At 43.5% G+C, this 142,786-nt stretch overlaps 3 protein-coding genes across 5 annotated transcripts in view; 1 reads left to right on the forward strand and 2 right to left on the reverse strand.

The window, feature by feature from the left end:
* Positions 1-17,864, reverse strand: part of LOC137433718 (neurobeachin-like protein 1) — a 330,189-nt gene extending 312,325 nt beyond the window's left edge. For both annotated transcript variants that reach the window (XM_078783219.1, XM_078783217.1), the window contains exon 1: positions 17,728-17,864. In XM_078783219.1, coding sequence (XP_078639345.1) covers positions 17,728-17,778 — 51 coding nt within the window. In that variant the 5' untranslated portion in view covers positions 17,779-17,864. The remainder of the gene's footprint in view (positions 1-17,727) is intronic.
* A 10,939-nt stretch (positions 17,865-28,803) lies between these two features.
* CCDC12 (coiled-coil domain containing 12) lies at positions 28,804-53,377 on the forward strand. 2 transcript variants are annotated; one of them, XM_068126003.2, is made up of 7 exons: positions 28,804-28,971; positions 31,906-31,970; positions 35,913-35,992; positions 50,894-50,955; positions 51,858-51,892; positions 52,864-52,940; positions 53,042-53,377. In XM_068126003.2, exons 1-7 carry the CDS (start codon positions 28,888-28,890, stop codon positions 53,146-53,148), a joined length of 510 nt encoding a protein of 169 aa, XP_067982104.1. In that variant the 5' UTR covers positions 28,804-28,887; the 3' UTR covers positions 53,149-53,377. The 2 variants fall into 2 exon arrangements, with proteins under 2 accessions (XP_067982104.1, XP_067982095.1); XM_068125994.2 differs by having other exon boundaries at positions 28,846-29,106.
* A 322-nt stretch (positions 53,378-53,699) lies between these two features.
* CNTD1 (cyclin N-terminal domain containing 1) lies at positions 53,700-121,400 on the reverse strand. Its single transcript, XM_068128029.2, has 9 exons — positions 121,370-121,400; positions 121,098-121,124; positions 120,719-120,965; positions 120,327-120,493; positions 58,106-58,181; positions 57,582-57,723; positions 57,328-57,490; positions 57,077-57,212; positions 53,700-53,972 (listed from the first exon to the last, which is right to left on the reverse strand). Exons 1-9 carry the CDS (start codon positions 121,398-121,400, stop codon positions 53,822-53,824), a joined length of 1,140 nt encoding a protein of 379 aa, XP_067984130.2. The 3' UTR covers positions 53,700-53,821.
* Positions 121,401-142,786: the final 21,386 nt, after the last annotated feature.

A 142,786-nucleotide genomic window follows, 5' to 3' on the forward strand; every position in this document is an offset into this window, starting at 1 on the left:
TGTGACCCACTCTCCCCCGTGTGTGTGACCCACTCCTCAGTGCAGTGTACTTGATGTGGGAGGGATGGGGGCAGGGAGGAAGATGATTTGAGCTCTTGAAGTCACATTTTACATGAGATGTAATTACACATTAAAAACTGTATTTCCCATGTGCACGCACATGCATTCACATGTTATCAGAAGTAAATTAATTGTGTAGATTACATCATTTGTGGATCTGATGAATTGCCAGTAACCATTTTGTAAAACGGAATGTGTAGCATCTAACTCAATATGTCCAAATGTCACACACGTCCATGCCCGTGGGATTTCCATGGGTGACCCCACTAGTGTATATTATAAAACAGGAGTGTCTGTCTGTCTGTCTGTCGTCTGTCCGTACCCAAATTACTCCCTCAGTTTTGGGGCTAGCCCCGCCATACCTCCTGTGGAATGTTTTGGGGTCCCAGCGGATGTTCTAAGGTAGGTCTCTAAATTGAGCTCAGGTGCATCCACTTTCCTTTGATCATCCTTGAGATGTCGAGCTACAACTTGAATGGAGTCCACTTGTGGAGTGCAAGGAGTGCAAGGAGTGCTTGAATGGAGAAACTCCACCATGAAGCCCAATTAACTGTCCATAGAACTCCGAGATAGAATTGTGAGGAGGGATAGATCTGGGAAAGGGAATAAAACAATTTCTACATTGTTGAAAGTTCCCAAGAGCAGAGTCAGCTCCATTATTACCCTGCGCTCGCGAAGCGAAATGCAGGGTTAGGCACTCGGGTCCGTCCGTACGTCCGTAAGTCGTACATACGTATGTGCGTGTCTGCATTTTAAAAAATCATTTTCTCGGCAACCATTGGTCCGATTGACATGAAATTTTCACCATAGGAGGGCCTCCTCCTGTAGAATATTTTAGTGAATATTATGATGTCACAGGTCACGTGGTACGGGCGCCATCTTGGAAAAACCCAAAAACTTTGCACCTCAATCTCAAAAACCGCTGCACAGAAATAATTGAGACAGGTCTCATTGCAAAGAACTCTCCATGCGGAATAACATGTGAATGATGACGCCATAGGTGCCGCCGTTATGACGTCATAATTCGGCAAGTAAAAAACTTTATCCGATCAGGATGAAATTTCTTGAGCATCTTCTTGAGCATAAATTGATGCAGAAACAAAATTATAATGACGTCGTGGGTCACGTGGTTCGGACGCCATATTGTTTTGAGTGAAAAACCACTAAAATCCAATTTTCTCCTGAACGACTGAACAGATCGAGGCCAAACTTTGCAGGGAGAATCACATACCCATGACAAACAAAAAAGTCAGCGAGAATGACGTCATGCATCACATGGTTTTGGAGTTATGAAGTTTTTAAGCATAAACTTTAAAAACCAAGCTCCTCCCTCATTTGTGATCCTATCGAGGGGAAACATCACAGATGTGTTCAGCATATCAGTCTACTCAAATCACCTTTTGGAATTTGCGATACGTCACATGGTTTGGCAGATATAAATAATTAAACGAAAATATAAAATTTTTTATAACTCTTGAACCGCTTCATTGATCGATATGAAACTTTATATTTATAGTAGAGGTAATGAAATGTAACATGTGTGTAAAATTTCAAGATTATTGGATGTACGGTCTGGAAGCTAGAAGTTGTTATTGCATAAAGAAGAAGAGTCTTCTAGTTTGGGCATGGAATTAATTATCACACTGCCAATGACGAGCAGACAAAGTACAGAGCGACCTCACGGGGTCATTTTGACCTCAAATTAAATTCTGATTTCAGATTGGTCAATCGCCAAGGTATATTAACACACGACCAAAACAGATTTGGCGAAATTCCGACGATTTTTGACGAAAATATAACATTTGTGTGTGCATTTCAGTAAAGTAAAGTGTGTGCCGTGTCAGCATTTTAAAAAATTGAAACATGGCTCATTTTAAATAACTCCATATGGGGAATAGGTGTTGTTAACGATGACGTCATTGGTGCCATAATTACGACGTCATAATTCGACAGAGACAACGCTTAGTCTGATCTGTTTGAAATTTATTGAGCATGATTTATGCAACAATTATTTAGAGAATATAAATTTATGATGTAATCGCTCACGTGGTCTGGCAGCCATATTGGATCAAAAAAAAAGAAACGTTCAAAAATAGAAGAGTTGACACACCAAGTTGACTGTGCAGGGTAAGTATTCTATGAATACCATCTCGTTAGGAAATGGAAAGAATATGGAACTACCCAGACTCTCCATGGAGCTGGCCAACAGACCAAATTGAGCAACTGCAAAAGAAGGCCCTTGGTCAGGGAGGTGACCAATACACCAATGCCCACTCTGAGAGAACTACAGAATTTGTTGGCTGAGATGGGAGAACCTGCCAGAAGAACAACAGTCTCTGCAGCACTTCACAAATCCAGGTTTTATGGGAGAGTAGCCAAATGGAAGCCACTCCTGAGAAAAAGGCACATGACAGCACGCCTGGAGTTTGCAAAAAGGCACGTGAAAGACAGGAGAGCATGAGGCAAAAGATTGTGTGGTCTGATGAGAAGAAAATTGAATTCTTTGGCCTGAATGCAAAGTTGTAAAGCTGTAATCGCTGCCAAAAGCACTTCTACAAAGTATTGACTCAGGGGGTTGAATACTTGTGTGTAAATCAGATATTTCTGTATTTCATTTTTAACTATTTTGTAAAAATTTCTAAAAAAAATAAAATAAAATCCACTTTGACATTATGAGGCATTGTGTGTAGGTTAGTGACAAAATAAATCTCAATTTAATCCATTTTTAATTCAGGCTGTAACACAACAAAATGTGAAAAGAGTCAAGGGGTGGAAATACTTTCTGAAGGCACTGTGTGTATATGTAATGAATGATGATGGTGGCACGTTTGCTTGAGGTCTGAGAAACATTATTCGATTACCTCCTTACACCAACATGTAACTGGAAATAGCTGCGTGGGAATAAAGGTGGACACATGTGTCTTTCAGCATGAGGAAGTCTATTGGTAAGCGAATGAAACCGTCTGAGACTATGTCTGCTTTTGCCTGTTGCTGACAAAATTTTCAAGGTCGATCTCACAGTGGGTGAACTTTGGCCCCCAAATACCATGCAAACTTTTTCTTTTCCAAACTTCTTTCATAACAATATCCTTTAAACATCAAAATGCAGCTGCAAATCACTGCTGCAAGTTTGAAAATAAAATTACCATTATAGATAGAAGACTGCAAGTATATTAATCATGTCATTTTAAATCACACTAGTGTGGTGGATAAGTGGTGGTTAAGGTCAAACAACAACCTCAAGCATAATGTGAAGTGTCCAACTCCCTTTGTAGTCGGGGTTTTGAGATGCATTCGGTGTGGTATTGCAAGGTTACCCTATCGCTTTTCCGCCGGCTTAGTCCAAGTTCCTGTCCCACGCATGATCATTCGCGATTGCATCACAAACTCCTATTTTCCAAAATTCAGCAAATAATGCTGTAAGAGGCTTCGCTGTTTACTCCATTTGAATACATTTCCAACATCAATAGTTAGTGTTACAATTACCATGAAACCCTTGGGAAAAGGGGGTAAATAAATAAGAGGTTTTTTTAAAGTAATGAGTTATGTAGTAGATTTAATACATGTAATTCAACAGAAGTTATCAAATCTAGGTCACAAGTATGATTAATACACAAGGAAACTGAGACACGGGAGGAATTCACTCGGCCTATCAAGCCCGTGTCCTCTCCATATTTACAACAACCTAGAGACACAACACTATCCCCATACTTTTTTTATTTCTTGATCTTTCTAACTACAGAAAATTTAACTTACGTGCCATCGCAAATCTCCAAGCTTCCCAACAAAAGCAAAGTTAAAGAGATGGCATAAAGTTCCACCAGGGTTGACCAATTATTTAAATAAAAAAAAGCAAAAATTTTTTTATTCCCCCCCTCCCCTCATTTTGATCCCTGTGACGCCAACTCCCCACACCACCTGGGGTATGAACCGGGGGTCAAATACAAAAAATCATTACATATCTCATCCATCCCAATGTTGATTGCAAATACAAAGTTTCATTCAAAATGTGTCCGCAATTGCATTTTTTGGTATTTGACCGTTTGACTCCGCTCCAGGGAGTGGGGCCAAAAATGACACAGCTCTTGCACCTTCTTGTCACGTGGTGATGATAACTACCAAGTTTGGTGAATTTCTGCTCAACCATTTTGGAGGAGATAGCATGCCAGACAGACAGACAGGGCTGATTTTGCAAAGTTTTTTTTTTTTTTTTTAAGCATGGGGATAATTATCGACCATCACTCTTTGCTACCACATTCCCTGGAAGACCATTCCATGCGTTAATAACTCGATACAAAATAACCCATTGAAGCTGTTTTAGTTCCGTTCTAACACTCCTCTTTTTCACTCTCCAACTGTGCCCACTGGTTACGCAAAAAGCTGTCCTGCCTCTATTTCATTTATACCATTCAATATCTATCATAACAAAAGGGTGTGTGTGTGTGTGTGTGTGTGTGTGTGTGTGTGTGTGTGTGTGTGTGTGTGTGTGTGTGTTCCTCCTCCATAACTCCAAAACCATGAAACCTAGCAGGCCCAAACTTTGCATGTATACTTCTCAATTTCCAAGTGAGTGCATGGATGAAAACTGGGTGTTTGGGTACATTAAAACACCCTTTTTGAAGATAATTAATAGTCTTATTTAATTTAGAACAGAAACAGGCTTTGGGGTCAGTCCGCTCTTCCTCACTGGCGTCTTATGCCATTTCGTCCTGCTCAAAAATGCCTTTACTTGGAACAAGCCGCAAAGGTTTCTGCATGATTAAGTGCTCAAAATTTATGTTTTCACTTTCCTCACTCATATCATCGAATGTATGATATTCATACCTATGAATCACTGTATACATCGCTAATGTAGGTTTTCAAATTAGGAGCTTCAAGTGATTTTATGCATTACATGATGCGATTTTCCATAATGCCCTCTCATGGATGAATTAAAATATATAATCAAAGTTCTGATATTTTAAAAAGAGAGCGGGAAATCTATATAGTATTATGGATTACACAAGATAAAGGCTCCTTCGTTCAATGTTGTTATGTCTGGCCACGTGGCATATATAGAGCCTCCCGAAATAATGCCATAAAAGCAAGCCGTTCCTAATCAACCGATGTTTGTAAGCCATGGTGATAAAGTTGCAAGCAGTGTAATTGACTTTTTAATCACAGCATACATCTCCTGCCTCCCCCTCCCCTCTCACCGTCTCCCCCACCCATACCAACCCTCCCCCTCCCTCTCTCTTTCCCTTGCTCCCACTCCCCTCCTAGCACAACCTCTCCATCCGGGAGTGTACAGTATAGTGACGTGGTGTGGCTACACTCCACCCCCCCCCATCCCCCCCTCTATATCTATCCCACTTCTCCTCCCTTCTCCCCCCTACTCCCCTCCCCTTTCCTTTCCTTTCCTCTCCCTTCTTTCCACCCCTTCCCTTACCTTCAACTCCCCCTCCCCCACTCCCTCCTCTCTCTCTCTCCCCCTCTCTCTTCATATTCCCTTCAAGAAGTGACTCTGCGTTACCTGGCAACACCAGATAGCTTTGTTAGTCTTAAATATTTGTATCAGATCCCATCATCATCGCCTTCTTTCTAATGGAAAATCCATCCTGTCTCTTTCACTTGTTGCTCACAGCTTAGTCTATCTAAGCTCTATGCTAAACCCTCTATAGCATGTATGTCCTCCTTCAGATGTGGAGGCCAAAACTGCACCCAATATTCGAGGTGAGGCTTAATGCAAATCCCTTGTAGTGTTAACACTACCTCTTTTGATTTATAATTTATCCCCCTGTGAATACAACCTAAAACCCTGTTTGCTTTACCTACAGCTGTCTGGCATTGTGCCGTCTGCTTTAGCGGGGTGGCTTGGGGTCAATTTTCAAGATTACCGTTACCGGGCGGACAAAAGCGCCATTTTTGGTGTGAGGCTTCCTTAGGGTATATCAGTTGATTTTAGCCGAGGAGCCCTCTCGAAATATGTACGTAACCATGGTAACACAAACAAATCCAAGATGGCTGCCATTCATGATAAAATACCAATTTTCTTGGGTTGTAGTTGTTAGAGGAAAGCCAAATTGTATCAAAATATTACTTAAATATCAGAACCATGTCCTCAACATGTTCGGTCACCCTCCTGAAATATTAAAGTAAAACATAAAAATCCAAAATGGCCGCCATTTATGCTGAAATAGCAATTTCCTTGGTTTTTAGCGGTCATACGATGGCTAAATTGTACCAAAGTATGATTATATTATACCAGAATATTTTTATTGAAGCCCTATTTTTAAAAAAGATACACAAATAACCTACCACATATGGACAACATGGTTGTTTATTTCCCGTAGGTCTAAAGATCAAAGAAATCAAACTACATAATATTGACTGCAACATCCAAACTAATTGAATTTAAAAGTGATCTAAACTATTTTTTCTCAAGATAGTGCGTTCTTGAGACAAGGGTTTGAACATGGAAATAATGTGAATGTTTTAATTATGCTTTTATCCTAACCTTAATGTGACCCTTGTGGGTATCCGTAGTTATATACCTAATTTAGAGGGCGACATTGTGACTACAGGCTGTCTTTACTATACTGCTAAGCACATGTATTGGTGGAAAGTTTTCTGGCCTCCTTTGTTAACAATCTACATATTTTATGGTAAGTAAGCAACTTTTCAAGTTATTATCTTTAATTACAGAACTTCAGTGATCAAGTCAGGTTTTTTTAGCTAAACAGAAGTATGTGTTTATGTACATTTGGTAACAATCAGCATAATTAGACAAGCTTAAACACTCCTATAAATAATGACCTATGCAAAATAATCAACACAATGTGCACTATATCAGGAATTTAGAAAATTCTGGCTAATTAGATATTTTTATACTGCATTATATGGCACTTATTAACTTTACCCATGATAATGATTAATACGTATAAATCAAATATAATAACAAGCAACTGTTAAACAATGCTGTTGCCCAGGCCATTTTTAAAACTACGGAAGACATTATAGGACATCATTAGTGAAAACAAAAAATCAGATGTCCTATCTTGACTTGAAAATAAATGTGATTGATTATGTGTTTTTTTTCTCTTTGTTATCACAATAAATTTTCCATATGGAAAGTATTATAGGACATCCATTGTGAATGCTAAATTAAAGCTGGATTAATATTACTTGTGAGTAAAATTTATATTTTTGCCAAACAACTTAAGTTATTTATATTGATATTATTTTAATGTGAATAATATATACTTTTTGCTCAATTTCAGAGCACCGATTGAAAGCCAAGGAAACTGCTGGTACGGATTGGATTCAGACATCGTGCCAAGAGAGACGAGCCCGTATACAAGATGGATCTAGATTGGAATTGTTGTATCATTTGTCAGCAACACACATCTGAACCTTTGAAATGCCCTTTGCAGAATCCTATAGCAAGTCGTGACATGACAGATGCTTATACATCATTTTTGACAAATGTAGAACAGTTCAGAGACATTGATGCACTTCCAACTAACATCTACTTTGGCAGTGATGTTACTGCTGCAGATTTTGTAACCCACCATGCATCTTGGCATAAATCTTGCCATTTGAAATATAACAATTCCAAGTTGACAAGGACGCAAGCAAAGAAAAGGGGTGTCCCCAACACTGTCGAGTCTCAAAGGAGATCAAGTAAGCGCCAAACGATAAACACAGCAAAGTGCATCTTCTGTGACAAAGGACATGAGGACGGTGAGCTCTCTCAAGTTTTAACATATGATGCTGATACCAATATACGATGTATGATCACAGAGCTACATGACACACAGCTTCTTGCTCGAATTGTTGGAGGAGATTTGATTGCGATGGAAGCAAAGTATCATTTTAAATGCCTGACCCATCTGCGAAATCGTTACCGCAGTCTCGTCAGAAAGTTGAGTCGGGAATCACCAAATGTAAATGAAAAAGTGAATGAGTCTAGAGTGTTTGTAGAGCTGACAAGCTACATTGAGATAGCTGTAGACTCTGGGACTTTCCTCTTTAAGCTTTCAGAGATTCATTCACTCTATGTGAATCGTCTTCAGGACATGGGTATCCACAAAGAAGTCAACAAGACTAGGCTGAAGCGTCAACTGCTGGAACACTTCCCAGAGGCACAGGAACAGAACGATGGTAGAAACACGGTTATTGTTTTCAAAGAAGGAATGCGAAATATGTTGAAGGAAGCTTTGAAAAAACGGGATTTCTCAGAAGACGCTGAGATTCTAGCAAAAGCTGCAACGATAATCCGCAAAGACATTTTCAACCATCAATGCTTCAAATTCACTGGCTGTTTCCCAACACAATGTCAAGAAAATTCAATGCCCCCAAGCCTCAAATCACTTGTCTCCTTTATACTTAACTAGGGCATGCCCGTACTATATATATATCTAAAATTATATCCCCCCCCTCTATTTACATGAAATGGTTTGGTCCATTCGCAAAGCCAAAGCGAACGGCTTGCGAGTACGGTGACAATCCCCCCCCCTCTATTTACATGAAATGGTTTGGTCCATTCGCAAAGCCAAAGCGAACGGCTTGCGAGTACGGTGACAATCCCCCCCCCCCTCTATTTACATGAAATGGTTTGGTCCATTCGCAAAGCCAAAGCGAACGGCTTGCGAGTACGGTGACAATCCCCCCCCTCTATTTACATGAAATGGTTTGGTCCAAAGCGAACGGCTTGCGGAGTTTGGTAAATAAATCGCCATAGCTCGGTAACTACTTCTCCGATTAATATGAAACCTTGAAAAGGCACATCCTCGGGTCCCCAGCAATATACCTGGCAAGTTTCAAGTATATCGGACCCGTGGTTGTCGAGAAACAGCGGTCACAGACACACGACACACACACATACACACATACACACACACATACACACAGAGATTACTGGAATTATAGATAGATGGCCTTAACTTGAAAGATCAAGACAGATGTGAATCACAGGCTTGCCTCACTATAGGACAGACCATTCTCTACAACACAAAGAAGAAAACTCCATCTGAGTCATCTGAGTCTGATTAAGTCTTAATCTAAACCTCTCATTGGTTTATAGTGGATACTGATTGTAATGGTAGGCGTGACATCCAATAAGCGACACGCCCAATTCTTGGGCTCGATATTTTGCACTCCTAATGATAATGTTGTATTTCCAGGGTACAATGTTTACAGCTTATCATTCGCAATAATTGATGACCTGGAGTTATAAGCAATGTATTCAAGCCAAAAGCTTTCCCCCCCCCCCTAACATTGAGGGCGCCCTTCACATGAAATCACTGAATGTCCCTTTAAATTTACTGGTGATATTGTAATATCAAAATACACATTCAGTGTCCTAAAAATTTATATTTTGATACCAATTTTTGCTATCCATGACTTATATAACCCGGGAAATGTGTTTTTAATTACTGGATGGCGGCCATTTTGGATTTTTTGGTTTTACACGAATACGCGTAAAAATTCGCGAGGGCTCCTCGGCTAATATTGATTAATAGGTCATTAGGAGTGTTCATGCCAAATTTGGTGATTTTGTCCACCGTGTAACGGTAATTTTGCTAAGCCACCCTACTACTTACCCCAAGTCTATTACCACCCTCAGATCCTTCTCATGTGACATGCTCCAAGACTGCCCCTTGCATCATGCAATCCGTATTTTCATGATTCTTAATAGACGAGACGCTTTTTTTAGACGAGTTAAACTACATATGGTAATCCTTTGCCCAATCTAATAAAGTATCTAAACTTTCCTGAATCTGATCACCATCATCAATGATATCTACCTCACCTCCAGGCTTTGTGTCTTATGTACATTTGTAAAGCCGATTCTTCAACTCACTATCCAAATCGTTGATGCAACTTATAAATAATAACTGGTCGAATAACGATCCTTTAGGTACACCACTAATTACATCCTCCCAGTGAATACAGTCTAATGGAGATTACATAAAATACATTTGTACACGGAAAATGTACCGTCATGATGGATGCTGAAATACTACAACATTAAAATAAACAAGCCAGGAGACGACGATGGTTCATGAGCGAGCGGTATTCTTCGGTTCGATTTCGAAAATTCGGTTCGATTCCGACAACTTTGAAAATTTGACCTTTGTGACCTTGAAATGTCAAAACAAAGGTTACTGACCTTGAAATGAGATAGAAAATAATGTATAATCAGTTATGAGGTTAGTTAGCTACACAATACTGAAAATTCGGTTAGATTCTGAGAACTTTGAAAATTTGACCTTTGTGACCTTCAAAGGTCAAAGGTCTAAGATTCTGAAATTTGTTGGAAAACTTGTATTTCATGATGTATGTGATAATATAAGATCATGTACGACATTTCATCCTATCAGGAAGCAAACAATGTAATAAAACCATCAAAAATCGACTTTTCTAAATATCGTGACCTTGTGACCTTGACCTTGGGGCGAAAATGAAAAATCGAGCTCCGTGGGGCTAGACACATGACATTGGCCTAACCAAATATCGAAACCCCTGTCAGATTCCACCAAACCCCTCGGAGAAGATGTAGCTTGAACTTGATTACCCCCTAAAAAGACATCTTTTTCGGGCGTGGCTCCGCCCACAATGGGCGCAATACGCCCACTCTCGGCAGGACACAACTAGATCATGATATCAACCTCCCACACAAGTTTCATCAAGATCGGATGATATCATCGGGTAGTTATGCTGCAGACAGACAGACACACACACACAGACGCACACACAGATGCACACACAGACGCGCACACAGACGCGCACACACACACACACACATGACGAATATAGTGGTCACTTGCTCGCTCGTGAACCATCGTCGTCTCCTGACTTGTTATTATTATAACTAGCGGGGTCACCCGTGGGATTCCCACGGGTGACCCCGCAAGTTTGCATTGACGTTCGTCGATGGACTCGTTCGCCCGTCTCATTCGTTTTCTTGCTACATCCTGTTCAAGTCTGCGTTCATCGATCGTCTCATTCATTTTGGAAATAGAAGTTTCCACACAGCGCATGAATTGTCACGATCCTCAAGAGGAAGTGTCTCGTAATCATCAAATGATAAATGGCAAGTAAATTATATTGTGGAAAACTAAAGATTTCAAATAAACCTATTTAAAGTGTATGCGCACATAACTAATAAAAAAAACGAAGAAATATCTCTCGGTAATTTCCTGAAACATATTTTACTTCCGGCTAATAATGTTGAATGAAATAAAAACGAAGAAATATATGTCGGCATCATTGTTGACGTTTTTGTGACGACTGTCATCAAACAAAAAAGTAATATATCTTAACGGAAAAGCAAAAGCGAATTTTTAATATATATCGACACGTTGCCGTCGGTGTCATGTTGGGTGGTGTATGATACACCATGACGCGATTTAAAAAAATATATCTCTGCATTTTCCCGCGTGTGTGGAATGTTCTCAATTATTGCTGACACCGAGTCTGAAACCATCGATAAAAATGAAATCATATGGTGAGTTAGATTGGAGATAAAGGCGTGAGAGAGACTCAATGGCATTGAAGTTACAGGCGTTTGAGAATTCATTTCGTTCTATAAACGACAACTTTCATCGGATTTTCTTCCCGTTTTTTTTCAACCGAGTCTAAAACTATGTTAGCGACTGTGCAAAAATGGAATGATATATCGAATTTGATTTGAAATAAAACTGGGAGAGAGAGCAAGACACCACGGGCCTACAAAACAGGCCTCAAAGCTATGCGAGTTAATAAAATGGTGGATATTTGTTTATATGAAGCGAAGGCTCTCCCAGAATGGGTGGAGCTATGGGTGGAGCTACTCTGCAAACCGAGTAAGCCACACCCCGGACAGACGCCCAACAGACAGACAGACAGACAGACAGAATCATCTACGGCTATTATAATAGAGATAATAATAACAGTAATAATAATAGGGTACGTTTTTCTTTTTCTTTTTCATCTTGACCCATTAAAGCCCACTGGCAACTATTGTTGTTTATTGATTGTTTGTTGATTGATTGATTGGTTGATTTATGTTTATTCTTTTTGAAGTTTATGAATTATTAATGATCAGATTATATTTGTCTATGTTGCAGTTTGTTATGTAATATGTATGGACATAATAATGTAATTATAATATTATTATAGAATTGTATGTAATTATACAATTTTGTATTGTATGCTCACCGCAACAAGCCATGTTGCCATGAGCAAGCCCTAAATATTATACGATTTGCATAAAATTTTACGTGTGTGATTTCTACAATAAATGGAACCACTTTGAATGGTAAGACCATAATTTTCATGTGTTTGAAATTTTACCCCTATTTTGGTGCCACCCTACTGCCCATCCACCTGATCCACATGTTTTCTCTGATGCAATCAACGTTTTTTGCCGACAACAACGTGTTTTCTCCACAGCAGGTCATTGTAAATGACCTCACACTTGTATCAGGAGCAACATTATGAAATAATGGTGAAAATGTACCTCAACTGCTGGGGAGAGAGCATCAGACGATTGTTAGAATTAAATTTATTTATTTATTTATTTTACGTTGAAGGCTCCAGTCACGGACTATGATAGTCCTCATCGAGACCAGGCCTTAAATAAAATAAGCATTCTGAGTATTGCGCTGCAATACATGTCCCCTACCGGCAGTCTGTCATCTGGAAAACTGTGGGAAATTACCAAAGTTCAAAGTGCCATAACTTTGTCAAAAATGATCGAAACGTCGTGAAGTTCGAACTCGATCTGTAACTTATCATGAGGAAACCATGTACCAAGTTTGAAATCATTAGCATTAAGCGTTTAGAAAAAAAGTCCGGAAAACTATTCTTTGCGTGACGGACTGACGGACTGACGGACTAACAGACGGACAGACTGACAGACTGACAGACGGAGGGATGGAGTGCAAACCTACAGTCCCCTCCGGTGCACACCGGTAGGGGACTAATAACTGCATTGATAAATGTGAGGAAAGATAAATGTGAGGAAAGAGAAATAAAAGAGAGAGAATGTGAAGGTGAGGAGTGGAAATAAGTAAGAAAAGTGTGTGATGTTTGTTTGTAAGAAAGAGAGACTAAAGCTAGCCCGGTAGCTGTAGTTTAAGTGAGACAGAAAGCAAGACCAGCAACCCTCACACCACCACGTTAACGTGCCAAAGTCCGAAAGGTAGTCCCACCATGAGCGGTTGATGTCTACAACCTACGACCTAAAAATGTTGTGTTGTAGTCCCAAATCAAATTTTGTACGTTGTAGTCCGACCCAAATCACGTTGTAGTCCAATGAGCTCTTCTGTCTCAAAACAAATACATTACAGGTAGTTTTAATTCTGTCCTTCGCTTAAATGGCGTGAGAGGAATGTCACAGAACACAAACGTAACAATGGTGCTTGCGAAAACACAAAAAACACCAAGGGATAATACAAACAGGCGTTTTTCCAGTTTTTTCAGTTTTTCCAGTTTTCAAGTCTGCCAAAGTTTTTTTTGTTGTTGTTTTTTTTACAAGTCTTTCCTGCAGAAAAATATGTCAAGAATTTCACAACGCAAACCCTATAAATCTATTAGTGTTAAAACAAAGACAAGATATAATAATGTAAGAGGAAATTAATGCAAAAACCATGAAAAGCTTTTTCGCATGAACAGAAATCCCTCATCGACATAGCAATGTAGCTCTACTCTACTCGGGTCTACGGGGGTACTCTACCTCTACCCTCACACTTCCAATGATAGCAAAGAGATTATGCACTCGCCTTTGAAATGAGTAATTTGGGTTTTACTCCTAACTCGACCAGCACCTGTGATCCTGGTATTTCAGAGACAGGGCTGGGTGAAGTGTAAATGAGTATGGCAAGCTTGAGGAGGGCTTTGACCCGAGTTTCACTGGGAGGTGTTAACGATGGAATTTCGATGTTAACGATGGAATGCCTCCCTGCAGTACTTCAAAAGAGTAGTATATTCCATGCTGGAACAATGGAAAAATTCCAATTTCGGGCATTCAACACAACAAAAGAATGATCTTGATGGAAAGTGAACCTGTCTGTTGTCGTGACCTTTCCCCATGGCACCAATTCAGAACCCCTACCCAAAGCATCCCAACTCAAACCATACCTGCGACGACCCCTATCCACAGCGAGCAGCAGTGACTCCAACCCGCAACAATCCATACCCGCAGCGACCCGCCATGACCGCAATGCCACAATCCAGACCCAAGGCAGCTGCTCCCGGCGCCACCCCACAAGCCCCTATCCACAGCACGCCACAACAACCATCATACCTGCAGAGCACTGCCACAACCCCTCCCTACAGTACACCACCGTAACCCCCTCCATGCAGTACACCACAATAACCCCCTCCATGCAGTACACCACAATAACCCCCTCCCTGCAGTACACCACAATAACCCCCTCCATGCAGTACACCACAATAACCCCCTCCCTGCATTACACCACAATAACCCCCTCCCTGCAGTACACCACAATAACCCCCTCCCTGCAGTACACCACAATAACCCCCTCCCTGCAGTACACCACAATAACCCCCTCCATGCAGTACACCACAATAACCCCCTCCCTGCATTACACCACAATAACCCCCTCCCTGCAGTACACCACAATAACCCCCTCCCTGCAGTAAACCACAATAACCCCCTCCCTGCAGTACACCACAATAACCCCCTCCCTGCAGTACACCACAATAACCCCCTCCCTGCAGTACACCACAATAACCCCCTCCCTGCAGTACACCACCATAACCCCCTCCCTGCAGTACACCACAATAACCCCCTCCCTGCATTACACCACAATAACCCCCTCCCTGCAGTACACCACAATAACCCCCTCCCTGCAGTACACCACAATAACCCCCTCCCTGCAGTACACCACCGTAACCCCCTCCCTGCAGTACACCACAATAACCCCCTCCATGCAGTACACCACAATAACCCCCTCCCTGCAGTACACCACAATAACCCCCTCCCTGCATTACACCACAATAACCCCCTCCCTGCAGTACACCACAATAACCCCCTCCCTGCATTACACCACAATAACCCCCTCCCTGCAGTACACCACAATAACCCCCTCCCTGCAGTACACCACAATAACCCCCTCCCTGCAGTACACCACAATAACCCCCTCCATGCAGTACACCACAATAACCCCCTCCATGCAGTACACCACAATAACCCCCTCCATGCAGTACACCACAATAACCCCCTCCCTGCAGTACACCACAATAACCCCCTCCATGCAGTACACCACAATAACCCCCCTCCCTGCAGTACACCACAATAACCCCCTCCCTGCATTACACCACAATAACCCCACTCCCTGCAGTACACCACAATGACCCCCTCCCTGCAGTACACCACAATAACACCCCTCCATGCAGTACACCACCGTAACCCCCTCCCTGCAGTACACCACAATAACCCCCTCCCTGCAGTACACCACAATAACCCCCTCCCTGCAGTACACCACAATAGCCCCCTCCCTGCAGTACACCACAATAACCCCCTCCCTGCAGTACACCACAATAACCCCCTCCCTGCAGAACACGAGTGGAAGCCCCAATATAACCCTCATACCCGCAGAGCACCACCACAACCCTTCCTGCACAGCACATTCTGCACAGAGGATATTGCTGTAATCCTCTCCATGCAGAACCCTGCCACAAAACCTTCTTTCCCACAACCCACCTCACCACGCTCCCCCCCTCTCCCCCCAACACACACACACACACACACACACACACACACACACACACACACACACACACACACACACACACACACACACACACACACACACACACACACACACACACACACACACACACACACACACACACACACACAACCCTGCCACAATCCCTCTTCCACAACGTCCTCAACACCCCTCCCCCACTACAACACCTCTTACACCCCTCAAAAACACCTCTCCCCCCACCCCCACACCTCTCCCTCCTCCCCCCCCCCCCATCACAACACCTCTCCCCCCCACACCACCTCATTCCCCCCCCCCCCCGCCACATCACCTCTCCCTCCCCCCACACCACAACACCTCTTCCCCCATCGCGCCACAACACCTCTCCCCCCCCACCCCCCCACCACATCACCTCTCCCTCCCCATCCCCCCCCGCCACACCTCTCCTCCCCCCCCCCATCACATCACCTCTCTCCCCCTCCCCCCCCCCCGCCACATCACCTTTCCCTCCCCCGGCACCACCACACCTCTCCCCCCCCCCCCCACACCTCATCCCCTCCCTCCCCCCCACAACAGCTCTCCTCCCCCCTTTGCACCGACCACCACCACAACATCCTCCCCTTCCACACACCCCCCTCCTACACACATGCCCCTCTTCCACTTACCCCTCAACCTCCCCCCCCCCCCAACAACACCACCCCTGCCACAACTCTCTCTTCACCCCCAACCTCCCCCCCCCCAAACCAGCCTCTCCCGCCCCCCAAACCCACCTCTCCCCCCCCCCAAACCCGCCTTCCCCCCCCAAACCCGCCTCTCCCCCCCCAAAACCCGCCCCCCCCCCCAAACCCGCCTCTCCCCCCCCCCCAAAACCCGCCTCTCCACCCCCCCCCACAACACCCGCCTCTCCCCCCCCCCACAACACCCGCCTCTCCCCCCCCCCCCACAACACCCGCCTCTCCCCCCCCCCCACAACACCCGCCTCTCCCCCCCCCCCCCACAACACCCGCCTCTCCCCCCCCCCCCCCCACAACACCCGCCTCTCCCCCCCCCCCCCACAACACCCGCCTCTCCCCCCCCCCACAACACCCGCCTCTCCCCCCCCCCACAACACCCGCCTCTCCCCCCCCCCCCCACAACACCCGCCTCTCCCCCCCCTCCCCCCCCCACAACACCCGCCTCTCCCCCCCCTCCCCCCCCCACAACACCCGTCTCTCCCCCCCCCCCCACAACACCCGCCTCTCCCCCCACAACACCCGCCTCTTCCCCCCCCCACAACACCCGCCTCTTCCCCCCCCCCACAACACCCGCCTCTTCCCCCCCCCCACAACACCCGCCTCTTCCCCCCCCCCCCCACAACACCCGCCTCTTCCCCCCCCCCACAACACCCGCCTCTTCCCCCCCCCCCCCCACAACACCCGCCTCTTCCCCCACCCCCACAACACCCGCCTCTTCCCCCCCCCCACAACACCCGCCTCTCCCCCCCCCCCCCCACAACACCCGCCTCTCCCCCCCCCCCCCCCACAACACCCGCCTCTCCCCCCCCCCCCCACAACACCCGCCTCTCCCCCCCCCCCCCACAACACCCGCCTCTCCCCCCCCCCCCACAACACCCGCCTCTCCCCCCCCCCCCCACAACACCCGCCTCTCCCCCCCCACAACACCCTACCACAACTTTCTCCTCACCCCAAACCCACCCAAACCCCCTCTCCTCCTCACTCCTCACTATTCGTCCCAACACTTCCCCTCATTTGTCATCGCAACTCCTCCCCCAATGCTTCGTCGCAACAACTCCGCCCAAATGTTGCACAACATTTCTCAGCCTCACCACAGTTCATCTCTTTCTTTTTCCAAAGTCCCTCATTATATTGTTTTTTTTCCCTCCGATGTAAAATAAAAAGGCAACAATTCGTAACAAAAACCGCCGCCATGAAATAAAATCGCCCTTCAATCCATCATGGATACTCACCTTCGTGCAAAAGAGCATCCACAGCTCATACAGCCGCTCTTGAGAAGCCATAATCGACTTCGGTCTATTTGTCTCTCATGCCGGAATAACCACCAGCGCGAATCTGGAACCAAACTACAAACCCACGCCCCGTCGTCCTCCCACTTCCGGGTGTGATACTCGACCCCTGTCAAACGCGGCATCCCATTGGCTGACCAAGCGTGCGTGTTCGTGTACGTGTTACTCAGAGCTCTGATTGGCCTCACGTTTGTTTATCATGATTGTGGCAATTTTACACACGTATGGCGGAACATATTGTTACGTCCATGTATTATTTCATCAAATTGAAATTTCATCGTATGATATATATATGTGGAAATGGCAGATGTATGTATACTATCTTTATTCACAACACAACATCAAATAAACATATCACCACTGACAAGATGCAAAACAAAATAAATAAAGAACATATGTTACGTTTCTAAATGTCCAATGGACCTGTATGATCGCAGGCATCGTTTTCAATGCACATGGAGGTATCCGCTGCATTTATTCAGCGTAAAAAGCATCCCAAAAGGAAAATGGAGGACTGGAAAAATGGCAAATCAGACGAAAACGATACTCAAGCATTTTCCTGATCACATCGATTGTTAAAAGTCCTTTGTTAAACATAAACGAACAAATATACATTACATGGCCAAAAGTATCTGGACACCCGAAAATCACACCTGTATGTGCTCGTCGAACATCTCATTCCAAAATCATGGGCATTAATATGGAGTTGTTCCCCCCCCCTTTGCTGCTATAACAGCCTCCACACTTCTCGGAAGGCTTTCCACGAGATGTTGGAACATTGCTGTGGGGGTTTGCTTCCATTCAGCCACAGCAGCATTAGTGAGGTCGGGCACTGATTTATGGCGATTAGGCCTGGCTAGCAGTCGGTGTTCGAATTCATCCCAAAGGCGTTCGATGGGGTTGAAGTCAGGGCTCTGTGCAGGCCAGTCAAGTTCTTCCACACCAATCTCGACAAACCATTTCGGTATGGACCTCGCTTTGTGCGCGGGGGCATTGTCATGCTGAAACAGGAAAGGACCTTCCCCAAACTGTTGCCACAAAGTTGGAAGCACTCAATCGTCTAGAATGTCAGTGTATGCTCTAGCGTTAAGATTTCCCTTCACTGGAATTAAGGGGCCAAGCCTGAACCATGAAAAACAGCCCCAGACCATTATTCCTCCTCCACCAAACTTTACAGTTGGCACTATGCATTCGGGGCAGGTAGCGTTCTCCTGGCATCCGCCAACCCCAGATTCGTCCGTTGGACTGTCAGATGGTGAAGCGTGATTCCTCACTCCAGAGAACGTGTTTCCACTGCTCCAGAGTTCAATGGCGGCGAGCTTTACACTACTCCAGCCAACGCTTGGCATTGCGCATGGTGATCTTAGGCTTTTGTGCGGCTGCTCGGTCATGGAAACCCATTTCATGAAGCTCCCAATGAACAAGTGTTGTGCTGAAGTTTGGAACTCGGCAGTGAGTGTTGCAACCGAGGACAGACGATTTTTATGTGCTTCAGCACTAGGTGGTCCCATTCTATGAGCTTGTGTGGCCTACCACTTTGCGGCTGAGCTGTTGTCGCTCCTAGACGTTTCCACTTCACAATTCGAAAAAAGTCACCCAGGCAGTCATCAGACAAACTGACTTGTTGAAAAGATGGCATCCTATGACGGTGTCACGATGAAAGTCACTGAGCTCTTCAGTACGACCCATTCTACTGCCAATGTTTGTCTATGTATGGAGATTGCATGACTGTGTGCTTGATTATATATACCTGTCAGCAATAGGTGTTGGTGAAACAACTGAATCCACTAATTAGGTGTGTCCGCATACTTTTGACCATATCGTGTATTCCTATCATAACGTCATTTATTGGACGATGTTCAAATTCCAAGGTAATTTCTTCATGGAACAGCAGGAAACTCCGTTGTCATGAATAACCGTGATGCTGCTACGGGTTACACCATCAGGGATTACAACAGAGCTCAAAATTCGTGCACATGTCAGACAGTGTCTAACAATACCGTCACGTGAATATGTTTTTGTTTTCTTTGATGCAGCCATTGTCATTTTCTTTACAACAAAGGGGTTTTTTGTACACAAGTGCCTTAATCGCTGTATGCCCGTCTTCTTAATTGCCTTCCCGCGATTCCGTTTTGGTGACTTTCAGTGATGAGCATATAAGGCACGAATTATTCGTGCCTTATACCAACCAGTCAGGCAGCCTCTCAGTCAGCCAGATAGTCAGTCAGGCAGCAAGTCAATCAGCCAGATAGTCAGATAGTCAGCCAGCCAGTCAGCAGTAGTCAGATAGTCAACCAGTCAGTCAGCAGTCAGATAGTCAGTCAGGCAGTCAGTCAGTCAGGGAGATAGTCAGCAAGTCAGGCAGCCAGTCAACAGTCAGTTAGTCAGACAGGCAGTCAGGGAGATAGTCAGCAAGTCAGGCAGCCAGTCAACAGTCAGTTAGTCAGACAGGCAGTCAGTCAGTCGATAGTCAGATAGCCCATCAGGCAGTCGGTCAGATAGGCAGTCAGTCAGATAATCAGGCAGGTAACTGGGCAGTCAGATAGTCAGTCAGGCAGTCAGTCAGTCAGTCAGGGAGATAGTCAGCAAGTCAGGCAGCCAGTCAACAGTCAGTTAGTCAGACAGGCAGTCAGTCGTTCAGCAGTCAGATAGTCAGTCAACAGTCAGTCAGGCAGTCACTCAGATAGTCAGTCAGGCAGCAGTCAGTCAGATAGCCAGTTATTTTGTCAGGTAGTCAGTCAGATAGTCAGTCAGCCAGCTAGATAGTCAGTTAGTTAGCTAGTCAGTCAGATAGTCAGTCAGGCAGCCAGTCAGTCGATAGTCAGATAGCCCATCAGGCAGTCGGTCAGATAGGCAGTCAGTCAGATAATCAGGCAGGTAACTGGGCAATCAGATAGTCAATCAGGCATCAGTCAGTCAGATAGTCAGTCAACCAGTCAGATAGTCAGTCAGACAGTAGTCAGTCAGATAGTCAGTCAACCAGTCAGATAGTCATTCAGACAGTAGTCAGTCAGATAGTCAGTCAACCAGTCAGACAGTAGTCGGTCAGATAATCAACCAGTCAGTCAGGCAGCAGTCAATTAGATAGTCAGTCATGCAGCAGTCAATCAGATTGTCAGTTAGTCAGCCAGTCAGTCAGACAGTCAGATAGTCAGGCAGTCAGTTAGATAGTCCGTTAGCCAGTCAGATAGTCAGGCAGTCAGTTAGATAGTCCGTTAGCCAGTCAGATAGTCAGGCAGTCAGTTAGATAGTCCGTTAGCCAGTCAGATAGTCAGTTAGTCAGCCAGTCAGTCAGACAGTCAGATAGTCAGGCAGTCAGTTAGATAGTCCGTTAGCCAGTCAGATAGTCAGTTAGTCAGTCAGCAGTCAGACAGACAGTCAGGCAGCAGTCAGTCTGGCTGTATGTAAACACTCGGGACCTCTTTGAAACTACACACACAATTTCGATGAAACTTGACCACAACCTGCATCACCCGTGATGTACCAATGTTTGTTCACGGCATTGTAAAAATCAGGGTCTGGGGGGATCTACGGGGGTTTGGGGTTGGGGGCGGGGGGAGGGGGGAGGAAAGGAGGACGGAGCGGTGGTTGTCCCCCAAAATAGGTATTTTTTTGTTTGCTCGTTTAGTCTTATGATTCCGTTCGTATTAAATACATTGATACTGTTTAAAGTACCTTTAGTCTGTGTAGTATACTGCTTTATTCTACAGGTGAGCGCCCAGGGGTATTGTCCTATTTTAGTATTTGGTATGTCTCGGCTTTGGCATGATGTTTTTGGTTTGATATGACTTTTATTTAGTACCGGTCTTCGAATCTCCGCCCTTCCAAACTTGAGAGGGGACGCTCCAACCACATCATCGTCATCATGTCCCCCAAAGTAAAGGTAGTCCTGTAGATCTTCAGATCTACACTGTGTATGGTACTGGGTGCAGTTTAAAGACCTCATGGATGAGGTTGAGTTCAAATTGTCTCATCCCCGTGTGATAGCTTTAACAGATTGAGCATCCACAACATTCCAGGGAAAGACAGTTCCAGGCATCAGCTACCCCTCTGACTGAAGAACTAGTTCCTCACGTCTAAGTTGCACTTTTGCACACCGAGTCTAGTTATGTGAAATCTTTCTCATCATCATATGTGTAACGATCAAGTGACTGGAGAAGACCTGAAAAATATGTGCAATTATTTTCATAAGCCATCGCCAAAATGGGGTAGGTGGACAATAAGAATCATCTGAAATTGGAACACGTGTTCCACCGGGCACTAGATGAAATTGTAACATGTGTTCCACCGGGCACTAGATGAAATTGGAACATGTGTTCCACCGGGCACTAGATGAAATTGGAACATGTGTTCCACCGGGCACTAGATGAAATTGGAACACGTGTTCCACCGGGCACTAGATGAAATTGGAACATGTGTTCCACCGGGCACTAGATGAAATTGGAACACGTGCTCCACCGGGCACTAGATGAAATTGTAACACGTGTTCCACCGGGCACTAGATGAAATTGGAACACGTGTTCCACCGGGCACTAGATGAAATTGGAACACGTGCTCCACTGGGCACTAGATGAAATTGTAACACGTGTTCCACCGGGCACTAGATGAAATTGGAACACGTGCTCCACTGGGCACTAGATGAAATTGTAACACGTGTTCCACCGGGTACAAGATTAAATTGTAACACATGTTCCACTGGGCACAAGATGAAATTGGAACACATGCTCCACTGGGCACAAGATGAAATTGGAACACATGTTCCACTGGGCACAAGATGAAATTGGAACACATGCTCCACTGGGCACTAGATGAAATTGGAACACATGCTCCACTGGGCACAAGATGAAATTGGAACACGTGCTCCACTGGGCACTAGATGAAATTGGAACACATGCTCCACTGGGCACGAGACTAAATTGGAACACATGTTCCACCGGGTACAAGATTAAATTGTAACACATGTTCCACTGGGCACAAGATGAAATTGGAACACATGCTCCACTGGGCACTAGATGAAATTGGAACACATGTTCCACTGGGCACAAGATGAAATTGGAACACATGTTCCACTGGGCACAAGATGAAATTGGAACACATGCTCCACTGGGCACTAGATGAAATTGGAACACATGCTCCACTGGGCACTAGATCAAATTGGAACACATGCTCCACTGGGCACTAGATGAAATTGGAACACATGCTCCACTGGGCACTAGATCAAATTGGAACACGTACTCCACTGGGCACGAGACTAAATTGGAACACGTGCTCCACTGGGCACAAGATGAAATTGGAACACGTGCTCCACTGGGCACTAGATGAAATTGGAACACGTGCTCCACTGGGCACTAGATGAAATTAGAACACATGCTCCACTGGGCACGAGACTAAATTGGAACACGTGCTCCACTGGGCACAAGATGAAATTGGAACACGTGCTCCACTGGGCACTAGATGAAATTGGAACGCGTGCTCCACTGGGCACAAGATGAAATTGGAACGCGTGCTCCACAGGGCACAAGATGAAATTGGAACACGTGCTCCACTGGGCACAAGATGAAATTGGAACACATGTTCCACTGGGCACTAGTTGAAATTGGAACGCGTGCTCCACTGGGCACGAGACTTAATTGGAACATGTGCTCCATTAGAACAAGTTCAATTAATTATCCCTTGTATGCTAATTATGCCGATCAGAAACATTGGTGAAATTGTCACCTGAGTATAGTTGTCAGCTCAGTATATGTCTTGTGCCTTATTTTATAAACTTTTTAATTTCAGTTTAATTACTCATTCCCTACCATTTAATATGTTCCACCGGGCCCTTGTCGGATCAATGCGAAACTTTAAACATCGGACAGACTCCCCATGGAAATTGGACCTTGTCAATATATTTGTGGGTCGGAGGGTCTTCTCCAATTAGCATTTTGTTTTGCATTATTATTTTCGCCCCGAAGGGGATGCGAGACTATTGCAATGCCCCTGTCTGTCTGTGTGCGTGCGTTTGTCTGTCTGTCTGTGTTTGTGTGTGTCCACATCTATATATTTTCGCTTTAAAAATGGTTTTCACTGCAACCACTTGTCCGATCGATGTGAAACTTTAAACATCGGAGAGACTCCCCATTGAGAATATTTTATTTCTAACTCTGATATCATAAGACATTGGTCACATGGTATGGCAGACATCTTGGACTAAAGGAAAAAAAATTGATGTCATTTTCTTCAAAAGCGCTCTACAAAACAAATTGAAACTTGGCATATGTCATCAGCTCCCCATGGGGGTATTTAGGGTGGTAACGATGATGTCATCGATAAAGTGGTATTCCAGCCATAATTAGTTGAATTTAAATCCTTTTCCAAAAATCTGACACTTCATATATTTTATCTATGACTCAATGTTGAGTGAACCCGATAGACAAACAGACAGGGGTGAAAACATAACCCCTGTCCACCTTCGGTGGCACAGGTAACAACCACTAGGATCCCAAGAATAAGAAAATCCAAGATTACAGGCCAGAAAATGATTACACACCAAGTTATAACATCATAACAGATGTACTGTAAAATGATATCAGTGGGGTCAAAATAGATGGAAGACAATGTCATACTGATACGTTTGTTGTTTAAACTGTTGTACTTTATTTGGATTGTAATATTAAGTAACAAAGACAGTTATAGCATGCATTGTTCATTCTAACACCAACCACAGCAAAACAAAAAAAAACGACTGCCTAGACAACTGCACTGAAATCAGAGCAACAGTATTGTGTATCACAATAATCGGTCTGTTTCCAATTGAATTTGATACCATACATTATTGTATCGAGATTTTAGTGCCACAAGCCTTAACTGTAATTTGTCAGCTATTAAAATTTGTCAAACATTTCTTAAATAGGAGTTTACAGGCGTATTTCTAATTTATCTTTCCTATTTTGAATGGAAATAAAAAATTAACTAAAACACATGCAAGCGTGTAGTTTGCACCATCTTGTGGCCCAAGTCAAAGAATTCCTGCTTACACTGTTTTCTTTCAGGGGTCTCTCCAGCATAAAGAGTAACTCCAAAAAATATTGCACCTTGCGAAAAAAAGAGTGTGACTGTGGACATGTTGTGGTGAACGTGGACTGAGATTGAATATCGGACGTTCTGAGAGCCACTAATGGTGCACATCTGAAAGTCTACTGACATATCAAGAAAAACTCTGAACTGTGCTACACCATGGTACAAACTGATGCTTGTAGGTTTATTAGTTATTTTTTAAATTTACATTCAAAATAGGAATGACCATTTGTATTTTGCTTAGAAATATTTTATGTACAAGGTGGCCTGAAAGCCCCTTTGCCCCTGATAATTTTCTTGCACTTCCCTTTCCTCCGCCTTCCCATGTCGTGCTATTCATCAACAATGATTCAGTGGCCTTCAGTCGGACGTCAGATGGCATGGCGGGCACAAGTTGTTACTGTTTTGAAGAGTGGTTGGTTGCTTGTGTTTGCATGCATGAAAGGGCACACACACAGGCCTAATAATTGCTCAAGTGCAGCCAGCTTTCGCGGAACGCCTTGGAAAACCTTCTCCACCAAAGTCGATTTCGTTAGAGTGGGAAAAACAGGCTTTTTTTTGAAACAGGAGTGTGAAGAACAAGAAATACAGTGGAAGACTGGTAACAAGAAAAAACATGGGCGCTGTTGTGTTGGCGTCAGTTGACAGGTCATCGACAAGGTCATCAAGAAAGAGAGACACAGACCAGTATACACACTCACATGAAACTAGAAGGGCACTAAGTAGAGAGCATACCTCCACCTGGTTGGCCATATCACTGAATGGTGAAGAATCACTTAAAACATTCTACTAGCTGGATCCGGATCCAGATCTTCATCAAAATTGAAGATTCTTCCTTGTCACACACACAACCTGTCCAACAAGTTTCGTCCAAAACCATCCATAACTTTTTGAGATATCCTGCTCTGTACCGTTTTGGCCCTATCTCCCAATGGTGAAGAATCACTTAAAAAATTAAATAATTCTCATATCCGAATCCATATTCAGATCTTTACCAAAATCGAATATATTTGTCCTTGTCAGACACACAACCAGTCCACCAAGTGTCGTCCTAATCCGTCCACAACTTTTTGAGATATCCCGCTATGTATCGTTTTTGTCCCTATCTCCAAATGGTGAAGAATCACATAAAAATTCTAATAGCCGGATCCGAATCCGGATCTTCACCAAAATCTCATCATTTCGTCCTTGTCACATACGCTACATCTTTGCCAAATTTCGTCCGAATCCGTCCACAACTTTTTGAGTGGACGGATTCGGACGTTCGTTCAGGCGAGATTTAATAATGTAGAAATTGAGAATTGCTCAACAATGGCTCTGGACTGTGGTGAGGGACCGTTGGAATCCGAGATGTATCCTCCCTATGAACAACTTTGCCAGGATGTTCTTGACAGGTCATAAATTATCTATAGAAAATATAGATGTTTCCATGATGATTTATGTCTTTTTACGAGCTATATCCAACTGCCAACTACAATATAGGATTACTTGTGCAGGACCACACATAAACAGAGCTGGGACGACAACTTACGTGGTCCAGAAACGAGCCCGAAGTCGGTCTCCATCTCAGACAACTCACAATATTTTCTCTAATTTTTTTTTTATGCTTCCGCCGACAAATTCGCCGGAGGCATTATGTTCTCGGGTTGTCCTTCTGTCTGTCCGTATGTCCGTCCTTACGGGCTAACCTCGTTTTTCTCAGCAACCACATGTCAGATTGAGACGAAACTTTCAGGGTAGAAGTGACACCCATGCAGAATGTTTTTGTGATAAGTGCGACATCATAGATCACGTGGTATGGCAGCCATCTTGGATTAAAAGCAAATATTGAAAAAATTATTTCTCAAAAATCGCTGAATGGAAAAATTTGAAACTTGGATCATTGTCAAGTACTCCCAATGGGGAACAAAAGCATGATAATGATGACATCATAGGTGAAGTGGTATACCAGCCAAAAATGTTTTAATCGAATTCCTTATCCTAAAATTCTGAAATTGCATGCACATGATCTTTGACCCATTTGTTTTGCAATATTAAATTTATGACATCATAGGTCACATGGTTTGGCAGCCATATTGGATTGAAGGAAAATATTAAATAATTATATGTCTGAAACCGCTCACCCTATCGATGCCAAATTTTACGAATATCATCTAACAGCACTGTTGCATATAGTTTGAAAATGATGATGACATAGGTCACGTGGATGGCAGCCATATTGGATAGAAAAACGAACCTTATCCGATCAACACGAAACTTCACAGACGTGATCCCCTACCCATACATACACAGAGTGTACATTTAAGATCATATGTCACGTGGTGTGGCAGACATATTAGCTTGAAAGCCGATATATTTTTTTAAATCCCTTCTCTGAAACCACTTCACCGATCGATGTGAAATCTGTCATGTCGGGTAAAAATGTGATACTTGAGAACAGCTGAAGGGATTTAAATCAAACTTGTTTATTTTTAGGGCAGTGAACAATGGCATCTACCCATTGTGAGACTATGCAGAGGCATAGTGGTGACACAGTCGCATTGCTCTTGTTTCCTTCTGGCATCTGCTGGGAATCTATACATTTTAAAACCCTTATCTGATCGATTGGTGCATCCAATGGCAAAGCATCTTAAAATAATGAAAAATGGAAACAAAATGGCGCGGAACAGCCACGTGACCACAAATTTCCGGGACGCGCCATGTTGATACTGCTAGAACTGTATATAGGAACTTCAGTTTTCGCTGTTGCGCTTTTTTCTTCAAACAGTAACAGTACGTCCCATGCAGACAAATCAACTTCCGCCATTTTATGAACCGTGTGGCCCTTTTGAAAAAAAATTGGCGGGAGACTTATTTGTACCGGCATATTTTGTAATTAACACCATTTTATATCTCGTAAAACAAAATGTTCCCCTCATCATGCAAAAATGCCAACTTAGCACTACCATTAAAATGTCCAATTTTGAAGTTCACGTCGATTTGAAAATTCGCCCCTCAATCCTCGTGCGTTGAGCGCACAATTAAAGTCCTTATGAGAGAGAGAGCGACAAAATCGAGGCGATTAGTATAAGATTCTTTCCTGATGTATTAAAAGCATTAAGTGAAACCACCATTTCACTTGGACTCGTTGACCAGAATCGATGACGCAACCAGACTTGAGCAGAGTCAGTGGTGAAACGGTTTGGGTTCGAGCTGCTTCCTTGCTTGACACTCAACATTAAAAAGGGATTGAGCACGGACAACAGGATCTGGCAGGATAGCCTGCACCAGCTTGCTATCGCTTGCCAAGCCTGCCGTTCCTTATCAACGGTTTCGAATGGAGTGCTTGCTTGAATGCTTAAGCCATTTGGCGAGCGCTCTCCATGTAACTTGATAACTCAACACACCTCTGAGCTAACGACGAACCCAAGGATCAACTTTGGTGTTTTTGGTGAAAAAGGCAAAATTCTCTCATTGCTTTTGCATATTGTTCCAACGTTTGAAATTGCAAAGCAAGAATGCATTCCATTTATTTACTCAAAAAACTGTAGCTTTTTAAACTCTTTGCTTTGTCTTTAGAATCAGTCCTTTCAAACTATTGAGGCAGTGTATTTTTTACGCAGCGTTGTTCGGTTGAACAGTGCGATTTAAAGGGTTATTTTTGTCGGCTTTCGTGTTATTTTTACGATACTACATGATGTGTGATTCCAAATAATTATATGAATTTTCCCTCGGATATGGGGTGTGTTCAGTTACACCGAGGTGTCAATACGAATGAGGGTGCATTAGTTTTTACCGCGCTCCAAGCGACTTCCGCTGAAGTTAGGTCCATCCCATTCCCATACATGTGACGTCACGAAAGGTTAATCCCGACCTGTTTATTGTTCTCCATATCATTTAATACAATCTTTAATTTTCCTCTTGTTGTGGCTCGATATCGTCTCTCAAGAGCGACACATTAATTAATTCAATAACAACAACAACAACAACAACAACAACAATAACATTGCCGTCCGTACAGTGCACGACGGAGCGGATGTGTGGAGGTAGTCTTCAGAGCCATCAATGGCGAGTAAAGTTGGTGACTTACAAGAAGCCGCTCTTCAGCGAAAAGAGCGGCTGAAAGTGCTCCGAGCGAAACATTTAAAGGTGATTACTCTGGTGTGTTAGTGTGGTGCAGGAAGACGAGGATGTGAAGTCCTGGACTCTCAATCTCATCAAGTATGCTGTGCTGCACAGCAAGCGATGGAGAGGCGTCCACAGGACGAACATACGCAATCTCCAGTGAGAAGTTAAAGCTAATTACGAGCATAGCCTAAAGTTAAACTCGAGTCAACAACGGAGATGTAAAGTCTTATCTCGTGGAGTCGTAGACACAAAGTATGGAAATGTTACTGATATTCCCGACAATCGAAGTAAAGAATTTTGGTACTTTATGTTTCACTAGCAGAGTACCGACCCTACCGGCGATCTTGTTACCTCCGCCACCAAAGGTGGATGGTGGTTATGTTTTCACCCCTGTCTGTCCGTTTGTTTGTGAACAAGATATCTCAAAAGGTTGTAGATGGATTGGGACGAAATCTGACAGATGTAGTGTATGTGACAAGGACGAAATGATTCGATTGTGATGAAGGTCCGGATTCGGATCCGGCTACTAGAATTTTAAAAGTGATTCTTCATCATTGCCATTGGGATATAGGGCCAAAAACGTTACATAGCAGGATATCTCAAAACGTTGTAGATGGATTTGGACAAAACTTGGTGGACCGATTGGGTGTCTGACAAGCACGATTTGATTCGACTTTGGTGAACATCTGAATACGGATTCGGATATGAGAATTATTTAATTTTTAAGTGATTCTTCACCATTGGGAGATAGGGCTAAAACGATACATAGCAGGATATCTCAAAAAGTTATGGATAGATTTGGACGAAACTTGTTGGACAGTTTGTGTGTGAGACAAGGAAGAATCGATTCAATTTTGGTGAAGATCTGGATCCGGCTTGTAGAATTTTTAAAGTGATTCTTCACCATTGAGTGATATGGGCAACCAGGCGGAGGTATGCTCTCTACTGAGTGCCGTTCTAGTTCTTAGCATGCAACACCTTCTGACACGTACCTTGATTTGGGTGGTGTATCGGCGACTGACAACTACCTCAATCGCTCCTGAAAATAAAGATATCCGGGTTACATAATTATGTGAAGCAAAAACATGCCGACTGCTTATAAATCAAAACATCTCACTTCCTCACACCAGCAAATATAAGAACACTCATACACTAATTGGGGTCATGCTGATCATATGTAGCAAGTCTAGATATTAATCGGCCCAGAACTGTATGAGGAGTTTCGCGACAAACAAACGCACAAACGAACAACAGTCCGTGAATTATAGTAAGGATATCAAAGGAAGGTGTATCTCCTCTGTTTTACAGATTACAAGCAAACAGAGCCATCCCCAGTGGCGAGACAAGTTGAACTTGATCTATCAATTTAAATTATTTAATGGACTATAACAAAAAGTTAATCAAACATTTCATGGACATAATTTCAAAATTGAATGTTGAGTTTTGCCTGCGTGCGCAGCTTTTCAAACGCAGCGCAGGAAGCGACCGCCGTAAACAGGAGATAGAAAAACACACGGACAGACACCACATTTTGAAATATATAATAGATAGCAAAGCCTTCGATTGTGTTGATCATTAATTGATGTGGATTATGCTGAGAGAAATGGGGATGTTGGAACAAGTTGTATATCTGATAAGAAGCCATTACACCAAACAAGAAGCTGCAGAAAGAGCAGCGTATGGAAATACAGAATTGTGTGGAATTGGGAAAGGGGACAGAGAGGGGTTCATCCTTTCACCTTACTTGTTCAATCTGAATCGTGAGTGCATCGTGAATAAATCAAACTTTGAAGACATGGAGGCTGGAGGCAGAATTGGAGTAAGATGGATCAACAATCGAAGGTATGCTGATGATGCCACTCTGTTGGCAGAAAGTAAAGAGGACTTGGTTTCATCTTCCTGGATTCTAAGATTGAAGTGAGTGGAAAATGTGGAGGAAAATTAATAGACGGTTAGCATTGGGGAGAACAGGAATGTCAGGATTGACAAAGATGTGACAAAACAAACCGAGAGCGAAGTCAATGCAAGAGGCAGTAGTTTCTGTGATAAATGACCGGAACGATCTTCCAGATGCTGTAGTTTCTGCAATCGCTCAGAGGACTTTTAAGAAACGTCTCAAACCTGTGCGAACAGGTGAATGCAGGTAAACAACGAACGACCAAACTAGCGATTTTATCTTACTAGAAACACATAAGGGGGTGTAATACCCTCTCTCTGGTTTTGGGGGATCAGTAAATCACTTGCACGATACCAAGTGTACAGTGAAACATAATACATTACAAGTCATCTTCGCAGCTCACTTGTAATACCCTCCTCAATCACCACCGGGTCATGGTATACGGTACACATTTACATTGAGAATTTGCATGGTCCAACCTTGCGACGCCCCACGACTATGATTTTTTTAAATACCAAAAACCTTCAACCACCAAATTGTATTTACCATCACTAAGTACCAGGACACCCTAAGTACAACCACCAAATTGTATTTACCATCACTAAGTACCAGGACACCCTAAGTACAACCACCAAATTGTATTTACCATCACTAAGTACCAGGACACCCTAAGTACAACCACCAAATTTCAACTCATTCCCTCCAGCGGTTTCGGAATGCATACAAGTCAAAAAACACACGAACCAAATTATATATGTGGTATGATTTTTGTTAGGATTATTCTAGCTCATGGAGGAGCTAATCGACAGAAGACAGCAGGTTAAGGACACTGACAGAGGATTAAAGGGGAAATGGAAGACAAAAACAGGTTTATGACCTTTATAAATTCAAACAATTTTAATGCATACACATGATTTATCGTTCCACCATTAAAATAGAAAAATAAATTCATTTGTTGCCAATTTGATTGTGCTTGTGTGTATATTGAGAATGGTTTCATTCATATACAGCAAGTGCATGAAATAAGGTCACATTTGATGAACCACTGTACGTTGCAGGAAGACAGTGAGGGAGAAGAGCCAGAAGAGAAGAGATTTGCAGCAGAGGAACCAGTTCCATTTGCGTAAGGGTGGTATTTGTTTTCACATTTCACAGTTAATGTTTCCAGTGAAGATATTGATCTGTGCAGTAAATGTTACTGTTACTTATCAATTACAGTCAAATCATGAAATTGGTAAACATTTAACTGTATGGATCATCCTTTTCTGACGTACACAAATGTGGCGGATTTTATACCTCCATCCCTCAAGGATCTGAACCTTTGCCTATTGAGCAGTTGTACTAGTTGATGTTGCCTTCAGTTTTGAATATGGATCTTACCAATTACAAAGAGTTTTGTGCGAGCTCACGCCCCATATGCACCATGGAGGCACCGGCCCGACCCCATCTATTTGGATGAAGAGAATTTGTACATTTATATCCACAATCTAATGCCATATTGCTAAAGTAACTTGTGCATTCACTGAAGCTTCGGCCAACATAAATTATTACCTTTGTCACTGAAGTTGGATGGAAGTTACGTTTTCACCTCTGTCTGTGTCTGTGAGCAGGATATGTCAAAAAGTTGAGGATGGATTCAGCCGAAATTTGGTGGACAGGTTGGGTGTATGACCAGGATGAATTGATTAATTTTTTGGTGAAGATCTGGAATTGCATACCAATTTTTTTTATGTGATTCTTCACCATTGAGAGATGGGTCCAAAAACGGTGTATAACATGATATTTCAAAAGTTATGGACGAGTTATGACAAAAAAAGTTGGATGAGGTTGTTAGGTGATAAGAACAAACCGAATAGATTATGGTTCAGTTCCAGATCCAGTCTATCAGTGGGATACAAAACATAAACTGTTCATTGTATTTATTTTTGATAATGTAACAGAGTAGTTTTAGGAAACATATTATGAAGTAACCTTTTACTGGCGGAGTAAAATTGAGGAAATGAAACCTTTTATGAGTGTTATAACTGAACCACCTTTAGAGGCCATTTTTCCCCGCAGAGCAGGGGTTGGCCTTTTTCGGGCACCGTGGTCCCATTTTTTGAAGCAATGTTTTATGGCCGGATGCTCTTCCTGCCGCCAACCCTGTTGGTCGTCTCTTGCGACACAGGGAATTACCAGTGAACTGGTACTCAATTTGCCGACCTCGGAAAGATGACAAGCTGAGTCAACCCCCCTGGTGTTAATTCAGTGATCGACCGGGATTCGAAGCCAGAATCCTAGGATCCCAAGCCAGCACCCTAACCGCTAAGCCAACACCGAGCTTTATGAGTGTTATAACTACCAAATATAAATCAGCATGAAGACCTGGCAGGATTGCCAAGAGGTACGCACACTCCCCTCTTAGCTGTCTAGCCTGGGTTTGAACCCCGACCCAGCTATCGACTATCATGGAGTTTCACAAGCAGGGTTATTCATCCATGTGAGTGCCTCTGTCAATGAACGTTAAACGGCCGTCCTGTCTGCCGACATTAATTGGCGGATGCTAAACATCCCACAATGTCCTTCGCAAAGAGTAGGCGAGCTTTCGCCGTCACCATGGCGAAATTCCAAAATCCTGCCCTAACCAGCAAAGGGCGTGGCATCAGCGGCACAGCATGCCCTCAGCCAATGATGCTACCCTGATACTGGAGAAATCATTGTGCATTTACCAACGTTTCCAAGAGGCATCCAGGGCCGAACACTCCAGTTCAACTATGGCCATCCACAAATTCCACACCAGCAAGGGCTGGCTTGAGAACATCATAAGAAGATTCAGCTTCAATGTCAAATTATTCGTGGAAGCAGCATCAGCAGACTGGCGAGCTATCAACCGCAGCTCACGAAACTAATTGAGGTGAAGAGATTTATGCCAGAGAAGGTCTTTAACGCCGACGAGACGTGATTATTCTGAAAGTGGATGCCATTTCGTACCTTCCTGTCCAAGCAGGAAAGATCTGCTCCATGCTTCAAGGGGCGAAGGATCGTCTTACCCTTCTCCTATGTAAATGGCAATGCAGCAGGCGACTTCGTCATAGAGCCAATGCTTCTCTTGTGATCGCTGAATCCACCCTTACTCCCCTCTGCACTTCCCATACCCCACTACCCCCTCCATCAGTATCATCATCATCCCAAACTAAGTCTTGTGGTTTATATTTATTGCAGATTACATAATCCTTTTACTCTCACTCACCTCACTGTTTTGTAAAAATCACTTTGCTGTTTTGGAATAAATTAAAAAGGTAAACTGTTGTGTTTTGTTTACTAGTGAGGTACCCGTGCTACGCACGGGTGGGAGGCCAGAAGCAAACAGACAATGCAGTGTGAAACGGCGAAATGCTAAAGCATGAAACCAATAAATTCCACATTTCTGTAGCACCTTCAGTCGCACGTCAGACATGGACAGCAAGTTCGTGAAGGACTTCCATGAAAAACGTACCCGTTCACAAACAAAGGGGTACGTTTGTTCCATACCCAGTCAATGGCGAATTTGCCTATGGCGATCCGCGAATTCACGTTTAGAAAGTAGAAACCATCATGGCATTTCGTCATTCACTTGAACTCGATATCTCTTTTTTCATTCCAAACAGCATAACTCCAATCACAAATTAAATAACATTAATATAAAAAATAAACTTTTAACAACATTCGTGGCATAAACAAATATTTAAATCCTGATGTGAAGTTCCGTACGGTTGGGTGAATACAATTACGAATTCAAAATTGTAATTGTATTCACTCAATTCCAATCATCAATTGATACTTTAACAAAATACTGTTTTAAATGACGGTTGTATTGGGATATTATCAAACCAGCTCATTGCCGTAATCTGTCCTCTTCCTCATTCGCAGCAGGTTCGTAACTCATCAGGATTTTCCTCAATTCTACAATGAAATGTTCATGAAATACTGTTCAGCCGTTTTTAATTTTCATGTCACGTTCTTTTGGTGAATTATCATCGGATTTTACTGCAAGGGTTCCAGGAAATCGTTGCGATCGGTGCAGCCGGTTTTGCGGTACCCGGGACAATAACGTTATGCGGGAGTCCAAACCTGAAAATGCTGGAGACCAAAGCTGAAATTGGAAAAACAATATAGCCTATTTTACTCCAGGGGGTCCCAGGATTACCCACCCAAAATATCGTTGCGATCGGTTCAGCCGTTTTTGCGGTACCTGGGAACGGACTGACAGACATTTGGTGAATTATAGTAAGATTACCCCGTGTACGTGAAGCGAGGAGTAGGGTTAAGCAATTGGTTCATGTTTGTCCGTCTGTCTTAACAGATCGTCAGTGTATGATCGAGGAAGAACCTATTTAAATTGAATGTTATATTTTGAACACGAATTGGAACATGACTATGAAGACAAGTCTTTTGTTTTACCGTACCTTGGCTCTGAATTCGTCCTTATCGCACATGTACACAGAGGAGTACGATAATCTTTCAGCGGTGAAGCTGCTTCAATATTTGGCTACGTTCTTTCATCTGTCCGTCAAAAAATGAAGAAGAAGAACCTTTCTAGCCCACCGTGTTTAATTCTAAAAGGTTCTAAAGGGTAATTGTAAAGGGATCTAAAGGGTAATTCTAATGGGTTCTAAAGGGTAATTCTAATTGGTTGTAAAGGGTCATTCTAAAGGGTTTTAAATGTTAATTCTAAAGGGTTTTGTTCGTTTCTAGGCTTTGCCCATTTCATATTAAAAATGCCAATCTGAACCGCTTTCTTCGGACACTGGTGCGATTTTCTTACTCTGTCTGCCTGCCTGGCAATCAAACAAAATTGGAAATAATTTCAAACAGGAAACTTACTGTTTTTAAGGACTTCATAATGGACAAATATGACAGGCACGGATAACTAATGTAAGTAACTTGTTAGATAGGGTGGTGCATTGGACACTGGGAAAATGGCAGTAAAACCCGTATTGCTTATTGAAGCATTGGTTCTTTCTGGACACTTCGTTTGAAGCTAATACTTTATTATCCCCAGATTTATGATGCCATTTGCATGCTTGCCTGCTGGTTTTCATTGCAGTGAAATAAAACTCAGAAATTATACTCCTCAAGATGAACAACTGAAATGTTGCCAGCGGCCAAAAATCGAGCCAGTTTTAGGTAAGTACGCGCTTTGTTTGCTATAAGAAATAGCAATGCTTTATCAACATCTGATTACCGTATGTTGGGAGCTTTCTCAAAATTCAATTTTAAAGAATAGTTTTGTGGGGATTTTCCTTTTTCTCAATACAGTACTAATGAGATATGTTGACTTGATTTGCTTTTGATATCCTATAATATGAGGTTTGGTTATCAGCACTCAAATCCTGATATACTACTACTACCACTACTTTTACAGCCCCAATAATTATTCTCACCTTTTTGTGGAATCAGCCGGAGAACGTTTTCGGCTCTCAAGTCTTTCAAGCTGCTATATTTTTGGATGGTGATGCCTGATGAGTTATTCTGAACATTTTGTTAAATTTCGTAATTTGTTTGAAGAGGCCTAAAGGTATAACAAGCATGATCAAATAGCTCACCACACCTTGAAAAGTACCTGCACATTGGAAAAGATGTAAGTGCAGGTGTTTGTAGATCCAGCTTCCATGTATCTATGATGAACTTTTTATGATGGGAAAATGTTTTTTTTATGAATTTTTTTTTTCTGAACTATGTTTCAATATCATATTCCTCACTGAGCTTCATTTCTGCTGAGGCAATTTCTAGGTAAAGGTTATAGTTCTTGATAGGCCACGACTGAGTATGTAGGAATTTTAATTTATTCAGTGTGCCGGTGATAGCTCACCTCCTCTCTATGAAGGACATCATGGGATATATTTTTTTGTATACAAGGTCGAGGCTTGTGGAAGAGCTATAACAGAATGGATTAGGACGCAAAATAACAAAAGGAACAGCAGAAAGAAAAGGGGAAATGTCAATAGCAAGGTCGAGGGAGAAAATGGACAGAGTGGACAACAAGTGATGTGGGTAACAATTAGGGGTAAGGGAGAACACAAGGGGTGGACAAGATGGAAAGTTTGGTTGGGGTGGGGGAGAAAAGGGGTGAGTTTAACAGGGTTAGAAAATGTAGTTTTGGATTTGGGATGATCTGAGGTGGTGGTGAACAGCTGTCTTGAAGACCTTGAGGGAAGAATGACATTGAAGAGAATGTGGAAGTTGATTCCACAGGTGGAAAAAAAAATGAGGAATGAATGGGTGTATGTGAGCAGTGATTCTGGATTTTGGGAGTTTTACTTGAAGGGGTTTGATGGTGAACTGTGTGCACCCTGCAGATACCTGGGGGGGACAAAGCATGGAGAGGGCAGAGGGTACAAAATCAGAAAAGAGGCGAATGCCCATCAACAACCAGTGCTGGCAGACAAAGACACCCAGTTTAATGTCTATCCAAGGGACGACATGAACATTGATGAATCGCCCTTCCTGTGAAACACCAGGGTGACAGTTTATCGCTAGGTCTCGATTCAAACACAGGCTAGACGGCTCAGAGGCGAGTGTTATACCTCTAGATTCACAGTGTTAGGTTATCCTGCCAGTCAGTGCTCAACTTTGCTCTTTTTTTTTTTTAACAATCTCAAATTATAACATGTATAGTGGCGAAGGTGACTTTTTATTTCTACCATATTTTTTGGTGGTAAATACATTTTCTTTCATTAAACAGTTTATTTTTTTTTTAAATACTAGCTGAAGTAATCGAATTACCCAGGGAGGGGGGGGGGGGAGAGGAGGAAGAGAGAGTGGGACAGGGAAGGGGGAAGGATGGGTAGGGGAGTGGGGATGGGAGGGAAAGGGTGGGGATGGGGAAGGGAGGGGGAGGGGGAGAGGAGAGGGGAATGGGGCTGGGGAGAAGGAAGGAGGCCAAATTTACCCATGCAAAGACTCTAACTTCAGCGTTGCCCAGATAAAAAAAAAGGATATGGTAACACCCCCTGGCACCACCACTAGGTGGCATTACACGGTACACATTGACATGGAGAATCTACTCCCCCTTTCCCCATGCCTCCCCCTCCCACCCCCCACTTCCGGTCCTCCACACTCCCGCGTAAGGCCAAGGCCACATAGCCTATGTTACCCACACACAAAAGTTGTATTTGTACCCCGAGGTTGGAGTTTGTTATTTAAAAGATGTGTGTGTGTGTGTGTGTGTGTGTGTGAGAGAGAGAGAGAGAGAGAGAGAGAGAGAGAGTGAGAGTGAGAGTGAGAGTGAGAGTGAGAGTGAGAGTGAGAGTGAGAGTGAGAGTGAGAGTGAGAGTGAGAGTGAGAGTGAGAGAGAGAGAGAGAGAGAGAGAAAAAGAAAGAAAGAGAAAGAGAAAGAAAGAAAGAACTTGAGAACTTTTTAGTCCTTTTATTACAAAAATATAAAAGTAACAAATATACACGTTTTGCAATAAAACCAATAATGCCAACAAAAAGAGAAAGAAGAAGCACCCAATGATCATCAAATAAAAACAATCAGTATTTCACAACAGTATTCTAAATTCATTTTCTTTAACCTCACAAAACCCACCAAGTATCAACAAAGTTATGAAAATTTCCGGACTCGTTGGACAGGGTAAATTCCAGTTTCAATCTTGCTGAGATTAATGCATTCAAACACAACATGATATTGCAGTGCTCTATCGGTTTGCCAGATAGTTTGTCTTTTCTTGTTAAATAAACAGCAAGCTTCGCAGTTGCTATTAGGAAACTAAACAGTTTAGATGCAGGATTCTGTTTAGGGGCAAAACCAAAGACGAAACTTCTCAAAGAAAAAGTAACATGCATTTCATGTGCAATGTAATTCAACCAATGAAACAAAGGAAATAATCGGATACAGTCTATGAATGCGTGAAACAAGTCCTCATTGACTGTACAGAAGGGACAACAAACAGATACAGGAGAAAAATGTCTAATAAACGTGTTAGAGGGAACAATCCAGTGGGCCAAACGCCACTGGAGATCACCTGTTCTTTTGGATGTGGGCTCACTGTACATGGCTTCCCAGATAGGTTCGGAGGGGGGTCCTCCGGGTAACAATCCTTTCCATCGGGTAACTCCATTTAACGAAGGGTTCCCATTTAACAGCTTGAGGCACATCTTGTAGATGCCCTTGCTGTCCATTGTCTGGAAAAGCTTTGACCCATCGCTAACAGGGGGCAAATCGTTTTGAATGGGTTCAACAATTAATTTAGGCACTGTCGGCTCATTTAGATCTTCTTCTGTACCTCGAGTCCAAGTTAGGCCAAGTTGCCGTCCCAACTGAATCATTTTCCTCAAAATTTTTGCAATCATCCTATGGGACCAAATCCCTGTCAGGTCGGCGATTTCACTTACGGATTTCCAACCATACCCTGAGTCATGTCGGAGATGCCACACCTTCACAATACCAGCTGCTATAAAGTGTTGGCAAAAATCTCGACTCTTTGGAATGTCGGGAAAGAGAGGGTTATAGAACAAAGGCTCGTGTGCCAGCATTTTCGTTACATATGTGTCCGCCTGACGACTCACAGAAAGGCTCTGCCAGGCATTTAAGAGGCTTTGGTAAAAAGCAGGGAGAACCGATATGTCGACATGCTGGAGGTTCATTTGAAAGAGTTCAAACCCGTACCCGAGCCTACCCGCTCGCTGCAGTACAAGGCGTGCAGGGAGCCGGCCTGGCAGATGTTCCATGTAGAGGAGACGTTGAATGGACCGCAGCCGGAAGGCCATTAGGCGGGCTTTGATGTCGACGAGGTTGTGGCCACCCTCAGCCGAGGGGCGACATATCACATCGGGTCGTAGCCAGTGGTAGCCTCCCCAGAAGAAGTCCACCAGTTTGCCCTGGAGTGCTTTGAGTAGGGCCTCCGGCGGTTGCAGGCAGATGAACCTATGCCACAACATTGTGGCAACTAAGTTGTTGATCACTAGCACACGGCCCTTGAAGGACAAATGAGGTAAAACCCTTTTCCATCGGTTCAATCTTTCTCCCACTTGCTCAATTACCCCGTCCCAATTTCTTTGAGCATACTGTGGGGAACCAAGGAATATGCCCAAGTACTTAATTCCCTCACTTCCCCACAGCAACCCTGCGGGGAGGGATGGGGGCGGCTGTGGTACAGGCTGAAGAAGGTTGCGATAAAGGGAGGGTATCCATAACGTCTTGCTCTTGTTCCAATTGATTTTTAAAGAGGAGGCAGCGTGAAACTTTGACAGGCACTCAACAACGATATCGATATCATCCTTATCTTTTACAAAGATGCAGACGTCATCCGCATAAGCACATAGGGTTAGCGGTGCACTCATGGGAGTGAGTGCTATTCCAGAAATCTTCTTTCTCAGTAGATTGAGAAGAGGCTCTAAAGAAAGAGCAAACAATAAACCAGAGACTGGGCACCCTTGCCGGACCCCTCTCCGAACCTTGATGGGGGGAGCCAGCACATTATTAATCTTAATTAAACTAAATACATCCGTGTATAGCAAGGAAATGTAGGAACGAAAGTTTGCTCCGAGGCCGCATGCCTGTAACACATGATGCATAAACTTATGGTCGATACTGTCAAATGCCTTTTCAAGATCAAGCGACATCATTCCAAAGTCTTCTTTAACACGGTTACCATCAATGAGATCTCTGATTAAAGAAATATTATCATGGATGGATCTTCCAGGAACACAGTAACTCTGTTCTGGCAGTACTAGATCACCAATAACCTTTTTTAGTCGATTAGCTAGTACTTTTGAAAAAAGCTTGTAGTCCGTGCACAGCAGGGAGATCGGTCGCCAGTTCACCAAAAGTCGGGGATCTTCAGTTTTCGGGAGCAAGCACACTACGGCTCTTCTTAGACTCAGCGGCATTATACCAGTCTGTATAGAAGTGTCCAAAACATTCAGCAACTCAGGGCCTAAAAGGTCCCAAAATGTCAGAAAGAATTCGGGAGGTAGACCGTCAATACCCGGAGCTTTCCCTGAATCCATGGCAGCAAGAGCACAGGTTAGCTCAAGGAGGGTGATTGGTAGGTCAAGCTCCAACCGTTGAGCCTCAGTTAGGGAGGGGAGGTGAGAGGTTAAATCCATCATTGTATCATTACAAACAGTCTGCTCCTCAAAAAGTTTTGTAAAGAATTCAATAATGTTTATTCTAACATCATCTTCGTTGACAACAACGTTGCCTCTTGAGTCCAAAACAGAAGAGATTAGCCGTGATGGCTTGCTTAAGGATTCTAAATGAAAGAAAGACTTGTTTGGGGTGTCTGATAACTTTACATTCTGTATTCTAAGTCTAATTAATGTTCCGGCTGCTTTCTCTTGAACTAACTCCCTTAAAAGAGCTTTCTTTACAAGCAATAACCGGTAATTGGCGTCATTGTTTTCATGAGCCAATTTATTCTCCAAATGTAGAATATCCAATTCCAACCGGGCCATTGTAATGTGCTTGTCGTTTGTGCTGTGTGATTGGAAACATTGACAAAAAACCCGAATTTGAGATTTCATGTTATCCCACCATATGCTGGATGAAGAAAAGGAAGATTTCTTTGCTACTAGACTTGCCCAGAAAACACGAAAGGCTTCCTTAAACATACCATCTTCTAGAAGTCTAACATTAAACTTCCAATAAGCGCTCCTACTTGCGGGTTGAGGAAAGGAAAGGTTTAGGGTTACCATATGATGGTCTGAAAACACGGAAGGAAAAATATTTGAAGAAACCGCAGTATTTTTAAAGGGTACGTTGATGTACCATCTGTCAAGCCTTGCCAAGGATACTCGACTATTGGCGCATCGACACCAGGTGTACTGGGATGTGCTTGGGTGGTGCAACCGCCAAACATCAACGAGGCCCATTGTGCTAAAAAAATTGGATAAGTGTACATGGGACTCAGGATGGGGTTCGGCAGAATTTCTGTCAACCGATGGGTCGAAGGTGCAATTGAAATCACCTCCGACACACACACAATGATCAAAATCAACTGATCTTAAGTGATTTATCATTGCGGTGAAGAAGGACTTACGCTCTACGCTATCACTTGGCGCATACACATTAAAAATAGTGTAATGGAAGTTATGGCTTACTAGTTTGAGAGAGCTAAGCCGACCATTTATTACCTCCTGAAAATGGCATGACTCACACACGAGGCCTGGCTTCAGCAAGAAGCCGATTCCAGCAGATGAAGCTGATAAATTGCTGAAATAGCATTGGCTCTTAAAAAGTTGATGCCAGTTATGTTCCACATTTGGTGTGATGTGAGTTTCTTGAAGTAAGATCACATCCACCTTTTTCCGTTGAAATATGTTTTTTACTTGGACCTGGCGGAGGTGTCTAGCACCACCACCGTTAATATTTAAGGTTGCGAGTTTTATAGTTTTCATCCTGTATTGATGAAATCAGCCTGTGGCTGGGAACACTCTACACCTGCACGTGTGATGAATTTTCTTAACCTGTGGTATTGTGACTTATTCAGGTCGAATTGTTCAGGCGTTTTAATTATGGATTTTGCAGTGTGGATGAATGCAGCCAAATCGTCAAAATGGTCTTTAATGACTATGTTACGCTGTCTGTACGTTTCGGCTAGAAACGACACGATGTGTTGGGGGGGTATCTGTGACTGAGATGCTGATGACTGTGACAGCTCAGTCACTTCCACCTCGTCCTCAGACTCTGACAGGTCTGATAATGTCCCACCTGGATCTTGGGCCTTACTTGCAGCTCTCACGAGCTCCTCTGGAGGCATCTCCTGAGATTTCGTTGGGTACTCTGGTGCACACTCACGAGCAGACTGGTGCTTACTTTCTTTATGTGTGCTTTGGCAAATGGCTGCAGATCTCTGCGTAGCCGGGGTTACGATTTCTGTTTGTGAGACAGAGCAATTTGTTTGGTCACCAGTCCGCTCAGCTACTGGAGGGGGGGCCGGTGGGGCTTCGCGTTCAGGCTCAAAAATGGCCGCATTGTTCGGATCAATGTCGGCTTTATTCTCAGAGCTTGGGAAATCAGTAACATCTTCTTTACCACTTTGGCGTTCGATATTTTCGTTTGCTGTAAACGTTTTGCCCTCTTTTGCAGAGACAGTGTCTCTGCCCAAGACAGCCTTCTTTATCGCACCATCGGGGCTATTTGTTAGTGGTGCTTTCCGTTTTTTGGTCAGTATGACAAGTTCTTCATTCATGGGTTCGTCAGCAGTACTAGCATCACCAAGTGCCATCTCACTGGGTTTGGGTAGCACCGGGGCGTCGGGAAGCACGGTCGGGGCGTCGGGAAGCACAGTCGTGGCGTCGGGAAGCACAGTCGGGGCTTCGGGAAGCACGGTTGGGGCTTCGGGTAGCACGGTTGGGGCTTCGGGAAGCGTAGTCGGGACCTCGGGAAGCACAGTTGGGACATCAGGAAGCACAGTCGGGGCGTCGGGAAGCACGGTCGGGGCTTCAGGTAGCACGGTTTGAGCGCCAGGAAGCACGGTTTGAGCGTCGGGGAGCACGGTTTGAGCGTCGGGGAGCACGGTCGAGGCGTGAGGAAGCACGGTCGAGGCGTGGGGAAGCACGGTCGAGGCGTGGGGAAGCACGGTCGAGGCGTGAGGAAGCACGGTCGAGGCGTGAGGAAGCACGGTCGAGGCATGAGGAAGCACGGTCGGGGCGTTTTCTTTTTTACAGCCCACATTGGTGTGTCCCAATTTGCCGCACTTCGTACAAGATGCTTTGGGACAAAACCTTTTAACGTGTCCGAAGGCTCCACAAAGGAAGCACGTTAAGGTGCCTGACGAAGCGTACATTTGATATTGACGATCATTTACCGAAATTTTAAACGAGATGTTTAGTCCTGTATCGTCGCCGCGATCAGGAAGCACCATGAATACTTGTCTCCGGAAACTCATAACATGTTTCATTCGTTCATCCCGACATCCCAGGGGAATCATCGAGATTCGGGAAACAACAGTTCCATACCGGGTCAGAACAGCCATTAATTTATCATCTGTGATAAACGGAGCGACATTTGAAATAATAACTTTTATCGCCGGTGTGTCCATCGGGGAAACCATGACGAACTGCCCACCTTTCAATGACAGACCGGTACTAACAACATCATGCACGAACTTCTCGTCCGACACGAAAACAACAAACTTTTGGTTCATCCGCGACGCGGCGCGGACATTTTCATCGCCGATAACATTCCCTACAGCTAGGATAATGTCCTCGGGAGGGACACACACGAAAGCATGCTTCCTTGTTAGGGTTTCAAACCCTTCCTGCCGTGCACGAACACTCGCCATAACGGCAATGTCTCACCTTTCCACCTTGACCAGGCGGAAAGGACACAAAATAAATAAAGTCGAAATGAAATAATGAATAATAAAGTTCACACGACGCGAGTAAGGTAAACAGCACCGACGGAGCAGGTAGACTGAACCGAACGGGTCTGCTCTCACCTTTGGGCTCTTCTCTCTCTGTCTCAAGGGAGGGAAAGGGGCACAGGTGGTAAAGAGGGACACGACAAAGGCGCGATGGGAAAGGAAGGAATGGGGGGGGGGGGGGGGGGGGAGGAGACAACACAAGCACGGAGCTACAGCACACGAACACCAGTGCACGCCATCTTGCCACGCCCAACGAGAGAGAGAGAGAGAGAGAGAGAGAGAGAGAGAGAGAGAGAGAGAGAGAGAGAGAGAGAGAGAGAGAAAGAGAAAGAGAAAGAGAAAGAGAAAGAGAAAGAGAAAGAGAAAGAAAGAGAAAGAGAAAAAAAAGAGAATTTGCAACACCATTTATTTCACAAAAAAAAACACACCAGGTCAAGTTACATTTTTACAGGAGAGAAAAAAATAGAAAAAAACAACAGTTCTTAATGTTAAAAAGAAAAGCACAAATTCGATTCATTCACAACACATAAGGCTTCATTGATACACCATTTGCATTCAAAGAGTTTGACATTTTCATTCGCCACATAATAATCAAACTCTAACCTTATTCTTGCAGACACCAGCCCTTTAAACATAGGTACAACATCGAACCCATGCCCATTATCAATTTTAATTTTCCTCGATTTATATATTGAGTATTTTGCTACAGCAGCTAAGAAGTTTAGGAGGACACCAGAGTCCTTGCAGGAGGGTCTGAAAGATACACCAAAAATAAAAGAATGTGAAGTAAAAGGAAAAGACAACTGATCAAAAAGGTGTGTGAGAATCAAGAAAAGAGGTATTAGTCTTTCGCATTTCACATAGGCATGAAAGAGATCCTCCTTCTGTACACAGAAGGGGCATGCTACTGGCACTGAGCTGTCAAGGTGATGAACAAAGGTGTTCGTAGGGAGAGCCCAATGTGCTAGTCTCCACTGGATATCTGCGAGGAACCCGTAAATAGGTAATTTGTACATATTAGGCCACAGTGGCGTGGCAGGAGACCCTGGCCCTAACCTTTCGGACCACAAGGCCACTCTTGTTACTCCGGAGAAGGGTGATGCTTGGTTTTCTCGAAGGAGCTTGTGAATACCAGCCTTTGTTGCCAAATGAAAAGGAGAGACAAGTTCACCATTCGACTGGAGAGCTGGGAGCACCTTAATTTCAGGGAAAGACAGCCGAACATCCTCGACATTGTTTATACCTTCCCAGCCAATATTTAACTCCTTAAACTTCCTCTTGACGATGCGTATAATTTGGCTGACAATACGCACGGATCTTAAACCAAGAATGGCCGCCACCCTGCCAGCAGACATCCATTTTGTCCCAGATGTATCCCTCAGGTCACAAACTTTGCCAATTCCTCCTTGAGTAAATTTCCTAATCAAAGTCGGACTATGAGGAATGCATGGAAAAAAACCGTTATAGAAAATAGGCTCTTGGATAAACATCCGGCAATTATAAGCCTCAAGGCAACGATAAACCCCAAAACCTTTCCAAACTCTCAGCAAACCCTGATAAAAAGTTGGGATTGAAACTAAGCTGACACGGTCAAGGTTCACCAGGAACAAGTGCCTATCATAACACAGGCCTCCCGCTTGTTGCAACAAGAAAAACGCAAATGAGCGCCAGGGCAGCTCTTCAGCATACAACAGACGTTGCACAGACTGTAGGCGAAAAGCCATAAGCCGGGTGGACACCTCCACAATTCCATGTCCACCCTCCTTCCGAGGATGGTACAGTATTTGCGGCCGAAGCCAGTGGTATCCATTCCAAAAGAAATTAACCAAGACCCGCTGGATGGCTGGTATCAACTCCTTGGGTGGCTGCAAGGCAATTAGTTTATGCCATAATCTTGCTGCTATCAAGTTATTTATAACAAGAGAGCGGCCTTTATAAGAAAGAGATCGTAGCAGTCCTTCCCATCGTTTCAACCGGTGTGTAATTTGTTCAATCATTCCTTCCCAGTTCTTCGTTTCTACTTCCTGGTTGCCGAGATAGACACCAAGATATTTGACTCCATCTGTTTTCCACTCTAGATTATGTGGGAGTGACGGTGGCAGTGTTAAAGAAAGGTTATCTGAACCGCACCATAAGGCTACACTCTTGCCCCAATTTACTTCGGCGGAAGAGGCCGCAGAGTAGTCTTTAAAGCAACGCTGCACCGCAGCAACACTACTTGGGCCCTTAATCAGAACACATACATCATCAGCATAAGCTGTGACCACAAATCTTGAACCAAAAACGGCTCCCACATCCTGAGTTATTCGCTGCCTGATGGATGCTAAGAGTGGTTCAAGGGCAATTATATACAGAAGTCCAGAAAGGGGACACCCTTGACGGATACCCCGACGGAAAGGAAAAGGGGGACATAAACTGTTGTTTACTTTCATCATGCAGAAGGTGTTAGTGTATAACAGCTTGACATAGGAAATGAAAGTTTCACCAAAACCCATCCGCTCCAGAACAGAAAACAAATATGTATGATCAACACGATCAAAAGCCTTTGTTTGGTCAAGAAACAACAACCCAAAACTGGCACGCACGTACTTATTACAAGAAATAATATCCCTTATCAGAAAAATATTGTCATAAATTGACCTTCCTGGTACACAGTAGGTCTGGTCAGGGTGCACAATAGAGCTGATCACAGTTCCCAAACGGTTTGCTAAGGCCTTCGACAAAAGCTTGTAATCCGCACACAGCAATGAGACAGGCCGCCAGTTCTCGACTAGTTGAGTGTCCCCAGCCTTTGGCAACAGGCAAATGACTGCTCTTCTGCAGGACAGGGGAAGCTCTCCAACATGAAGGCATTCATCAAATACCTCAAGCAGGTCAGGTCCCACAAGTTTCCAAAAAGTCTTATAGAACTCTCCGGGCAAACCATCAATCCCAGAGGCTTTACCATCCTTCAAGCTCCGCATAGCAGTTTCAAGTTCAGCAGCCGAAACTGACATGTTCAATGTGCGTTGCTGGTCTTCCTCAAGTCTTGGAAGCCCGGTAGTCAGCTCCTGCAAGGTCTCATTACTTATGCTCTGGGGGGAGTACAAGTTTGTATAAAAAACCTTCAAAACAGACTTAATCTCCTGTTGGGAGGTCACTATTGGCCCATTAGCAGCACGTAGCCCATGAATCTGTTGTGATTTTTTAACAGAGTTCTCCAAACCAAACAAGGCCTTATTTGGCATATCCAACGTTAAATAACTCATTCTCATGCGTACCAGGGTGCCCATTGCTCGCTGCCGTACCAGTTCAGTCAACATTGCCTTTTTAGTCCATAGCAGCCGGTCACCTGTAGTGTCTTTCCCAGCCGTATTAATGTTTTCCTCCAGGGCTGCAATTTCAGCCTTTAATGAATCAATCGAGAGATTTTGCAATTTAGTGGCATAAAGACTATATTGTTGACAGAACGATTTGACCTGACCCTTTGCGAGGTCCCACCACAGTCGAAGGTTAGCATGTTCAAATTTGGAGGACCGAATTCTTTCCCACACGGCTCGAAAAGCCTCTTTGAATCTCATATCATTCAGCAGGTGGGTATTAAGTGACCAATACGCACTACCCCCTGAGGTCAGAGGCAAATTAAAACCCATTGAAACCAGGTAATGGTCTGTGAAACCAGTTGGGAGTATCTGGGTTGTGGCCATCACGTTTAGCATTGGCTTATTCACGTAAAATCTGTCTAGCCTTGCCATTGATATCCTCCCATCATGGCATCTGCACCACGTATAGCACCGTGAAGTTGGGTGTTGCAACCTCCAAACATCTTTCAAATGCTGATTTTTGATGATGTTCTCCAAAATCCTCATAGAAGCTGGATGGGGTTCATGACCGGTCCTGTCTACGGAAGGATTGATAGTGCAATTGAAATCACCAGCAACACAGATGAAAGCGGTTGTATCCAGTCCTTTTACAAAGTCATGCAGAGTGGAAAAGAACACTCTTCTTTCCATGGGCTCACTCGGTGCATATACGTTCACAATGATGATCCTTTGCGTGTTGCAATAGAAATCCACCGCTATCAGATGTCCCTTATAAATTTCCTTAAAGACAATCTTCCGAGCAGGGATTCTATCACTCAAGGCGATGGCAACACCAGCTTTGGGTGTGGTAAACCCACTCAGCCACCACTGCCCTCGATAAAGTTTTCCCCATTCAGCAACCAGGGTGTTCGTAGCATGAGTCTCCTGTATCAGGATGATGTCGGCTTTCACCCTCTCCATCGCCTGAATTGTCTGAATTTTTCGTAAGGGGGTACAACCCCCATTGATATTCAGGGATGCGATACATATCTTTCGCAAAGCCATTTACAAAGGTAACTCACCCTCCGCCTGCAATTCCTTATTCGCCTTTGTGACCGCTTTCCGAAGACGCTGAAATTGGGCCTCCGAGATTTCCATTGGGTCATTTCTTTGCAGGAGGGGTCTTGCAGCCCTGATGAAAGTTTTCACATCGGGAAAATGGTCTTTGATCACAACGTAGCGTTGCCTAAACGTCTCGTTTAGGAAACTGATGACGTTTTCCTTTGTTGCTTCCATCTGTTCTTCTCCCTGATGATCATTCACAGACACAAGGCTTTGAGCTTCCTCATCCAGCTCCCTAACCACATCAACGTTGAAACTCCTTTGTTGTGTGTCAGGAGCAGGCACACCTTCTGTGTCATCACCACTGCAGTCTTCTTGTTGCATCACAAGGGGCACATCTGTGCCACCACTGCTGCCTATTATAGGTCTGCTTGGACCATCATCCTTGGTCGTTTCAACCGGATGTGAGCAACAACCGTTGTCACTCAGGCCCTGGGACTGCTCGTTGTCACAAGGGACAATGGTGCCATCATCACAACCAATACTGCTGCATTGATTTTCTTCAACAAGAGCAAGGGATGAAGTCCTACTCTCCTCTGTTTCGTCACCACCCTGCCCAGCTTGCTGAGAATCATCAGGATAGTCTGAGATACTGTTTGTTTGTACGAGTATCACTTTGCTACCTTTGTCTTCCACCTCGGCGCTCAAAAAGGTACGTTTTAGGTTCCTCTTAGCCTCGGTGCCTTTCATCAATACCTCCTCAAAGACCATATTCTCTTGAGGTTGCAGCCTCTTGTCCTCATCGACTGGGTGCACCCCTGCTGCACTAACCTCAGCAACACCGCCACCACTTTCCACACCCTGGTCTTCTGGTGTGGGCGTCTGTACTCCACCAGGCTCATGAACGGGGGGCACTGCATCAGTTACAGGGGGGGCCGACCCAGCTGCTGTAGCGTACGTCTTCTTGGCGTCTGGGCAATACTGCTTAGTGTGTCCGTGTGCTCCACATCCGTAGCAGATCAAGGTCTCGGTCGCCATGAAGATTCTATATTCATGCTCGCCTACTTTAAAGGTGTGGGAGGTGTTCAACTGCTTCGCTGCGTCTTTTAGAACAACAAAACAAAAACGTCTAAACGATTGTACGTGCTTCAACCTGCCGTTTCTCGTACGTAGAGGAACCCTAATGATTCGAGAGACGACAGTGCCAAACTCACCTAGCTTGTGTAGGATTTCCTCGTTACCTAGGAAAGGCGGAACATTGCTCAGAATGACTTTAACTGCCGGCGTGTCCATCGACGACACAGGAACAAACAGATCGTTTCCCAAGGTCAAACCATTCTGCACAACAATATCGGCCAGACTTATTTGCGAAACAAAAACCACAATTTTGTGATTCATACGAGACGCGGCACGAATGTTACTCACGTCGATCAAATCCCCAATCGCAAGCAAAATGTCATCCATTTCAACTCCCTCCGGTGGGACAAGGCACAGCCCGTGCTTACGCGATAAACCCTCATCGGTAACACGATCGGCAGGCCTTTGGCTACTCCTATTAGCCATATCGTCAAAGGAGAAACGAAGTGAAAGCAAATAGATTTGTATAATCCCAAAAAAAAAAAGAATAGAAAAAAATATATATATATTAAGTAACTAGAAACGAAAGCACGGTTTAAACCACGTTAGGAAAAAACGTGGTTCAAACAAACCCTTACCGTGCTGGCTCTCCCTCTCTCTGTCTCGAAGGAGGAGAAAAAAAACGAGGGACAGGTGGTAACGAAGCAGGAAGGGAGGAAAAAGGTCAACATACACGACAAGAGTACAAAAGGAAAAAACCAAAGGAAGGGGAAAGGTAAAAAGGTTGGTGGGGAGAGGATGAAAAACAACACGAGCCAGGAGCTACAACACACAAGCACGAGCACGCGCCATCTTGCCACGCCCAACACACGAAACGGCCAGCAGGGGGCGAGAGCGAGAGAGAGAGAGAGAGAGAGAGAGAGAGAGAGAGAGAGAGAGAGAGAGAGAGAGAGAGAGAGAGAGAGAAGAAAGAAGAAAGAGATTATTGCCTTTTCCAGGTATACATTGGCAGCATGCTCCTCAATATTCAATAAACACTTTTGATTAACTTCATTTAATTTAAAAAAAACAGTTGAAATTATGGCACTCAGAATACAAATTGGAGGCTTTGGATCATCCTGTTTATAGGGTTTTTCAAGCAGATATTTAGTTTCATTGTAACATTGAAAAGGAAAACAATAAGCATCTGTGATCAGTGTTTATAGCTAGACAACAAGTATCTCGTTCACCTTCAAAAGTACATTTTTAAATCATCAATTTTGCATTGCTGTGATGTTATTTATTGTGTTTTTCAGTGGAAGATAAAGTTGAAGAGCAGCTGCAAGCTTCCAAACCTTTGCCAATTATCGAAGAAGTGGTATGTTGTATGTTCAACTCGCGGCTTATAATTTTGCTGAAATCGGTCTGATGTGATGATTTTATACCTCAGCAAAGTTTCATGAAAGAGCTTTAAAGAACTCGCCTCAAAATAAAATAAAAAATCTGAGAATTGCATATATGGAATAAATGCAAGTTCAGCACATTTCCTTGTAATTTCTCTGGGAGCAGAAAAGGATTGCTTTTTGGGGGTCTCTGGTTGGCTTTGGACTATCAGACTTGCCGGGATGACTGTGCACTCGTCTCCGGGCTGTCTATCTTGGGTTTGAATCTCGACCTAGCTATAAAGTGTCATCCTGTTGTTTCACATACAGGGCAAGGCATCGATATGTGCACTGTTCCCCGGATGGACGTTGAAACTGCGTGTCCCGTCTGCCAACATTAGTTGGTGAATGTTAAAGATCCCACGGTGTCCTTCGCAAAGAGTAGACGAGTTATCACCAACTCCCTGAACAAATTCCAATTTCCTGCCAGGGCTGCGGGTAGCAAGTGTTCTGCTCTTCCATGTTACATTGCTTGCTATCTTGAATGTGGTGACCACTTGGGGCAGCAGCTTGCGTACTACAAGCAAATTGCCGAGGTAGCTCGCACGTTTCATGTGAACAGCAACCTTCAGATACAAAGGGCAACCAATTCTAGTTGGCGGAGAAACAGATGTGATGTGTTTCACAGCCATTTGGATTTTCTGCATGGATATTTGAATATCCATTGAACTCGCACCATGTGAATAGCTTGCGTGTCTCGTGAAGGGCTTTTCTGTTTGTAGCGCAATATCTTGATTGGAGTTTGCTTATTTGTAACTGATTGTAACAACTTTTTGAGGCCAATTTGGGTTTTCGTTTGTGCTGTTGTTCATTCTTATATTCTGCCCCTCCTGCACAGGACCTAACGAATCTTGCACCGAGAAAGCCAGACTGGTAACTTGACTTGCACTTACTTGGTTATATTCTATCTTCTATATATATAAAAGAAAGTTTTTGTTTGTTTGTTTGTTTGTTTTTTTGTTTGTCTGCACGCGCTAATCTCCTGAACGGTGAAAGATAGGAGGAAACCTCTGAAACAAAAAATGTTGGGATGGACGGGAAGGTTATAGGCTCGGTGGCGAGGCCGGTTGAGGCCGCCTCGGCCAGACCTGGCCCCATTTCGCAATTAAAAGCCGAGCTGAATTATAGTAGTCAATCTTCTACGGCCGTGAGTAAAAGCTGAATTACAGTAGTAAATTCATTCAAAAAGAACTAAAAATGTCGGGACGGGTCCCGGGAAGGTTATAGGCAAGGTGGCGAGGCCGGTCGAGGCCGCCTCGGCCGGACTGGGCCCATTTCGCAATTAAAAGCTGAGCTGAATTATAGTAGTCGATCTTCTACGGCCGCAAGTAAAAGCTGAATTATAGTAGTAAATTCATTCAAAAAGAACTAAAAATGTCGGGACGGGCCCCGGGAAGGTTATAGGCTCGGTGGCGAGGCCGGTCAAGGCCACCTCGGCCAGGATGGGCCCATTTCGCAATAAATCTTCTTCTTCTTCTTTCAAAATTTTCGTGAAGTACAACTTATGCACTTAATAGGAATATCTGACTGATTGCAACACATGCTTTCAAAATTCTCTGTCGCGGGGCCCGACAGAAGAAAGAACAAGGAATCGTTCAGCACTAACTGATACTGGGCTCGCGTCAGACCTATGTACAGAAGATTAAATTTATTCAATAAGAAACTGGGCAATGCCGGGTGCATTCAGCTAGTTTATATTCAATTTCAGCTGTTTTTGGAATGTGCTTTAAATAATGATTCTGAAATTGGATGGTAGAGGTACTTTGGTTTTGAGAGACTGTATTCAGCAATTACTCGTCCTTTGCTTCAACAGTTACTCATTTATTTTGTTCCCCTTCACTTAGGGATTTGAAGAGGGATGTTGCGAAGAAGCTTGACAAAATGGAAAAACGTACACAAAGAGCAATTGCAGAACTCATACGTAAGTGCAAAGAATCAAAACATTGAACAAATCACTCAAAAAAAAAGAAAAGATGCTCGTTTTCACAATGCAACTTTGCTAAGCAATGAGTTTTATTGCAGGAGAAAGATTGAAAGGAAAACAAGATGACTTGGTGGCTGCGATTGCTGTGACAAATCAGAATGAGGCAGATTCAGATCAACTGCGTCATGAGGAGAAAGCTTTCTGAGGTCACATGTCGCTGCAAACTCTAGAGGGCTCAAATGGTTTTGGCTCTGGCCAATTATCGCATTCTTTACCAAAGCAGCCATTACACACACAGCTTTGTAAGCCTTGTACAGTGTTTTTTTCAAATTTGTTTACTCTTAAAATGTTTTTTTTATTAACTGTAGTTAATAACACTTCATTTTGCACCTGGAAATGATTGAAAACTTGCAAATAAATACAGGTGTTGTGTTTCTTGTTGTTATTGTTACTTTCTTTGTCGAGGGGAGAGGGATACAATTCTGGAGGATTAATTGACCAAGAATGAGGGTGGAGGAGTGGGGGGTAGAAATTTGGATTGAGAAAGGTGGTGGGAAAACATTGGAATAAACAAAGGTGAGAATGTACAGGGTATAAGGTGCGGTGGGGTCAATATGATACCTTTTTTTTTTTTTTGCACAAGTAATGTTGATGGCTCCTTGTTATAATGCAGGTTTAACTCTAGAAACTGGCACCGTCTCCTGCAGAAAGCACGTGCTTGGTGATGATCTTGGTGAAATTCAAAATCACCTCCTCTTCGATACATGTGATTCGGCTAAGTTGGCGGATGACCTAAGAATGGAAGGTGCAGTTTGAGCTTTTTGTACAGTTAGTGCCTCATGGAACATCAGAATAACAGGGAGCAAAGGAGCAATTCTTTATTGTATCCATTTTTGTGTGTTTGTGACTGTGCCCATTTTGCTTTGTTGTTTTACATTGCTGCATTCTTCGGGGTGTGCCACGTGGGCAGCGGAAGATATTGCTGCTGTTGCCAAAAGCATAAACTGCTTCCTTAATGTCAAAAAATGTCTGAAGAAAAGGCAAGAATGCATATTCGTTAGCGTGAATGATAATGCACTTTGAATACAAGCATCAAGGCTCATCGAGGGTAATGTGTGGAAATTAGAAATGCACAGCATGAGGGAACATGGAAAATATTACAGTCCAGGAGATGGCGGAGTCAAATATGTGATGGAAATGAGCTGCTACTTGACTTGAGCAAAGAGCACGTTTATACAGACAAGGGGTGGTTCTACAAGAAGTCTATATGGGAATTTAAGGTGCTGGGTACTGTTTATAGACTCAAACGGCTTTGTCGACCTCCACCAAATTTTGCACATGTTCTGGGGCCAACCATGGTAAAGTCATGGACAAAAAAATGAATTCCCCTTCCCACCCACAATGAGGATGGGTTGATGACTTGTGTTTTTTCGCCTGTGCAAATGGTAGAGTGCACACGGTGTATTGACCCCTGTCGGAAGGAAGGGGTATTACTAGCTATGGGCCCACAATGAATTTGCCCCACCTCTTCTCCCAAGGAGTTCTCAGAGAGAGCAGGAGTTTCGAGTTTACTTGATTCATAGAACAAAACAAACATTTGGAATGTGAATCTACACAACAAAACATTTCAATATTATAGGGAGTTGTAGCAGAAAATTTCACCAATTAAAAGGAAGCCACTATGCTTAGGTAAGGAGGTTGAAACATATTAAGGATAGGCACAAAGCATATACGCATACATACACACACACAACTCACATGTAAATGCAGAAGAAATAGAAGTAAGTATTTAGCTGAATGATGGAATACTTTAAGATTCAATTCTCCTTACGAACACCACAACATTACAAGTTTTCGTCAAATTGAATCGCCTTGGGGGGCTGGATCTATTGTATGATGTATGAACTGTTGGAGGTGGGGGAGAACCAGAGGGTTGCTAAATCAAAATTAAAGTGCACAAAATGAAGAGGAGGGCGTTTCTCACCCTGAGCTCTGGACTTGTTTTTATGGGGCCATGTAAAAACTACCATTTATTCATCATAACCCCATTATTTGAAGGAACTCACAAATGCAACTCATGACATCACTCAGCAGCAATGAGAAAATGTTTTTGGAGAATCAGAAAAATCGGACTTTTTTTTTTGTATACAACGTCGAGGCTCCTGCTTAACACATAAAACACAAAAGCATAAACATAAACACACGTGAAACATAATGAAGGGAGCGGGAGACAAGAAGGGGAGAGAAAGAGAGAAGCACAACAACAGTGGAGAATAGGGACATCGGAAGATCTGTAGAAAGGAAAGGGCTGGGGCGGGGTACGTGGGATAAACAAGATGGACACTGCAACGACTTTCAGGAAAGAAAACGTAATTTGAAAGAGGTGGATTTGGAGTGGATTAACGGAGGTAGAAAAGATCAAGGTTTTGAATGGGGAAAGATAAGGCCGAGAAAAATATATTTCCGGTCTCTGGTCAGTGCGCACATCGATTTTGACCCTGCGTGTCAACAATTTTTTTTTTCTTCAAATTTCCAACGGTACCGACAACAGCGTGCGCCTCTTGTTCCCGGGACGGCGCGCTATCTCGGGAAATACGGGTATGTGAGGGTCGCCATTGATATCAACGTTCGCACATGGTTCTCCCCGACAAAACTAAGTTTAGTTTGTGCAAATCCAACCAGCCGTTCCAAAGATATGAGTAGTTTTGTGTGCCGTGCCGTCATGAATCCAATCGGCTGGATATTGTCATTTATTGAAACGAAGACGTTCTTTGTCGGGTTTGTGTGAAGCAACCAGAAGGCCTAGAGAGCTGCGGGTGGTCTCGTTAGTTAGGCCTGGATCCTATCTCGTTTGTCATGAAGTTGTAAGTGTCTGATAATCTGGTGGACTGGGAGAAGAGATCGTGGGAGACCATCGGCCTGTTAGACCACTAGCGCATGCGCATTGTTGACGCGATCGACGCATTGGAATGTTTGACGGTACGGCGAGGCGATCTCGAGAACGAAATGGCAGTCTATAATATGCTTGAAGAACTTAATGATTTTCAGAATAAATACATTTTAAAATAACTTAAGCTTGTGTTCATTATTTACAAAAAGGCCGACCTGTCCCATTGGCTGTCTTTAATTTCTCTCTAGACGGCGCCACGGCAGATGAAGAGGATGGCAAAGCATGAGGACACAAAAACAACACCTTTATATGTGCAATCCATGCTTTTCAAAAAAAGAAAAAAAAAAACCGCATCGCCGCATCAATTCTGGAACTTTGGTCTGACCAGAGACCAGCAATATATTTTTTTCGGCCTAAGACATGGTGGTGAACAGCTGTTTTGAAGACCTGGAGGGAAGAGTGGGATTGAAGAGAGTGTGGAAGATTGTTCCAGAGGCAGGAAAAAAGAGGAATGAAAGAGTGAAGGTGAGCAGAGAGTCTTGATTTTGGCAGTTTTACCAGAAAATGGTTGCTGGTAGATCTTGTGCGTCCTGCAGGAATATTTGGGGGACAGAGCACAGACAGGGCTGGGGGAGCAAGGCCAGAGAGGAGTCGGTAGAAGACAGAAAGACCACCAACCTGCCTGTCGTGAGCGAGGGTAAGGCCCTCAGAATCAGCTTCATCGCGGAAGATTCCAATGATTCTGAAAGCCTTGGTTTTCTGAACTCTTTTGTCGTTGTGAACTCTTGTAGATTGAAAAATGTATCGTGGCAGATGGTCGTTATGTTGAAACATAAAAAAAATGAACTGTATTGGATTAAAAGTTTATGAAATATGCTTTCATGCACCAATTATAGTTTGTTTCCATCATGTGTACATCAAAAGTTATAAAAGTTCAAAGTTGCACACGGACTTTATGGCACCGTGTATATATACTGGTGTTTTAATGTGGTGGTGTTTGAGGAGTAAATAAGGCACTTCAATAGCTTTCAACATCTTAAGCAAATGAGCATTTCATAACATTGAGCTCAGTGGATAGAATCCACAACTAGTCATATGGAGGTGAACATACACAATCTGAGTTTGACATGTCATTCAAAGTCAGCAGTCCTTCCCACATGAAATAATGCAATTGTGGGTTCAGACTGGAAGGCTGAAATGGAGCTTCCTGAAAGGTAAAGCGATCACCCTCTGAAACCTTTACCGTTTGTCGGAAGTCTCTTCTCCGGCGATCGTCGGTGTGGTTTTGCATTTGGTTTCGCGCAACAAGTAAATGAAGTCCAGGACTTTTACGCTCGAAGCATGAAGTTTGTCCACACGGATTTTGTCATCATTGTTTCCTGTGAATAGCAACACGTTGGCCCAAGCTCATGCAATTAATGAGTTTGTTCAGAAAGATCTGCCAGACATAATAGCTCGTGGAAGTAACAAGTGTCGTCTGCAGTTGGAGCCTACCTAACACTTCAAGCAGCACCTCGAGGTAGACGAGTGGGTTGTTGACGCCAATCTTGAAGTCGACCATTTTGAGTACGCTGAGCTCAGACTCCAAAAGCTGTTTCGGGTTGCGTGGATGACCTGCTTTCTTCAGGAACCGTTCAGCTGCTGATAAAGTGACAATCTGCATTTGCAGAGGAAGGAAACATGTAATGACTACCCTCGGTTTGCAACGCCAAGGGAGTTATAGAGGATCAAGGAAAAATATCAATTGCCTTATAATGTGCCGCCTGCTTGCTTGCGATTTGAATGCACGACACCATCCACACCAATAAGTCGTTGTGAACTCTTTTGTAGAACAGCTTGGAAAGGTCTCCATTGCTTTCACAGTGTACGAGTGTCAAATGCAACATAAATCTAGCGTCCAAGACAACACAGCACGAAGGAAGAAGAATTCGTCTGAGTTATACAATGCTACTGATAATTTCAGTGAACAATCGGATTTACAAGATTTAATAAAATTGGGGTGGGGTCGCAATGAGATGGGTTAGAATTGGAAAATGATCGGTGACGTCACAGTGTTTGCACCAATGAGATGCCGGCTTGTGCTATATTTTAAAGAGCTCTCACAACTTGACATATCAGAATTCCCCCAGCTCGACCTCCAAGTATTTTAATAGAAAGATCCAACAAATCCAACGCTCATCCCACACTTACGAACACTTTTTGTATTAAGGACTTGTCCATGAGTACAACATTAAAGTATTGTAAATTAATTAAAGGATGTGTATGACGTAACCTGTCAAACAGCATGAGGGCTTGGTATTTGGCTGGAGTAGGTAGCAGCCACTGCTGGCAAATGAGAAATATGGTCTCTGAGAAAATAAATTCGAAAATAGGTGTTAAAAAACAAACGAAAATACCTGCATTCTACAAACCGTCATTTCATTTGTCTCGTCGATTGCATTTGAGTCCGTTTGTCTGTGTCCGCACAGAAGAAATATGATTTTCTCTGCAACCGTTGGTCCGATTGACAGGAAATTTGCACCATAGGTGCAACTCCATCTGTATAATTTTTTAATGATAATTATGACGTCATAGGTCATGTGGTTCGGCCGCCATCTTGGAAAACCCGAAAAAGAAATTGCACCTCTATATCTAAGAAAGCGCTGAATAGAAAAAAATTGAGACAAGGCTTATTGTAAAGAACTCTCCATGGGGAATAAAATATGTTAATGATGTCATAGGTGCCTCCATTATGACGTCATAATTCGACAAGTACAAAACTTCATCCGATCAAGATGAAATTTCTTGAGCATAATGTAGGAATAATTTACTTTAGAAAAAAATAATGATGACGTCATCAGTCACGTGGTTCGGCCGCCATATTTGTTTTAACACAAAAGCCTTAAAAACCACTGAAAATACATCCTGGCGAGGGTTTGCAATCTCCGATTGCTCTTTTTCTTTTTTTTGCAAAGGACACCAGTTCTCTGTAAATAATAAATAACCATGCTAAAGTAATTGAAAATGGATGCTGAACATGATGTTGGTGGATGCCATCTCTGGATGAATGTCACCGCAATGGTCATTTTCAAAGTCAAAAGGGTTGACAGGTCAAATTTTACATTTTATCAATAATACATTGACAGAAACACAACAAAAGGTGTATCATATGGAGTATTGGTGTTTTAAGGGTTGCCGAACCTATTGAGCGCATTAAAATGGCAAAAGTCCCACAAATTGCATCATTCTCAGGGGGAAATATTGACCTTTAAAAAAAAAAAACACCTTCAGAAAAAGATTCTTTAAAAATATTTAAATTATCATATAACCAAAAAGTATGCATTAGAAAACACACAGTACTGTACATTATTCTTTGTAAGGGCATAATTGAAGGTAAAACCTTAAAAAACCCACTTCTCTCAAACCACTCAAGCAGAGGATGTGAAACTTAATATGTACGATCGACTACACTTGGGGAATATATTTTGAAAAATACAATTTCATAGGTCACGTAGTCTGGCAGCCATATTGGATTTTTAAAACCTTATAGATCAATGTGATACTTTAAATATCTGATCAACCAATCAAACAGGGGTTCGATCAAAGTGGGGCAGCTTGGGCTCGATCGAAGTCATAAAACGCGCTTTTTGTTGGAATTGTAATCGGCTGAACAAAAACAAAATTATTAACGTTTGAATCAACAAAATGATTATAAACTTTATTCATTAGGATAGTGCCATTTCTTTACCGAGAAGCTGAGAAGCGCACATTGGTACAAACTGCATCAACATGCACATTAATGAAAAGACTGCACATAGAAAAATAAATATTATGACACTGAAGGATATATTTTTCTTATTATTGAAAATGTATTCTTCGTATGTCATTGGCTATTCATAAATCAAAATATAATTCGTTTGTTTGTGTGTTTTGTGGTTGTTCGACTTCTACGCACTCTTGAACCGCTGGACAGAATGAGTTGAAAACTGTTGGTCGTACTCGGGTTATGCAAGGGAAGGTTTTATTTGTGATGAAAGAAAAATTCATAGCTAGGGAATGAAGGGCAAGACTCCAATTCCCTCTATGAGTCTATGTCAATGTTTATGGTACAGTGCTGCTCCTGGTGGGAGAGGGTATTACAAATAATACTAAAATACACCAATAATGGGGCAATTGACCCGTCGGAAAAGCCGGGTTCTTCGCTGGTAGTCGTCAATTGAAGAGGTTTATTAGTGCTTTGTTTGGAAAAGCAATGTGTAGTAAGGTTTTGTGTTGTTGCCTTGTCAAGTTGATAAAATAAATTATATACACATGGTGTTGTGTTGCATATCTCGCCAATCATGATATATTATAATCACAACGATGACTAAAATGAAAATAATGATGATAATTACAATGATAACAGTTAATTTGATCAGCAATGAAGCACATTTATTCCTCAGGAAATACTCGTTTGTTGTGATTGTAATGAAGAAAAAAAACACAATGTAGGTTAACGAATTATTTATTTCATATGCAGCCTGTGGTTGCTAGTTGCATCGTTGCTGGGAGTGTGGCTGTACCCCTGATGCAGTGCCCCCCACCCCCATACCAGTAAACTGGTACTCATTTTGCTGACCTCATAAGGATGACAGGCTGAATCAACCCACCTGGTGTTATTTAAGAGCACAACAGGGGCTCAAACTCAGGATCCGAAGATCTTAATGCAGCTGTAGGGGTTACCGGAAGCATGACACAATTACCGTGCACCGGCCGATGACGCAACCGGCGAGTGGTCACGTGTCCGGACTCGCCTGGGCGTGTCCAGACTTGCCCTTCTCGCGCGAACACTTGCCTTGCATACCACGCCCCGTCGGGAGGCGTGACGTACCTATTTTGCATACCACGCCCCGCCTGAGAGGCGTAGCTTTTGTGTGTTCAGTTTACGATATAAATTGCCGCCCATTCGAGGGGCGGATTTAGTGGGCTTTTGAGTTCTTTGGTTTTGAGCTAAATAAATAGCTTGGTGAAACTTCGTTCCTGTGTCGTCCATTTTGTCTGGCTTTATTGTGCGAGCACAGCTCCCACAATTGGTGACCCCTTTCTAAGAACACGGCGATGGAGTCAGCTGTAGCTTTGAAGCTCCCGGGCTTCTGGGAGTCGCACGCGGCCGTTTCGTTTGCTCAAGCGGCTTCTCTCTTCGCCCTGCGGAAAATTACTGAGGACACGACGCGCTACCATCATGTGGTTTCCGCGCTCAACGCGTCCACGGCGGCCCGGGTCCTGAGCTTCCTACAGAACCCGCCGAACGCCAACAAATACGGCGCGCTCAAAGGCCTACTCCTCGGTGCGTTTGGACTCATGGAGACCGAACGCGTACGACAACTACTACACCTCCCGGAGCTGGGCGAGGCCCGTCCATCCGAAAGCATGGACCACATGCTTGCTCTTCTCGGTGACCACAGCCTGGACTTCCTCTTCCGCGAGCTGTTCCTCCAGCGGCTACCCGGGCAGGTACGGTTAGCTTTGGCTAATTCGCCCATCACGGACCCTCGCGCCCTGGCCAAGGAGGCCGATAAATTTTTCTCGGCCAGGCGACATGTCGGAGCGGCCGCCTGGGACCCTGGGCCAACCGAGGCAATGCCCGCGCCACGACCAGCGCCTCCACCGGCCGAATCCGCGCCACTGACGGCAGCGGCCGCCGCGACGCCCCGTCGGCCGAACCCGACGCGACCACCGGAGCCTCCACCAAAGCGGACCATGTGCTATTACCACGCCAGGTTCGAGCAGAAGGCTGCACCTCCACCAAAGCGACCGCCGCCTCAACAACGACGTGCCGCCCACCGTGCACTTTCAGCGGGTCGGGAAACGACCAGGCCGGCGCTCACTGCCTGCCATGAGCGTCGGCCATTCAGGCAGCCTTCTGTTTATCATGGACACGGAGTCCGGGCGGTGTTTTTTGTGTGACACCGGCGCTCAGCTGAGCGTGATACCCGCCTCGGTGCAGGACAAACAGGCCGCCCTATGCGGCCCCGCCTTGGTCGCTGCAAACGGTTCCTCCAACCGCACCTTCGGTTCGCGCAGCGTCGCATCCTGCTTCGGGGGCCAGCGCTTCAGGTGGGACTTCATCACGGCGAACGTGCCCATGGCCTTGCTGGGTGCAGATTTTCTTTGTGCGCATGAGCTTTTGGTCGACGTCAAACGGCGTCGGCTCATCAACGCGGAGACCTTCAGCTCGCTCGCTCGCTCATTGAGCGGCTCCGCTCCGACCAAGCTAGCCTGCGCGCTCCCGGCCGTGGACGAGTTCACCCGCTGACTCGCCGAGTTTCCCGCCCTCACGCAGCCGACGTTTTCGGCCGTCGCCGTCAAGCACGGCGTCAAACACCACATCCCGACCACAGGTCCACTGGTCTACGCCAGGGCTCGCCGCCTCGACCCGGCTAAACTCGCCGTGGCGAAGGCGGAATTCGATGCGCTGGAACGATTGGGCATTCTGCGACGCTTGAATAGCGCGTGGGCCTCGCCCCTGCACATCGTGCCCAAACCGGGTGGCGGATGGCGACCATGCGGCGATTACCGCCGCCTCAACGACGCCACTGTGGAAGCGTTCCTAATTCTTATATGATGAAAGTAAGACCACTTCTGTTCGGTTTAATAGGTTTATTAAACTTTAAGGGGAAGGGCAGAATGTACTGACTTAAGATAATCACTTTACTAAGAAAGACCTGAACTGTTAACGAAGCCTCTCTGTTCAGCCGGTCGTGGCATGGCACAATCTTCTCATCCGTGGATCTTCTCTTTCCCTCTTGGCCAGCGCAGCTCTTCAAAGTTCCTTTTATCTAATAAATGTTCCCTCTTTGCCGAGCCCCTTTGTTGCTCAAATCACCTTATTCGGGCATAGAATTCCAAATTCCACACAGGGCCGTTCGGCCCCAAACAGCGAGACCTCTGGTTTCCATCTTTCAGAGTTCCAAGCCCTTTCCTTGACATTTGCTATCTCAAATGGTAAAAACACCTTTTATCATTATACAGGAATGTTCCTCGACTCCAGGTTTACATTTCACAGAGCCTCACAGAAAACCACATTTTAGAAGGCAGGAGAATATAAATAATTATATGCCTCCACAATTCCTCATTTTTTTCTTTTTGTTTATATTAATCCTTAATCTAAACATCAACCTATTTAATATTCGACCCATAAATTTGGTAATCCAATTTTCCCGTTCATAAGGCATACACCGTCATTCTGAAAGAATATGATCACAAAACATTTCTCTTTTCATATTGATAATGCAATTCACTTCATTTGCATAAAGCATACAACACTTCACCTTTACCAAAACACAATCATTTCAGTTCACCATTAAAATAATAAAACATCTGCAACATTTGGCAATACGTTTTCTTTGACACAAATGTTGACTTTTTTATTGAAAATAAGGGGGTGATCACTTGTGTTTGAAATTCAAGTATGAAACATTTTCTTCTGATATCTTCATGGCACCTACACTATTTTGCATAGGATTCTCTGCTGTCATGATAGCTGGGCAGAGTCACAAACTGACCCTGCTTTGCATGTAACATTCTTGCCACTCTTGCTGTGAGCCATAGTAGATTTGAACAAGGCCTTCATCCAATTGTCGTTGACTTGCCTCCTCACTCATCATGAGTATGGAGCAAGTGTTGATGTGATGTTGATTGGCCAGCAAGATGTGGAACAGGGATGCCGGATGCATCCGCAATGATGATGTTGGGACCATGGTACTCAAGTTGTCCATGGTCCATACCAGGAGCACCCAGCAGAATCGTGCACAGCTGTTGTGAAGAAAAGGCACAGCCGTTCGTTTGTAGCTTCATGCTGGCTCCCCGGAAGTTGGTGAAGTACTAACACACGTCACCGCATCCCGTAGAAGTTTCAGGTAAAATGTCGTCGTCCTGCAATTGCTGACGTAATGAATGTAGGTGAACAAAGTAGGTGATCGCCCTTCTTTCATATGTTGCAGTGTGATCCAGGCCAATGGCCACATAAGTCTCCCTTGGTGAAGGTAAGCATCCATCTCCAAGTTACAAAGGAGAATGTCTTCATCATTCTTTGAGAAGGAGGGTGTATGCCAAGATTAACTTCATTTTTAGCCACCAATTTTCTTTTTCGAACTTCTTTCCAGTTGTCGTTATCACTCCATTTGAAATGGGACCTGGTCTTTCCTTTACTCAGCCACATTTATATCTGCTCGCCACACCAATTAAATCAGATGGGATACATTGTAACATGAAATCACTATATTTTAACTAATCATGTATATCTTATAACAGCTTCACACGAATAATATTCAAATCCGGTATGTGTTTTATACTACTAAACTAAGAATAACATCCACAATTGCTTTCAGGTTCATATAATTCAAAAAGTAAACTCATGCAGTTATTTTAACACTACTCAAATAAATAAATGCATTATTAGTTGAGTGTATATAAGTAAAATCACAAACAGGAATATCTAATTCCCAACAAATCTTGCAAACAGCAAACTATGCATAATGTATTATTAGCATAGTCCTCCCCACTTTTTCTTTTAATAGTGTAACTTATGGTGATATGAGTTCACTAACTCGTAAAACGGACACAATTCACAATGGTTTGTTATGTCCTTATCTTAGCTCTACTGTACTCATTTGCAACATCACTTGATTCAATCTTTTAATCTCAACATTTATGTTGCCATAAAAGTCTTCCTCTTGTGTTTCCACATGTATTTCCTCATTTGTTGCTTCATTTATTTCTGCATGTGGTGCTTCATGCACTATCATAGTGTTATTTGTTATCTTATTCAAACCCACCGTTACTAAGGTTTTCAAGCAAGCCATCACTAAAACTATTGCCAATATAACAACTAATCCAACAAACAAGTATTGGAGTATCTTAGCTGCCACTCCTCCGAATGTGTTTTCCAACCATGCAAAGGCACCCCCTTTCATATAATAATCGTGATATCTTGCTCCCTCCTGTCTTATTGTGTCGGCTATGTTATAAACGTCTCCCAAATTATCAGGTATATATGTACAACAATCTGTACCAATCACTGCGCATGTACCTCCTTTTTCCGCTAACAGCATATCTAATGCCATACAATTTTGTAAGGCCATGGTTCTTGTTGCTGCCAGCTCACTTGTAAGGTTCGTCAATCCACTAGCTGTTTTATTTGCCAATATTTCTATAGCCAATGCCATTTGCCGTAGCTCATGGCCTGCCTTCCAGGTTCCATAAAATGGAAATACTACCATTCCAACCCATTCTCCCATACTAACAGTTCTTTTCTGCCTAGCATGTAGGATGCGCATTGGTGACTCTGTTAACAAGCGCATGTGTGGAAGTACAAAACCAAGAAAGCACGATCCTAACCATGTCAGTGGGAGATACGCCTTGTGTCCACATATAAAATATGTATTATTATAGGTCCATGTAGTATCTGTCATCCAAGTTCCTTCCCAATACAAAGATATCATCTTTAAGCTAGTGTCCCTTACTGGGACAAGCAATCTTATATAGCCCAACTCGTAACTTTAATGGTGGCAGGTGGAGTTTCCCATAAACCTATTATTCTCTTTGGTTCGATGTCGGACGAAACATAGGAGCCCTTTCATTTGTTGTTGAATAGGTACGGAGGGGGCATAACTTCATTGTCATATTTAGGCCTATAACTGTCTGCAAATTCCTCACATTGATAGCCCCCTTTTTCCCAACCAACATTCCCTAGCATCATCGCCATTGGTAAATAAGGTATTGTTGCTACCAACCTCTTTGGGAAGCGACTACATAATTCATCCCAACCAAAAGGAACTGCCTCCAATGGTACTCCGTTCTCACTAGAATGTGGCATTTGTGTGCATATCCAACAATTACTTTAATTTGCTATATCAGCCCTTGTGTGGGCTAAATGTAAAAAAGTATTAATCCCGTGTAATCCATCGGGTTCTAAAGGTGTGTCCCTATCTTCCATCAAACTTCTCCTTTGTTTATGTCGTACCGCATAATCATATATCTGTATGTCGGCCACCAATGTTGCGTTTTGTTCTCTCATTACCCCGAAGTAATGCATGCAACACAGAGTCCCCACTACTAGAGAACTCATTCCTAGGATGAATATCACCATTTTCAAGGAGTATCCGAAGTAGAAGTCTTTGTTTTCCCCTGATTTGTCGCCTTGTCTTGACAAGGTCTTTCCCTTTGTCCCACCTGTATCCATCTGTAAAACATGTAAGCTACCCCTTGTATATGTTCATACCTATAACATAATTATGTCAATGACATTCAACATTATATACCAAACTAACAAGCTTCCGAAAAGGTGAATAAAGAAAAATCCCTTAATATGTAACATAAATCTGATTATTTGCCTTATCCTGATCCTCCTATCTCCCGGGGTCCATATTTGTGTCTATTCTTAGCAACAACCTATGGTCTGTCAATTCGTTCCAAAATACCACAACCAAAGGTTTTAACCAAAGCTCTACCAAACTATTTCCAATGTGAACTCAAAATACAAGTGAAACAATCAATTCAAAGAATTAACTTCAAAGGGTCAACAAATTCATTTTATAAACAGATCTAATTTTTCTTTCTATTGCTATAAGGAAGAACAATAGTTCTTATAAGTCTTTGTAATATCTCATTTAATTTACCCAGCATTGAAGAATTTATTTACCATTCATTCCCTTTCTGTTTACCAGTAACTTTGTTTAGAGTCCATAACTTAATTTGATAAATCCCATGTGTACAGCTACCACTTATGGAAACCCCTATGTTTTGTAGAAAATATCCAAATAAGTGGTTTTACGCCCCCTTAACTGTTGCTCATCCATTTTATGCACCTAGTGAATACTACTAACACCTGTATGCCAATATAGGTGTGCCAGATTAACAAAATATGTTGCAGGTACACGTAACATCACGTTCCGAGGTTAAATAACGTAACAGCGCGTTCATGTCTGCCCCTTGGTTTTAAGATGCACAATGCATTCCGTTTTAAAACTTACAATAGTTCAATGCAGCAAAATTTTCTTTACTTTCTGCCCATATCATCTATGCCTAAGACATATCTATACATACAGCCCAATTTATATGCTGATAACAGTCCAGTTTATATATGTCAAAATCCATGAGCAGAGTACTCTGGGAAGTCAGTATAAGACCTCTTCCAAATTTGGCTAATTTTGTACTCCCTCATCATATTTTTATGAAGCTCATATCCATAAATAGCTTTTATTCCAATATAAATTCTATCAAAAATGGAATCCCAAAATTACACACAATTTTAGTATTAATTAATGGCTGCTCATAACCCAGCACATCAAATCGTCATATTCCATCGCCCTTAACAAAAGAGATAATTTTCATAATCAAATTATATTTCTATTTTATTTTACGAATTTTCTGGATATTTGATCCCATCCACATGAAACCATCTATCTCCAGACAAGTACATTGTCGGTTTCAACGACCTTGTAAGATTGACACACAAAAAACAAAAACATTGACACTCAAACATACACAAACCCAAGCATTATGTATATGTGTTTACGTTGGAACCATTATTTACAGATCAAGATGGGTGTCAATTTTATTTTTTATTCCGTAAAATTTGTCCCTTAATGTTTTAACGCTAATCACACAAATAGACAAAAAGTTTATTTTCAGAAACCCCTATAACGTCTCATTGAAATTACCCTTTGGTTCCTACAATAATGTATCCAAATTTGACAATACATCCATTTACATGTCAGTCGACCACTGACCTATCAATCATGCAAACGAATAGTCCAAAATTCCCACCTTATGATCATGTGACGCTTGTCATTTGGCGTCCAAAATTTGCAAAGCAATGTTCCACATTTTTATAAAAAAATTTGTTTTGCCCAAAATGCTCCCTAAAACCACATTTATAATTTACAAATATGAAGCTTCCAGAATGACCTCTAATTCTGGATCTTTTAAGTCATGTTCCAAAAAATATTCAGTTTTGGCAGTTGATCAATTAATTATTAATTTGCTAACAAGCCAAAAAGTAAAAATCATCCTTGCTCCGAAAACTTTTCAGACACAAGAAGCGTCAACAGTTATTCATATTGGTCTACTGATTTAATCTGTTGAGGCCAGTCATCATTCGGAATCTGCAGCAATGAAGGCCTAATCGATATTTGAGGTACCGGTAAACACTGGTACCCTTAATCTTGGTTTTCCCTTGCGAAATCGTGTTTTATTGACATACGGACATCTTCTTTTCCAATGCCCCATTTCTCCACAATTGAAACACCGGTTTCTGTCGTTGCCTGGTCTGTCCACCTGTTCACTTGTATTTCTGGGCTTCATCTCTGGGTCTCTGGGTTGCCACTGCGATCTCTGGTTATCTCCTGAAACACGAAAAAATTCTCTATACTGTTCTTTTTGGGGAGACAAATGGGAATCAGATGGGACAACTGTCACTTTTATTCCTATGTTCGAGGGCAGTTGTGCATTTATCTCCTCCACTGTATCCCGTATTCTTTTTAGTTTAAATTCTAGGTCCGTCATCCGTTCTTGCTGTTCCCATTTCCTGGATTAAACATCCCAATAATGGAATGCAAGCCAGTCTACTGCGAAATTCTGTTGCTTCCTGGCTTTCAATTCTTGTCCTAATCTCTCCAATCGACTTCGCTCAAATGTACCATCTTTTGGAAACTCCTTAGCGTGTCCCTTTGTCCACAAATACCAATTTTCAACCTCTCTAATAGCCTCTTCACCATATCGGTCATACATATAATTGATACAAACACCTCTTTGGGACAAGTCCAATTGACCTTGCTTCTCCTTGCTGACTCCACTCCCCATTACACCTGTGTGTAACACTCTATATGCACGCAATGTACCAGATAACTACCAAGACTACACTTCGGATTACGCCTGTACCCCTTATTGACGATGTGTACTGTAAAAAAAATCGCCGAAATTTGTTCCACCTTATACAGAGTAACGTTGAATGCGTGATTTCCTAGTTTATTTCCTATAAGCTCGACTCCGTAGTCTCCCAGGAAGTATCTCTCCACCTTTGCAATTGATGACTTCAAGTGATTGCCAGAGAGTCTCCCTGTCCTGTGGCTTTCCCACACCCCAATCGCACCGATCGGTGTTGTAGTTGGGTCAAATGGATCAGTATGAAATGGGTGAATCCACAGAGATCCCGTGCTGTTGGAGGGGAAATCACACAGAAAATAACCACATATATATAATATAACTATATATACTCACCACCTTACTCTTTTCCAAGGTTGTCTTCACATTAATGTCTCACAAATATCTCAAAACTTCTTTCTTGAGACTTCACCTTCATCAATCAATCATCAATTTATTCAATTAAATCCATTCATCAATATTCATCAATAAATCACATTAATCAATCAGATAACTCTATACATAAGCCGTTTCCCAATGTTGCCAGAACAGTTCCATCCACTGATGGAGATATATGATCATTGGTCGTCACCTTTGACCTATACCTTTTGTCAATTGACAAATCACCGTTCTGCCTCTGGATCATATCTGACATATTTTTCAATCTTGTCTGGTCATTATATCACAAATTCAAGTTTAGCAACCACTGAAGGCAACCCAACCCTCCATTTGTGAAATAGTCAGCCAAGATCAATCAAACAGGTATGAGACAGGTCACTGAGAAAATGTCCCAATTTAAATGGTACCCTAACTTCTTGACAATTAAAATTTCGTAAAACTCTTGAAGTGTTCTACCAATAAATGACAATTAATTCACACTATTTGCCAATTGTAATCCGAGCATGCTGAAATTTGGACACTTTATTTAACCCTATCACTTGTCATGCATCTCAATCCTACAGGGCGCAAAAGTTGTTCTTTAAGCCCGTGCAATCATTATACACCGAAAACCTCATGATCGTATTCCTGTCAATCATAACATCATGATTTTAAAATCATCATCATAATTATCATCACTATTCTAATCATGGTCATATCATAATCATCTATTTGAAAAACAAACATTTCCTGCATCACCACATCCATGTGGTATAATCAACAAAAAATAAAACTGTTCATAGCAAAAGGCCATCTTCTGACCACTTAATATACATATTGACAAGAAGTCATAGTAATATCGAATAATCGTTAAAAATTGAAAAGATTAAAATCACATCTAATTCGCCTGCCGCTTTGTCGTACCAAAATCGTAAAATAATTATACGGCAGTACACCATATCAGTGGTTCTTCGTGAAAGCCCAGCACCCTTGCTAAGGAAAAAAAACTCTTAGTGGTTCTTTGTGACTATTTCACGGCACCCTTGCTGAAAAATGCGTATACATTGGTAGTACACCAATACAGGGCTTTGTGCATCTTTACATGCTTTGTGGATTTCGCCCACCAACCACACTTAATTACACCAATACAATAAACATTTCTTCCGTTCAACAGAACAAACATTTCCTGTATAAGCATTTCAAAACAAAAAAAGCAGCACTCATTTTCAAATCAAAATCAAAAATCAATCCTTTATTGAAAAATAAAGAAGAAGAAGAATAAGCAATTAAATGAGAGCTTGATATAGGACCAAGCCACAATTAGGGGTATTAATACTGTGCGAAATATGACACTCATTTTATTATCCTAAAGATAACTGTGTATTATTGGTCGCACTCATTACTTTAATGTTTTATATCTTTTTCCCTTACAAGGCTTTCAGAGATTTTTTGTGTTCATGCTGTCCCCTGCCTTGGTCTATCTGTGCGAACCGTTACACTCATAAAGTGACATTTAACCATTTAAATGGTGTCGTATCATCGCACTCATTACTTTAGCACTATGGGGCCATGGTTTGAGGGAGAGGGGGCAAAAGAAAAGAGAAGTGAGGATAAAGGACTGAGGAGTGAGGAAGTGAGGACTTTCATTCAAATCATAAAATGAAAAAAAAAGCAAAAAAAAGAAAAAAGAAAATGAAAAATGAAAAAAATGAAAATTAAAATAAAAACAAAATGAAAAAAATAAGATGAACAAAATCACAATCATCTCCCTCAAAAATCATCACAATCTTCTGATTTCAATTTAAGGACGTCAATGCTCCCTTTTTAAGAGTTCACTTTAAACCAATTAAAAGACAAACAAGCATAATCCCTTTTCCCAATTTGGTCCAACTTCAATTTTGAAAATTAACTCAAAAGGTCAGCCAAAAGGTTTAACCGATAAAAAATATTTGTCCATTCTAATCCGTTTTCCTATCCAATGGAAAATCTGCCAATTTTAATCCAAATAAAATTCAATAAAACACCATTCAGTTCAATACAGCCTGATTCCCCATTTTACAAGTGGGAAACACAATTCCGCTTCTTGGGGGCCCTCCAAGAAGCGAAATGCTTCCCACTCCTTCTATGACCTCCATCAAAAGAGGATATTACATTTAAACCCATATTGTTTCTGTTCTGTTTGCACAGAACAATTTTGATTTTCTCTACATTTGTTGATATGAATGACAAAAAACCCCTTCCCTCACAGGTGCAACATCACCTGTGCAAGTGTGTAAAATCACAAGCATGTCGGTGTGTTTTAACACAGCCATCGTAAAATCACTGAGAAAATCCTGGCAAAAAACTACACAATCCTGATTTCTGTGTCTATTAAAATTCGAATCCAAATAAAATTTTCAAATGTACCTTCAATGATTTTTTCTTATAGATTCGACATCCCAGTAAAATGGGATCGCCTCTCATCATTTCTTACCTTATTTAAATGAATCTGAGCTGTCATCCAAGATGGCGGCTGAAAAAATGAAAATCCCCAAAAATGTATATTTTCCTGATCGGGATTTAAATATAGAAAAAATTACAGGTGAAAGCATCATGTGACAGAGCGGGGAGGTGGTGGAAGGGTGGTGGGGGGTGGGGAGGGAGGGGAAAAGGGGTACAGGAGGGAAGGGGGGGTGCGATGGGAGGGGATTAGGGCCAAAACCAGGGTTAGGGTAGAGGGGGAACATAGGGTAGAGGGAAGTAATGAGGGAGGCAAAAAGGAATGAATGGAGGGAATGAGTGAGGGAGGGGATAGGAAGGAATGGGGGAAGCAAGAGGGACATGGAGCAACACAAATAAATTGGAAGAAGAAATAAGAAGACGAGGAGGGAAGAAAAACAGCACGACTGACGATGAACAACAGACAGAAGAAACGACATCGTCAACAGTGCCCAGTGCTCTGAATGTCAAAGCGAAAATATTCACAGAAGCGCGGGTAAACGGCGGGAGTAACGATACACACCAATCTCTTGTACCACTTTAAAATGCAAAATTAATGGAGACTCCCGGTGCTCCTCAATTTGCCTGCACTGTATGAACCTCAACCCCAAAACTGAAGTTACTATTGACAATTCAGACTTATTTGTGGAAAAAAAATCCACGCATATTTCCCTCCCACATATCTCAGCAATGAATGCAAGATAATCAGACAACTACCGCTTTTAACACGATGGTCAAACGTAATGACGTCACCGTACGCGCACACACACAGCACGCACATACGCACACAGCACGGAATGTTCCACATTGGCACAGTGACTTCGCAAGAACACACACACACACACACACACACACACACACACACACACACACACACACACACACACACACACACACACACACACACACACACACACACACACACACACACACACACACACACACACACACTGTTCTGGTGTTTTGTTGGGGGTGTTGGATCAGTTAATATCCCCTTTGTATGAGCCTCGACCATAGGAAATAGATGTTGTCCGATAATAAAGGTTGGGGTAGGGTAGGAGTGGAGAGGTGCGGAGGTCAGCATGTGGTCAAGGTGGAGGCGCGGTGGTGGGGTGTGGGTGGAGAAACAAGACGAAGCGAAGCAAGTGTATATTGAGCCATAGTGTACACACTTCCGATCCTATACGTAATATATGAACAGCGGGATGTAGCATAAAACGAACGATATGTCCACAATAATAAACACAGCCGCCGGGATTGTGAACTAACTTGGTGAAAAGCGCTGTCGTCAATAATATAATGAATAATTCAGCCCACTGGGTGTTAATTGAACGGGCGGATAGGGGCTAGAATCGTGTCATCAAAAATTTAATTCAAGCCGAAGTTCGTGCAGACAGGTCTGAAAAATCGATCGATGCCGTTTTAAAATTAATAAAATTAATTATACTCGCTGAGGAGATGCGAACCGAGCCAAAAATATCAATGTGTATTTAGGTGTGCAGCGAAGCGGCAGAGCATGTCTTGCTTTTCCGTGCATGCTATGTACCAGTAAGGTACACATATATATATATATATATATATATATATATATATATATATATATATATATATATATATATATATATATATATATATATATATGTATATAGTTACGGACGCGGTTTAGATGTTATTTTTGACCGAGCGGTGGTGTATTACCGCGACCTAACAGTGAATTCCCCGACTAGACCCCGATTCCACCCAGACGTTGACCAAATCGCGCTATGCTAAATCAATGATGGAAAGGACACAACGACTGGGAAAGAGGAAACGACGCAAGGGGGTACAGTTCTCAAGACCTCCGGAGGAGGGTGTAATTACAGTGGTGGAGAAAAGGGGTAGATTACAAGGTAGTGAGGTAAAGACACAGAAGAGATAGGCACTTAATTACAGTCTTATCTTATCCCAGACAGACCACAGACAAACGGAACAAGGCCGACTTACACAGGGATTGATGGCAGGGAAGGACAGGTAGTTCGATAGCACAAGGTGCACCTTGGCTCGGGGACAGGATCAAGCACGGTCCAAGAGATGCAGGGAGGCCTCACAGCGCTCGGAGGTGGCGTCTTTCTTTCTCCAAGCTCAGCGCGCATCTGACGTCACCTCCCTCTTCCTGCGCATGCTCAGCGGGGAGTGACACGCCCTCGGCTGGTTGGCTCCGCCCCAGATGGGACCGGTCCGCTGCTTCCATTGGGTGCGGGTGTTACCGGGCTCCGCCCTTGACGAGGAGCTGACAGGGAGCCCCTATTTGGTAACCCCGTCGAGCACATGTTCGATGGCGGCTCGTTGGGAAGGCCTCATGCCCTCCCAACACCCCCTACCAACCAAGCCGGAGTGAGGACGCGCACTCCCTGTGCACGCCGCCGCTGTTGCTGTTGTTGTTGTTGTTGTTGCTGAACCGTGAGGAAGAGCTGCGGGGAGGTATTGGGAGGTCCTAAACTTCCTAACGGTGCCATACAATCACATTCTGGTGCAACGAAGGGTCAGAATTAATGGAAACGAGTCCTTAACTGACATAGACTAAGAATAACTAGCAAGATGTCCTATAGTTGTCTTACATGAGATGCGGTGAACCTGGGCACGACATTTAATGGGGGAAATAGGGGGAGGTCGGGTCTACCGAGTGTTGTTTACAGAAAATGGGACTAGGGAATGGGGGATTGGGGATAGTTGGGAAGTATTGAGGAAATAGGGGAATATTTACAAGCGGATATGGATGGATGCAAATCCCATATCCGCAACATTGCACCCTTCTCTACCTCGGGGCGTACCGACCCGATAAATTTTTACCTACTTTAGTGTGGCACTCAGATGTAGTTCCCTCTACTATTAACTCAACCCTGAGTGCGACAGTTTTACAGATGTTCACAAATGAGTAAATATGTCCCCCTGCGACGTTGCACCCTTCTCCTAACAGAAACACACCCACAGGATAACCGAATCGCGGAAAGCATCCTCAAACTAAACATACAGCCGGTAGGGAGCATTATTTATACAACACTGATATTTACACTACGATCCAGGACCTGTTCTTTGAGGAACACATGCAGATGTTATGCATAGGGAGAGCACGCATGCCAGCATCGATACACCAACCCACGAGTGCCCTGTGGCCCTACGGCCTTTAATAATGTGCAGAGCACCCCGTCCAAGCACCAAAAGCACCACCCCATTACGCACAGTCAGCACCATCCGGTGCACCAATAAAGTGTTCATAGTCACCGGTGGTGTCGCAGCCGGCCGATGTTCTGCCGCTGGTCTTGCCTTCATGGAGTGCACTTGGCCTTCTGGCTTCTTTAGAAATAAAGAAAGGCGCCAACCGCGTCCATTTCTAAATTGTGGCCGTCAGGGGGGCCAACTAAAAGTGGTTCACCTGTATGGCATAGGTGCCACGTTGACCCAGAGGTCCATCCATGGGTGGTGCTTGACCGCAAAAGAACTGCGGTCCATTGTGGGCGGCCACAAAAATTGCGGTCCATATGGTGTATCGATCCAGGCAGCAAGCAGCGGAAGTACAGGCCCACAACTGCGGAGCCAGCACCTCTCTCTCCTCTCTCTCTGCCCCAAAGCCAGATCCTCGGAGGTGGGAGACAAAAGAAGACAAGTGAGTAAGGTGGTAAGGGCACAAAAGTGCACGCAATTCAAGGTAATGCACACTGGGGGCACATGGGATCCAGGTGAGACAGGTACGTTCCTACCGTACGCCCCCCCCCCCCCCCACCAGGTAACCTACATTGCCCCTCCCTTACCCCTTACTGTATCCACAAAACACAACACTACCCATAAACATCTACTTTACACATCAACAAACGTCCCTACTGTCTTCCCCGTTCCTCCCATAAACCAAATTCGTCTTCTCTCCCTCCTAACCAATCAAATTTGCCATTTCCAACTCTCATCAAAATCTGCCATCTCCAACTCAACATCAAAATTTGCCATCACCAATTCATCATCAGTCCCTCCTAAAGGAGGGAGAGATGGAATCACCCCAATGTCTCATCCACGTCGTGATGTGTCTCACAAATCCACACAGCAATTCTCCTTTCCTGCAACACAGAACAAAGGAACACAGGTGTGGAGTTATCATCACCACCTCAGGTAAGTGGCTGCGTATGGTGCGACAGGTTCATCAATCCTAACTATTTCCTAAATGACTTTAACAACTTTACATTACCCGGGGTCTTTCTCCTGCCAAACCATTGGCCAACTTTACTCTATGTGGTTCGAAGAACCAAAATCCCATTGACCATCTGTGGTGCACACCATCAATTTGGGTCTCACTCCCCGATTCAACACTCGGTGCCCCTGCACAATTTCGGTGGCTGGCTCGTGTGACGCTCCCAGCTGGTCCGCCCACCTGCACACCTCCACCACTGTTGTTGCCTACCGAGCTCACCTGCTCCTCACCCTAACCTAAATAACTGGGGAAGGCCCTCTCGCACTCTCACCCCCTCAGTGCCCTCTCTGGCACGGCCTGCCCGATCCACACCCGGGATCCTCAGGCACCCACTGACACTAACGGCTCCCAGAGCCCACCTGCGGCCTCACCTGGCCGACATCCTCACAGTGGTGGAGTGCCCAAACCAACTACACACACTAACAGGCTACACGCCCAGCCATTTCCACAACACTAATGCACCCATCCAATCATCATTCTTCCACCCGCACCACAGATGCCAATATCCAACCACAATTTACCTATACCCTCTACCTAACACTTACACTACCCGCCCCGGGTATCCGTGATGGGGGTCCACTCTTCCCCCATCCACTCCTTCGCACCACGCACACCACTCCGTCCCACTTACTCCAACTCTCTCCACACCACTCATTCTCTGCTCCATATATTCCACACACCTGCACTTGCACACCTGTGCTCTCATACTTGGTGCCGCCTGCACCCTTCTCTCCCCCAAGCACATTCGCGCTGATCCACAACACTCACTACTCATACACTGCTCCACACACCTGTCCAGTTCTCACACAGCATCATCTCATCTAACTACTCCCCTCTGAAACTTGCGCTTCCCAGTCGTCCCTTTAAACTATTGCGCTCCCTCGTCATTATCATCCACATTAATCTACCTGCGTCCCCTCTACAGGTATCCTTGTCACTAACTAACCTTAACGTTACCTAATGTCATCTTCGCTAGATCCCTACACACAATATCCTAACCCACCCGGGCTAGTTTTCACTGCCATACACCCCATAAGCTAGTGCTCATTTGCCCCATTCATGGGAAGGGTGGCAGGGATGCCACCCTTACCCACCGGGCCCATCGCTCATCAATCCCCCAGTCCTCTGGCACTAATAAGCCCCCCTTATTCAGAGGTACTGGGTCCCGCCTCGGCATCTAAAGCCGAGGCAATCCACGGGGGCGCCTGCTCGCCGGTGTAAGGCCTTCTAGTTTCCCGGGGTCTGGCGGGGGGGTGTCTGGGGTCGGCTAACCCGCTCCCCCCTGGGCGGAGTTAAGGACCTCAACTGCCGGGGATCATCCCGGCACGTGGCTCGACAGTGCCGCGCCAGGTGACCCAGACGGTTGCAAGTATAGCACCTCACCTGATAAGGTGCTTGTCTCCGGAATTCCAAATTTCCCCCCCTGAAGGTCCGAATTGGATTACCCGCTCGTGGTCCACCGCGGGCCACTTCCGGGGCCGCCTGCCATGGTCCAGGTCCCGCCAGGCGCTGGTCCACCAGCCTCCGGACCATGCCCGCCAGGTCAGGACTCACGTCGGGGGCAGGCCCCCAAGGGGGTCCGCCCTCCATCGGGGGTCCCACCTGGCGGACCGCCATTGCGTGACGCTCGCTCCCCCGGGCCAGGGGCCTCGCTGCTTCCCAACGGGCTGCAGCGTCAGTCGCCTGGCTCAGAGTCTGCGGGCGCCACATGGCGAGCTGTTGCCGGAGCTCAATATCCGGGAGGGCCTGGATAAAATGGTCCAGCGCCAGGCTTTCCCGGGAATCCGCTGCCATGTTAGCATGTGCGATCCCCACTGCGCGGCGAATGTCGTGGGCAAGTTCCCCGATGGCTTCCTGGGGCTTGCGTTTTCGCAGCGCGAGCTGAGCTTTAACAAGCTCGCTCTGCTGTTCAATGCCGAATCGATTAATTAGGGCGTCGCGGAGGGCTGGCAGGGTGAGAGCACCCGGTGGTAATGCCGTCAGCACCTCCGCCGCCGCGCCGCGCAATGCGGCCACCAGGTGGACTCCACCTTCGTCCTCACCCCAACCGTTGCCCTTACACACACAGTCAAACTGCGCCAGGTACGCGCGTAGATCACTCTTGCCGTCATATGGCGCGAGTGGGACCTTGTGGGACCACCTCGTATGCGAGTCGTTGCCCGCCTGCCGGACCCCGTGCGTCGCCCCTTGCGGGGTCAGCGCGGGGCCGAACCGGCCGGGCCCCCACAGTACATTACCCCCAAGGGGCTCCTGTGCCTCCCCTGTCCCTCTAAAAACTACCCCTGTTGGTGTCGATGCATGGGTCACACTTCCGCAACCCGCTACCCATTCCATACCACCACAACCTTGCTCACTCACACCTCGCACCTCTCCCTTCACCGGACCCTCTCGCTCGCACCCTCGTTCCATACCCTCCGGACCAGCCATACACCTCACTCTTGGCCTCTCACGAACATCCGGGTCCATCTCGACCCCCAAGCTTGTTAAATCACCTGGCGCATCATACGCACGACCATATTGGTCACCACTTACACCGGGTCCTCTTTCTCTTCGCTTCTCCTCCATCACCTGCGAATCCCTCATCCGGTTAATGAGCACATCATCACGATCCGAACACAGACTTTGGACCAATTCTTTTACTTCCTCCTTTATCTCTTTCTTATCCTCTCTCCGTCGCTTCTTAATTTCGCTCACCCCTTCTTCCACTTCTTCTAATTTCTGCTTCACCTCCTTCATCTCCTCGTGCGCCCCCTTAAGTTCTTCCTCTAACTCCACCTTATTTTTTTCTATGTGCTCCCGCACCTCCCGCTCTTTAACCTCCATCACCTCTACCACCTTGTTCATTTTCCTCGTCAGGTCCTCATGTACCGTCTGACACTTTTTTAATTACCCCTACGTCCTTTTTCATCTCCTTCTGTGTCGATTTTAAACCCTCTATTACCGCTGTGTTCTTCTTTACCTGGTCCCCCAACTCCTTTTGTCCCACTGTCAGTTGTTCTACTCCCAGCGTCAACTCCTCTATACCACCTTGCAATTTTACAGTCCCCTTTCTCACCTCCTTCTCCATGCGCTCCTTACAGTGCCTCACCTCCTCGCGCACTCCTCCGACCTCCTCACTCACACCTCTTCTGATCTCCTCTCCCATCACTTGCATCTCCTGCCCAGATGCCACCCTCATCTGCTCCATTTCCTCCCTGTGAGCATCCAATTTAGTTTCTACCCCCATTCTGACCCCCTCTATCTGCTGCCCCATTTTTTAAACTTCCCTTTCCGCTTGGTCCCTCATGTCCCTCAATTTGCCTTCCGTACTGTTTTCTAACCCCTCTAACCCCTTTTTCATCCCTTCCATTTGATTCTCTTGAGCGGCCATTCTGTTTTCTACCCCCGTTAACCCCTCCTGTATTTCCCCTAATCTATTGTCTAATCCCTCTATTCTACTCCCTAACCCTCCGATCTGGGCCCCCATGTCATCCCTCAATTTCTCGCTATTGGACCCCATCCTTTGTTCTAACCGTTCCCCCATTTCTCCCATTTTGCCCCCCATTCTGCCCCCCAATCGCTCACTATCAGCCCTCATTTGCTCACTCTGAGCATCCATCCGGTTCCCCATTACCCTCATCATTCTGCTTTCCATTTCTTCGCTATTCTTGTCCATAAGGGCCTTCATTTGTATAAAAAAAAGGTTCAAATCCCCCAACGGCGCTGCTACGGTCGCGGGCGCGGTCGCCGTAGCCATGTGCGAGGCGCCATTTTGCGCGCCCGTAACCTCGTGCGCGAGGACGCCATTTTGCGAACCTGCCGCCCTCACTGCTTCGCTCTCCTCATGTCCCTCAATTTGGTCCTGGATCGACCCTGCCTCACTCTCCTCTACCGGAACCCAGCCGTCTTGATCTCCCATAGCGCGACTTTCAAAATTCGGGGTTTTTTTGTAAAACAAAATTTCGGCAGCACGTAATTTTGACCAAAAATTTTTTCCTACACGTTTTAAAAATTTGGTTCGGGCCTCGAATCCCACTCCTCGACACCAATTGTTACGGACGCGGTTTAGATGTTATTTTTGACCGAGCGGTGGTGTATTACCGCGACCTAACAGTTATTCCCCGACTAGACCCCGATTCCACCCAGACGTTGACCAAATCGCGCTATGCTAAATCAATGATGGAAAGGACACAACGACTGGGAAAGAGGAAACGACGCAAGGGGGTACAGTTCTCAAGACCTCCGGAGGAGGGTGTAATTACAGTGGTGGAGAAAAGGGGTAGATTACAAGGTAGTGAGGTAAAGACACAGAAGAGATAGGCACTTAATTACAGTCTTATCTTATCCCAGACAGACCACAGACTAACGGAACAAGGCTGACTTACACAGGGATTGATGGCAGGGAAGGACAGGTAGTTCGATAGCACAAGGTGCACCTTGGCTCGGGGACAGGATCAAGCACGGTCCAAGAGATGCAGGGAGGCCTCACAGCGCTCGGAGGTGGCGTCTTTCTTTCTCCAAGCTCAGCGCGCATCTGACGTCACCTCCCTCTTCCTGCGCATGCTCAGCGGGGAGTGACACGCCCTCGGCTGGTTGGCTCCGCCCCAGATGGGACCGGTCCGCCGCTTCCATTGGGTGCGGGGGTTACCGGACTCCGCCCTTGACGAGGAGCTGACAGGGAGCCCCTATTTGGTAACCCCGTCGAGCACATGTTCGATGGCGGCTCGTTGGGAAGGCCTCATGTCCTCCCAACACCCCCTACCAACCAAGCCGGAGTGAGGACGCGCACTCCCTGTGCACGCCGCCGCCGTTGCTGTTGTTGTTGTTGTTGTTGTTGCTGAACCGTGAGGAAGAGCTGCGGGGAGGTATTGGGAGGTCCTAAACTTCCTAACGGTGCCATACAATCACATTCTGGTGCAACGAAGGGTCAGAATTAATGGAAACGAGTCCTTAACTGACATAGACTAAGAATAACTAGCAAGATGTCCTATAGTTGTCTTACATGAGATGCGGTGAACCTGGGCACGACATTTAATGGGGGAAATAGGGGGAGGTCGGGTCTACCGAGTGTTGTTTACAGAAAATGGGACTAGGGAATGGGGGATTGGGGATAGTTGGGAAGTATTGAGGAAATAGGGGAATATTTACAAGCGGATATGGATGGATGCAAATCCCATATCCGCAACAATATATTGTTATTAACAAATTGGGTGTGGAGAGGGTAGCAGATTCGCAAAATAGCGTCGTCGCGCACGAGGTTGCGGGCGCGCAAAATGGCGCCTCGAACATAGCCACGACGACCGCGCCCGCGACCGTAGTAGCGCCGCTGGTAGATTTGGACCTTTTTTTCATACAAATGAAGGCCCTTATGGCCCAGAATAGCGAGAAAATGAGGGAGGAAATGAGGGCTCAGAGTGAGCAATTAGGGGTAATGGGGAAGCGGATGGATGCTCAGGGTGAGCGATTGGAGGGCCAAATGGGGGTAATGGGAAACCAAATGGGGGTAATGAGGGACGAAGCGAGGGGTACCGATGAGGGATTAGACAAGAAATTTGAGGGGTTAGACAATGGGATAAAAGAGGTAATGAATGGGTTAATGGGGGTAGAAAACAGAATGGCCGCTCAAGAGAATCAAATGGAAGGGATGCAAAAGGGGTTAGAAAACAGGATGGAAGGCAAATTGAGGGACATGAGGGACCAAGCGGAAAGGGAAGTTAAACAAATGGGGCAGCAGATAGAGGGGGTCAGAATGGGGGTAGAAACCAAACTGGATGCTCACAGGGAGGAAATGGAGCAGATGAGGGTGGCATCTGGGCAGGAGATGCAAGTGATGGGAGAGGAGATCAGAAGAGGAGTGAGTGAGGAGGTCGGAGGAGTGCGCGAGGAGGTGAGGCACTGTAAGGAGCACATGGAGAAGGAGGTGAGAAAGGGGACTGTAAAGTTACAAGGGGGCATAGAGGACCTGACGCAGGAGGTGGAACAGCTGACGGAGGGACAAAAAGGACTAACGGAGCAGGTTCAAAGGAACACTGCGGTATTAGGAGGGTTAAAGGCGACACAGAAAGAACTAAAAGATGACTTGATAGCGACGAAGAGGGAATGTCAGATGGTACGTGAGGGACTGACAACGAGGTTGGACGAGGTGACAGAGGTAATGGAGACGAAGGACCGGCAGGTGAGGACGCACATGGAAACGGTCAAGGTAGCCTTGGAGGACGAGCTTGAGGAGACGTACCAGGAAATAAAAGAGGTGAAGCAGAAATTAGAAGAAGTGGAAGAAGGGGTGAGCGAAATTAAGAAGCGACGGAGAGGGGATAAGAAAGAGATAAAAGAGGAGATAAAAGAATTGGTCCAAAGTCTGTGTTTGGATCGTGATGATGTGCTCATTAACCGGATGAGGGATTCGCAGGTGATGGAGGAGCAGCGAAGAGGAAGAGGACCCGGTGTAAGTGGTGACCAATATGGTCGTGCGTATGATGCGCCAGGGGATTTAATAAGCTTGGGGGTCGAGATGGACCCGGGTGTTCGTGAGAGGCCGTTGGTGAAGTGTGCGACAGGTCTGGTGTGCGAAAAAGGAGGTGTGCGAGAAAGTCCGACTCTGGGGTGTGTGAGGAAAAAGTGCGTGCCAAGGAGTGAGGGTGCTGGCGAGAGTGAGTCGGTCGTAGCGCGTGTGCGAGGGAGCACATGGAAGCGCGGTGTGGTGAGTGTTAAAGGGGGTGTGACGGGAGAGTGTGCGCGAGAAAGGTGTGTGACGGACAGGTGCATGGGGAAAGAGTGCGCTGTCAAAGGCAAGGAAGAGTGTACACCTGTGGTGAGTGTTACAGAGGGTGTGACGGGAGAGTGTGCGCGACAAAGGTGTGTGACGGACAGGTGCATGGGGAAAGAGTGCGCTGTCAAAGGCAAGGAAGAGTGTACACCTGTGGTGAGTGTTACAGAGGGTGTGACGGGAGAGTGTGCGCAAGAGTGTGCGCGAGAAAGGTGTGTAACGGACAGGTGCCTGAGGAAAGAGTGCGCTGTCGGGAGTAAGGGTGAGTGCGTTGTCAAGAGTGGAGGTGAGAGTAGTAAGAGTGACACGGAGCGTGAGTTGGTTGTGACAGGTGAGAAAGGAAGCACACCTGGAATGGTAGAGCGTGAGTGGGAATGCACGCTGGAATTGGTAGTGAGGCACGTGGTTGGGTGTGCGAGTGAGAGCACACCTGTGATTGTCACAGAGGAGGTGACCGAGGAGGGGGTGCGAAGAGGTGTGTTGGTGAGGTGTGCGAGCGACGAATGTGTGCCAAGGTGTTCGGTGGTCAGGTGTGTGACCAAGTCGGTGAGCGGAATGAGGGTACCTGGGTGTGTAAGGAAAGGTACGAGGAGCATGGAAACGGCTGGATGTGTGAGCAAGGAACGGGCTGCGGGGTGTAAGCGTCCAGGTGAAGCATCGACGGTAACCGGTTTAGAGGTTAGAGCGACTTTTAGCCGAATCGGGCCCTCGGTGCGTGCTGGGCCTCGCTTTGAACGGCCGCGTCCGTGCTCCACTAGGCGGAGCGGGCGGCTGGATAGGAAGGGTCGTCATGGCGACCACTTTTTGGTGAGACGTGCCGGCAGGTCGAGATCGGGAAATTGGATGGCTCCACGCCGAGGTGGTGCGTGGGATCTCGGCCCGGGTAAGCCCCCGTCCCTGCCCCGAGTGCCGGACGCATCCAGCCGCTGGCACAGAACAACCCGCATTCATGGCTTGGCTTTACGAAGCCGGGCTTTGGACAGGAATTGGCGCACCGAGAGGCAGTAGTGAGTAGACTGTGTGATGAGGATAGTGTTTTGGCCCCGAAATTAGAAAAACAAAATTTGATGATTGGCAAAGGATTGGCAGTAATGATTGGCAGATGATGAGTAGTGATTGGCAAAATTTTTGATTTGTTGAAATTTGATGTGCAAAATTGGTAGTGAGCGATGGGCCCGGTGGGTAAGGGGGGCATCCCTGCCACCCTTCCCATGGTGGGGCAAATGCGCTATAGATTAGGGGGTGGATGGCAGTGAAAACTAGCCCGGGTGGGTAAGGATATTGATAGGGCCCTAGAAGATGACATTAGGTGACGTTAAGTTTAGTTAGTGACTGATACCTGTAGTGGGGACGCAGGTAGATTAGTGTGGATGATAATGACGTGGGAGCGCAATAGTTTAAAGGGACGACTGGGAAGCGCAAGTTTCAGAGGGGAGTCGTTAGATGAGATGATGCTGTGTGAGAACTGGACAGGTGTGTGGAGCAGTGTGTGAGTAGCGAGTGTTGTGGATCAGCGCGAATGCGCTTGGGGAGAGAAGGGTGCAGGCGGCACCAAGAGTGAGAGCACAGGTGTGCAAGTACAGGTGTGTGGAGTACATGGAGTAAGTGGAACGGAGTGGTGTGCATGGTGCGAAGGTGTGGATGGGGGAAGAGTGGACCCCTTTCACGAGTACCCGGGGCGGGTAGTGTAAGTGTTAGGTAGAGGGTACAGGTAAATTGTGGTTGGATATTGGCATCTGTGGTGCGGTTGCAGAATGGTATTGTGGATGGGTGCATTAGTGTTGTGGAAATGGCTGGGCGTGTAGCCTGTTAGTGTGTGTAGTTGGTTGGGCACTCCACCACTGTGAGGATGTCGGCCAGGTGAGGCCGCAGGTGGGCTCTGGGAGCCGTTAGTGTCAGTGGGGCCTGAGGATCCGGAGGACGGACCCGGGTAGCCCAGTGCCAGAGAGGGCACCGAGTGGGGAGAGCGCCAGAGGGCCTTCCCCAGGTAGTTAGGTTAGGGTAAGGAGCAGGTAAGCTCGGAGGCAACTGCAGTGGTGGAGGTGTGCAGGTGGGTAGACCCGCTGGGAGAGGTACACGCCACAGCCCAGAAATTGTGCGAGGGCACCGGGAGATGAATCGGGGGAGTGAGACCCCAAATTGAAAAGCACCACAGTTTGGTCAATGGGAATTGGTTTTCAGAACCCATAGTGTAAGTTGGCCAATGGATTGGCAGGGAAAGACCCCGGGTAATGTAAAGTTGTTAAAGTCATTTAGGAAATAGTTAGGATTGATGAACCTGTCGCACCATACGCAGCCACTTACCTGAGGTGATGATGGAGACTCCACACCTGTGTTTTCTTTGTTCTGTGTGCAGGAAATGAGAATTGCTGTGTGTATTGGTGAGACGCATCACGACGTGGATGAGACATTGGGGTGATTCCATCTCTCCCTCCTTAGGAGGGACTGATGATGAATTGGTGATGGCAAATTATGATGTTGAGTTGGAGATGGCAAATTTTGATGAGAGTTGAAAATGGCAAATTTGATTGGTTAGGAGGGAGAGAAGACGAATTTGGTTTATGGGAGGAACGGGGAAGACAGTAGGGACGTTTGTTGATTTGTAAAGTAGATGTTTATGGGTAGTGTTGTGTTGTGTGGATACAGTAAGGGGTAAGGGAGGGGCAATGTAGGTTACCTGGTGGGGGGGGGGGGGGGGGGGCGTACGGTAGGAACGTACCTGTCTCACCTGGTTCCCATGTGCCCCCAGTGTGCATTACCTTACATTGCGTGCACTTTTGCGCCCTTACCACCTTACTCACGTGTCTCCTTCTTTTGTCTCCCACCTTCGAGGATCTGGCTTTGGGGCAGAGAGAGAGGAGAGAGAGGTGCTGGCTCCGCAGTTGTGGGCCTGCACTTTCGCTGCTTGCTGCCGGGATCGATACACCATATGGACCGCAATGTTTGTGGCCGCCCACCAGGGACCGCAGTCTTTTGCGGGCAAGCACCACCCGTTGATGGACCTATGGGTCAACGTGGCACCTATGCCATACAGGTGAACCACTAATAGTTGGCCCCCTGACGGCCACAATAAAGAAATGGACGCGGTTGGCGCCTTTCTTTATTTTGTTTGAAAGAAGCAAGAAGGCCAAGTGCACCACATGAAGGCAAGACCAGCGGCAGAACATCGGCCGGCTGCGACACCACCGGTGAATTATGAACGCTTTATTGGTGCACCGGATGGTGCTGACTGTACATGATGGGGTGGTGCTTTTGGTGCTTGGATGGGGTGCTCTGCACATTATTAAAGGCCGTAAGGCCACAGAGCACTCGTGGGTTGGTGTATCGATGCTGGCATGCGTGCTCTCTCTATGCATAACATCTGCATGTGTTCCTCCAAAAACAGGTCCTGGATCGTAGTGTAAATATCAGCGTAGTCTTGTGTAAATAATGCTCCCTACCGGCTGTATGTTTAGTTTGAGGATTCTTTCCGCGATTCGGTTATCCTGTGGGTGTGTTTCTGAGAGGAGAAGGGTGCAACGTCGCAGGGGGACATATTTACTCATTTGTGAACATCTGTAAAACTGTCGCACTCAGGGTAGAGTTAATAGTAGAGGGAACTACATCTGAGTGCCACACTAAAGTAGGTAAAAATTTATCGGGTCGGGTCGCCCCGAGGGTAGAGAAGGGAGCAATGTTGCGGATATGGGATTTGGCCTCCATCCATATCCGCTTGTAAATATTCCCCTATTTCCCCAATACTCCCCAACTATCCCCAATCCCCCATTCCCTAGTCCCATTGTCTGTAAACAACACTCTGTAGAACCGACCTTCCCCTTTTTCCCCCATTAAATGTCGTGCCCAGGTTCACCGCATCTCACGTAGACAACTATAGGACATCTTGCTAGTTATTCTTAGTCTATGTCAGTTAAGGACTCGTTTCCATTAATTCTGACTCTTCGTTGCACCAGAATGTGATTGTATGGCACCAGTAGTAAGTTTAGGACCTCCCCATACCTCCTCCCATCTTCCTCATGAAACTACAACAACAACAACAACAACTACAACAACAGCGCGCGGGGAGTGTGCGTCCTCACTCCGGCTTGGTTAGCTGCCATTGCCCATGTGCTCGACGGGGTTACCAAATAGGGGCTCCCTGTCAGCTCCTCGTCAAGGGCGGAGCCCGGTAACCCCCCGCACCCAATAAGAAGCGGCGGGCCGATTCCATCTGGGGCGGAGCTAACGAGCCGAGGGCGTGTCACTCCCCGCTGGATATACGCAGCCACTTACCGGACGTGACGTCAGATGCGCCCCCAGCTTGAAGAGAACCAGACGCCACCTCCAGCGCGACGATACCTCCCTGCATCTTTTGGACCGCGCTATCCTGTCCCTGAGCCAAGGTGCACCTTGTGCTGTCCATCGACTACCTGCCCTTCCTTGCCATCAATCCCTGTGTGAGTCAGTCTTGTCCTGTTTATCTGTGGTCTGTCGGGGCTACTATAAGACCGTGATTAAGTGCCCACCTTCCTATGCTGTACCTCTTGTCCTTGTAATCTCAACGTTCCGCATACAAATATTATAACCTCCTCCGGAGGTCTTGAGAACTGTACCCCTGGTGTCGTGTCATTTAACCCAGCCGTTGTGTCCTTTCCTCAATTGATTTAGCGTAGCGCGACTCGGCCAACGTTCGAGTATAATCGGGTAAACTGTGCAGACGCGGTCATACCAAACCACTCGGTAAACCAACATCCAAAACCGCGTCTGTAACAATATATATATATATATGTATATATATATATATATATATATATATATATATATATATATATATATATATATATATATGGAGTGCATGCACGAAGTGTACATGTCATGTCCCTGCACGCCCGTGTAAGTGCGTACGTATATGTATAATGTCAGTAGGTGATAAATGTTGCTTCTGGGACACCTCCGTTTAACATGGGAAATCCCTATCTAATGTCATTTACCCCCCTGTTTTTAAAAAAATCATAAACACCTCTATTTCTCCCTCTATGAACCTATAATCCTTCTCGCCTTATGAACCTATAATCCTTCTCGCCTTATGAACCTATAATCCTTCTCACCTTATGAACCTATAATCCTTCTAGCCTTATGAACCTATGATCCTTCTCACTTACATGTAATTTTTACCCTATTCCCCCCACTACCCCCTTAATGTAGTTCCTTAGACCACTCTGCTAATGAGCCTATAAATATATTATCTCTTTCTAACTTTTTTAAGAGTTCCATTCTCCTATAGAACTCATCCCCATCAAGTATATTTATAAAGTATACAGGTTCCTTAACCTTTTGTTGTGAAAGTATAAAGTGGTATGTTTCACGGAGGGTTCTTGTTTGACCTCCTCCTCTCCCACATACCATTTTAAAATTATAATATTTATTATCCGATTGATAACCATTAAAGTTCTCACTCCACTCTAATATATTTTTCTTCCCACCCTCCATTACCCCACTTAACAAATGAATACGTTTATCCGTCTTGAGAACCTTCTGACCAGTGATTCTCTCAACCTCTTGAATCTGATATTTTTCACATTCGTTATGTTTTCCATTTATATACCAAGGTTGATTACACCTCCACTCTTTAGTCTGGTTGATACTTGGTTCTATCATTTATATAATAGTAAAAAAGGTGGCGGTAGCCCGTTAAAATCCCTAACCCCCCTTTTTAACTTATCACTTATATATATATATATCTTATATACTTATATAACCATAAGGGAGACTATCAATTCCATTTTCTAAAATAAACCTCTTATCATCAAAAGCCCCCAATGCTTTCTTATGTGTGGGCGGGGTCTGTGTGGGTGTGGTCTGTGTGGGTGTGGTCTGTGTGGGTGTGGTCTGTGTGGGTGGGGTCTGTGTGGGTGGGGTCTGTGTGGGTGGGGTTTGTGGGTGGGGTCTGTGTGGGTGTGGCTTATGATTTTTATTTATTTATTTAATTTTTTTTTATTACTACTAATTAAATTAGCTAATCTGGGTGGATGAAAGTATGGATGGTTGTTGTTTAATGAATTATCAGTTTTGTTTTTTGTAATTCTTGTGAGTAAAATGAACCCAAGATTTCTTCCCAATTCATATCATATAATTTGTAAGTCCAAGGCATAGTATCCATTACATCAACGATTTTGAATAATTCATTAGTCCATCTCTTTGTATAACCTTTCTCAAAATGACTTTTCCATCTGTATATTCTTACAATATCACCAACTTTGAACTTGGGCTTTCTCAAATTAATCTCCTTTTCATATTCTAATTTTGTAAATGTTTCTGATGGTTTTGATTTTGTTGATGAATGAACTGTATTATTGTAATTATCTACAATATCCTGAATAAAATACACCCATTTTTGGGAACCGAGTTGTGTGAATTTTTTATATAATTTCTCTTTTAAAGTACGATTAAAACGCTCAATAACAACTGCTTTTCCTTCATTAAAGGTGCTGTATAATTTAATACCCTCCCCCTTAAGAAATTTCATAAATATTTTGTTATAGAACTCTGTTCCCTCATCGGTCCACAGTTTCTTTGGTTTTCTTTTACTTTTATTAAATATCTGTTGGAAGGCTAACTTCAGAGTATAACCTCTCTTGTTTTTCAAAGGAACAACCCAAGCAAATCTACTCCTCAAATCAATAACGGTTAAAGCATACTTGTATCCCTTATCATTTTTTAGTTCGATTAAATCAGCGGACCATATGTGGTCGGTGTATTTAGAATAAACTTTCCTTCTTTTAAACTTTGTGATTATAGGTTTATGTAATTCATCAGCCAAAAGCTCCTCAGTCTTGATGACATCATGAGAGCCTAATAGTTTTTTGAGGGTGAATAACCAAGGCCAAGTTTCAATTTAGCATTTATCAAATTTCTCACAATAAACCTATCAACTTTCTCTCTCAACGTTGGATTTTGTATCAAAGACAAATTATACAACATTTCTCTGTCGGCTTTATGTTTTTCAGTCAATGTAGTGGTTTTCCCATAAGCAATATCATGCTTCATACACACTTCATCAACCCTATTTGTAGGTTTAGACCAAGGTTTAGGATTGTCAACCTCATCTAATCTTTTATCCAAGTTTGTTCCTGGGCCACAGAAAGAATACCCTGGAAGGTGTAATTCCCCTGGAATTCCAGTTGTTGTAAATTTGCTACCTGACAAAAACTTTTGTATGTCTCCTCCACTTTTAGGAGAGATGAATTGACACTTTTTAGAGCCACACACTTGACATATTCCTTTTTGATAAACTCTATTATTTTTAGCTTTAACATAAGAGATATTTTTAGATTTAGTTTTCTTTTTACATTTGAGACAATAACTCATATTTATTTATGAGAAAAAGTTCTACATAGTGCCAAAACCTTTTTGGTTTTCAACATATACATTTCTATCTTGATTTTTAAAACATAAAGAATCCTTAGAAATGACTTCACTCTCTCCTCCATTTATTTACAAATAAAACTAACTAAAGTCAATAACACCAACATCATCAACTATATGTTGTATATCTGCGCTCTGAATTCATTATAGCAAATTTAAAAACCAATAAGTTCGGAAGAGTCATTAATTCTTTATTTTCCTCTTCAGTGCGTTGAGATTTATTTATTTGTCGTAATACCTTCAATCTTTCATTAATCTCAGGAATGGTCATATTTTTATATTTTTCCCCCCTCTCTCTTTCCTCCCTCTCCTCCTCCTCCTTTTTCTCCCTTTCCTCCCTCTCCTCCTTCTCCTTTTTCTCCCTTTCATCCTTCTCCTCCTTCTCCTTTTCCTCCCTCTCCTCCTTCTCCCTTTCCCCCTTCTCCTCCTTCTCTCTTTCCTCCTTCTCTTCTTCAACTCCTTCCTCCTTCTCTTCTTCAACTCCTTCCTCATCCCTTGCTACCCTTGAGTTTGAACCCCAAAGAATATTATACATATACTCATCTGGATTTTGAGATATTCTTGTATCTATAATTATTTTTCTCATAATAGGATACCAATAAGATTTGTTGACGATTTCTAAAAGAGTTTTATATTTCATAACTTTGAGAAGTTCATTTTTATTTAATATTTTAAACAAGTCTCTATTTGTGGGTTTAACAATATCAGTATAAGGCCAGTTTTTAATAACAAAATTCCCATGTATATGCTCCAAATCATAAGGTATGTAATACCGAGCACCCTTTTCTTGTAGGTATCCTTGAATACAAAAATTATAATTCTCTTGTAGTCTTCTTCCTGCCATTTATGTATCAGAAATATATGTGAGATTAATATTATGACAGGTAATACCACCCCATCTTCCCACTACCAAATCGGTTTGTATTCCTCGGCTTTCTATCCTTATCTCATTACCTTCCTTCTTTGTCATGCGAACCATCGCTATACTATCATATATTTTTCTTTTCTTAAAATCACGTATTTGTTGTTTGCTAATTGTACTTCCACATAAATCCTTATCTTCACCAAGTGGATAATATTCTTCTTTACGAGACTGATTTAAATCATGTAGGTCTTCTATGTTTATTGAAAAAGACCAATTATACCCTAAATCAGGCATATCATACCCCCATTTATTAATTCGCATATTAACTAAATGTCCTTCTTTATAAAATTCAATTGTAAGCAGGTAGTTAAATTCAATGAGGAAAGGTGTATGGTCAGTATAACCAGGTGTTGTGGTTGTAAATTTTACTTGTTTAACAAAACGTGCTGTTTTCTTTAAAAATATATATTGTGATAAATCACTTAATCTAATTAAGTCATTCGCATCTGTAGGGTTTGGATAATTGATTAATTTATAAGTATTCTTCATATTAATATTTTTACTTACACTATATTTTTGTCGTTCAGCCTGTGCCTTTGTATAATAATTTGATAAATCAATATCCTGAGAGGATTTTCCAAAGATAGAACCATCTTTTCCAACATAAGTCATTTATATTAGATTAAAAATGATATCATAAAAATTTTCATTATTGTTGAGTTTAAATAATACATATAAACATAATTGACCACAACATTTAGAATTAATTTCTTGAACTTGAAATGTTTGATAAACACCATTCTGTAAGAATTGTATTACTTCAACAGGTGGTGGCATACCATAACTATCAAAATAATATTTATCCTGACTATTATGAATACAAACCCAATGAGAACCATTCTGTGTGTCTAAATTCATAATAATATTCATTGTATTCTTGGACAACTTTTTTAATTCATCTCTCATACAAATAACCACATTATCAATTTTTAGTGTTTTACAATACTTAGCTAGTTCTATATTTGACGTTGTATTCTTTCCAAATTGTTTAAACCATTTATCCATTTATTTATGAGAAAGATACAATCCATTACCCCGTTTAGTTAGTTTAACACCCGCTTGAGCGATAGAGGAAAGCATATCTCCAACTAACAATCTAGCTTTATCAGGTAGACTTTCAAGTTTTTGAGCAAAATCTACAATTACACCACTTCCACTAATTTGTTTCTCCAACTCCTTGTTATGTCTTTCCAATTCTTTTTGAGCTTTTAGTTGTGCCTTCCTTTCGTTAGCAGTTTTTATCGCTGCTGAAATACCACCAGTCAATGCTCCCGCCGCACTTAAACCAGCAAATAAAGGAATTAGAAATGGGAGAAATCCTCCTCTTGACTCGTCTATTGAATATTTCTTTAACATAGGTTTTGTCATTTTAATTTTAAGTGATCCAACATCATTTAGTGTTTTCACCTGCTCTCTTGTGAGTAAAACATCAATTCTTACTGCTCCTTTTCTTTGAAATGTATTAACATTAATAATACAAGGCTTTTGATTTTGAATACAAGATGTTAATTTATCAAGATTGATTTGATTAACATATACCCCTACCATTTATTTATGAGAAAAAACCTATGTGATATTAATCATAACACCATTATCTGTATTAATCTGTAATTCTGTTTCCTCCAAAAGCAAACAATAAGCATCAACTTCTTCATTCTCTCCTCTTTCAATGTATAGAGAAGTATCCACTCTATTAGACTTTATAGTTTCCTTTTGAGAACTCAGGTCAATTGTGTAGATTGTATAAAGTTTTTGAAACGCAACCATATCCAAAATAGGTTCATTATTACCGTTGCTTTCACACACCTTTTGGTAAGACTTGTAGGCTTCCGCATAATCATTTTTTTCCCAATCAATTTCCAATCTATCTCGCGGATAAAATGTCCCATCAAGAGAAACCCGAAGTTGTTTCACCTTAGCATTATCACTCAGGGCATTATTCTTATTAGTACCGTCCTCTCCATCTGGTTTCTTAAAAATGAGCCATAGGTATCGTGGCTTTCCTTCAAGAACACCCAAATTCCAAGTGTAGGTAGTGTGTTCCAGTTTAACGTGTTGACATCTTCTTTTAAGGTATGATACATTTAGCGGTTTCTTTGAGTTAAGTCTTCTATTTAACATCTCTTCCGTTTTAAGATTAGGAGTATATTCACTGATATACCAACACAAATCATTAATAACAAATTTATTATTTTCTCCAAAAGCATTTTCATCCCCAAAAAGCAACCTATTTACATTATCATTCCTTTGTAGTTGAAATCTAATTTTAAGCCCATACAAAACTTTATCATAATCACAAAATCACCTTTCAGAGGTACTGCTACCGTAAAACTATTCTCTGCTTTTGTATCATCATTATACATTGACTTCCTTTGACTATAACCAGGGTCAGCATTTGTTCCCGTTGACATATCAGGAATAAAACCTTCAACAGCTCCCTTACCCATTCTATCACTAAACGAATATAGTGTAAATTTCATCATTTCAGATATAGCAGAGACATAATCAACCGCTTCAACCTCTTGTGTTCCAATATACAGGCGGACACTATCAAACATTTTCCAGAAGAAATCATTTACGAGTGTAGCATTAGTATTATTCGCAGCCTTAGTGAATTTAAATTTACACAGCAAGAAACTATCAGCTATATTCAAGTAAGTTTGTTGATTATTTATTTCAAAACTTTTTGTTCCGTTTGAATTCCAGTCTGTTCCTGTTATAGCATTTACCTTAAAATAGTCTTCCTTTTTAGTAGAGTTTGAAATGATAATCGTATCATCCAAATCATAGATACTATCAATCGCTTCCATACTTGTATTTATATAGCATTAAAATCGTTGAAACCCCGACCCAAGTATTTTAATGATTTTTTGTCGTTCTTGTGAAGATAGTTGAGTTTTACCTTTTTTAATTTCTTTGATTGCTTGTAATTTATGAGACTCCTTTTGAGCATCTTTTATACTCTTTATAGCACCCGCAACTGAGCCCACGGCTGAAGCAGTTGAACCAATTAGGTCTTTATGTTTAAGGATGGTTGAACCAATACCCATTAGAGTATCAATTATCCCATCTCCTTTATTTCTAAATTGATGTCCCACACCCCGTTGTCTCTTTGGTTTATAGTATCCTCTCCCAAGAAACATACCTTCACCCTTATAGTATGGTGAAAGGAACATCCCATCCCCTGTAATTATTTTATATTTTCCCAACTCGTGTTTTCTCACAATAACCATTATTTATTTATTGAAAAACTTCACGTAGGTGAATTCTGATGGATATAATTTCATCATTAAAGGATATCATACGATTATCTTGGTTGGTTATCCTAAAATTTACTCTGTATATGGTTTTTCCTGACACAGGTAAATAGACAAGATTTTTTGGTTCCATATTAAATTTATAACCAATCGGGGTTGAGTATGCGCTGAATGAAAATATTGTATTTGTTCTTATTCCATCGTTATAAGCACCATCAATCAAATCACAATGAATTAATACTGAATTTATACCGGAGGATATTTGAATGACATTATCACTGTAAAACGTCCCGTTAATTTCAATCTTTTTAGAAGAGAACCCCAATAGCTCTCTGAACGAATTTTCAATCGTGAAATCAACTTTATAATTATTTTTAAGTTTAATAGTTGATTTTGAAGTGTGTTTTTGAATATCTATTACAATATTTTTTGGTTCATCACCTTTTTCTTTCATAAGGCGAGAGACTTCTGAAGATATTTGAGAAATCTCGTAAGCACCGGGTGAAACGGTTATAGTTTTATATCCACTTCCTGGATTATAACTAAACTTGTTGTTTTTCTCTGTGATATTAAAAAGGGTATTGTAAGTCTCCATTGACAACAAAGAAGCCTCATATTCTTTTTTGGGGTCAAGTTGTAGTGGGTAAGGGAATGAAGCTGTGTAATCACTCGTTGTGAAATTAAAACTAAGAATTGTGCTTCTCATCTTATTTAATATCTAATAAAATATCTTTGTATTGACATTTATTAATTATTTTCATATTCATCAACTGATCTAAAATGGCGGATGCTTCATTAAAACAATTGTTGTTTCCAGCCTTCTTACTACCTAACAACAATAATAACCTATTAACTAATTGTGATGGGTCATTTGGAAGAAAACTAACACCCGAACCAAGCTTACTTAAAGCATCAATAATATGTTTCTCCTTCTCATTCTTCTTACTTTTACCAGCAACAGAAACTCCATAATCAAGTGTGTTTAGCAACTCAATATACTCTCTATCTTCCTCTCTTTCCATTTCAAGCGGTTCATCAAAATAAGGTGAATTAGAATGTCCATCTTTTGTTAGAAGAAACATTAATCTTGGGGTTAATTCAACATTTGGTTGGTCAGAACTTAAGAACACCAATTTATCATTAAATATCAATAACTTTTCTTTCACAAGATGGAACTGTGCTGGTTCTTCTGTTGGAATGAGACCTGCTCTGGTTTTTGAACCCTTCAAATATTCATTGTTTTGAAGAGCTTCTACAATATAATTGGAAAGTTTATTTACCTTCTCAAGATGCCGAAATAATCCTTCATCATCATATTCTAATTCTCCAAGTTCTTGCTCTGTCATTTGACTAAAATCTTTGAGCATTTGAAATTTTTTTGGAGTAAATTCTACCATGGGAACTGTAGGTGAAATCGTTTGTTGAGTTTTTAAAAGTGGTTTAAAAAATTTCTCTTGTTTTCTTTCAAAGGCTTCTTCACCAGTTAGTTTCTGTCTCCTTTTCTTCTTTATGTCTTCCTGTTGCTTTACAACTTTTGAAAGCAACTCTTGATGTTCTTTAAACTTTCTTACTCTTTCTTCGGTATTCATTTTCTGTATTTATTTATTGAAAAATATCATTTAGTATCTCATCTTGTTTCACAACAATATATTTATATTTTCCGATCGTGTGTTTCATATTATTTTCAAATTCCTTCTTACTACGTAATGTAGAACAATTATCTCTCCAAAAATTATTTGTATCTATTGAATTTAACTTAAATAAAATAAAAGTATTAGCATTGTTTCTTATTGAGCGCCGAGGGAGTTGAAAATATGACTGACTAAGATAAATACAATTACAAGAAGAATGTCTCCCTCTTGTATAGTAGCTATCCATTACTGTTTGGTTTCTCTCATTAACACAATCATCAAAGATAACGAGGTTCTTTTTTGATTTATCTAAATCTTGAGGTGAAGGTATATCATCCGTATTATCACTGAGAATACAAGTTATGGGTTTTAGTTTTGATTTTGATTTCTGTGTATCACAAAATAATTGTATTATATCATCAATATTATAATCATTTAGTTTGTTTTGAAGTTTAAATAAACCGATAATGTCTTCCTTTTTAAGACCCGCATTAAAACCCTGTGAGAGTAGTTGATACTCAGGTTGAAAACTTGACTTTGTAAAAATTATTAAATTATCATAATCTAAAAAATTAGGACTAAGGAGCATCTTTAAAAGTAAACAGGTTTTTCCACATCCGCTTGAACCGACTATTAGACATCTCAATGAATTTGGAAGATTTTTATGGTTATTAAATTTTATCTTATTTTCCCAAACAGGTAAAAAATCATTCATTTATATATTTGGAAAACAAGTCATCTACCTTTTTTTGAGTTTTTTGAGAAACTCTATATTTTATCCTGAGTTCAGGTTTAATTTCAAAATAATCCATTATTTTGTTTATATAGTATCTTGTATTAACATTTCCATTAAAATTATTTTGAATAATAAATATCATTAAACCCTTATACATTTCCTCAATACAAATAGTCTCTTCCCTTGTAAGAAATGGTGTATTATCCCCATAATACTTAACATTCATCTCTCTTATTAATCTTGTAAAGTAATTCATTTTTGGTTCTAATTTAAAAGAGTTATATATTTTTCTATATTTTTTATTATCATTAATTAGAAGATAATCACAGAAAATACATTGTTTATATGCTTCTGATTCTGTATTAAGCCCCACTCTACCACAAGCCGGACAATTCTCTAATTTATCATATGGAGAGTCTGGAAATTCTAAATATCCTTCAGAATTTATCATATTTATATAGTAAAATTATACTTAAAACAAAGTGCCTTTTTTAGAGGCTTTTTTAAAGATGAAACTGTGCTTAAAGTAAAACACCTTTGAGCTTTTCAACTCGTTTTATGTATATAACTTTACTTAAACTAAACGCAAATTTATTAGCTAATAAATACAATGTTTCAAAACACAAAAGACAAATTTCAATCAATCTCTACTTCGGTGGAAGATATAGAAAAATATGTCAAAGATGTTAAATTGAACAAAGATAAATATGGAAATTTTTGGATTAAACCCATAATGGAGAATAACATGTGTCCTTTTATTAAATTTACAGGACAAGCTATGTTAATTAATAACTCTATTAAAGTAAATTTGACAAAAGTTTCTCCACTACTACTAACAATTTACTCAAAGCTTGAAAAGATCATTGATAAAGAAGCTTTGAAAATGAATGATAAAACCATCAACGATTCTAGAGGAAACATTTGTATATTCTTTAATAGACCCAAAGATGTGGGTGAAATTAATAATATGAATATTAGTGGTGAACTATCATTCCGTACTCTGATTATTAGAGATTATTTGAAAATAACATTTAATGTAAAAAATATTGTGGTTATTAGTTCTAATGAAAGAAAATATATAGATATTGATGGAAGTTTAATGGTATGTAAATGAGTGATATTAACAGTCAATACTCTGAGAGTTATTATACTGAGAGTCTAGGATCTGAAGATAGTTATGATACTAATAGTTTGTGTTCAAATGATAGTTATGAGAGTAGCTTTATTGATGACTCAGATAGTGAAATTGAAATTGATGAACTAGAGTATCTAAACTTTCTGGCTAATACATAGACGCTTTACTTTAAGTAAAGTTATATACATAAAACGTGTTGAAAAGCTCAAAGGTGCTATTTTCTGGCTTTCTGGGCCCTGTGCTATTTCTGGTCTTTATCAATGACCTCTCCGACTCTCTGGAAAATCCTCTCTATCTCTTTGCTGATGACTCCACTATCTGCCGCTCCATTCCTCATCCCTCAGATCGGCAGTCTGCAGCCTCCTCACTCTCTGCAGACCTGGACAAAATCACAGACTGGTCAAACAAGTGGAACATGTCTTTCAATCCTGACAAATCTCACACTCTTACAATGTCTCTCCGAAAGGACCGACTGGACAACCCTCCCATCTACTTTCTCAACAATCCTCTCCAAGAAGTTCTGTCGCTCAAGCTTTTGGGTCTCACTATCTGCCATGATCTTTCTTGGGAAAACCACATTTCCAAGCTCGCCTCCAAAGCCAGTCGCCGACTGGGCATCCTCCGTCGTGCGAAGTCCTTCCTTGGCACACCTGAGCTCCTCACCACATACAAGGCTTTCATCCGCAGCTCAATGGAATACTGTTCCCCCCTCTGGGCTGGTGCTCCTGCCTCACACCTTGCTCAGCTTCACGCTGTTGAGGCCAAAGCTTTCAGAATCATTGGAATCTCCTGCGATGTAGTCAACTCCGAGGGCCTTTCACTCACTCACCGCAGGCAGGTTGGTGGTCTTTCTGTCTTCTACCGACTCCTCTCTGGCCTTGCTCCCCCAGAGAGGAGTTGGTTTGTCTTTTTTGTGATTATTGTTAGCTCTTTCACGAGCCTCGATCTTGTATACAAAAAAAAAAAAAAAAAAAAAAAAAAAAAAAAAGTGTTTTACTTTAAGTAAAGTTATATACATAAAACGAGTTGAAAAGCTCAAAGGTGTTTTACTTTAAGTAAAGTTATATACATAAAACGAGTTGAAAAGCTCAAAGGTGTTTTACTTTAAGTAAAGTTATATACATAAAACGAGTTGAAAAGCTCAAAGGTGTTTTACTTTAAGTAAAGTTAGATACATAAAACGAGTTGAAAAGCTCAAAGGTGTTTTACTTTAAGTAAAGTTATATACATAAAACGAGTTGAAAAGCTCAAAGGTGTTTTACTTTAAGTAAAGTTATATACATAAAACGAGTTGAAAAGCTCAAAGGTATTTTACTTTAAGTAAAGTTATATACATAAAACGAGTTGAAAAACTCAAAGGTGTTTTACTTTAAGTAAAGTTATATACATAAAACGAGTTGAAAAGCTCAAAGGTGTTTACTTTAAGCACAGTTTCATCTTTTAAAAAGCCTCTAAAAAAGGCACTTTGTTTTAAGTATAATTTTACTATATAAATAAATATGATCAAAGCAACGTATTGCGATGTTTGTGAACAAGAATATAAACAATACAAAAGACACCTTAAAACTAACAAACACACATTTAATCTACTTCACCTACTATCTCCTATTCAGAAGGAAACAAAACACTGTTCTGCATGTAATAAAAATATCCTCAAGAAAGGCTTCGAAATACATCTTAAAACAATTCTACATTTATCAAATTTTATCACAATTAAAAACTCTGATGGCGCATTCAAAGAACATATTAAAATAAGAGTCTTTAACTTCAAACCTCCTGAACCAGAGTCTATAGTTGATGCTGTAGAAATAGTTAAACCTGTTGTTCAAACGTTGATTGAAAAAACACTAAAAGAAATGAAACCACTTAAATTTTATATGGGAGTAAAATTAGAAATGACAAAGGACGAAGGAGTTATAGATACACCATACATGAGAACTGAGCCACACTTTATATCTTCATATCAAGATTTTAAAACATCAGGAGTCTATGATGAACTTATTAAACAAGAGCAAGATGTGGATAATTCAATCGTAGGAAGTGGATTCAATATAGGAAAAATTATTTACATAGACATTCATATTCTTAAATCAGATCCTCTAAAAGCTTCTTCCTACATTGATTTACCCAGTGTTATCAAAAATAGAAAAGCAGTTATCAATATCAAAAATAAAGACAATAAATGTTTTCTCTGGTCTATTCTAGCACACTTACATCCTCCACATTTTCATGATGAAAGAGTATCTCATTATAAAAAATATGAGAATACATTAAATACGAAAGATCTAAAGTTTCCGATGGCTTTAAATGATATTCCTAAATTTGAAAAGATAAATAATTTATCAGTTAATGTTTATGGTCTAACAGAAACAAACAGCATTCAGGTTTTAAAGCTTTCTGACAATTGTAAACAAACTCATATTAATCTTCTATATTTTAATTCAGAGGAAAATTCACATTATACATACATTAAAGATATTGCTAAATTAATAAAACCACAAGTATGTAAAAGAACAAATAAAATATATATTTGTTTGCGTTGTCTTAACTTCTTCCATACACAAGAAAGATTAGATAAACATTCAAATTATTGTGGTGAACATAAATCAACGGTAATCAATATGCCTAAAGAAGGCTCAAATATCACATTCAAAGATGAAAAGAAAAAGATCAAACATCCATTTGTTATATATGCTGATTTTGAAAGTATTCTAGAAAAAATAGATACTGCTTCTCCAGATCCAAAAGATTCATACACAAATAAATATCAAAAACATACTCCTTGCGGTTTTTGTTATTATATCAAATCATCCGTTGGTGATAAATATAACAAGTTAGAGGAGTATAGAGGCTCAAATACCCCAGAGGAGTTTGTGAAACGACTAGAAAAAGACTGTGTCCGATTAACCAAGATAATGAGAGAAACTAATAAACCAATGTCCTTGACAAGTGAACAGAAAAGGGAATTTAGAAAAAACAATGTTTGTCATATTTGTGAGGAAAAAATTGGTGAAGGTCTAAAGGTTAGAGATCATTGTCATCTCACTGGTAAATATAGAGGTCCGGCTCATCAAAGTTGTAATATTAATTATCAACTCCCCTCTTTCATTCCTGTCTTTCTTCATAACAATGCTCATTATGATACGCATCTATTTATTAATGAACTTTCAAAGACATCTGGACACATTTCAGCAATTCCTAACACAGATCAGAAATACATTTCATTCACAAAAACAATTCACACATCTCCTATTACTCATATCAGATTTCTTGATACATTTAAATTCATGGCAAGTCCATTGGCTAACTTGGTTCAAAATCTAAAAGAGTTTCCATGTCTTTCAGAGTATTTTTCAGATAAAGATTTTCTAACACAAAAGGGAATTTACCCCTATGACTATATGGACTCATTTGAGAGATTCAATGAAACACAACTTCCTTTAAAAGAAAATTTCGATAACAAATTAAACAACAGTCATATATCTGATAAAGATTATGTACACGCACAAAATGTTTGGGAAAAATATAACATCAAGAATCTTGGTGAGTATCACGATTTGTATCTCAAAACTGATGTGCTTTTATTGGCCGATGTATTTGAAGCCTTTAGATCTGTTTGTCGCACTGGATATGGATTGGATCCTGCTCACTACTACACAGCACCTGGATTGGCTTGGAGCGCGATGTTGAAAATGACAAAACAAGATTTGGATTTGATAACCGATGTCGATATGCTTTTGATGATTGAAAAGGCAAAAAGAGGTGGAATTTCACAAGTATGCTCGAGCAGCTACGCAAAAGCAAATAACAAATATCTTCCAAATTATGATTCAACGAAAGAGAGTTCTTACTTGATGTACTATGACGCAAACAACTTGTATGGCTGGGCAATGTCTCAAGCTCTTCCTTATGGGAAACTAAGATGGGTAAAGGAAAAAGACTACACAAAGGTTTTACAAGATGTATGTATCTCTACACAAAAACAATTGGATGATTCAAAGGTTGGTTATTATTTTGAGGTTGATTTAAAATATCCTGAAGAACTTCATATCAAACATAAAGATCTTCCATTTGCTTGTGAGAAAGAAAGTCCAAAGAAAGAATGGTTGAGTGATTATCAACGATCGTTTGATATAGGTGAATCAACAGAAAAATTACTTACTACATTATATAACAAGAAAAATTATGTACTACACCAAAGAAATTTGCGACAATATTTATCAAAAGGTCTAAGAGTAGAGAAGATCCACAGGGTTCTAAAGTTCAATCAAAGTCATTGGTTAAAGGGGTACATTGATTTTAATACACAAAGAAGAACAGAGTCAAAAACAGATTTTGAGAAAGACTTTTATAAATTGATGAATAATGCGGTCTTTGGTAAGACCATGGAGAATGTGAGGAAAAGACAAAATATCAGACTAGCAACATCTTGGGAACAAGCATCAAAATTAATTAATAGACCGAGTTTTACTAGAGCTGAGGTCTTTACTGAGAACTTTTGTGCGATCCATTTGGTTAAAGAGAGTATTGAAATGGACAAACCTATTTACATTGGAACATCAATTCTTGACTTGTCAAAGTCATTAATGTATGATTACTTTTATATTAATCTAAAATCAAAGTATAAGGATAATGTGTCATTGTTGTATATGGATACTGATAGTTTTATTTTGAAAATTAATACTGATGATGTTTATTCAGATATGAAAAAGGACATTAATATCTATGATACAAGTAATTACAGTCCAGAGAGTGAGTTGTTCTCTTCTAAAAATAAAAAGGTGATTGGAAAGTTCAAGGATGAATTGGGAGGAAATGTTATGAGTGAATTTGTGGGATTGAGGTCGAAGGCTTATGCTTATAAATACATTGTGAATAACGTTGAAAAGACTGATAAGAAGTTAAAAGGTATAAAGAAAAATGTCATTAAAGAAACAATAAACTTTAAGGATTATTATAACTGTTTAACAACAAAGAAAGAAGAGTTTAGAAAGATTAATGGAATAAGAAGTTATAAACATCAATTATATTCAGAAGAGGTGAATAAGAAAGCATTGGGGGCTTTTGATGATAAGAGGTTTATTTTAGAAAATGGAATTGATCGTCTCCCTTATGGTTATATAAGTATATAAGATATATATATATAAGTGATAAGTTAAAAAGGGGGGTTAGGGATTTTAACGGGCTACCGCCACCTTTTTTACTATTATATAAATGATAGAACCAAGTATCAACCAGACTAAAGAGTGGAGGTGTAATCAACCTTGGTATATAAATGGAAAACATAACGAATGTGAAAAATATCAGATTCAAGAGGTTGAGAGAATCACTGGTCAGAAGGTTCTCAAGACGGATAAACGTATTCATTTGTTAAGTGGGGTAATGGAGGGTGGGAAGAAAAATATATTAGAGTGGAGTGAGAACTTTAATGGTTATCAATCGGATAATAAATATTATAATTTTAAAATGGTATGTGGGAGAGGAGGAGGTCAAACAAGAACCCTCCGTGAAACATACCACTTTATACTTTCACAACAAAAGGTTAAGGAACCTGTATACTTTATAAATATACTTGATGGGGATGAGTTCTATAGGAGAATGGAACTCTTAAAAAAGTTAGAAAGAGATAATATATTTATAGGCTCATTAGCAGAGTGGTCTAAGGAACTACATTAAGGGGGTAGTGGGGGGAATAGGGTAAAAATTACATGTAAGTGAGAAGGATCATAGGTTCATAAGGCTAGAAGGATTATAGGTTCATAAGGTGAGAAGGATTATAGGTTCATAAGGCGAGAAGGATTATAGGTTCATAAGGCGAGAAGGATTATAGGTTCATAGAGGGAGAAATAGAGGTGTTTATGATTTTTTTTAAAACAGGGGGGTAAATGACATTAGATAGGGATTTCCCATGTTAAACGGAGGTGTCCCAGAAGCAACATTTATCACCTACTAATGTCATGGCACAAAATATCCCGTCTACGTCAACTGAACCGCGGAGCGATGATTCACGTGTGTTACCTGTGGTGAGTCGTGCTGCCTGCACTGACCTGTGTCACATACCTGCACATACCATGTACGTATACGTGTTCTTAGCGTATACCCACGGTTTGACTCACGAAGCGGTAACTTAGCATGCGAACGCACTTTGCGTCCCTGTTCGAGCATTACAGAGTGACGTCACGATACGTGCCGCGAATAAATTATTGAGCACGATTGCCATTGCTATGTAAAATCGCATTTTCTGGCACCCAAAATAAGTCTATCAAAGTCCGTGCGTTACCAAAACAATCGTTCACAAATGATGTACACACAATGCGGCGAGATGACATTTTGCACAATAAATCTCAAAGAATCGCTTGGAAGTTAACATTTCGCCACAAGAACTCGCCAATGTGTTTCTGGCGTCCAACTCTTGGTCACACACGGGTTCAGTTGGCAGACACTGTCTGAAGACTAGCAGAATGTATCGGACACACAAACAGACTTTACATACCTTCGTGGCATGTCGGAACCGCCGCTGATCTCCCTCCAGCGTTGCAACCACGTACGGCCACCACTTGTGGAAGCGTTCCTAATTCTTATATGATGAAAGGAAGACCACTTCTGTTCGGTTTAATAGGTTTATTAAACTTTAAGGGGAAGGGCAGAATGTACTGACTCAAGATAATCACTTTACTAAGAAAGACCTGAACTGTTAACGAAGCCTCTCTGTTCAGCCGGTCGTGGCATGGCACAATCTTCTCATCCGTGGATCTTCTCCTTCCCTCTTGGCCAGCGCAGCTCTTCAAAGTTCCTTTTATCTAATAAATGTTCCCTCTTTGCCGAGCCCCTTTGTTGCTCAAATCACCTTATTCGGGCATAGAATTCCAAATTCCACACAGGGCCGTTCGGCCCCAAACAGCGAGACCTCTGGTTTCCATCTTTCAGAGTTCCAAGCCCTTTCCTTGACAGTTGCTATCTCAAATGGTAAAAACACCTCTTATCGTTATACAGGAATGTTCCTTGACTCCAGGTTTACATTTCACAGAGCCTCACAGAAAACCACATTTTAGAAGGCAGGAGAATATAAATAATTATATGCCTCCACACCACCACCCCCAACCGGTACCCGATACCACACATACAGGACTTTTCTGCCCGTTTGGCGGTGCGGGTGATCTTCTCCGAGGTCGACCTTATTCGGGGCTACCACCAGGTACCTGTCCGGCCGGCCGACGTTCCGAAGACTGCTGTAATTACACCTTTTGGCCTCTTCGAGTTCCGCCGAAGGCCGTTCGGCCTTAAGAACACGGCCCAGGCCTTCCAGCGGCTGATGGACAGTGTGCTGCGCGATCTCACCTTTCTGTTTGTCTACCTGGATGACATTCTCATCGCCAGCACTTCCCGGGCGGAGCACCTCGTCCACCTGCGCACGCTTTTCGAGCGCCTCGGCCAGCATGGCCTCATCATCAACCCGGCGAAATGCCAGTTTGGCGTAACGGCCGTCGACTTCCTGGGGCACCGCATCACGAAGCGTGGGGCCGTCCCGCTGCCTAGCAAGGTGGAGGCAGTCACAAGTTTCCCGCGCCCCCGCTCCATCAAGGCCCGACAGGAATTTTTGGGGATGGTAAATTTCTACCACCGGTTCGTGCCTCGCGCCGCCCAACTCATGCGCCCCCTGTACGAAGCCCTCCGGGGCAAGCCGGCCAAGCACGACGTCGCCTGGACCAAAGAGATGGACGAGGCGTTCACAGGCGCTAAGCTGGCCCTCACCAATGCGACCATGCTGGCGCACCCGACGCTCGACGCACCCATCGCCCTCACCACGGACGCCTCCGACTACGCGGTGGGCGCCGTGCATGAACAGTGGGTGAACGGGGCTTGGCAACCGCTGGCCTTCTTCAGCCGGCAGCTTCGCCCTAACGAGCGTAATTATAGCGCTTTCGACCGCGAGCGACTCGGCCTTTACCTGGCTGTTCGCCATTTCCGCCATCTTTTGGAGGGCCGCCCTTTCACGGCGTTTGTGGACCACAAACCCCTGGTCTTCGCTATGGCCAAGGTTACGGAGCCGTGGTCGGCCCGCCAGCAGCGCCACCTCTCCGCCGTGTCCGAATTTACGACTGACATCCGGCACGTCACGGGCAAGGACAACGCTGTGGCCGTTTGCCTCTCCCGGTCCGGCGCGAATGCCGTCCACCTGGGTGTGGACTTCGCCCGCATGGCGGCCGACCAGACCGCCGACCCCGCGGTGCAAGCCCTCCGGACAGCGGACACAGGCCTGCGGTTGGCCGACGTCCCCTTCGAGGACACAGGCACAGTTCTCCTGTGCGACGTTTCCCTGGGCCAACCTCGCCCCATCGTGCCCACCAGATGGCAGCGGCACATTTTTGACGCCCTCCACGGCCTTTCCCACCCGGGCCGGAAAGCATCACAGAAGCTCGTGGCAGCAAAGTTCGTCTGGCACGGGCTCTGTATAGTCTAGTAGGAAGACTAGGTCCCCCTGCACCCCCCGGAGATATACTTCTAATCAGTGTTTCTAGATTGGAAAAAATGTGTAGAAAATGACTAGCTATGGCCCCAAGCTGAAAAAATGTCCCACATACCATTTTTATGCAAATTACTGCTGCAAATTTTATGCAAAATTATGCAAATTTTATGCAAATTTTTGATGAGGAGTAGAGTTGAGGGGTCTTTGAGGGCTTCATCGAGGTGCTCTCGGTTGCAAGACTGGGTCATTCTGAGAAGCACAGCAGGGTCAGAGATCATGATGTTCTCCTCCTCAGTGAATCTCTCCATCAACAGCCTCTCCATTGCCTCACACACTGTTTTGAGGCAAAAGAGGGACTTTGCGTAGGCCTTTCCACTGAGAACACCTTTGAGAGATCCACTTGTTACTAGTTGTGCCTCAAAGAGAATCTCTGCATATCCAGAACCACGCATCTTGTGTCCAGTGAGCATCCCGATGTAGTTCATGGATGTGTGGAAGGGTCCAATCGTTACTACATGACTAGCAAATTCATTTGGCCAGCGCCAGATGATGGGAAGGGCTTTCATGCAGACACCCAGATCAAATGTATTCAGGACCCATCTCTGACCCACCTCAGCAGTTGCTGCCTCGGAACGCTTCAGTAGCTCACGAACAACTGCGTTGTCTGTGATCGGTTGGTGGATAGGCGTGCAGTAGTCGACTGTTGATTTGCTGGGTGGGGGAGAACCAGTTGCAGAGGTGAAACCCCCTAGCCCAGGCACAGGCTGCAGGCCATTGCCATGCCATGCAGGCACCAGGCACAGACCGATCACAGACAACGCAGTTGTTCGTGAGCTACTGAAGCGTTCCGAGGCAGCAACTGCTGAGGTGGGTCAGAGATGGGTCCTGAATACATTTGATCTGGGTGTCTGCATGAAAGCCCTTCCCATCATCTGGCGCTGGCCAAATGAATTTGCTAGTCATGTAGTAACGATTGGACCCTTCCACACATCCATGAACTACATCGGGATGCTCACTGGACACAAGATGCGTGGTTCTGGATATGCAGAGATTCTCTTTGAGGCACAACTAGTAACAAGTGGATCTCTCAAAGGTGTTCTCAGTGGAAAGGCCTACGCAAAGTCCCTCTTTTGCCTCAAAACAGTGTGTGAGGCAATGGAGAGGCTGTTGATGGAGAGATTCACTGAGGAGGAGAACATCATGATCTCTGACCCTGCTGTGCTTCTCAGAATGACCCAGTCTTGCAACCGAGAGCACCTCGATGAAGCCCTCAAAGACCCCTCAACTCTACTCCTCATCAAAAATTTGCATAAAATTTGCATAATTTTGCATAAAATTTGCAGCAGTAATTTGCATAAAAATGGTATGTGGGACATTTTTTCAGCTTGGGGCCATAGCTAGTCATTTTCTACACATTTTTTCCAATCTAGAAACACTGATTAGAAGTATATCTCCGGGGGGTGCAGGGGGACCTAGTCTTCCTACTAGACTAGTAAGGACGTCCACGACTGGGCCAATGCCTGTGTCGCCTGCCAGCGCGCGAAGGTCCACCGGCACACCCAGGCCCCGTTGGCACCATTCGACGTGTCCGCGCGGCGCTTCGACCACGTCAATGTGGACCTGGTGGGACCCCTTCCCTCCTCGCGGGGCTTCACCCACTTCCTCACGATGGTGGACAGGACCACCAGGTGGCCGGAGGCCGTCCCGCTGGCATCAACAACATCCGCCGACGTGGCGCAGGCCTTCGTTGGCACTTGGATTGCCCGTTTCGGCACGCCCTCGGACATCTCCTCCGACAGAGGCCCGCAATTCACCTCCGAGCTTTGGGGCGCGGTCGCCCAGGCCTTGGGGGTCAAGCTTCACCGCACCACGGCCTACCACCCCCAAGCCAACGGCTTGTGCGAGCGGTTCCACCGCTCGATGAAGGCCGCTCTCAGAGCCAGCCTCCAGGACGGTTGGGCCGACAGGCTCCCGTGGGTCCGATTGGGCCTCCGAACGGCCCCTAAAGAGGACCTCCAGGCTTCCACCGCCGAGCTGGTCTACGGCCAGCCACTGCGCGTGCTGGGCGAATTCATCCCTGACGCCACCGGACCCTGGTCCGCGGCTCGCCAACGCTCGGATCTCCAGGAGGCCGCCAGGAGATTTGCCCCCGTGCCCACGTCCCACCACGGCTGCCCCCAAACCCCACGTCCCCCCAGCACTTCGCACTGCGGAGTATGTTTTTATCCGGCACGACGCACACCGGGGACCGCTCCGGCCGCCATACGATGGACTTTTCCGTGTCCTGCAGAGGGACGACAAGTCATTCATCGGCGGCAAGCCGGACCGCATCTCCGTGGACCGCCTCAAGCGGCCCATTTGGACCTCGACCAACCTCCACGGTTGGCCCTTCCTCCACGACGGGGCCGTCCCCCGTCAACCAAGCCCCCCCGCCCGACCATCCACCGCCACGCCGCCTACCACCCCCACACGAATCACCAGGGTTCGTTTCGGCCGGGTCATCAGGACCCCCCTCAAACTGACTCTCCCAGTGCAGGTTAATTCTGGGGGGGCGCATGTAGCGGTTACCGGAAGCATGACACAATTACCGTGCACCGGCCGATGAGGCAACCGGTGAGCGGTCACATGTCCGGACTCGCCCGGGCGTGTCCAGACTTGCCCTTCTCGGGCGAACACTTGCCTTGCATACCACGCTCCGTCGGGGGGCGTGACTTACCTATTTTGCATACCACGCCCCGCCTGAGAGGCGTGGCTTTTGTGTGTTCAGGATGCGATATAAATTGCCGCCCATTCGAGGGGCGGATTCAGTGTGCTTTTTAGTTCTTTGGTTTTGAGCTAAATAAATAGCTCGGTGAAACTTCGTTCCTGTGTCGTCCATTTTGTCTGGCTTTATCGTGCGAGCACAGCTCCCACACAGCCACCTTAACAGTTAAGCCAACACCAGGCTGGTTAACATATACTGTCCACAGATGAAAATATCCCAGTTAACCTCAGCCCAGGAAACCAGGCTGGTAGGATATCCCAAAGGTAAGCACACTCGCCTCTAGGCTGTCTAACCCGGGTTCGAATCCCAAGCCAACTATAAACGGTCATCACGGTGTTTCACATTCAGGGTGATTCACCAATGTGTGTGCCGGGACGGATGCTAAATTGGGCGTCCCATCTGACACTAGGTGGTGGTCATTAAAGATCCTACGGTGTAGGTTATCCTACGGTGTTAAACTATTCACGAAGAGTAGGCGAGCTATCGTCGGCACCATGGCCAAATTCCAAATTCCCGCCCTAACTACTTCGTCGAGCATCAGGCTTGGCCAACTAGTTCATGAAAGACTTGATCCAAAAACTTCCCCCGGCCAACCCCACAAGAACGTGGAAATAATTGGGGCCATTAAAGAAGAAGATCCTCAGCTCGCACTGCAACTACATGCAGGGATACACTTCAAGCCTTTCCTGCAGGACTCGCAGCTTCCTGTGCTAAACCTAGATCTACATCCGCAGTCACAAGTCACAAGTTCTAATCAAGCATCTGTAATTGGGGGTACCTTGTAGAGATGTTGACTCTTCTTTACTCCAGGTAAATGTGTCAGTAAAGTGTGTCATTTCCATCACCTGTTGGTCAGCCTGAAACCATATATTTCCCTGGAATATGCATGTTCAACACGCAGTTCCAATGAATCTCTTGTCGTTTGAAATGTCTCCAGGCCCTTGTTGGCTTTTCCAAAGAGCAAATCCTGAGCTGCATGGAGGATTGCTGCATGAGGAATGCCGTGGAGGTGACACAAACTTCTCAAGCTGAGCGAGTACTCCGCCACGGCCGATTCCATTGAAAAGGTCGAGATGTTCTTGGAAAGTTTTCCAGCAAGACTTCTCATGGTTTCGGAAGGAAGAGGTGGAATTACAACCCTTCAAAGCAGGGAAGTTGATTTCCACGAAGGCCTGTGTCTACTTTCCATCTGTTGTTTTAGTGAAACGAAATCCTGTTACTTGGTCATATTTCTGTTGTAACTCCTTTCATCTGGATATTAGGCTACGAGCCAGACCCTCAAAATTTGGTCAACAATATCATCCAGGGGGAGTAATGCCATGTATGATTTTTGACAAGATATACAGTCGTGGCCAAAAATATTGGCACCCTTGCACGTTTTTCAAATAACTCACAATTTTCCCGAAAAATAAGTTGAAATTGATGAAAGTATTTGGTCTCCACAATTCTTTATTTCACTGTTAATATTACAGAACCTTTGTCTTTGATTCAGAACTAAATATATCCTTTTAAATCAGAAAAAAAAAATGGCATTGACAAAATTATTGACACCCTGGACTTAATATTTGGCAGCACAGCCTTTGGACAAAATAACTGCAGTCAAGCACTTCCTATAGCCATGAATGAGCTTCCTACACTTCTATACTGGCAGTTTGTCCCACTCTTCTTGTGCAAACTGCTCCAGTTCTCCCAGATTTGAAGGGTGCCTTCAACTGCTGTTTTCAGATCTCCCCACAGGTGTTCAGTGGGATTTATTACTCATTGCTGGCCACTTCAGAAGAGTCCAGCGTTATTCTGAACCATTCCTGGGTGCTTTTTGAAGTGTGTTTGGGGTCATTGTCCTGCTGCAATACCCATGACCTTGGACGAAGACACCGCTTTCTGACACTAGGATGAACATTGCGCTCCAGAATGCTTTGGTAATCTCCTGATTTCATTGATGGCATGCACACATTCAAGGCACCCAGTGCCAGAGACAGCACAGCAACCCCAAAACATCACTGAACCTCCTCCATGTTTGACTGTAGTTTTCTGTAAACATAGAGATGATGTGCTTTCCAAAAAAGCCATAATTTGGTCTCATATGTCCACACGATAATCTCACAGAAGGATTTTGGCTTGTTCAGGTGTGTTTTGGAAAACTTCAGTCGGGATTTCTTTTGTTTCTCTTTCTCTCTCAGCAGTGGGGTCCTCCTGGATCTCCTACCATAGAACCCCCTTTCATTGAGTTGGTGACGGATTGTGCGAGTTGAAACTGTCGTACCTTGTGTCTGAAAGTCAGCTTGAATCTGTTTGGCAGTTTATCGAGGTGCTTTCTCCATCATGACAGCCCTTTTTCTCCACCAGACATAAAACAGCAGAATGACTCCTTTTCTTGATTCAAACAGGTTAAATGGGTGATTTTTATATTGCAGCTTTTTTTGTTTTGTTCCACTGCAAACCAAAGAAATACATGTGTTGACACCAAAATATTTTTCACCAATTTCAACAATTTTCTGGAAGAAATGGTGCATTATTTGAAAAAAAGTGCAAGGGTGCCAAATTTTTTAGCCATGACTATGTCCCGAGAGATTTAAAATATATGATAGCATTCCATAACCCTCGGCCTTCTCTATGTTAGCAATCTTTATCCAACCTTACCCTTAACGTGTGGAAAACCGCAGTTTTGGGACCTAAAATCACATTGGTCAATTTTCAAATGAGCGTCAGTTGCCGACAAGCACACTAAAATATGAACTTTTTAAAAATGTCTTTTATAACTTAAAATAGATCTGTTTATCACATTAACTGTATTGATTGACTGTGGTCCAATACGCCAATCAAAGACAACATGAACTCTCGTCATTCCCACTCTGAACTGTTTCTTGACGGATTGCATGAATGATTGAATGTCTGTGCAGTCACCAAACATTTGGCAATCATCTGTTTTTCCAAGTGTCTGTATTGAGAGCCATCAGTAATGATACAAGTCCTCACTCAGTATGTGGAACTTCTTATGGTACATCGATTCCAGATGTCAGTATGTAAAGTATCTCTGCTTTCGGAGTTTAGACAGGGACAAAGGTGGAGAAAGTTCATGCTCCAAGACATCCATCATATCCACTGATGGACCAGCGTTAACGGCATTGGACAGTAGTTGAAGTCGCTCTCCGTCAGCTTTGATTTTATTTTTTGCTGTGTTTGCTATGGGGACACTGCAGTTTTGTAGACAGTAGCAAAATGTCTGTCTTCTTCTTTAGTGCATGGTAGAAGCAGATACTCCCCTCCATCAGGCACTTTCGCACATTCTCCACAACTATTTTCTGTCCTCTCGTTGCGAGCAGGTCGCTTATTCCGGATAGCTAGAGTACTGTATTTTGCAGATAGCTGGAGTGTTATTCTTTGTCAATATGAAAACAAGAGACTCGTGTTCCAAATATGCTTCATCACCATCATCAAGTACCATGCCCTATGCAGCCATTGGTGCTGCCAAAGCAGTTACTGGGCTACGATCCAGGTTGGGTTGCCACTGTGCCAAACGCAATCAAGGCAGGAAATTGTAATTTATTAGGGTGCCGGCGATAGCTCGCCTACTCTTCGTGAAGATCATCATGAGATATTTAACATCCAACAACTAATGCTGGCAGAGGGGACGTCCGGTTATCGTCCATCCGATAGGAAGGGCACACACATTGATGAATCATCCTGCCTGTGAAACATTGGAATAACAGTGTATAGCTGGGTCGGGATTCAAACCGAGGCTAGATAGCTTAGAGGTGAGCGTGCGTACTGTAAGAGAATCTTGGCCATTCTGAAAGAAGCTTCTCTTTTTCCAAATACATCAAACTTGTTCAGCTGGTAGCTTGGTAGCACGAGACATTATAGATGGATGTTTATTCCAACATGTCTCATCATTCTCAACATTAAGAAGACGTCTCTAGTCTGAAGATACATATGACCTTTCCAATCATGGGGCAAAACTTGTCTCTCACCAGGTCATTTATTGTAATGCCAGTGATTCCATTTTGCATCTCGCACACGTTAATGATACATTCTGTAGCCTGATCACCCAGAAATTGGTTGGAGCGTCTGTTGGTTCTCTTCCCAACAAAGATTCCTACATTGGACCCGGCATAGACTTGTGGCGCTGCCTACGACAGCCCTTTCATATCAACCAAGATCCTTCCTCTTCTCCAATGGCTTGATCTCCGATCATTAATTTGGATTCAGACCAGGTCATTCTACTCTGGACATGCTGCTTCTGCTGTCTCAACAATGGATGGAGGTCCTCAATGCCAAACAGGAAATCAGAACTGTCTCCCTTGACATATCACGTGCCTTCGATACAGTCTGGCACCCCGCTCTGCTCACCAAACTCTCCCCCTATGGTATCCATGGAAATATCCACGCATGGCTTGCGGACTTCCTCTCTGGTCGTAGTCAACGTGTGGCCCTGAATGGATTTCTCTCATCTCCCCTTCATGGTCAGCCTGGTGTTCCCCAAGGCAGTATTCTAGACCCTGTGCTTTTTCTGGTCTTCATCAATGATCTCTCCGACTCTCTGGAAAATCCTCTCTATCACTTTGCTGATGACTCCACTCTCTGCCGCTCCATTCCTCATCCCTCAGATCGGCAGTCTGCAGCCTCCTCACTCTCTGCAGACATGGACAAAATCACAGACTGGTCAAACAAGTGGAACACGTCTTTCAATCCTGACAAATCTCACACTCTTACAATGTCTCTCCGAAAAGACCGACTGGACAACCCTCCCATCGACTTTCTCAACAATCCTCTCCAAGAAGTTCTGTCGCTCAAGCTTTTGGGTCTCACTATCTGCCAAGATCTTTCCTGGGAAAACCACATTTCCAAGCTGGCCTCCAAAAGCCAATCGCCGACTGGGCATCCTCCGTCGTGCGAAGTCCTTCCTTGGCACACCTGAGCTCCTCACCACATACAAGGCTTTCATCCGCAGCTCAATGGAATACTGTTCCCCCCTCTGGGCCGGTGCTCCTGCCTCACACCTAGCTCGGCTTCACGCTGTTGAAACCAAAGCTTTCAGAATCATTGGAATCTCCCGCGATGAAGCTAACTCCGAGGGCCTTTCACTCACTCATCGCAGGCAGGTTGGTGGTCTTTGTCTTCTACCGACTCCTCTCCGGCCTTGCTCCCCCAGCTCTCTCTGTGCTGTGTCCCCCAAATATTCCGACAGGTCGCACAAGATCTGCCAGCAACCCTCTTATGGTTAAACTGCCAAAATCTAGGCTCTCTGCTCACCTTCACACTTTCATTCCTCTTTTCTCCCACCTCTGGAACAAACTCCATCACTCTCTTCAATCCCACTCCTCCCTCCAGGTCTTTACAACAGCTGTTCACCACCATCTCTTATCTTCCCCCATCCAAAACCTTGATATTCTCTAACCCCGCAAATTCACGCCATACACTTTTTTGAAATTCCAACTTCTTTCCTGGAAGTCCTTGCAGTGTCCATATGTTTTATACCTCTCCCACCTCCCCCCAAGCCCTCTCCCTCTCACAGATCTCTCGATGTCCCTGCTCTCAAATGTTGTGTTTGTGTCCTTCCCCCCTCTCCCCATCTTGTCTAAGTTTTATGTGTTTTATGTGTCGGTTTGACTTTTTGTGTGATTAATGTTAGCTCTTTCACGAGCCTCGATCTTGTATACAAAAAAAAAGAAAAAAAAGAGCACACTCACAGGGGCCCATATTGCACCACTTCACTTCTCTTGCTCACAAATTCCGTTATGGAGATCATTTCAATTATTTCTAACACTTCGACATAGAACGCCTTCAGAGAGTATTCACACCCCTTGACTTTTTTCAGATTTTGTTGTTACAGCCTGAATTTAAAATAGATTAAATTGAGATTTTTTGTCACTGATCTATACATAATACCGCATGTCAAAACGGATTATTTTTTTTAGAAATTAAAATTTTTATGCTTCCGCCGACAGACGCCGGAGGCATTATGTTTTTGGGTTGTCCGTCCGTCTGTCCTTCTGCCCATACATCCGTACGTCTAGGCTAAACCTCGTTTTTCTCAGCAACTATATGTCAGATTGAGACGAAACTTTCAAGGTCGGAGTGACACCCATGCAGAATGCTTTGTGATAATTGTGATGTCATAGGTCATGTGGTATGGCAGCCATCTTGGATTAAAAGCAAATAATAAAAAAATTCTTTCTTGGCAACTGCTGAATGGAAAAATTTTAAACTTGGCACATTGTCAAGTACTCCCAATGGGGAACAAAAGTATGATAATGATGACATCATAGGTGAAGTGGTATACCAGCCAAAAATGTTTTAATCGAATTCCTTATCCTAAACATCTGAAATTGCACGCACATGATCTATGACCCATTTGTATTGAAATATTAAATTTATGACATCATAGGTCACATGGTTTTGGAGCCATATTGGATTGAAAGAAAATATTAAATAATTATATCTCTGAAACCGCTCACCCTATAGATGCGAAATTTTACAAATATCATCCAAGAGCACTGTTGCATATAGTTTGAAAATGATGATGTCACAGGTCACGTGGTTTGGCAGCCATCTTGGATAGAAAAACAAACCTTATCCGATCAACATTAAACTTCACAAACGTGATCCACTACCCATACATATGCAGAGTGATGGCATGTATGCATTGTGGGACTATGCGGAGGCATATTGGCGACACAGTCGGATTGTTCTAGTTTTTAAATGAAATACAGAAATATTTAATTTTTGTAAGTATTCAAACCTGAGTCAATACTTCGAAGCAGTGCCTTTGGCAGCGATTACAGCTTCGAGTCTTCTTGGGTATGTCTGTATCAGCTCTGCACATATGGATTTGGGGAGTTTCTCCCATTCTTCCTTGTCGGTGAACAGCAAGTCTTTCCATAGATTCTAAATGGGATTCAAGTCTGTGCTTTGGTTGGGCCAATTGATATTGAGATTCGTTTTGTTTTTTGATTCCAATCGAATTGGGCATGCTCACCATTCTGATAAAACTGATGTCTTGATATTGAGATTTGTTCAAGTAGTTCATGGGATTGAAGAGTTGATCCCTTTTTCAGACCCCCCTATTGGACCCGATGAAGACCCTTAAAGACCTTGGGGTCCAATGGAATACCGCTAGTGAAGTGTAAATTGGATGTGCTCACCATTCCAATCAAAACAAGACCAACTAGAACGGCACTCGTACAGCCCATAGTCTCCGCCTCACATGTTCATTCTGAACAAAAATACCATCGGTAACCAAACATGCTACTATCATATATGCTAGGTCATCTTCCATCACTGCTGTTATGGCCCAAATACTCTTATCATCCATGCACTCTATTATGTTACATAGTTTCTTGGCATGGGTTATGAATGTCATAAATTTAATCCTTCCTCACATCGGGTCATAGTTCAGATATATGAAGTTTAAGATTTTTCGGATAAAGATTTCAATTCAACCAATTATGGTTGGAATACCACTTCACTGATGCAGTCATCTTTATCACCCTGTATCAGTATGCCGTCATCTATCACCGACGTTTATACCTCCCATGGGTAGTTGATGACATATGCCAAGTTTCAATATTTTGCGTTGAGTGGTTTCGGAGAAAATGATGTTCAATTATTTTTCCTTTAATCCAATATGACTGCCATACCATGTGACCTATGATGTCAGAGTTAGCAACAAAATATTCTCCATAGGGAGTCCCGCCAAGGTTTCGCATCGATCCGACAGAGAAAACCACATTGCAGAGAGAAAAAATAATAATAATATATATATATATAGTTATATACAGTATATTATATATACTGTACACACACATACATCTACTATATAAGAGAGCCGATGGTCTGTGTCACCATTTTTCTCAGAGATGGCTGAACGGTTCTTCGTCAAACTTTCAGAGGTTCTTCAGTGAGTGATTGGGAGCGTTTTAGGCAATTACAAAAGTTCGTTTTTTTGGATTAAAAAAAATAGAGAAACGAGACGGGGAAAGCCGATTGGAGAGGCGAGTGAGGCGCGATTGGAGAGGAGTGTGAGGCGCGATTGGAGAGGAGTGTGAGGCATGATTGGAGAGGAGTGTGAGGCGCGATTGGAGAGGAGTGTGAGGCACGATTGGAGAGGAGTGATTGGAGGGGAGTGTGAGGCACGATTGGAGAGGAGTGTGAGGCACGATTGGAGAGGAGTGTGAGGCGCGATTGGAGAGGAGTGTGAGGCGCGATTGGAGAGGAGTGTGAGGCGCGATTGGAGAGGCGTGTGAAGGATTGGAGAGGAGAGGAGTGTGAGGGATTGGAGAGGTGAGGGATTGGAAAGGAGAGGGATGTGAGGGTTTGGAGAGGAGAGGAGTGCTGGGTGGAGAGAGGAGAGTGTCAGGTGGAGACAGGAGAGTGTCAGGTGGAGGCAGGAGAGTGTCAGGTGGAGAGGAGTGAGGGGTCACATATTATGTGAAATAAATAACTTGTGTTCATCACACCATTTCTGGATCTGATGACTTGCCAGTAACCATTTTGTAAAAATGAATGTGCAGCATATAACTCAATATGTCGAAATGTCACACACATCCATGCCCGTGGGATTCCCACGGGTGACCCCGCTAGTATTATATATACTGTACACACACATACATCTACTATATAAGAGAGCCGATGGTCTGTGTCACCATTTTTCTCAGAGATGGCTGAACGGTTCTTCGTCAAACTTTCAGAGGTTCTTCAGTGAGTGATTGGGAGCGTTTTAGGCAATTACAAAAGTTCGTTTTTTTGGATTAAAAAAAATAAATCGCTCTATAATGCCTAAACCTTTATGATTAACGACAGTTGTATCATGTACACATTCGCATAAATAAATACAAAACAATTACCAGATATTTGATCACAAATAAAAAAACAATTCCGAAGTTGGCGTTAAGGCTTCTTCTTCTTCTTCCTGAACGTCATCATGCTCAACTCAGAAACGTCATGAACAGCACATATACCAACATACATTCAACAAAAAGGTGGAATAATGATTTGATATTTGCGATGGATTCTGATTTGGATGTAATTGCTTTTCCATTGTATCTGCCCTCGTTTCAAATACAGTGAAACCTTGACTTACGAGTTTAATTCGTTCTGTGACCGAGCTCGTAACTCAATTTGCTCGTTTCTCAAATTAAATTTCCCCATTAAAATGCATTGAAATGCTATTAATCCGTTCCAGCCCGCCAAAAACCACACCAATTTTTTTTTAAATATACAGTATATATAAAAATATCTCGCGCTTTATATTTCACCTGTATGCAGCATACAAGTTGGCAGGATGGCCTGGACTGGAGGTACGCACACTTGACTCTAAACTGTCCAGCCTGGGTTTGAATCCCGACCCAGCTATAACCTGTCATGGGTGAATCACAGGCAGGGTGATTCATCAATGTGTGTACCGCTAAACTGGGCGCCCCGTTTGCGTCCCATTAGTTGTTGGATGTTAAGGATCTCACCGTGTCTTCCACAAAGAGAAGGCGAGCTATCGCCGGCACTCTGAACAAGTTGTGGCCTGGCATGCTCTTCTCCTCTGCCGTTATATACGTCCTCCTCGGCATCTTTTTCCAGAAGAGCCCTGTCTCGTCACAGTTGAAGATTTGCTGGGGGATGTATCCTTCGGCTTCTATCAGTTCGGCAAAAGTTATAATAAAATCTTTATTTTGATTTTATAATTTTTGTTATAAGTTATACACGCAATCGTCACAGTTGAAGCTGCCGCTTTGAAATAATCGTAACGCCGTTGGCTGGCGTTATAGCCTTTATCGACTCCTTCTGCTTCAAAATCGTACATATCGTAGAAGTACTACGATCGTACTGCCTCGCCAAGTCGACAACACGCACACCTCGCTCATGTTTTTCGACGATTGCGTGTTTTATATCCAAGCACATCATCCTCTTCTTCTTCTCAGTACTGCCCTTGGCACTCAATTTCTTAGGACTGTGGAAGTGTAACTCAGTGTAACTTATTGAGTAAAGACTGGTAACGATTTCGTAAATGGATGCCAAGAATGTGCACGCACATGGTAATCTCTTGTCCACCTGGTCACAGCCCCTGGCTGGAGCACCCCCCTATCGTTTGGTAAACGGAACTCGCAGCAGGGGGGGAGCGAGCTGATGCCAGGACTTGGTGCATGCATGACCTCGGGGCATTAGCGGAGAAAGGATTAACATTCAGCGGACAGGGGATTAACTCCAGTTTGTCCATATAAACCAGAGCAAACGTTGAGTCAAGGAGACTTGTCACCAGAAGCTCTGACCGACGGAACGGACGAGCACTCATCATCAGACCCTCTGCCCGACGGGAGTGGCGGAGGAACATCGGCCGAACGAGAAGGACCATGCGAAAAGAGTTAACCTGGTCCATTGAATTAAGCGGTATTATTTGGTAATTGGAATGAAGTGAATAACCAGTTAATAAACCAGACCTTTTGTAAAACCTGTGTCCGGTCATTGGAGTCTTAAGTCTCCCCCATTACTTCCCCTACAGGACCCATGGTTAAAACTAAGAAATTTTCCAAAATAACCAAAATGCGAAAACAAAGCAGCAGCTATATACGGCAGAGATGCTTGCACGGCAAGATAACCACGTGACCGGAACCCACCTGGTGGCGGGTGGCGTAAGCTCCAAAATAACCAAAATGCGAAAACAAAGCAGCAGCGATATACGGCAGAGATGCTTGCACGGCAAGATAACCACGTGACCGGAACCCACCTGGTGGCGGGTGGCGTAAGCTCGTAACTCAGATCTCGGCTCGCATCTCAAAGCAATAAACCGCCCGAGCGACGGTTCGTATCTCGTAAAACTCGTAAGTTGGTGCACTCGTAAGTCAAGGTTTCACTGTATGTTGTTTCTTTTTCGCTTGAGCAATGCCGGGTACTCCAGCTATAAACAATTATATACTTTACCCGGGGTACAAATACAACTTTGTCTGTGGGGGTAACATAGGATATGTGGCCGCAGCCTCATGTGGGCTGTGGGGGGACCAGGAGAGGGTGTGAATTCTCTATGTAAATGTGTACCGTGTAGCGCCACCTGGTGGTGGCAGAGGGTATTACAATTTCCTTTTTTAACCTGGGCAACACTGAGGTTATGAAGCACTCTTTGCACAGGTAAATTTTTCCTCCCTCCCTTCTTCCCTTAAAACGGAGGGACCTGTCCAAGCTCCCCTCCTCAAAAGATGTATATGTAGTATATCTTTCCCCTCACCTCCCTTCCTCAGCCCCCCCTTCCTCAGCCCCTCCCCTTCCTCAGCCCCCCCCCCCTCCGCTAATACGTATGTAATATACTGTACACACACACACACATATATATATATAGATATATCACTCACACAACACACAAACACCGGTCCGTGAATTTATACATCGTCTTTCTCATACATCGTGAGGCTGAACAGATTTAATTTAAATCGACCGAAACAAACCAAATTCAGCCATTCAAAATGTCACGCGTTGGAAACCATGAATTCTCACCAGCTGCGCCGCTCTGGATACAGTAATCGCCACTCTTCGCCTCTTCTTCAGACAGTCCAAAGAGGAGACACTCGAGGAGTTCGATAGAGGAAGCACCGAAACGGAGAGTCCCGTTGTCCGTCATTTCTCTTCCGTCGGTGAAATACTCAAAACGTTTTGAAAATTTCCTGAGGAAAACTAGTGTCGCAACATTTACCCAAGACAATTCCACATATTCGTGAATTAAATTATTCTTTTGATTAAATATTTTTTATTTTCTTTCTTAACTTGTTCTTACTTTTTAATTTAATAATTTTTTGTACCGGTAACATCTACTCTGTAAATAATGACATGCTAGATAGCTGGAGTAAGCACTTTCCTCAATCACTGCAACTAGTTACACCACGGGATACCAAACAGTGTACAACGAATGTACCGTGTACGGTAAAATGACGTGATGTGCATACAACGTTTCACCGAACGCTAACAACATGTGCAGGCTTTTCATGATTATTTTAAAAGCACTGTTGAAGAAAAAAATTAACCTGAACCATGTCTTTATCTCTAAACGGATTGCACGTCCGTTGGGTTCGAAATAGAGGGTTTTCAGAATTATCCCATGATGCCGTGCGCGCCGCCATGTTGGTTGTATACACTTCCCTGGCATCGATAACATCAGCAATCAGTAGCTCTTCAATCGATCACATTTATCTCGTTATTCTGACTTCCTCCAATGGAAGGTTACCGGTACGCTAATTATTTGGCCTTGTTAGGTCTACTTGTCTTGTTTACCTTTTAAACCAATATGGCGCCTGCGTACTGCATCATGGGTAATGTAACTCTTATACTGAGCTCTTTTGGGAGCTAAATATACTTCTTCTCAGGAAAGAAAAGGGATTTTATTAGTATTTTGTTTTTGAGGAATTCTTTGCAAATTTTCTTCAACAGTTTATCGACAAAATTTCACTGGGAGGGAGGACGTAGGATAAGAGTGGGCACAACGACATGAAAAGAGTGTTTTATCGTTAATCATTCCACACACCAGATCCGACTATGATCCACACCTGAAGTATTTCGTACATGGTGTTGTGTCATTGTAGTGCAAAATTTGCTACACTAGTGGAACCAATGATTTTTGGAATCCTTATACCCTAGGCAACAAGACCTGAGTTGGTTTCCATTTTTTTCAATGGCGTCTTTGGCGGCCATTTTGGCTTTCAAAATGGCCGCCATTTTTTGCAATTTTGTATGTATCCTTTCACATAAAACACTTTGATTAACCATTTTTTCTGGCATTTTTGGCATTCCTTGTACAGAAAATCCACCAGAACACTTATATCCAGTTAACAGACGTTTTTTGAGAAATATCTTTGGCTAACAACTTGTTTTGAGCATAATCTAGTCGGTTGTAGCTGAAGAAGTATATGCACAAATTTTCTAGAGACGCCAAGTACAGGAAGAAATCTGGCTGCTTCAGTGAACGTGTGAAGTTAATCAGCGCCAACACTTGCCTCATGTACATTCGTGCCCATTGATACATTGGGAATTTACTGTGGCTCCTGTCAAAATCACTCAGCTGCTTTTCCAAGTTTAGATGTTCAATCTCCATTAGAAGTTGGTGATGGGCTTCCTGAATGCCTACCTCTTTCTTGTTTGCTTCTATCAAGTTATCCATACAGGCAGATAGAGCTTCTACAACTGCATGCTTCTCTTTCAGAAATTCTGAAAGCCAGAGATCAAAGAATACCTCTAATGTGAGCTCATGCGCTTGAACAGCACGATTGTGGTGATTCCCATTGAGTATCTGATTTACTGTCACAGTGCTGTACAGATCCTTGCTCCAAGCTTCATCAAGCCCGCTGTGCTCAACAGTCCTCCCAAGGCACCTTAGTGCACACAAGACAGTGTGGAAACCACCAGGGCATACCATCCATTTCCCAGCATATTGGTCATGAAGATATTCTAACTTTAGGGCCCTCTTGTAAAGATCCATGTCAAATGTAACTATACACAAAGAATTAAGTTAAGCACCCCCCCCCGTTTTTTTACAACCTCGCACATTACAAGTTTGTTGTCGTCAAAACAGTGTAATATACCCATGATATTGCTATATTTTCTGGAGAAGTGATATTATGGTCACATAAAAACATAACAATCATGCCGTTTTCAATATTTTATTCTGAATAATTTAAGGTGAAATTTTTTGGGAATTTTAGGCATATTTTCACCTCAATTTAAGTATGGAGCTATAGGTCCATCACGGACAGTGTGGATGACGTTTATGTTTTCTAACGTACAGTCATTGTTCTGAGAAGACCTCTAGCGATCTTTGCGTCAATAACGTGTGTAGGACCCACGTGATCGGATCACTGACTCAACCCTACATCTCATAGACCCTGTAAGCCGTCGTATGCGTTGCTGTGGCAGGTTGAACCCCCTCGAGCACGTTTGGGACATGTTGGGACGACAAATTGCGAAGATGGTCCCTCCAATAGCCAATCTGGATGAATTGGAACGTGCATTACATCGGGAATGGAACAACCTGCCACAGCAACGCATACGACGGCTTACAGGGTCTATGAGACGTAGGGTTGAGTCAGTGATCCGATCACGTGGGTCCTACACACGTTATTGACGCAAAGATCGCTAGAGGTCTTCTCAGAACAATGACTGTACGTTAGAAAACATAAACGTCATCCACACTGTCCGTGATGGACCTATAGCTCCATACTTAAATTGAGGTGAAAATATGCCTAAAATTCCCAAAAAATTTCACCTTAAATTATTCAGAATAAAATATTGAAAACGGCATGATTGTTATGTTTTTATGTGACCATAATATCACTTCTCCAGAAAATATAGCAATATCATGGGTATATTACACTGTTTTGACGACAACAAACTTGTAATGTGCGAGGTTGTAAAAAAACGGGGGGGGGGGGGGGGTGCTTAACTTAATTCTTTGTGTATAAGATCGTTCCAGTGTTTTCTGGACACACAACACTATTGAGGTACGAAAGCTTCTCAAGAACTGTCACCAGTCTTGTCCACTCATGAGCTGGTGCCTTAATGATAGGCATTGTGTGATCTTGATCAAGGTTGGGTGTCTTGTTCTCTTCTGGAGTGCACACACGAGAATTGTTTTGAGGATTCGACGGTCGTCCCCTCTTGCGGTTCGTCAGATTTGAAATATTCTTTGATTCACAAGATTTACTAAAGTTCACTTCATCACGTTTGATATGAGCACGATTTGTCACTGCCTTGTAACATTGCTTGTGCCATGTAGCCTTTTTTTCTTTAAGTACTACTGAAGAAACATCACATAGTCTCTTACTAGCTGACGCAAAGCTTAAGTTGCCAAGTTGCACTCTTTTGTGTAAGCTGCTAAGAAATGTTTCATATGAAGCACATTTGAAATTGGCATGAGCAACGTCAACCAAAGGTTCAGGAGTTCTCTCTTGGCAGAATACACAAAGTTCGTAACTTGTGCATTGCTTCTTAGAAGGCGGCTCTTCAAACGATGACATTATGCGGCGGTGAAGCTGAAATCCAACTTGTCTATGAATACCTGTAAGATAAAAAAGAATAAAGCAAATGTTCATATTTCTTTCATTATTGTAATTATAGTTATCTATGTGTAGTTTAAGACTGTAGAAATTAGAATACATACAAAATTGCAAAAAACGGCGGCCATTTTGAAATTCAAAATGGCCACCGAAGACGCCATTGAAAAAAATGGAACCAACTCAGGTCTTGTTGCCAAGGGTATATAGATGCAAAAAAACATTGGTTCCACTAGTGTAGCAAATTTTGCACTTACATATAATAATTCTACATAACACCATGTACTAATTCTCTGGTGAAAGACCCCCAGCTGTGTTATTGTCATCCCAACTCTCCTCTTCGAGATTTACAGGCTGGCCTATCACTCTTCGTAGTCCAATCACTGTCCAACTTGCTAAAATAAAATTCTGCATTTATTTTGTCTCGACCTTTTATGATGGTATCTCAAACATCCCCTCATAATCTCCTCTTTGCTTCTGTATAAGGTCCTGAATCCATCAGCTGCTCTTGAAGTGTTTAATCAAGCCGGATACAGAACCAATATAGTTGGTCTCCACTGAACCCTCCTTTTTGAAACAATGTCCTTTTTCAGATGTGACCACCACAGTTGCACATACCAATTGAGGTAAGGCCTCAGTAAAGACCTACATAATATATTTTGATTTACAATTTCTCAGAATCATCGAGTCTCTCCAAGTTATTGTCTCCACCGTTTTGAGTTTGACCGACCTGAACCACGTCCTGGTGGAGCAGTCGCACTGTACATCAATAACTCAATTTCACGCTCTCTGTGTACAGTACTGCACCTCCACTTAACAAACCCCACGAGTACCTCTGGCTGCTACTTCCTCTCCGCTCCCAACTCAAATGTTAGGTGGATGTAATCCAAACAGTGACGACTCCATCTACATTTCTCTCAAACGTCATGGACCAAATTTTAACCACTTATCCCAACTCTACCTCATATGTGGTTATTTCATTTGTCACCATGCCAATTGGCTGGGTGTTGGTACCTCTCTCACCTGCCATGGCACTTCAGCAAAGGACTTCTGTGACTTCATGGGACTGACTCAATATGTGAACTTTCCAACCTGGATTTCTCCAAATGACAAATCCTCCCTTCTGGACTTGGTGATGACAAACTTCCCTGCAAATGTCTCCTGCCCTTTCTCAGCTCTAATTGATTCATCTGATCAAATGCTTGTGAGAACCAAACTCTCTCTGGCTATTCTCAAAGAGATTCCTCAACGCCGACGAGTCTGGCAGTTCACTTAGGCAGATTATCAGGGACTATACAAGCAGCAATCTCACTTCAGGGCTGGTAGTACTATGTCTACCGCCCCTGATATTAACTCATCCTGGGAATTCTTCCACCAAAATCTGCTCTCTCATCTGCAGAAATTCATCGCATCTTGTCTTCAGTTATCCTAACCTTCTTTCCACCCATGGTACACTGAATCCTGTGGTGAGGCAGTTGCTCTTAAACAACTTGTCTTATCTTTCTAGAAAGCAAACTCAAGCAATGGCAATGTCAGATCATTCCATAAAGCCTGCAATAGGTGTGCCCACTCTCAGGACAGCCAGGAAAGTCAAATCTGTCCAATCTCAAGATAAATTTTCAAACGTGTCTCTCTCCTCTAAAACCTGATAGTGCCTTGTTAAATCTGTCCCCCAACCTCTCGCAGTCTGTACCAATCCTACCCAGTTGTACCCAACGGCTCGTGGTCAATGTGTCTTTTGCACATGAGACGTGTAGAAGTTTCTGGAAACCCTGAATTCTGATTCCGCAACTGGACCAGACGGCATCAGCTCAAATGTCCTAAAAACAAGGTCTCTCTTGCCCTTTTCACCCTATCATATATGCGAGGTCATCTTCCATCTGCTTGTAAATCAGCCATCACTGCATTACATAACTAGAACAATGTGTCTGTGTCGCCAATATGCCTCCGCATAATCCCACAATGGGTAGATGCCATCGTTCACTGTCCTAAAAATAAACAAGTCTGACTTGCATCTGTGCCTATGGCACTCAAGGTCAACTCCACATATGACTTAGTGACTTTGTCTACTCTCATAGCCAATGTGTGTCTCTCAACAGAATCCTTTCATCTCCTCTTCTTGTCAAGGCTGGAGTGCCCAAGTCAGTGTCCTGGGCCAAGTACTATTCCTTATCCTCATCAAAGATCTCTCTGACTCTGGAAAATCCTGTTTATCTATTTGCTGACTCCATCCTCTGCTCCATACATCCTCTACGAGGATGATGTGGTTGAGCTTGAAAGTGGTTGGATGTCAATGAAAGCTAGTCTGTTGGGAGCCGTTGGTGAGGTATGTGGATGGACAAAAGGACCACCGAGGCACTCGGAAACATGGTGGTGGGATGATGAAGTTGGAAAGAGGATTGACGAGAAGAGGAAGAAGATCAAGGAGTGGCAGAAGGCGAAGGGTACGGGAGCAGAAACAGCAGAGCATGAAAGTTATAAGGCAGCCAGGAAGGCTGCAAAGAAAGAGGTAGCAAAGGCGCAGGAGGCATGTAGGAAAATGTTCGGAGAACGATTGGATTCGGAAGAGGGTCAGAAAGCAGTATTCAGGATTGCAAAGCAGATAGCGAAAGAGAGGTGTGATGTGATGGGGGTGAGTTGCTTGAAGGATGAAGTGGGACAAATCGTTGTCGACCCAGATGGAATTAAAGGAAGATGGAAAAGATATATGGAAATGCTGTTGAATACAGAGAATGAATGGGATGGAAACATAGAGAGTAACCCAGTTTTAGGACCGGCAGAGAAGATAACTGAGAAGGAAGTTGAGGAAGCGATAAAAGCAATGAAGGGTAGAAAAGCGGGAGGGCCGACGGGAGTTGTGGGAGATATGTTGAAGGCAGCAGGAAGTTGGGGTGTGAAGAGAATGACAGAGATCTGTAATCTGGTGGTGAAAGAAGGCCGCATTCCAGTGGATTGGGAACTGAGTACCCTCGTCCCTCTATACAAGGGGAAAGGTGACCCTCTGGAGTGTGGCTCGTACCGAGCGATAAAGTTATTGGAGCATGGAATGAAGGTATTGGAAAGGGTGTTGGAGAGGAGGATAAGGAAGAAAGTGAAGATCGACGAAATGCAGTTTGGATTCATGCCAGGAAGAGGAACGACAGACGCGCTTTTCATTGTGAGGCAGTTGCAGGAGAAGTACATGGAGAAGAGGAAGAAGTTGTTTCTTGGGTTTGTTGATCTGGAGAAAGCATTCGATCGGGTTCCACGCAAAGTATTGACATGGGCATTGAGGAAGTTAGGAGTGGAGGAATGGTTGATCAGAGTAGTGATGGCAATGTACAAATGAGCGCGCACAGCTGTAAGGACGAAGGACGGGAACAGTGGTGAGTTTGAGGTGAAGGTGGGAGTGCATCAGGGGTCGGTACTAAGTCCACTACTATTTGTAGCTGTGATGGAGGTGCTGGCTCAGAACGTAAAGGAGGGTTTACCGTGGGAGTTGTTGTATGCAGATGATCTGGTGTTGATTGCGGAAAGTATGGATGGACTGAAGGAAAAGATGAACACGTGGAAGGAATGTATGGAGACAAAAGGTCTGAAGGTGAATATCGGAAAGACGAAGGTGATGGCAAGTGGTAAAGCATGTGGTGAGGTGGAAAGAACTGGGAAGTGGCCCTGTGCTGTGTGTAGGAAGGGTGTCGGAGTGAACTCCATTCAGTGTACAATGTGCGCTGAGTGGGTTCATCAAACATGTAGTGCTCTGAGAGGGTCATTAACCAGTGTGGCAGCTACATTCAAATGTAAGGTGTGCACAGAGGGAGCTGCAGATGGAGGAAATGTTGAGTTGGATCTTGGAGACGGCGTGAAGCTGGAAGGTGTGAAAACATTTTGCTACCTCGGAGACATGCTGAATGGAGAAGGTGGATCAGACTCGGCAACGGTTGCTCGAGTGAGATGTGCATGGAAGAAGTTTCGGGAATTGAGTGGCGTGCTGATGATGAGGGGAGTGTCGTTGAAGCTGAAGGAAAAGGTGTATGCTGCATGTGTGAGAAGTGTTATGATTTATGGGAGCGAGACATGGGTAATGAACGTAGAGCAGCAACGAAGGTTGTAAAGGGTGGAAATGCGAATGGTTCGACGGATGTGCGGAGTATCGTTGAGAGAGAGGAAGACAAATGATGAATTGCGAAAGATGATGGGAATAGAGCCTGTGATTGATGCTGTGAAGAGGAACAGGTTGAGATGGTTTGGTCATGTGTTGAGGAAGGATGAAAGTGACTGGTTGAGAAGAGTGATGGAAATGAATGTAGAAGGAAGTATAAGACGGGGAAGACCGAGAAAGACTTGGCTAAAGATGGTGGAAGAAGAAATGCAGGCAAGGGGGTTAACAAGGAGAGATGCAGAAAATAGGGCAAAATGGAGAAGATTGTCATGGGGACCGCAAGGCTAACCCCCGCTCTAGCAGGGAAAATGGCCTTTAAAATGCATGTTGTTGTTGTTGTTGTATCCTCTACTCCACCTTCTGCATCCCTCATCCTTCAGATAGGCAGACAGCAGCCTCTTCCCTCTCTTCAGGCCTTGATAAAAATCGCAAACTGGTCAACCACTTGTTGTTGTTGTGACACTCTCCCTGTCTTTGAAACCCCCATATCTACTTTCTTAACAATCCACTTGAGGAAGTTCAGTCACTCAAATTCCTTGGCCTCACCATCAGCCATGATCTTTCTTGGGCAAACCACATTTCAAAGTTGGCCTCCACCTCCAAAGCCAGTCGCTGACTGGGCATACTCCATTGTACAAAGTTCTTCCTTGGCACATCTGAACTCCTATCAACCAACAAGGCCTTTGTCCACACCTTGAAGGGATACTGCTCTCCCCTCTGGGCTGACTCCCGTGCCTCACTCAGGTTGAAGCCATGGAAACTAAGGCCTCAATGATTATTGGAATCTCCCATTTTGAAGCTGAGCCCATGCCATGGGCCTATTCCATTGCAGACAGGTCGGTGGTCTTTCTGTCTTCTACCACATCATTTCTGGTCTTGAACCCTCTGCCTTTTATGTGCTTTGCCCTCTCTCTCCCACCCCACAGGTCTCTGCAAGTAACACACAGTCCACCATCAACCCGCTTCCAGTGAAACTCCCAAAATTCTGATTCACTGCCCACCTCCACTCATTAGTACCTCTTTTTCCAGCCTGTGGAACTTCCACATTTTCTTCAATCTTATTCTTCCCTCCAGGTCTTCAAGACATAAGCAAGACTACTGTTCACCACCATCTCAGATTTATCCGCCTTCCAAAACCACGTCCCTTATTTGTTCAAGTTTCCCTCTATTTTAACCTCAACCTTGTTGTTGGCATTTCACTTACATTTTCTACTGTTGTGTCTTGCTCTGTTTTGTGTTATAGCTGTTCCACGAGCCTTTATTCTGAATACAACCCCGTCACCTCCAAGGAAAAACACCCAAATGTATCGGCCCGCAGATACAACCTAAAACCCTCTTAGCTCTTTATGTAGAAACCAGGCACTGCACCATCTGCCGTATTTACTACCCCTGCAGATCTTTCTCAATTGTAGCTGTTGTTTATGCAAGTTTTGTTATGACTTCCTGTAGTGGTTGGGCGCTGTATTTGCATTCTTGCACTTCCACCATACCGTTTTGCCCGCGACGAGCGAAAGAACTGATCGGCTCCATTTTCGATGTTTTCTCTTTAATACCCGACCCTTGGATAGCGGTACCCTGAATCTCAATTTATTGTTGAACCTCTTGAAGTAGCTCAAGCAAATTATTGTATTGTGTGGATGCAAAATGTATCGTAGTAGGTTTTGTGTAAATCATATAGCAAGTTTGTTATGCTGCCATAAGTAACGGCATGTACTGAATGGCTGTATTTTTCCTTTTCAGTTTTGACGTGAATTAAAAACACGCTTTCTGAAACCAAGACAAGTCTCGTGACCTCTGAGGATTATAGACATAAAGTGTGATAACCGCCACACTCAATTGTCACACCTTCCAACATTATGTCATCCATGTTGTCTTCATTGTTACCCATTGCCAGCAACCTCTGTTTCCTCTTTGCTACCTCCAAATCACATCACTAACGTTTTGCCCCACACGCCTCCTGCTCCCACGCTACTATCGCGTCGCCTCGTGCTCCAGCGGCAGTGTGTTCAGCAGGCGACCATGAGCTTTTTTGCCTTGAAGATGAGTTCTGGGAATGTGGTTGCTGGGAAGGGAAGCCTATTACATGGAGGCATCCTCACTGTAAAATGTTTATTTCTCGGCAGGGAAAACGATCAAAGGTATTCAGGGTTCATTCATTACAGGTCATGTCAGTCTTTTGGGACTGTCACTGGTAACATGCAACCCAGTGCTACCTTTCACATGGTCGGGTTGTCTGCGACTAAACCGACACCCTTGACTGGCTTTGCTAGTGGGGAGGGTGACTGTGACACCTTGCCAGAACCAAAAACAACACCTGGCAAAGGGCGGATGAGCTCTTGTAGGGAGCCAACGGCCATCCAGTAAGGAGATCTGTTTCCTAAAAAAAATAAAAATAAACGTGTCTCCTAAAAAAACCACACATCTGGTTTGGACCGGTTCAAGTCATACGAAAGACTTCAAAAACGGTACATGCTGCTTCCTTGCTTGAAAAGTTAGAGCACGGGCAATCTTCATCGGTTAGGATCCATGGGGAGGAGGAAATGCCCCGATGAGTACGGTGAGAAAAGCTGCGCCATTGTTTTGCGGGGCAGAAGGTGGTGACCCCATTCCAGCAGCCAATATGTTCTCAGAAGAGGATTATGAGGAGACTGCAGGAGGAGTAGAACCATGTGTTGATCAGCAGTGACAATATGGCGTTAAAGACAATGCCAGATTGAAGAGAGAAGCATGTTTGAGGATGAACACGAATGCAGATACCCTGACAAAAAATTTGTGCAACTGGAATTACTGGAGGGAAGTTGGAGCCAGACTTAACAAATAGTAAAAAGAGCAATCAGAGATTGCAGACCCTCACCAGGATGTGTTTTAGTTTTTATGGCTTTTGTGTTAAAACAAATATGACGGCCGAACCATGCGACCGATGACGTCATCATTATTATTTTTTTCTCCACCAATTTACCCATATATGACACTCAAGAAATTTCACCTTGATCGGATGAAGTTTTGTACTTGTTGAATTATGACGTCATAATGGAGGAACCTATGGTATCATAATTACCATATGTTATTCCCCATGGTGAGTTCTTCACAATGAGTCATGTCTCAATTCTTTCCATGCAGTGCATTCGGAGACATAGAAGTGCAAAGTTTTTCGATTTTACCAAGATGGCACCCGTACCACGTGACTTATGACATCGTAATTATCATCAAAAGATTATACAGGAGAAGGCTGTTTTTTGCACCATATATATATATATATATATATATATATATATATATATATATATATATATATATATATATATATATATATATCTGTGCAGCGTCTGTCCTGTGTTGTCTCGTGTTGTGTTGTCACTGAACTACTTTCTCAAACTTTGGTGAAATCGTACCAAACTTCTGGAATGCACATATCTCTCCCGTCGGTATGTCCTAAGGGTATTGATTTTGAAAAAAATTCCAAATTTGTTTTTTTTTTTGAATTTTTTGGGGAATTTTTTTTTCTTCAACTTAAATTGTTTATAAAATGTGATATCACGTATATTACAAATACATTTGTGCAAAATATTTGTTTGAATTATGATTGGTTTAAACCATGACAAAAAAGGCAACTCGGGTACAGTCATTTATCTATATATCTACACATCTGGGCAGTGTCTGTGTTGTCACTTAACGACTCCCACAAACTTTTGTTTCCGTGGTTGTGGAGTGTTTTTAATAACGTTGTGGTGGTTTTGAATCACGTGGTGGTGAGGTATTTTGAATTATGTGGTGGTGAGGTGTTTTTAAATCACATGGTGGTGAGGTGTTTTTAAAACACATGGTGGTGAGGAGTTTTGAATTATGTGGTGGTGAGGTATTTATAATTACGTGGTGGTGAAGTGTTTTTAAATGACATGGTGGTGAGGTGTTTTTAATTATGTGGTGGTGAGGTATTTATAATTACGTGGTGGTGAAGTGTTTTTAAATGACATGGTGGTGAGGTGTTTTTAATTTCGTGGCTGTGAGGTGTTTTTATTACATGTTTTATGGCTGTGACGTGTTTTTAATTTCGTGGTGGTGAGGTGTTTTTATTACGTTTTATGGCTGTGAGGTGTTTTTATTACTTGTTTTATGGCTGTGAGGTGTTTTTATTTCGTGTTTTATTGCTGTGAGGTGTTTTTATTACATGTGTTATGGCTGTGAGGTGTTTTTATTACGTGTTTTATGGCTGTGAGGTGTTTTAAATTACTTGGTGGTGATGTGTTTTAAATTACGTTGTGGTGAGGTGTATTGAATTACGTGGTGGTGAGGTGTTATTACGTGTTTTATGGCTGTGAGGTGTTTTAAATTACTTGGTGGTGATGTGTTTTAAATTACCTTGTGGTGAGGTGTTTTGAATTACGTGGTGGTGAGGTGTTTTTATTACGTGTTTTATGGCTGTGAGGTGTTTTTATTGCGTGTTTTATGGCTGTGAGGTGTTTTTATTGCGTGTTTTATGGCTGTGAGGTGTTTTCAATTTCGTGGTGGTGAGGTGTTTTTAATTTCGGGTTTTATGGCTGTGAGGTGTTTTCAATTTCGTGGTGGTGAGGTGTTTTTATTACGTGCTCTATGGCTGTGAGGTGTTTTCAATTTTGTGGTGGTGAGGTGTTTTTAATTTCGTGGTGGTGTGGTGTTTTTATTACGTGTTTTATGGCTGTGAGGTGTTTTAAATTATTTGGTGGTGAGGTGTTTTGAATTACGTGGTGGAGAGGTGTTTTAAATTACTTGGTGGTGAGGTGTTTTGAATTACGTGGTGGTGAGGTGTTTTGAATTACTTGGTGGTGAGGTGTTTTAAATTACTTGGTGGTGAGGTGTAATCGTCCCAAACTTCCAGTCTGCACCTACCCCTCCCCTATGTACGTGCTGAGGGGTTCTTTCTTGAAAAAAAAACATTCAACCTAAATCTACAACCTAAATTGCCTATAAAAATGTAATATCACAAACACAACAAATACATTTGTGCAAAATAATTGTTTGTATTATGATTGGTGTAAATCATGACAACACAGCAACTCAGGTACAGTCATTATCCTCAGCTAAAATAAGCCCGTACCTCAGTAACGACGCGTGGTGAGGCGAGCGCAGCGAGCAGAGCCAAGCTAGTATATATATATATATATATATATATTGTTACCGATCGCGGATTAAGATGTTATTTACCGAGCGGTGGTATTGCCGCGACCTAACAGGATCCCCGACTCACCCGATTCACCCAGAACTTTGGCCGTATCGCACCACAGCTGCCCAATAGGGAAAAGACAAAGGCGACGAATGCAAAGAGGAAAACGAAGGCAAAGAAAGGTTTGGAAATACGACTGAATTTATTAACTATTTACACACAAGCAAAAAGGAGCAATCAAGTTTATTTACAACACATAAGACGCAGGTGACACAGTGCAAATACTAGCTTATCTACAGACTTAATTAACCCAGGACAGAACAAACAAAAGACACTGACTCACGCGGGGAATTGCAGGAATGGCAGGATGTGGATGGCTGGAGGGAGAGGGAGGTCCAAGGGGGTCCCGCAGCACAACCGGCGCGTTTAGCAGCCGACGTTCAGGCCAGGCCCCACGCTGCTGTTTTGGCTGCTGTTTACGTCGCGTGCTTTGCCAGGCCTTGTCCCACTCGTCTGGTCCAACCCCTCAACTCTTTCTTGTTTCTCTCATTCCTCACCACCGACTCCTCACCGCAACCAACTGACCACCGACTCCTTACCACCGCAACCAACGCAACCACTGACCCTCCTCTGGCAACCGACTCAGACCAACTCCAGGCCTTTCTGTCTTCTGCTCTCCTCTGTAAAAACGCATCTCCCCCTGGATACGCCCTGCCTTGGGTTATATAGGCCCCCGCCCCTCAACCTTTGCGAACCTCCCCGATCGCTCTTCCTCCGCCCTCTCTAGCCAAACCCCTGGCTCATGGTTGGTCGAGTGGGGCTGGCTCACTCCTCCCCTCTATGACGAGGTGGAGACACGCCTTTCTTCCCCAACCCTACCTCGTGGCCAATGGCGGTTATTGGAGGGGAGGTAATATGGGCAATCGAGGCTCGGCAATGACGAGAGGGGATGTAATATGAAATGGAGATTTTGGGGATGGGAAGGAAAGGGGATCTATTCTCTTTCACTGGTGCAATGGAGTATTTCAATTAATGGAAGACACAGCCTTACGCTAATACACATAATAAGGATATAACTGTCAAAAAAGATATATCGTGTCCTGCATGTATGTTTTATGGACTAACTACGGGAACGCCCTTTGACCTTTATACAACCACAAACGGAGGGAGGAGGGGTGATATTTTACAACAACCTTTTACAACAACATTTTACCACAACAATAAAATTAAAAAAAACCATTCTCATATCCACAACACTGCACCCTCCTCCCCTTAGGCACGTCCCGGGCCTATAACTTTTACCTTAGTGTGGCACGTAGGTGTAGTTCCCTCTACTTTTAACCTGACCCTGAGTGCAACAGTTTTAAAACATAAATAAATGTGTCCCGCTGCTCCATTGCACCCTGCCTAACAGACTTACGCCCACAGTTAACCGAATTGCGGAATGGTCTTCAAACTATACACTGACGGTGGGAAGCATTATTTACAATGACGCTATTTTTATTTACAAAACTAACCCAGGACCTGTGATTGTTCTTTCTGGGGGGGAGACAGTCTGCTCTGCATCGACGCACCATTAAAGCACCCAAAAACGCACCAATACAAGCACCCAAGCACCAATCGGTGCACAGTCATCACTGTTCAAGAGTGTTCAATGAATAAAAATAAATTCAACACCCCCTAACCCTGCAGGTGGTCTCTTGCTCTTCGGCTCCCTCGGCTGGTTATTATTATTTCTTCTTCCAGATGTTGTCATTCTTTTGCTTTGCTTACTGGCGGCCTATTTCCAATAAAGTGTGCCCAATGGGTCCTTTTTATTTGCTTTATTTATGGCCCACAGGGCCGACTAGTGTGGTTCACCTGTGGGGCATCGGTGCCCTGTGGCCAAGGTCCGCCAGCAAGATTTCAGGCCCTCATGGCCGGTTCCAGCAGAGGGGCCATGCCCCAACCCATGGGGTCCATAAGTGGTGCTCGGCCACAGGCATGTGGTCCATAATGTGGTGCATCGATGCAGACAGCTGGTTCTGGGAATTTCGGGCGCACAATGGCCGACCCACGCACGCTCCCCTCGGCACCCAGTGGCGCACAGGTCATGTGGGAGACAAAAGGGGAAAGACAATTGAGCGAGGGGTAAGGTCACAAGGGTACACATCAATAAGGCAATGCAAGGCGAAATGCGTACGGAGGGCGAAGTGAGAAAGCTCGTCCCTACCGTACGTCACCCCCCTGTCACCTACCCTACCCTTGCCCTTACCCCATATGTACAAAAATCTACACATTTACAAATTCGTCACTACTGTCACGTCTTCCCCATATTTCCCCTATACCAAATTCGTCTCCACAATCCCTCTACTTCAAAATTTGCCATCACCAATTCATCATCAATCCTCATAAGGAGGGAGAGATGGAACAACAAAGCACAATGTCACACCCACGTCATGATGCGTCTCACAATGCAAACATCTGCACAGTAAAATAACAAAACATGGCATGGTGTGGAGTACCTGTCACCTCAGGTGAGTGGATGCAGATGGTGCGAGGAGATCCTTCATCCTAACTATCCTCTAAATGATTTTAACACACTTTACACTACCCGGGGTCTTTCCCTGCCAATCCATTGGCCAACTTACACTATGGGTTCTAAAAACCAATTCCCATTGACCAAACTGTGGTGCTTCTCAATTTGGGGTCTCACTCCCCCGATTCATCTCCCGGTGCCCTCGCACAATTTCTGGGCTGCGACGTGTAGCTCTCCCAGCAGGTCTACCCACCTGCACACCTCCACCACTGCAGTTGCCACCCGAGCTTACCTAGCTCCTCACCCTAACCTAACTAACTGGGGAAGGCCCTCTCCTGGCTCTGTCACCCCTTGGTGCCCTCTGGCACTGGGCTACCCGGGTCCATCCTCCGGATCCTCGGGCCCCATCCACAACTACCGGCTCCCAGAGCCCACCTGCGGCCTCACCTTGCCGACATCCTCACAGTGGTGGAGTGCCCAAACCAACTACACACACTAACAGGCTACACGCCCAGCCATTTCCACAACACTAATGCACCCATCCAAAGACCATTCTTTCACCCGCACCACAAATGCCAATATCCAACCACAATTTACCTGTACCCTCTACCTAACACTTACACTACCCGCCCCGGGTATCCGTGATGGGGGTCCACTCTTCCCCCATTCACACCTTCGCACCATCCACTCCACTCCACAATTTCCACCATACTCACTCCACGACCATCCATTCCAATACTCCATACCATTTATTCCATACACCTGTCTTTCATTCACCTGTCGTTGCACACCTGTGCCCTCACACCTGGTGCCACCTGCACCCTCCTCCTCTTCCTGGACCATTTGGTCAACACAACACACCTCACTATTACTCACTCATACACGGCTCCACACACCTGTTCAGTTGCACACCTGTGCAATCACACCTGTTCAATCACACCTGTCCAATCCTCACACACACGGCATCATCTCAGCTAACTACTCCCCTCTGAAACTTGCGCTTCCCAGTCGTCCCTTTAAACTATTGCGCTCCCTCGTCATTATCATCCACACTAATCTACCTGCGTCCCCACTACAGGTATCAGTCACTAACTAAACTTAACGTCACCTAATGTCATCTTCGCTAGATCCCTATCAATATCCTAACCCACCCGGGCTAGCTTTCACTGCCATACACCCCATAAGCTAGTGCTCCTTTGCCCCACACCTGTGAGGGATGGTGGATTTGCCATCCCACCACATCGGGGGTCTCTCACTATAAATTTTGCTCGTCCAAATTCCAACCAATTCAAAAATTTTCCATTTACTGCCAATTCTACCCACTATTATAAATTTCGTATCAAATCACGATCACTATCACCATCACCCGTCTACTTATTAGGTCCTCTCGGTGCGCCATGACATCATTAAACTCGTTCGTAAAGCCGAGCAATGAATTCGGGTGGTTTGGTTGCCTGCAGGTTGAATCCGTCCGGCTTTCGGTTCAAGGGAGGTGGTTTGGCTGGACCGAGATTCCACGCACCATCTCGGCGCGGCACCTTGCGGTCCTGGGCCCGATGGCTCAATCTCCCCCGGTCGGAACCCCGTCCCCACGAGGGGGCACCGTTCCGCCTCCTCCCACTCGCCCTCGAACCGGACCGGTCGCCTCGCCCGACAAAGCCCGGACTCGACCGTGCGGGGCGGGGCCAAGCCCGAATCGGCAACGACGCTTCGAAGAGAAGCGACGCAGCATCGATCCGCGCCGGGCCTCGCACCCAACAAAGCACCCCACGCCCCGAGTGCTCGCATCGGCTATCCGTCGCCCTAACCACTACCCCGGTTACCGTTGATGCTTTACTTGCATGCTCACAAGCATACGCTACCCCTTTCACCCTCACAAAACCTGGCGTTCCAACGCCGTCCGTACATTCCACCAACGCTCTCTCTGTTACACACCACACCTCTCGCGCACACTTCGGTCCACACCTCTCCTCCGTTACGTCCTCCGTAACACTCACCATGGGCGTGCACTCCGTATTGCTCTCACTCCCTGTGTCACACCCCGTACATCCCGACGTGCATTCTCGCTCGCACTCGGTTTCACTCCCACACTTTATAACACACCCACTCGCCGACGCACAGTTTTTCCTCCCACGCGTGCCATTTCCACTCACACGGGACCCTTCACCAACGCCCGGATGCTTCCTCGATCCCAAGCGCGCAAAAATTCTTTTGTCGCTAAACATCCTCTTACAAAATCTCCCCGCACAATACACAACAGCACGTCTCACCTTCGGGGTTCTTCTTCCTCCCTGCACCAAAACCTGCAAACTTCCATTTGGATTGACGAGTACATCATCATGATGTGAGCAGGGACTTTGTACATAATCCATTTCTCCCTGCAATTCCCGGGCTACCTCCGTCATCTCTTCAATTTTAATTCCCAGCACTGCTTTTTCTTTATTCACCTCGACGACCGCTGGCTTTAATAAAACACCCTCTACCTCATCGGTCGCCGGCTTTTCCAAACCCCGTGTCGCGATTTCTACCCCCGTCATTGTACCCGTGCTTTCCTCCGCTTCGCTCAACCAGCGCTTTTCGACCCGCTTTACCTCCTCGTGCACCCCTGGGACCCTTTCGCCCAACTTGCGGTCTCTGTCCCTCTGCTCCCTTTCCTCCCTATCGGCCCTCATTCCGTTCATTGTTGCTTCAATTTGGTTACTCAACCGCTCACTCTGAGCATCCATCCGGTTCCCCAAGTCATTTTTGAATTGCTCCATCATCTCGGCCATAAGGGCCTCCATTTCAGCCATAAATGATTGCACGTCTTCCACCGTTGGTACAAAGGGCGCGGCTAAATTTGGCGCCACAATAATCATGTGCGCGAGGCCGCCATTTTGTGCGTCTGATACTCCCTCAACCGCCTCCTCATTGCTCCCCTCCATTTGATCCTGGGTTACTCCTAACCCCTCCTCTAGCTCACCCACCGGCATTCGATCGCCTTGACCAGCCATGGCGCGATTTCAAAATTCGGTTTTTATAAAACAAAACAAATTTCGGCCGCTCCAAATTTTGACCAAATTTTTTTTTTTCCTCTATTCGTTTTTAAAAAAATTTGGTTCGGGCCTCGAATCCCACTCCCAGACACCAATTGTTACCGATCGCGGATTAAGATGTTATTTCCCGAGCGGTGGTATTGCCGCGACCTAACAGGATCCCCGACTCACCCGATTCACCCAGAACTTTGGCCGTATCGCACCACAGCTGCCCAATAGGGAAAAGACAAAGGCGACGAATGCAAAGAGGAAAACGAAGGCAAAGAAAGGTTTGGAAATACGACTGAATTTATTGACTATTTACACACAAGCAAAAAGGAGCAATCAAGTTAATTTACAACACATAAGACGCAGGTGACACAGTGCAAATACTAGCTTATCTACAGACTTAATTAACGCAGGACAGAACAAACAAAAGACACTGACTCACGCGGGGAATTGCAGGAATGGCAGGATGTGGATGGCTGGAGGGAGAGGGAGGTCCAAGGGGGTCCCGCAGCACAACCGGCGCGTTTAGCAGCCGCCGTTCAGGCCAGGCCCCACGCTGCTGTTTTGGCTGCTGTTTACGTCGCGTGCTTTGCCAGGCCTTGTCCCACTCGTCTGGTCCAACCCCTCAACTCTTTCTTGTTTCTCTCACTCCTCACCACTGACTCCTCACCGCAACCAACTGACCACCGACTCCTTACCAACGCAACCACTGACCCTCCTCTGGCAACCGACTCAGACCAACTCAGACCAACTCCAGGCCTTTCTGTCTTCTGCTCTCCTCTGTAAAAACGCATCTCCCCCTGGATACGCCCTGCCTTGGGTTATATAGGCCCCCGCCCCTCAACCTTTGCGAACCTCCCCGATCGCTCTTCCTCCGCCCTCTCTAGCCAAACCCCTGGCTCATGGTTGGTCGAGTGGGGCTGGCTCACTCCTCCCCTCTATGACGAGGTGGAGACACGCCTTTCTTCCCCAACCCTACCTCGTGGCCAATGGCGGTTATTGGAGGGGAGGTAATATGGGCAATCGAGGCTCGGCAATGACGAGAGGGGATGTAATATGAAATGGAGATTTTGGGGATGGGAAGGAAAGGGGATCTATTCTCTTTCACTGGTGCAATGGAGTATTTCAATTAATGGAAGACACAGCCTTACGCTAATACACATAATAAGGATATAACTGTCAAAAAAGATATATCGTGTCCTGCATGTATGTTTTATGGACTAACTACGGGAACGCCCTTTGACCTTTATACAACCACAAACGTAGGGAGGAGGGGTGATATTTTACAACAACCTTTTACAACAACATTTTACCACAACAATAAAATAAAATAAAAACATTCTCATATCCACAACAATATATATATATATATATATATATATATAGGTATATATATATATATATATGTATATATATATGTATATATATATGTATGTATATATATATATATATATATATATATATATATATATATATATATATATATATATATATATATATATAAAACTAATCGGGAGATTAAATCAGACTCGGACGTAGCTTCAGGATGGTCGATCTTTAATTCTCGACAAGCTTTCGACCAACAAAGGTCTTCTTCTTCATCTACAGAAACAACAGGCATGTATATCAGACAAGTATGTGCAGTGATTGTGTAGAAGATGCATATAAAAAGAAGAGCCACGCTGACTCACCGTCCCCAAGTTCAGCGGAAGTGAAGCGCAGCTTACAGTTGTTGTTCTCGTTACAGTTTGTGCACGTGCATATACAAATATATATATACATACATACATAGACACACAAGCATATATTCATATACCATTTATATTTATATTCAATCATCAAAATTTTTGCCATGAGGGATTTTTGTCCGAAGTTTATGTATCCAAAAGGACTCACGTTTCCGAATCGTGGTGTGTGATCGATTTGTAATTGATTCAATGGCAGAGATTTGAATGTCATTTGTATCGTGATCCGGTTGATTAAAGTGTTTCGTGTAAGGTAGAGATTTGCCCTGACTGGTGTGGAAGTTATTGATTTCTGACCGGGTGTTATTAAATCGTGTGTAGAGTGTATTCTCAGTTTTTCCAACATATTGTTAAGTGCACCAAACAATATGTTGATTATTAAAGCATGTTTCAACATCAACCCAATCAAATCATTAACCGTAACCCATTCATTCACTCATTCACTCATTCTACCTTTATATGTCATTTATATAAATATATAAATAAATATATAAATTTCTTATATGAATATAAATGGTATATGAATATATGCTTGTGTGTTTATGTATGTATGTATATATATTTGTATATGCATGTGCACAAACTGTAACGTGAACGATAACTGTAAGCTGCGCTTCACTTCCGTTGATCTTGGGGACGGTGAGTGAGCTTTAGCGTGGCTCTTCCTTTTGTATGCATCTTCTACCCATATCACACATCTTACACACATATCACTGTACATACTTGTCTGATATACATGCCTGTTGTTTCTGTAGACTAAGAAGAAGACCTTTGTTGGTCGAAAGCTTGTCGAGAATTAAAGATCGACCGTCCTGAAGCTACGTCCGCGTCTGATTTAATCTCCCGATTATTTATTTAATGCAAATGAGACGCCCTGCTCGTACTGTGGAGTTTCTACTATTTCTCACAGTTATATATATATATATATATATATATATATATATATATATATATATATATATATGTATATATATATATATATATATATATATATATATATATATATATATATATATATATATATATATATATATATATATATATATACACAGTCGTGGCTAAAAAATATTGGCACCCTTGCACTTTTTCAAATAATTCAACATTTCTTCCAGAAAACTTGCAATGAAAAAATATTTTGGTGTTCACATATGTATTTCTTTAGTTTGTAATGGAACAAAACAAAAAAACCTGAAAAATTAACAAAATCTTAGCTTATTCCACACAGAAATCCGAAAATATCCCAGACAATATTATTGGTACCTTTTGGAAGTTGTTAGAAATAATTGGATTTCAAGCAGGTGATTCTCCTTTACATTGTAATTGAACTCACGTGTGGTGAGTTGCAGGTGCCTGCAATATAAAAATCACTCATTCAACCAGTTTGAATAGAGAAAAGGAGTCATTCTGCTGTTTTGTGTCACTGTGTGTACTGCAATGAGTATGTACCATGCATTCATTCATGAATGAATGAATGAATGAATGGGTTACGGTTAACAATTTGATTGGGTTGATGTAGGAACATGCTTTAATCATCAAAATTTATGCCATGAGGGATTTTTGTCCGAAGTTTATGTATCCAAAAGGACTCACGTTTCAGAATCGTGGTGTGTGATCGATTTGTGATTGATTCAATGGCAGAGATTTGAATGTCATTTATAGAGTGATCCGGTTGATTAAAGTGTATCGTGTAAGGTAGAGATTTGCCCTGACTGGTGTGGAAGTTATTGATTTCTGACCGGGTGTTATGAAATCGTGTGTAGAGTGTATTCTCAGTTTTTCCAACATATTGTTTGTTGCACTTTTGGCAAGTGATTAGGTATATGACCCATGTAGATTTGCAGTTCATATAGGAGGTGATGGGGAATTTTTGTCCAGTGCTAGAACTACAAAATTTGTTTCCTTCTAGTAAATGTTTGTGAATAATGCATTTGTTTGCTGTGCATTTATAGAAGCCAGGGATCCTAGTTTCTTTGTTGTGGGGCTGTGGGTGCTTTGCTTTTACCAAGAGGTCCCTGAGTGTCCGACCACGTCGAAATGATGTTAGTGGAGGTTGAGGAAATGTGGTGCCGAGTGTTTCTGATTGATGGAGGAGAGGAAGGGCCTTATTCAGAATACTTGGCAATTGGGATGAGGTAGCAGAGTAGGTGGTTACCAGTGGGACACGGTTAGTTGCATGTTTGGGTTTGTAAGTCAGAAGGTCTGCTCTCGGTATGTGTTTTGCTCGTGTTATTGCTTCTTTCACAGAGTGAGGGTCATAGTTTCTTGCAATGAAGTGTGTTTCTAATTGGCAGAGAGAAGTTTCTTCTGCCATTTTTGTTGAGCAAATGCGTCTTACTCTGAGTGCTTGACTG

The sequence above is a fragment of the Myxine glutinosa genome, chromosome 1 (assembly GCF_964187855.1).
Source record: "Myxine glutinosa chromosome 1, kmMyxGlut1.1, whole genome shotgun sequence".
Taxonomy (NCBI): Eukaryota; Metazoa; Chordata; class Myxini; order Myxiniformes; family Myxinidae; genus Myxine; species Myxine glutinosa.

What these genes read in the sequence shown, in the direction of transcription:
- CCDC12 (XM_068126003.2), top strand. Translation starts at nt 28,888, where the DNA reads ATGGCGAGTAAAGTTGGTGACTTACAAGAAGCCGCTCTTCAGCGAAAA. An exon ending in TGCCAATTATCGAAGAAGTG is followed by an intron (nt 50,956 to 51,857) that starts GTATGTTGTATG and finishes CCTCCTGCACAG; the next exon opens with GACCTAACGAATCTTGCACC. An exon ending in GCACCGAGAAAGCCAGACTG is followed by an intron (nt 51,893 to 52,863) that starts GTAACTTGACTT and finishes CCCTTCACTTAG; the next exon opens with GGATTTGAAGAGGGATGTTG.
- CNTD1 (XM_068128029.2), bottom strand. Translation starts at nt 121,400, where the DNA reads ATGACACAACACCATGTACGAAATACTTCAG. An exon ending in TATCCAGAGCGGCGCAGCTG is followed by an intron (nt 58,182 to 120,326) that starts GTGAGAATTCAT and finishes TTATTTTCTCAG; the next exon opens with AGACCATATTTCTCATTTGC. An exon ending in AGCAGGCGGCACATTATAAG is followed by an intron (nt 57,491 to 57,581) that starts GCAATTGATATT and finishes CTGCAAATGCAG; the next exon opens with ATTGTCACTTTATCAGCAGC.